Genomic DNA, 144,179 nt, shown 5'->3' on the forward strand with positions numbered 1-144,179 from the left:
GGATGTTCTTAGCTGACTACAGCAGAAGACCCTGCCTGGTTCCACGCCTGTCAGCCAAGATTGGAAAGCTGAGGCTGCAGTGTGTACCATCTGCCCAGGCTGGTGAAGGTGGTTTAATGTTTTCTTGGGAAATTTCAGGCCTTTTAATACCAACCAATCGTCCCTTGAATGCTACAGCCTATTTAAGTATTGGTGCTGACCTTGTGCATTTCTTTGTGACCAGCTCTTCATCTTCCAATGGCTACTTCCAGCATGTTAACGCACCATGACACGGGACACAGGTTTCATTAACATGATCATGAGTTCAGTTGTCTTCAGTTCAGTTGTCTAGTGGAGTGAGCTTCCTTGAATAGAACACCTTTTGGGATGTGGTAGAATGTGAGATTCACAGCATGAAAGGGTGCAGAAATTGCGTGATGCACTCATGTCAACGTGGGCCAGAATCTGAAAGCAGTGTTTTCATCATCCTGTGGAATCCACGACATGAAGAACTGAGACTGTTTTGAGGGCAAAAGAAGGCCCGACCCAAGATTAGTATGGATTAGTATGTATACACCTAACTCTACCGTTTGGAGGCTGTAATGTTCCACTAGCTAGGTTGCACTGTGAGCCATCAGTCTCTCAGTTTACTTGCTGTTGGCAATGACTGTAATGATGATGATAAACACATTTAAATCAATGCATTGCAATGCATTACTTTCCAGTGCAGCCACCAGCCTTCGTTCCGGTGTAAAATGACTCAAATTTGTTAATTGCTTAACATTTTTTTTTCTCTGCACCGAATGTTGAATTAATTATAGGCTGATTTGGGCACGCGCTGGGCTTGTAGTCATGTGGCCTGTTTGCGCTGAGGTTGGAGAGCGCGTGTGTCATGTTTGCTGTAATTCCTCTGTGTAACAGAGCTCCACGACCCTTATCGTCTGTGCACCTGTTTCTCAACAAGCCGTATGTGTTTGTTTGCATGCGTGTGTGTGTGCTCTTATGCATGTGTGTGTTTGTGTCTCTGCTTTGGGGTCAAAATAAATTAGCAGGTTTTGATTGTGTTGCCTGGCGGAGTGGTTTGAGAGGCCGTCAAAATGTCCAGATGGTGTTTTTCAGCATAAGACGCACAGATGGAGGCAGAAACACCTCGAGCAGCGGTGATGGACGCAAGACCGTTCCAGCGGCTCTGAGAAACAACACCATGAACAACCCGACAGTGGCAGCCAACAGGGTCTGCTGAGTTAATGCAGGGCCGCATTAAAGGGCCAATAGCATGGAAGTACATTTCTAAATAAAGCAGTGTGTCGGGGGGGGGGGGGGGCACATATGTAACGCTGCTCTGTTCGAATGATCATATTGCTGAAGAAATATCCTGTTTCAAATATGTGCGTTTACATGTGTCTGTGTTTTGAGCTCACAGCAGATTAGCCCCGCCTATTCACAATGAAGTCAGACTGCAGTCTGGTCTGTGTTCCTAATGAGGGACAATATGGGCCAGCTAATCTAAACGGAGGTACAGTTCACATACAGTATATCTTGTTATATTTACAATGGCCCATATTCAACAGTTCCCTGTCATTTATTCCCTGATGTAGTCATTTTCACCTGTCCTTATTCAAGTCCAGGCAATTGGTGCTAGTCTTCAGTCTTCAGGCAGTAAATGTGCCTCAAGTGATTGTAGTATAAAGACACCTGTCTTGAAGGTCCAGACACTGGTTAATCATATATGGAGTTTAGTTAAATCCATCATTTCAAAATGGAAAGAATATGGCACATGTGTAAATCTGCCTAGAGCAGGCCGTCCTCACAAATTGAATGACTGTGCGAGAAGTGGACTGGTGAGGGAGGCAGCCATGGTCACACTTATGACTACTCTGAAAGAGTTCAATTGATTACATTTAAGGCATTTAGCAAATGCTCTTATCCAGAGCAACTTACAAAAGTGCTTTGCTATTTACCCAGGAAAAACCTCAGCTAGTTTGAATAGACTAAAAATTCAAAGATCCTCTAAACACAAGTCAATATGGAGACCATAATACTCTACTATTCGCCCAAGTACTCTCAGAAGAGGTGGGTCTTCAGCGACTCTGCCAGTCGGACACCCAGGGGAAGCTCGTTCCACCACTTTAGTGCAGGACAGAAAAAAGCCTGGACTCTCTTCTTTGTGGATTTTGAAGCTGGAAGGGCTCTTGGTACGGATCGGCTTTTGACCATTGCCATCAGGTACAGAGGGGCTGGCTGGTCCCTTCTTGGCTTTGTAGGCCAGTGTCAGGGTTTTAAATATGATGCGGGCAGCAGCTACAAGAAGCCAAAATGATGGTCTGTTTGTGGTCATGTGCATCTACCAAAGTTTAGACTGCAGTCTACACTTAATTCTCTTAGCCAATCTTCTATAAAGCTCTGACTGGTGAAGATCTCGGGCAACAGTTGTCGTATGCAGAGTTCCTCCCATCTCAGAGTAGTCATAGATGTCTTGGAGTGCCTCCTTCTTGCACGGTCACTCAGTTTGTGAGGACGGCCTGCTCTAAGCAGCATTACGCCTCATTCCATTTCTTAAAGATGGATTTAACCGAACTCCAGAGGATGGTCAGTGACTTGAAAAAAAATGAACCCCTTATTGTGTGGAGTTGTGTGGGGTGTTCTTTTGTCTTCATGGCATTTCTGTAGCCAGGATTACTGATTAACCAGTGTCTGGAGCTTCTAGACAGGAGTCTGAATACTACAATCATGTGAAAGACAACTTCTATTGAGTTAGGTTGGTCATGACTATTTATGCAGTCACTTTTTTTTACACTAAATATTTTTTTTTATATATATTTTTAATCAGAAAAGGCCATAATTCCATTTTTAAGAAGTAGGTGAATACTTTTTATAGCCACTGTAAATGACCTTGGTTGGCTGTCCTGTTTTGTACCATTTTCTAAAAATTAAAAAAGCAGTCTAGGCCCATACACTTCCTATAAATGAAAGCCCTAGTTCTACGAGGAGACTTTGCAGTCAAATCACCAGCCTCCACTTGTGTGTTTTTGTGCTGTTTTCAGAAGTGACATCATGTCTCTCTCTCTTCTGCCTCCGTACCGCCACCAGTTTGGTCCTAATGGCTGCCCGGGGGTAAGCTCTGCCCCCTGCCTCTGAGTTTGGCAGGATCTGCAAGAGTCCTGGTGTTGCAAGACATGGGCTAACAACAGGGGCCTACGCCAAAGACCATCAACACACAGTTTTAACTTGCTAACATTGTTCCCATCTCATTAAATATCAAGATTAAATTTATTATTTACTGCCCTCATGTCTCCAGAGTCTTCTGGTCGAGCTTAATTTCAGTGGGAATGCGTGGCTAAGCTGCTGTAGGTTGAAAGGGCGGACATCACAAAAACAAGGTATTTAAGACGAGCTGTTTTTGCAGCTTAGCTTTTCATACATTACATAGTATGGTCTCTTTAAAAGGCACAGTTGAAATCTGGGCCTGTTGAAATCTGGCCATGCACAAATTAATTATGACTCTGGTCAATACAGAAACACAAACCCACAAAAAATGTCATAACTGTACCCCAAAGGAAAAAATAATAAGCATAAAATAGGAGATGGCCTTTTTAAAGCACTTTGGGGAAGCACTGGTGATAATGAGCCTGAAGCCCCAAGGTAATAGTAAAGATACTGTATTCTAATAACACCACGTCTGTAAGCCTAATGACCTGTTATTATGAAGGGCCTGAGAACAGGAGGATGAGTTAGCTCCACCTTTCTGGTGTGCAGCTCGAGACTGTAGCACATCTGCTTATGTATACTTTGTGTTCACCATCTTCTAGCCATTTACCATTGGTCAGTTTTTGACCACAGAGCTGCTCTGGGCTGGATAAGTCTGGGTGGTGGACCCTCTCTCAACCTGCTGAGCTTACAACAGAGCTGAAAGAAGGGGTCTTGAGAGGTCTAGGTCACATTCATGATGTAACTCTTCGCAGCTATGCTATGTGGACAAAAGTATTGGGATACCTACAGATTATATGTACGGTATCTTTTACAATATCTTATTCTAAACCCATTGTCATTAATATGGAGCTGGTCCCCTTTTGCAGCTTTAGCAGCGACAGGTTTGGAGCTCTGCAGTTATTGAGTCAGCAGGGCGTTGGAGACTTTTCTGCACAATGCTCTGAGCGCAGCTCTCGGCCCTGACCCCACTCTGTGACTTTACGTAGTCTGACACTTGGTGGCTGAGTTGCTCTCTGTGGTTCCTAAACACTTCCCCTTTTCAATAATACCACTCACAGTTGATGGTGGAAGATCTAGGAGGGAAGAAATTTCAGCATCTGACTTGTTGTTGCAGCGATTGAATGAAACAATGATTAAGATGTGTGTCCTAATACTTTTGTCCATATAGTGTGTGTTCTTATAACCTCCTCAGACCCGGACTTTTGCTCTTGGTGTGCATTTTTGATTTCTCTTAGCTATTTGGAATGAGTAGGACCTAACAAGTAAAAAAGTAAATGTAGTCATTGTACTGGAAGTCGTTTTTGCAAAAAGACAAAACAGGTCTGTCTTACTGTGTGATAAAATAATGAGCAATTGGCTAACAAAGTACAAAACTGTAAACATGAGGATACAAAAACAAAACAATGCAAACTGTTTATTTCAAGCCCTAAACATGGCTATACCATAGTGCAAATATTATAATTGCAAAGTTAGGTAGTTACGTAGATGACAAATTAATGTTTTCGGAGTAAAAAAATGCAATATTTGCCTCTGAGGGACGAACACTCGCAGAGATGGAGTCAAAGCAGGCACATTTATTAACGCAATAGGGGGCAAGTGAGAAAAAAAGGCAGCAAAACATGAACGATAGTGATCTGGGACTGGGGGTTGAGCTGGGGGACCAGCTATTGTGAGCGAGTCTCGCTGATGACTTGATTGGCAGGGTGACCTGCTCCTGAACGTGAACTCAACACACTTCTACAGTACGGGGAACCTCTCGGGAAACCTCGAGGTCCCAAGCGATACAATTCTCGTCTCCGAATGGCAGTGTCGATGCTTCTTAAATACTCCCCAATCCCAGGTGAAACTTATAAACATGAAACAAGACACTGAATCAAACATGAACATAAATGAAAATAAATCATGAACCGATACACATGAAAAGAACCAAACACATGAACCAAACGAGCCTGTTGGCAGCGGCAGCTCGGAATCGTAGTAGTATAAGTATAAAATATAAATTTTATATATAGTATAAGAATATATACTATAAATATATAGTATAAGTATAAAATGAAGCACTGAACCAGACTGCATGGCTAGGTGCTTGATTTTACACACCTGTGGCAGCGAGACTGAATGAGTGTCCCAATACTTTTGTCTTTTTATATAGCAAAACAAAAGCGACAACTCTCAAATCAAAAGTTTGAGACATAATATAGTGCCAATGGCCTCAAACGAGTACTTCATCTTTAGGGATGTTGTACCTTCTTATTATTGCAACAATTAGTCAGAACTGAATGCCATATAAAGCTAGAGATGATGTTGTACATAAATGAACTAATTTTAATTAATTAATTAATTTTTACCTGGCCCATGTTTCTGTCTGGTTTTGTATTCTAACCGTTTTCATCATTTCCAGTTGACAGCAAGCAGCAAAAATGAGACCTCTATCTCAGCAGTCTTTCTCCCGTATAAATAAATAAAAATTAAATAAATAAATAAATCAATAGAATCATGTGGTTTGTCGTCCAGCGGGTAGGTGCTGGACTCGATCCTGCAGGGCCTGCCTGAGGGAAGGAGCTGTTTCTGGCTGCTGTGCTGCAGGCCGGTGGAGGGAAAGACGTGTTTTTGTGTGCTCTGAATAAGAACGGTGGGTTTCTTTGTGAGCAGAGCTGTCCTGCCGCTGCACTCGTCTACTTTCTTCTGTATTGCCTTTCCCCATTCCACTCTGGAGCTTCTGCACATCCTGTTGCACGCCGCTGAATGGAATCTCCCAAATACAGGTCACTGCAGTATGGTCCAATCACAGTATGTCATTGCCTTTCCTATGGTCAGGCAATTAGCTGGACCTTAAAGCAATTATTAATGCATCCATCTACTAGCTAGTAGGTCCACATTCACACAGTGCCACCGGAAGGCACTAAACAGCTGCTAAAAAGCACTGCTTTCTAGGAATTTCAGTCACGGATGGTTGTGGCACAAACAGGAATCATTGGTGCAGTCTACTGAAACTGATAGGGCTAACGCTTAGACAGTTGCGCCACCCAGATAACTGACTGACTTACTGGATGGAGCATCATAGTTCCAGAAAACACAGTAGTTCCACTGCTCCACAGCTCAGTACTAGAGGGCTTTATACTCCTCTAGCCCACGCCTGGCATTAGGCAGCATGGTGCCAATAGGTTCATCTTTATCTGCTCCAGAGATTCCTAATCTATTTGCAGTACTTCCCCACAGGGACTACACAAGCTGTGTATATGTATGCTGGCAGTGCCAGTGGTGCAGTAACACCAGGCTTTATGTGTATGTGAGGGGGGTTACTTATCTTTGTCGGACCCCAAATTACGCTAGTACGCAGCATTTTTTTAATACTCATGAGTAACTATGATAGCATAATCATCCGCCGCAACCGTTATTAAGCCTGTATTACAGCAGCAACTTGGTGGAGACATAGCAATAATGATTAAACGAGCAAATTACATTGTCAGTTTCTTCATTCGTTTTCGTATGAGGGGGTGGCCCTTCATTTGTCTTTTGCACAGGGCCCATAATATCCTAGTTATGCCACTGGGTAGGCTGTGTAATTGCATGCATGTTGTGTGGCTCTGGGTCTAAATGGTGCATTGTATGCGCTTTCAAGCCCCGGCGTTTGAACGACAGCATGGACGTGTGATGAATTAGGCAGGCTAAATTGCACTAAGGTGATTAGGCTGCATTTGAGATTCATATGAATGATGATGAACGAGCCTTTCTGTGCTAATGACTGCTTAAAAGGGAAGAGGGTGTTTGTTAAGACGAAGCAAAGATACAGTGGAGTCAGACAGAGGGTCTTTTTTAACCTGGACTCAACGAGAGTTGTTGCTTTTGTTTTGCTATATAAAAAGACAAAAGTATTGGGACACTCATTCAGTCTCGTTGTCACAGGTGTGTAAAATCAAGCACCTAGCCATGCAGTCTGCCTTTACACACATTGTTTTGAAAGAATGGATGCTTACTGAATTCCAGTGTGGTGCTGTATTTAACAGGATGCCACCATTGCAACAGGTTATGTTGGTGACATTTATCCCCTCCTAGATATCGCATCATAAGCTGTTTATTTTTACTGAAAAGTGGAAGCATTTAGGATCCACAGCAACTCAGGCGTGAAGTGTCAGGCTATGTAAAGGTACATAGAAAGGGGTCGCTGATATAACTGTTCCAGACCTGCTGTTAGAGCTGCAAAGGGGGGCCCCAACTCTATATTCATGGCTATGGATTAAGAATGGGATGTCAGAAAAACTCCAGCAGGTGTAATGTGTGGGCGTCCCAATACTTTTGTCCATATAGTGTACAGTGTCAATAAATACTTAAATATATATATGACCACCAACTGAATAGTGGGCTAGTGAAGGCGTACCAAGGTGTACAGAGAACGGACTCGTACACTGAGTGCCTCCCAACGGCATAACAGTGGTGCCTCACGGGCCCTTGATGCCAGAGGCATCTGAGAGACTATGAGAGAGAATATGCTATCCGGCCAAACATCTTTGGACACCATCCAATGTGTCCAACGGGTCCAACATTTTCCCTTTACTTCACACTAGATTTTGGAACATTGCTGTGAGGATTTGATGGCATCCAGCTCCATGAAATCATCATTGAGGTCAGTTTCTCTTACATTGGATGATTGGTTCTGCCACTCCCACTCAACCCAAAGGTATTGGGACTCCAGGACTCCAGAGAATTCAGTTCTGTTAGTGAATGCCTCAGAAAAGACTTCACAAATACAAAGAGGTGTCCACAAACCTTTGGACAGGGTATGAAAGTTTTAGGTTCTGTGAAACAAGCCACATCAATCAAATATATGGATGGACTGAGGAACTCTGAGGGAATTCTAATGAAAGATCTCTTCTGCCTACAAATGCCAACCGGTATGAATTATGAGCTCGGAATCAGCACATTCCCCAGAATACAAAACATCTCTAGCCAAAACTAAACCATAGCAACCAGCTATAAGCGGTGACTTTGAAGCATTAAAAGGCTAAACAATTTCTAGAAGAAGTATCCGGCGACACCACAACGTTGGAGTAGTAGGAGTGGAGGCACGGGGCTCACGTATCAGAGGCGAGACAGCGATAGGACAGAGTGGCAAACATGGCTTTGAAATCCGTGTTATCTTTGCCCAAGGTCAGTGTAGCGTGAGGTGTCAGGGTGGCGAGATGAAATCTCAGTCGCTCGGCTCCACCTAAGAGATTTTAATTGGATTGTTGCCTGAACTGACTCTTACTCAAAGTTATATCAAGCCTTCGGCAGTGACAGAGTGTCTCATTATAAGCAGTGGAACAGGCTAGGCCTTTGGAAGTGAGGGCACTTCAGTCGGTATAGCAAATAAAAAGCATAAAAAAAAAAAACAGAATGGGAGGGAAATGATAGAAAATAGTTTTCTTTTGTGTGATAGCCAGGTCTGGATAGGAGTTGTCGCAGGCTTGGGTGATTGGCGTCGGGCCTTAAGTCGCTCCGCTGGATGTACAATGACATCTCCATTTACAGATGCCATTCTCCCTATCCCCCAGACCTGCCGAGTATTGGCCGTGACAATAACACACTTTCCTCCAGCGGAGCAGAAGCGGAACCTTGACCTCGACCTTTTCCGACAAAGACCGCTCTGTCATCTCCAGTTACTGTCGGCATGGGTGCCCTGAGGGTGGACGGAGAAATGGAGGGACTAGGAAGGCTGGGGGGAGAGAATAAAGGTGAGTCCCCAGCACAGCCCATAAATCCACAGAACGAGTGGGAGGAAGGCTCTGTGGGCGTCGGTGGAGATTGATGGAAAGGATCCCTGATAATGAGGCCAGAGATGATTAAAACACTTAGGAAGAAATTAAAAGCGCTCTCAGGGCAAGGCTGCAGGACACGGCAAAGACAAGCAAAGACTTATTAGGTGGCACGTCCCTCCTCTTATTCCAGATTCTGTCCCGCCGATAGGCTTACACATATAGTCGTTCATGCACCCAGGAGCTAAAACATGAAGGCTGGTCTTGGATGTGTGTGCAGGCCATAACTGAACAGGCAGGTGTGAAGATCTGAGCGACTTTGACCAGGGACCAAATTTTGACTTCTGGGGAGCTCCTGGTCAGCTATGGTGGTCTGGGGTACCCAAGGCTCATCGATGGCTGTGGCTGTATAGCTGCAGACCAGATAACACGCCCATGTGGGGTCTGTATGGCTATTCCAACTGGAAACCAGAAGGTTTGGGTTCAGTGTCCATGGGTTCAGTGTTGGACCCACGCATGAATGCCCACCAGGGTCAATGATGCGATCCAGAGGGGTTGAACACATACTGGGGGCCATGTAGGAAGCCTAACTGGGTCCCAAGAACAATGCATGTACAAACCCATTTAGAGCCCATGTCCACCTGGAGCCCACAAAGCTCACGTTGCACCCATGTGAATGGACCATTAAAGAATATGGTGGCTAACACAAGCCTTTAGAGAAACAGATGGACTACAGACTTGAATTATAGACCTACAGAGAGATCCTATATGGGAAGTGGAGCTGATTGAACGGGCTGAGTTCCTTCCCAACCAAAGTTTGGACGTTATATTGTACATTTTTGAGAAATCTTTGGAGAAAGCATATTCAGCAAAACGAGCTGTCTTGAACATTTGTGGATTGTCTGTGGGTCTTCAAGGATTCAAGGAGACTTTATTGTCATTCGCATTGCATGTGGTACATGGGATGGAGCGAAATTGAGATCTCAAGGTCCCAGTTACACTCAAAGAGCAAATATTGAATTAATAACTTAATAAAAATAATAAAATATAGAATATAAAAGGGGTAGACAAAAATAGGACAAGTGAAAGCTTAACAGTGTGTGTAACTACCTCCACCATGTGTGGCGGCTGTACTTTAGCCAGGCTAGCTCTCACTGTGACTTGAGACTGAGACTTCCACCCACAACTCCGTAATCCAACACCTTTACTTTAAAAAAGAAAAGCTACTTTTACGGCACAATCTCTGAGTCTTCAGAGTGAATCTCACCTCAAGAAATATCTGTCTGATTCCTGCTTGTGTTTTCATGTTTTGCCGTATGTTAGGTTTCGCCCCTACAGATTGTATTGTAATTGAATGTATTGTAGGGCGCTGCTCTTGTTTAATTGCACTGTGTGTAGTGCGCTGTACTGTACGGTCCAGTAATCACCGGCCCTCTCTTCTAGGCTGTACCTCAGAAGGCCCTGCAGGAACTTTGTTTTCGCTGTGCGCCGCATATAGATGCCATGACTAAAGCTTTTCTTGACTCTTGACTTTCGAGAGCTTGCGCGGAAGATGCGAAACCTCCCCAATATGCTAATGCAACCTTATAATGAAAGAAAAATATGAGTTTGTATTTTCTTCAGCACTTCAGGAGACAATATGGTGTTCATTATTGGGAGTGCTTGCATGCGGCAGGCGGAGGCGTAGGACACGTCGTGAATGTTAAACAGCGGAAGCTCACAGGCTGTGAGACTCAGGCCTTTGAGAGATCTGCTTTGTGGCTGCTCTTGCATGACCAGGCTAATCAGGATGGTTGTTCTCGCCAGCAGCGGCAGGCAGCGTCAGGCAGCGGCTGTGGCGGCTGTTGGCGGTATTGATGCTGGATGAAGCTTCACTTTCTTCTGACAGCAGGCAGCGTGGTCTGCGAAGATTGTGTGCATGTGTGTGTGTGTGTTTGGGAATTTGAAGCTTGGCGACATGCAAATGTGTTAATTTGCAGGGCATTAAAGGGCTAATGTCAGAGGGTTTTGTATGTGGTGTGTTTATATTGTTAGATTCAAAATGCACCATTTCCTTCCCATGTTTCCAGCTTATTATGGTTGTGATGTCACAGCCATGAGCACTTTTCCATTTCCAGGGCTACCCATTAATAAGGGAGTGGTGTTTTTGCACTGTAGCACAGTTATTGGACTAGCTGTCAGTCAGTCAGTCGGGAGGGAGGGATCATAAGGTAGAATTCCAAATGATTGTGTGAATGAAGGTCATGTATTTCCCATGTCTCTAAGGATTCTACACCTAAGAGTGACACAATAGAGGGCAGCCCATCAGAACAGGTAAGAGGTACCTGAAGAGGTCATTTACATATTTGCTTAAAAAAAAATCCATTCCACCTTAAATAGTGCAGAGCTTACAGGAGATGTAAGGGAGAGCCCAGAGTGGTCAAGCAAAATAAGGAGCTTTCCCTGACCTGTTGATTGCTAGTTCGAATCTCGGTCATGCTGCTAGCCATCGACAGCTTTCTTCTAGTGGAAGGCTGGCTTGCACTTGCGTCTGCTGGCCGATGCATGGGAGCGTCATGGTTATGTTGGTGGGAGTTCCAATAATGGCTGGCAAGAGGCAATGGCTGGCTGTGCATGTGTCTGAGGAGGCATGTGTTAGTCTTTGCCCTCCTACTGTCGGGAGCATTGCATGTGATGGGGGTAGAGTATGTATGGGTTGGGTAACTGGTGATCCAAACTGGGGAGAAAATGGATAAAAAATCTGAAAAAAAAAACAAATCCAAATAGCACCGAAGTTATTATAGCTAGCATGCAGCTAGCATGAAGCTGAAATTCCACCTTAAAACACCACCACTGCGCGAGAATACTTTAAAATTGTGTTTTAAGATATTACATAATCAGATGTAATAATAAATCTGATCAGGACTGCGCAGTTCTTGCCTGTAGATTCTCAATACCGTTCCACAGCTGAAGAACCCACTGTGGGCAAACCGTTCCAGAGAGCCAGACCTCGTGAAACTTGTGAAAGGGTTAATAACTAGTCTGAACTGGGTTTCGGGTTTCCTGTTCACATCAAGTACTGCATTCATACTGTGTCTTTTTAACCAAATGTATGAGCTGTTATCGCCCCCTATTGGGCTGGCATACACTTGTGAGAGATTTTTCGAGTCAATTTTGAGTTATTTTCAAGTCGTTTTGTGTGGAGATGGAATTTCGAATGAGGTTTTGTTGGTGTGCATGACTTTTTTTTATTTTATTTTTTTTTAATAAAATATAAGATAAGGTCTACGCTGCACATATCTGCAACTATATCACTACACCCGAGCTTAACAACAGATGTATGTGGTGTTACTCAGCCTTTCTACCAGTCATTTATGAGTAGTTCTGACCAGAGAAGGACCTCCCATGGTATCTTCCTCCACCTTCCTCCAGTGTTTCCTTGCCACCTTTCCTAGACTTTGGCTTGCTCACTTGGAGTGCTGTTGCTTTTTTTTACTGGATTCCTGTAAAGCTGCTTTAGATTTGACTTGATTTGATTTAATGGTGAGTGTTTGGAAAGCAGTCATGTAAAACTGAAATGGGACATGAACCCGCACACTTCACTAAGTTCTGGGACTTTTAGGCCATAAGAAATGTAAAATAAATGTGGAAAATCTGTTTATGTTTGTGGCTGGAAATGATCTTTCTCTCCAGTATTTCCACCGAGTTGTTGCACTGTATTGCAAAAAAAAGCATGATTTGGCCTCCCTCCAAACAGAACGCACAGTGTGGATGCACTAATTTTTCGATATCGCCAGCTCTGTGAAATCACATTTTCCTCATTAAAGTGGAATGGCCTAATTTTGCTGAGGCAGTGAATCCAACGGTCCATTTTATCCTCCCGACACCTCTGATTTGGAGAGAAAGGGAGAGTAGCGAACGCTGCTGGTGGGTGGGTGCCGTCATGGCTGAATGCCATAAAATCCTTGTTATTACTGCAAGAGGGGAAACCTCCTTATTTATTATGTATTTATTTATTATTTATAGCTCTGGAGGATCCGGTATCTACAAACGTTTGGACATCAAGGGCCCTATTTTAGCAATCTTTTGGCGAGCCGTCAGCAGTGCACCGCGCAGCTTGATTTAGGGCGTCAGCATGTCTTTGTTATGTCCATGACGGCATTAGTGAGGTCAGGTGCTGATAATGGATGATTAGTTAAGCAATAGGATATTAGATGGAGTGTGTAACAGTTTTAACAAAATAAAGAAACAACAAAAAAGGCAAAGAAGTGTACACGCCTTAATACTGTCAGATCCTTCCGCCAAAAAGTAGTTCCACAACTAATTATTGCTATTTAAGGGTAACGATTCTAAAACACCAGGGCAGACTAAGTGGAGGTACGTTAAGACACCTGGGCCATTGAAGGGCCAATATGAATGTTCTCGTAGCAGCTGCAAAAAGAACCAATCAGCTTGCTTGCTAAGCCACATGACCATGTACCACCACTAGAGACCAAAACATGTTGGTTTTAACCAGACCTCTAGCTTTTAAGCTCTGTTACTCTGGAATTATGATTTATAACAGGTTGTAAATGAACCAAATCTTTCTGGCTTTATGCCAGAACAGAGTCATTTACATCATATAGTAACCACTTGTTGGGGTAATGGACCAATGGTTTTGATGGTGAGTTCACTTAAGTTGGTCGCTTTAGCTTTAACTAAGCCCCTTATACAACATCTCATGGACAGCATCTTGTGAATACTAAGTCATTGCTTTTGTAATATGTGATTATTCCCTGCTAATGCTTAGAAGTGTCTAGAAGTTTCCGATGTAGTTAGCCTTAACTCTAGCATTCTGCAGTTCCCGTCTTCGTGCCTCACATCGGGCGAAGGCTGTGTGTTTTTCTGCAGAAGGAAATCAAATTTGGAATGGTGTGAACAGCACCGTATTATTATCCTTTTCTTCGAAGCGAGATCCTTCAAAAGCTTGTAATTATCTCTGGTTTTATTGAGATGAGAGAGAAGTTAGCTGGCTCATTATAATAAACCTCGATGCGTTGTCTGACATTTGGAATCCACTTGACATTTAAGTTTAAATTTGCAGATAGTACTTTAAAGAGGGTTATGAAACCAAAGGCATGGCGTCGTCCTCCAACAACAACAAAAAAAAGAAGGTTCCTGGATGTAGAGAAGGGGGATAACGGCTTGTACCTGGAAATGAGACGTGGGAAATGGTGTGCCGGAGCAAGGTACGCTCTTCCACCGAAGTGCAAGACAAGGTGATTACCTGAAGGGGAGATGAGGATTGAAATGCAAATGGAACGGCACAAATCATCAGCCTTCTCGGCTACATCCCATTCGTCTTTGTTTGTAAAATAGGGTCGGTGGGTCCATTTGAAACGCATTTGCAATTGTACGATGGTACAGCCAGGTCAGCACGCTGGAGCAAATGGGCGATTTCTTTATGGAGCCATTTTCATTACTTTTGGCCTATTTTCTCCCAATCATGGTTGAAGCTGGAGAAGGTGGAGAATGGTTCTGGAACGTCTCAAATATGCCGACGCATAACTTTTCAAGCTGGCATCCACACTATGTGCATGTGCAGATATTAAAAAAGAGGTGACCGGCGATGTGTGCCACTATTACAAATGTATTATCTCAGTAATTAGCTTGCTTTCTGATAATATCATGATACTAAGATTAATGCAATGATGCAACCGCACATGCTAATGTTTCCAAAAAAATTGAACGGAAGGTAGTAGTCGCCAGTTAGCGTGACGCCGTTCGAGTAGTGCTACAGATTGGCATTAGTTGTTAGCAGCCATTGCTTTAAAGTCCCTGGGAACCTAAATCGGAGTTTTCTTTCTAATTAAGCTAATCTGGCTTTTCAAGACCCCCAATGGAAATGTACAAAGTAGGTCTCACGACTATCTTCCCAAAGTCGATTGAATGGCTGCTGCTATTGCTGTCCTCTCAATGTGGAATTTTGTCGGCCAGTGATTAATAGGCTGTCAGTTATGCACATTCATTAGAATATTAAGACAATGCCCAGACCGTTCTCTAGCATTATACAAAAAAAAATCTATATATGAAAATGAGGCTTTCCCAGAGGCTTTAAGTCATATAATACAGAGCATTTGAAGGTTAGGCATTTTGAAATTGAAAGGAAAAATATAATCTACAGTTTTAGGCTTAATCTAAGTCCAGTTCTAAATGTATTATCTGTTTGTGTATTGTTCTAAAAGCTTTAATGTGAATACTTTGTTGATAATTTAGCATTTTTAGAAATAATATCATGCCTGATGGTATTTTCTACAATGGCACAATCCCAATTCCTGGAATCTTTTTTATATATATATATATATATATATATATATATATATATATATATATATATATAATTTATTCATAATGGACATCTTTTGATTGTTCTAGCTCTATGGTTCTCAAACCGGTCTTCAGGGACCCCCCTCCCCAGATAGTCCAGATTTTTTATTCAACATATAGTGGTGTAAAAGTCTGTAAGCAGTATGAAAATGGTCCATTTTCTTCCAGAGTTTCTTCTTCACTGTGTCCATATAGCAGTGGTCTTGTTTTGGCTGAACTACCGGCTACACTGTCCCCATGATTTCTAGTGGTACTGCTCAGTTCTGTTCTCAGTTCCGTATCCGCAAGCTTACAGAGAAATGTGCAAAAAATACAAATGAAATAAAGGCTGAGTACGGACTCTCATAAATGAGCTTAAGTGCTCTCTCAGAGGAGCTATAAGGGCTTCAAAGAATGTATGGCCTCAATGGGGATGTTGACCCTTTCTGAATTGGTCGATGGCCCTTAATGGCCTACTCACAATCAGGTCACACAAAGCTGATCGTCTCAGTATTTAATGGACTTCTACATGCACCTCAAAAGTCAGGGAGTCCAGGAGCAGGGAGAGTTTAGGGCCTTGCTCATGGGCTTAGCAGATGTGGGTATTGAACCCACAACCATGTGACCAATAAGCCAGTGTGCTAACGCTGTGTTCCATGAAAAATTTGTTGTTCCATGTCATAATGTTGGGAGTTCCAAGTTCCGAATTCCAGCTGGAACACCCACGGATGTCGGATTTCCTATTTGTCAAGTCCATCTATGTCCAACTCCACTTTCAGGAGCCAGTATTGGTCAATCTGCCGAACTGCTGGTCAGATGATTATGGAGATAATTAATACAAATATTAATGAAAAAAACAGCGCAAAGTCAAGCACATCTTATCTCAAACAGCTTTATTACTCAAAACGCTCGGTTCAATGCAGACACAAGTTTTGTAGAAAGGGCCCACGTGGTCGAACAGCAGGCACGGAGCGTTCTCCCGCTCCCTTTGGACGGCTTTTTAACGAGGCATCAGCAATCTGCCTGGAAAATTACAGAGAGGGACGGAGGGCTTTGAACTTTATTTATTTATATCTTCGTCCATTTGGTCCATTATTTTTGTGTTGGTTCCACCCCCCCCCCCCCCCCCTCCCCCAAAGCGAGTCTGAAATGTAAGCTACAGCATGTGGTTGCCTTGGAGTTCCTCGGCATCCAGGAACGAGTCTATAACTGAGGGAGAAGAAACTAGAAAACAGTTTTTGAGGCACTTTTTCATATCAAAGGGGTGTCTTCGAATCCCCAAAAAGGGATTTTTTCAGATGCTCAGATTCTGACAAGTACAAACATAAAGCCAAACTTAAAATGCAATTGGAAGGATTTGTCTGTCAGTGCAACTTTCAACTTAAAAAAAAGAAAGAAACTGTACTGAAATGAGTTCAAAACAGAAATAGGGCAAAGGGAGGCATGTAAGGAAAAAAAAAAAAAAACACACGTCTTTCCCTCTGCCGTTCCGAGTCTTGGAGCGTTACGCTCGGAATCAATAACGTTCCAGGCATTTTCACAGAGCTCAGCAGAAAAATCAAATCCCATCAGTCTGGCCGCTCCTCTGATCCCTCGGCCGGCGGCTGGCTTCTTCTAGTTTCCGGGCGTCTCTCTGCACCGTGGGACGACTCCCGCTGGCTGAAGATCCCAGCCAGCGTTTTAAACCGTGGCCCCCAGTCCTGAATGGACCTGTAGTCTTCTTCGGGGTCCAGCGCCCAGGACTCGATGGAGCTCAAAGAGTCGGCCACCGAGCCCGAACCCTCGTAGGCGTACGTGGCCAAGGAATCGTAGGGCGGCGCTGTGCTATTGGCGTGGTTCTCCTGCAGACGTTGTTGGATATAAGCCCGGATGTCCTCTGTGTCCTCGGGATCCAGGACGGGTTCGGACTCCAGCCGGACGTCCCGGCGTGGTGGCGTCGTCTCCCGCATGGCTTTGGGGTTGCGCAGCGTTCCGATGTCGAAGGCGTTCGTGTCCTCCTCCCCGCCGCCCTCGTCGTCGTAGTGGATCACATTGTCCCGCACGTCCTCCTTGGAGGACATCAGCGTGTCCTTCTTCTTGTGCCGCTTCAGAGCCACGTACAGTACCACCATCACTGCAACACACCACACACAGACGCAAATTACACTGATGACTTTTTTATGTAGTCCTTTAAGATTAAGATCACACTTGTCCCAAATACACAAGTATTCCACACCAGAGTTCACTAGAAGCAAACCCCCGACCACTGATTTCAGGAGCACCAGCAGTCGGTTCTCTGGGAGTTCTCCGTAGCAGTGAACACACACACATCTGGAGCGGTGGGCAGCCACGTCAATGCTCTGAGGTTTGAGGGTTAGGTGCCTTGCTCAAGGGCACCCTTACCTGTGAAGGTTGAGGGAGGACAAGCGCTATTCCTTCATTCCCCCCAACCTCGTCCCCACGTCTCTCCGTTCCAAGGGAATCAAACCAACACCCTTCTGGTTCCAAGCCCGCTTCTCCATCTAACCTTTAGGCCAAAGCTGTGTCTTGTTTCATTGCTTGTTTCGAACGTCTCTACACTAAATTGATTTAATTGACACCTTATAAATTTCCATCCATCTTCTTATCTGCATCATCCCGGTGAGCATTGCGGTGGGTCCACAGCCTAGTCAGCATTAACGTGTGCCAGGCAGGAACATCCCCTAGGGGCGATTTTAGCATATCCTATTCACCTACCATGTGTGTTTTAAGGAGGTGGGAAGAGACCAGATTGCTGGAATACCCAGAGGAAACCTACATGGATGTGGAACTCCTCACACACAAGGACCACAGCGAGAAACGAATCCACAAACCCCAGGCTCCTGGAGATGTGCAGCACATACACTGCCTGAATTACTCTATTAAAAAAAAAACATCCCAGCCAACCTATGGATTACTGGCCACATCTTGCTTTACCTGAACTTCATTTGCAGTGGGTTTCTAGAGCTGGTTTCAATGCATGACACATTTTTTTTTTTTTTATATTTAGACTAGAAGTAGAAGTTGGACCATGGTCCTGCCCTGCTACACTACCAGAACTTTTCCTCTGCCCACATTAAAGTGCATTCTGTATTCTGTAAACAGGAGAAAGGCCAAAGTTCAAAGAGAAGAGGAACGAATGAGAATTCAGAATTCGACATCCTCCTGCTTGACAACAAGCGCTTATAGAACTTTTGCTAAGTACTGAAATGCATCACAGGAGTGTAAACCTCAGCACAATGATAAACTGCAAGTGTGGACCTTGGGGACAGACCCAGTGAATGATATTGTGGAAGTCAAAGGAGAGAATCTGAAGAAACTTAGCAATATTAGCCTCCATTCAGACGAAAGCCAAACGCTATCTGATTATTTTTCACAGAAAGTGAGAAATTGATTGCACTCGTGACCTTACAATCATAGGAAGTGACCAGAGCGGACTCTGTTGATGGACTCATTTCTTTTGTATGGGTGGGAGCAGTGCTGGACGTATTGTCAAAACGGACGTGCTTCTCTGAGACGGCTAAAGACCGCTTTCATCTCAAAGAGAGAGAGAGAGAGAGAGAGAGAGCAACTACTAGAGAGCAACTACTAGAGAGCAACTACTAGAGAGCTACTACTAGAGAGCAACTACTACTATAAGCACCACTACTATTACTGCCATCACAACGACTACCATTACCATCACTGCTACTACTTCCACTACTACTTCCATAACTACTACTACTACAACCAGTTCTACTGCTGCTACTGCAATTACTATGACTACTAGTGCCCCTACTACTACCACTATTACTAAGACTACTACCACTACTATTACTACCATGGCTAGTGCTACTTCTACTTTGACTATTCCACTACTACTATAATTAATACTACTTCCACTGCTACTACTACAACTCGTACTACTGCTACAACTAATCATCCTCTACTATTACTACCACTACTATTATACTGCTACTATTATTACTACTATTACTACTACCACAAGTACTGCTACAACTACTACTGCTCTTACTGTTATTTCTACTACTAATACTACTGTAACTACTACTATAATTAGTACTACTTTTACTGCTACTAATACAACTCATACTACTACCACTACTACATCAACAGCTACTGCTACAATTGCCACTATTATTATTATTATTATTATTATTACCACTACTGCATCCACTGCTACTACTATAACTACTACTATTACCACTACTACTACACCTGCCGCCACCACCACTACTACTGATGCTGTTACTGTCATTTCTACTACTAATACTACTGCAACTACTACCAAGACTGTTACTGCTATTACTACTGTTACTACTACTACTACTCCTTTTACAACTTGTACTACTACCACTGCTACATCAACAGCTACTGCTACAATTACCACTGCTATTATTATTATTATTATTATTATTATTACCACTACTGCATCCACTGCTACTACTATTGCTACTATCACTATTACTACAAATACTATTTCTACTGCTTCTGTTACTACTATTATAAATAGTACAACCCTCACTGCTACTACTATAACTACTACTATACTACTGCATCTACATCACCACTACTACTACTACTACTACTGCCAACACATCACTACTACTACAGACAATATTACTACTGTTACTACAACTACAACTACCAACACCACTACTACTACTGTTACTACTACTACAACTACCACCACTACTGCTACTACCACTGTTACTACTACTACTACTACTACAACTACCACCACTACTACTGACAATACTACTGTTACTACTACTACAAATACCACCACTACTGCTACTACCACTGTTATTACTACTACTATTACAACTACCACTACTACTGCAACTACTACTGTTACTACTACTACAACTACCACCAGTATTACTATTACTGCTACTTCTACTGTTACTACTACTACAACTACCACCACTACTACTACAGACAATATTACTACTGATACTACCACCACTACTACTACTAGTGCTACTACTACTGTTAATACAACCACCACTATTACTACTACTGCCACATCACTACTACTACTACAGATAATATTACTACTGTCACTACAACTACAACTACCAACACCACCACTGATACTACTACTGTTGCTACTACTACTACTACTACTACTACTATAACAACTACCACCAGTACTACTACTACTGTTACTACAACTACCACCACCACCACCACCACCACCACCACTGCTACTACTACTGTTGCTACTACTACTACTACTACTACTACTATAACAACTACCACCAGTACTACTACTACTGTTACTTCTACTACTTCTTTTACTGGAGACTTGCAAAGGGGCAGAACAGGGGCAAATGTGTATGGGAGAAAATCATTAAGAGAGAGAGAGAGTAAGGCAAGGATAGAGTGACAGAGAGAGGGGGAGTGACAGTGAGCGAGTGAGATAGCTCTAACAAGGGCATTAAATTAGACCTAAATACTGGCTAAATAAACCCGTGACTGTAATTAAGAAAGCGTTATATATTTTTCTTGCTCTGTTCCGGTTTTAAGTCGCCATCGCTCAAACTCATTATTTTTACTGCAGTGCCCTCTAGTGGCCATAAAAACACAACCTACGCATCACCAGCTAGAGTAACAGCAACAAATACACCCTGAAACACACCACAAACACTTCTCACACACTCTCCCCCTCTGTCTCCCTCTGAGTGTGTCAGTCCGAGTTTGTCACATCTGAACGCTGTCCCACAGCAGTCTGATGCGGTCTCGCGCTGCTTACCCAGCAGGATGAGCATGCAGAGCAGAATGGCCACCAAGGCTCCAGTGCTGAGGCCCATGGCCAGGAAAACGGCCTCCGCACTGCAGGACAGGACAGACCCCTCCCCGTCACAGGCGCACACACGCACACTCAGCGTCCCTGTGCTGCTTTGTATGGGGTAACCGCTGTCCTCCACCACCACCGGAACCAGATACACACTCTTTTCTCTCCGCTGGAAGCCTGCTTTCCTCGTCACGACCCCCGCTGTGTTATCTGAATGAAACAGAAAATAATATTAATAATTATATGAATAATAATTCATTTTGTGGGTAGTACCAATCGCATGTTCAAACCCCTGACCCTAAATAGTATTTTCTTTACCGTCAGCCAAAATCATCAGCCAAATTAACTAACATGACATGTATCACAGTATACTACTTCTACTAATACTAATACTACTCATATCCCTACTAGTACCATTAATACTACTACAATTATCACTATTAATCCTACTATTAGTATTGCTAACTATTACTATTGCTACCACCAGTAATACTTTCCCACCACCAGTACTAATACTACTACTACTACTATTTATACCCCTACTACTACATTACTATTACTAATACTGCTAATACTACTACTACCACCACCACCAGTATTACTACACCACCACTACAAGTACCCCTACTACTACCATTACTATTAGTAATACTACTACCCCATCACTACTAATACCAATACTAGTAGTACTACACCACTACTACTATCACCACCACCAGTACTACTACTCACATCACACCAGTAATACTTTACTACACCAGTACTTCGACTAGTACTACTGCTACTACTACTACTACTTATACCCCTACTACTACCATTACTATTACTAATACTGCTAGTACTACTACTACCACCACCAGTATTACTACACCACCACTACTAGTACCCCTACTACTGCCATTACTATTAGTAATACTACTACCCCATCACTACTAATACCAATACTAGTAGTACAACACCACTACTACTATCACCACCACCACCAGTACTACTACTCATATCACACCAGTAATACTTTACCACACCAGTACTTCGACTAGTACTACTACTACTACTGTTTATACCCCTACTTCTACCATTACTATTACTAATACTGCTAGTACTACTACTACCACCACCAGTATTACTACACCACCACTACTAGTACCCCTACTACTACCATTACTATTAGTAATACTACTACCCTATCACTACTAATATCAGTAGTACTACACCACTACTACTATGACCACCAGTACTACTACTCACATCCCTACTAGTACCATTAATACTACTACCCTTATCACTATTAATCCTACTATTAGTATTGCTAACTATTGCTACCACCAGTAATACTTTCCCACCACCAGTACTTCTATTAGTACTACTACTACTACTCATACCCCTACTACTAACATTACTATTACTAATACTGCTAGTACTAGTTCTACCACCACCACCACCACCACCACCAGTATTACTACACCACCACTACTAGTACCCCTACTACTACCATTACTATTACTAATACTGCTAGTACTACTACTACCACCACCACCACCACCACCAATTACTATTAGTAATACTACTACCCCATCACTACTACTACTATGACCACCACCACCACCACACTACTACTACTAATATTTCCACTAATAATACTAATAGTACTACCAGTACTATTATAACAACTACTATACTACTCCTACTACTACCACTACAATCACTGCTACCACTAACACCACCATCAGTACTAGTTTACTATGACTACTACTACTAATACCACCTCTCATACCACCACTACACTACTACTACTACCACCACTATTCTCACTATCACTACTTTTAGTACTATTACCACCAGTACTACTAGAACTATGAATACTACTACTAATAATAATATTAACACTACTATTACTAGTGGATACTATCACTACTATAAACAGAAGCACCACTACTACCACCACCACAACTAATACTTCTGTACTACTGTACTACTGTACTTCAGTACTACTACCTCAACATCCGCTACTATCACTACTTCCACTACTACGCTATCACGCCCACCACAACCGCTGCTACAATAACCATCACCAATACCACTACTACGACTACTCTATCTTGTACTAGTACTACTGTTGCTACTGCTCCTACTAGTGATACTACAATACTCCCCTATACTACCACAACGTCCCCTACTACGACCAATACCACCGCTATCACCAGTACTGCTATCAACTATTACTACTACTTCTCCCACTACCACTGTTAATAGTGCTACTACCAGTACTAATACTATTACTATAACTACTACACTACTACCACTACCACCACCACTATTACTACTACTACCCGTATTATTAGTCCTGCTATTTACACTACTAAAGCACACAGCAGTGTAACACTTGTCTAGCAGAGCTGCAGGAAATAAAACAAGCATTGGAAACTGCAGTGGGCCACTCCAGGGGGGTGTGAAGGTCTCAGAGCTGGTGTTTTTAGGGCTCGGCCCTACATGTGGAGGCATGCCAGTCCCAGGCCGCGAGGTGACCGACCCCGTCGTCAGAGGTTATTTCCACCTGGGCTGTCGGCCGATCTCTCCTGACAGGGCGGGAGGCGTCGATGCACCTTGCGCTCGCTCGCCCTGCGCTGCCCTGAGTCACCCTGTCGCTCTGGATCAGAGAGGCCGATATGCCAGAGCTCTGGGAACTGTGGGGCTCAGGGTGCCGCGGCGGCAGAGAAAGCTGTGAGCAGCTGTACGGACGGATCAGATGCTACGGCGCTACGGGACGCGACTGCCACACGACACAGTTCTAATTCAGCTTACAGGGCCAATATCATTTCCCTTGCTTTTTATATAAATGTATAATGTATAAATTATTCATCATATAGAGAAATGCAGCTGCAGTTGTTGTGATGTCAGACTTTTTAGTCCACAGCGGCAGCCCCCCCCCAACCCCCCAAATGTCCCTAATGAAGCCATGATGAGTGTTGTTACTGCAGTCCTACTCCTGAGTAGTCCTGTTGCAGAGTACAGGGCAGCCAATCAGAACAGGGGTCATTTACATGTACAGGTCTTAAAGGTAAAGTAACAAGAAATGTCAAGGCCTGAAAAATTATCACTTTTAAAGTGATTGAAGACTGATTTTGGTAGCTGGGTTGGTGGGTGGAGTCTCTATGCACCTTAAACCCATATATAAGAACCTTCCTAAGAAGCAGAAGATTTGGGGTCAGCATGAGCTGTAATGTAATAGCCAGTCGATACATTACGATACTAATGATACTAACTTCCATAGTCTCTGATGGTGAAGTTCTTGTTCCTGACGTCTCTGGGAGATTTGAAGAAGAACCGGTGTCCCACATGAGGCATGTCTTTGTCCGTTGCACTGAGGATCTCAATGACCTGCACGTGAGAAACGGTAACAAAAGTGTGATTCCAATGCCTGGAGAGATGTAAAGGACATGACTATTGGGCACAGTTAGCATTAAACCCACAGTTTGTTCCTACCAACTTTGAGTTCTAATGAATTTATTGGGGAGGAATTTGAGTATAGTGCATTTATTCAACATAGGGTTCTATATGTAGTACCGAAATAGGGTTCTTTGATTCTTTCTGGTGCTATACACTATATAGACAACCATATAGTCATCTTAACCCTTAACTTCTTAAACTCCAAGTTACCAAATCTGCTACGATTCCTGAAGCGAAAACAGCTGTATTGCTATTTAGCTGTTTTGGAGTTCCACAGGGTTCTATTTTAGGGCCTTTGAAACTGTGGGCCTACATTCAGGATGTAAATGGTTTAAAGGTTTAAAGGCTTAAAGAATAATTTTTTAAGAGTGTATGGAAGCACTTTATTTGAAGGCCACTTAACATAAAACCCTCATATCAGAACTGACACCTTCTTCCAAGGTTATGCTGTAAAGGCAATGGTATACAGTACATATACAACTCAATGAACCATGTGTACCATTTAAATAGTTCTTTGCCTGGCTAAATACTTCTTCTCTGTGACTTATGTCTCTTTAAAATTGTATTTAGCACCAAAAAAAAGATCAAATACCCTTTTGTATCCATATAGAGCCATTTGTACTAAGAGGCCTATGGGCTCATAATAGTGTTAGAACTGGAATAGATGTCCTTGGCTTTCATTTAAAGGCTCTTATGTCAATATAATGTCACTTACTTCATTAAATGTCTTATGTCATCTTGCAAGTACTGGCATAGGTTGCTTTATAAATACAGTATTTAATGTTTCTTCACGTCTTATGATTCCCTGGCTCTTACCTTTCCAGCAAACAGCTCCTATTTACATGGTTCAAGCATGCAAAACATCTCTTAGCCCATTAATATAGAAGACTAAGACTTTGATTCGACTGTTTCCACCCAGAAATGCTATAAACAAAGCAAATGAAGCTTAAAATTGTATTTCTCAACCTACTATTAGATCATGAAGCTGGAGCACTGCTTATACATTTGGAGTGAGTGCTGGACTGGCATAAAACCATTGCCATTAGCACGTAATTCCAACTGTGAACCCCTTCAATTCTTATTATTTAAACGAAATGGACTCTTCCAGAGAATCCTCGAAGGCACAGGTGAGACAGACAGCTCTACTAGAGTTAAAGGCTGTAGCAGCGAGTTCCCTTGCCCCATTAATACCAGCTGCGGTTGATTGACTACAGTGCTGAGTCACTGGAAAGAACCACAGTTAAGTTTATGGGAAAAGTTCAGTGAGAAATCAGCTGGTGTTGGAGTCCAAATGTTTGTGGACACTCCTTCTAATGAATACATTCAGCTACTTTAGGTTGCACCCATTGCTGACACAGCTTGTTTAGTCACTTGTAGTGTTGAAGTGCTGTCAATAGATTAGGAATCTCTGGAGCAGATAAACATGAACCTATTGGCACCATGCTGCCTAATGCCAGACGTGGGCTAGAGGGGTATACAGCCCCCCAGCATGGAGCTGTGGAGCTGTGGAACTGCAGTGTTCTTTGGAATAATGGATGAAGCTCCTTCCAATACATTTGGGATGAGCTGGGGAGTTAAGGGTGGGGAGCAGTGTGGTCTTGCTGGTAATGCTGGTTGAGGTCAGGTTGATGATGCCTGTAGAGCTAAGCTAAACCATCAAACTCAAACAAATACATACCCTACGCTGGTCAACCCACTTAACCAGCTTGACCAGCTTGAGCTAGCCATACTGTTTTTTTTTTTTTGTTTTTTTTTAGCAGGGTATTTCTGTCCCTATAGTGTATAATAGTTTAACTCCCACCAATTAGCATGGTGCTAACCACACATCATTACACACTCACTTCAAACCATCTGGGTTGCTAAGGAATCTCTTCTTTACACTTTACACAAACAGTATAGGAAGTGTGTGTTTTCCTTTAAACAGGAATATCCCACTCTAGTGACTTCTTCACCCCACTAAAGGAAGCAAGTAGCCATGTTTACATCAGATGCAGCCATGGTTACATGTTTCATTATGGGTGGATTTCAACCTTTAACAATGCCGTTAGCCTCGTAGCTCCAGCGGCTTTGATGACCCACCCCAACACACCATTTCCAGGAGCAGCTCCAGGTACGAATCCTCCATTCTTTCCCTTCAAATTGAGGAGCGAGGAGATTCTGACGTGGTGATTTACAATCCTTTGGGTGTTGTGCTGACACTGGCAGTGGAAGGACGTTCAGAACAGCACCACGCTGCGCGGATCAGAGGCTACACGCTCCGAAAGGCGTGCATGCAGAGAAGACTGACATGTGTCAGGAGGAATAGTGTCAGTATACAACGATACCGGGATACATTCTCTCTTGGAGTGATGGAACACCCACCGAGTTCTGGGATCTGAGCTATGTTGCTATCTATCAAACAAGTGTAGCAGCTGAGTGTGGATTTGCTCCTGAGGTTGTCATTACGGGTTATGTTAGCAATCAAGAACTATATATATATATATATATAAACATAAGCTCCCCATACAGACATTTAAGGTGGTAATAATTACAGGCTTCTGCAGATGGTGCTGCACAAGCATGATCGAGCTATAATTACCTGCATGGTGAGCGACGGGATTGAGAAGAGGTGGTGCAGTACAGTGGAGTGAGTGCCTCGTTGGATGTGTGGGAAATGGGTCGTAAAGCAGATGTTAATGATTGGCTAAAAGGACTGATTGCATTTGGGCATGGCCAATGGCTGTAGTGTGAAGAAAGCAGCTGAATCTGCAGGTGTAAGGAAGCTTACGGTCATACGGGTCTACCAGCAGTGGCAGATCTCCCAGTCCTGAGCAGAAGTGAGCAAAGGCCTTTTGCATGCCGATCTGCTCCGTATGTTGATGGTCAGCAGTTCCCTGCGGAGTGTTCTGCGGAGTCCGTCAGTATCGTTTTTCGGCCACAACTCTGAGATGAATTTCCTGTAGACTGGGATTTTTGCCACTGCTGGTAGACCCGTATGACCGTAAGCTTCCACACACCTGCAGATTCAGCTACTTCCTTCACACTATGGTCTTCAGCACGGCCAAATGCAATCACTCCTTTTAGACAATCATTAACATCTGCTTTACGAGCACTGTACCACCTCTTCTCAGTCTATGAGTCCCATCACACACCCCACAGGTTCGATTATCCTCATGCAGCGCCATATGCAGGAACCTGACTTTTTGTCCAGGTACCTTATATATAACTTTATAACTGACGTTTTCAGGCTTGGGCCCTTATAGCTGATCCTTAGGCCCATGTGCTTATGGCTGAGGTCAGTGGGTTTGCCTACTAGAGGAGCTGTCCAGATACTTTTGACCATGTAGTGCAGATTCATTTTATGGAGTAACGTGTAACACTTAATGCATTAACTGTGACAGTGTGACTGTTTTAGTTCAGTGTGTGTGTGTGTGTGTGTGTGTGTGTGTGATAATGTGCCTGGGTTTCTAAATCAGGTTCCAGAGGAGTTCGTTCTCTTTTCTCCGGCAGTTTGATTCTTTTTTCGGAGTTCCTTGAAACGGAGCTGCTTTTCCGGAGCGCTGCCGGCGCTGTGTGAAGGGAAGGCTCAGGGGGTCGCTGATAGTTCTGCGAGAGTGGCACTCTTTCAGCAAGAAAAGAGGAGATCAAGGTGCGTTTCACACACTTTTACCCACAACAGCCCCCGAACAACAGCAGCAGCACTGCCTCAGAAGACTCTCTCTCTCTCTCTCTCTCTCTGTAAGTGTCTCTTGATTGCTCTTTCTCTCTGTCTCTATCTCTCTCTTTTCTCTTCTTATCTGTCTTTCAATTGTTCTCTATCTTATCTCTCTCTGTCTCTCTCTCTCTCTCTCTCTCTCTCTCTCTCTCTCTCTCTCTCTCTCTCTCTGTCACCCTATCTCTAACTCTCTCTCTTTTCTCTCCTTTGTCTCTATCAGTATTTTGACTGCTCTCTCTCTCTCTCTTACTCTCTATATCTGTCTATCAGTTGCTCTCTCTCTCTATTTGTGTCTTTTAGTCGCTCTCTCTTGGTCTCTCTCTCTCTCTCACTCCCCTCTTTCTCTCTCACTATGTGTCTCTTTCTTTTTTCTCCTCTCTCTCTCTTTTTTCTCCCACTCTTTCTCTCTCGCTGTCTCTCCCTTGTTCCTCTCTCTCTGTCTCTCTATCTTTCCCCCTCCTCACTTACTCCTTACTTCTCTCTCTCTCTCTCTCTCTCTGTGTCTCTCCCTTGTTCCTCTCTCTCTCTCTCTCTCTCTCTCTCTCTCTCTCTCTCTCTCTCTATCTATATCTTTACCCCTCCTCACTTCTCTCTCTCTCTCACTATCTATATCTTTACCCCTCCTCACTTCTCTCTCTCTCTCTCTCTCTCTCTCTCTCTCTCTCTCTCTCTCTCTCTATCTTTCCTCCTCCTTACTTCTCTCTCTCTCTCTCTCTCTCTCTCTCTCTCTCTCTCTCTCTCTCTCTCTCTCTCTCGCTGTCTCTCCCTTGTTCCCTTCTTTCTCTCTCTATCTTTCCTCCTCCTTACTTCTCTCTCTCTCTCTCTTTCTCTCTCTCTCTCTCTCACTCACACACACACACACACACACACACACAAACACCTACCTGGCCTACTTTTGCATCTTCGCAAACAAACGCCTCGTAAGGGTGGGAGAGTTCCGGGGGGAACTCATTGACATCCAGAACGCTGATGGTGACACTAACTCGACTGTACAGCAGGGGGTTGTCTGAAAGATCAAAGCAGGCAGTGTCCATGCAGTGGAGTGAGAGACACACACTGAGAAACTCTCTCTCACACACACACACACACACACACACACACACACACACACTGGCACAAGTATTCCATAGCTGATTTTAGAAAACATGACAGACAACATGGTCGAGTGCAGAGCTGTGAGGTGTGAAACACTGACACCTGCTGGTCATCTCTGATACTGCCTGCACTTCTCCAGGTGGCTCCTATTCAAATACCCTTCTGATCTGGTAAACCTGCTCTGTCCCAGTTGTAACCAAAGCACTACTTTATGCTTATCTTAATAGTGCAAAATTCTGCCATGTTGTCATGCCAACATGTGTCATTAAAGTGTGATTGGAGCATTTTGTAGTTCTATAACTCCAGACTGTATCCATCTGTTTCTCTGCAGGCTTTGTTAGTTAGCCTCCTTTCATCCTGTTCTTCAATGCTCAGGACCCCACAGGACTGACCACCATAGAGCAGAATGTAGTATTTGGGTGGTGGATCATATATTATATGCAAATAGTGTGAAATCTGATTTATTGAGGGTCAATTGGGGTTGAGATCCACAAGGTTCAGTGTTGGGTCCTAAATAATTTGTACTGTATATGGTAAAAATGGTCATTTCAAAGTGCCAAAATAAATAAACATATTATATTTAATATTAACAAGTTATCATTACATTTAAATAAGACAGAAATAAGACAAAAAGTTGCTAATTAAGCAGTAGAATGAGAGGGAGTGCTGTAATGTGAGATATTGGCATTGGTAAGTAGGTAGGCCTACCTACATACCTACCCACCTAGCAACACTTCTGATGAGTACTGCCTAAACCCGCTGTCTGTGTTTAGTAGCAGTAGTCTCAGGCTTTTACTTGTATGATTATAGCTAAGGTTGCTGCTCTGTTAGGGCTGCTGTTGTTGACTTGTAAGCACTAGCATCCTTGCTTGGTTACGTGTGTATGTGGCGAAGTAATACTTGAAATTTATTCTCAGAGTGCTACAGACCTTTATCACAGTCACTACGTCACCACAGCCAGCTCAGAATAGTAGCACTTTCGAACCTCCGCCTGCACAGGTTAACCCTTTAAAAAGCCTATGACCCCCTGGCGGGCCAAAAGTGTTATTACAAACTTCTATTACCAAAAAATAGCCCCACCAGTTTGTACAGAAGCCCCTGTAGTTGAGTAATACACCTTAGTGTGTAATAAGCCTTTCTGCGTCTCTGCTGGAGTTTAAACTGTTTAAACTGGATGGAGTGGAAACTCTGGTAAGTCTGTTTGGTTGAATTATGGCTGTATTTAGGAAAGGGCAGGGGTCTTAGCCACTGATTACAACAGGACTGGAAGCTGATTAATGCTACTATTTAAGCTCTATTTTGTTGTACAATACTGGCACGTCTAGAACGTCTTTCAGCCAATTACATTGCGGGGTTGAAGCTAACTGTGATATGATATTTGGTAATCGACCAATCAAGTTAAAAATCAAGTTAAACTTATGATTAATAATGCTGACACTGAAAGAGTGGATAAAAATAAATAAAAAGAAAGACAATGTGGACTCAAGGGGATTAGGTGTGTTTCAAAAAGTAGGATATTAACATTTGTGAAATAAATGTGACGTAAAATTAAGAATATGTAGTTCCTCTAGCAAGTTTCATGAGGACCAAAATAAACTACTACTACTATTTCTTTCATTTTTCCCAGCCTAATACCTAAACATACTCTAATCCTCACCTTAGGTTCTAAACCTGACCCACACCCTCATTTCTTAAATATCTCAACAGCTTTAGATGATCTATACTGGTCTGGGCCTACAACTAGGACCAGTTAAGTTAAGTTTCAGGGTTTTTTTCTCTGCATTTCCCATTACTGTCCACTAGATGGCGGCGACATCATGCCCTGTTAAGCAAAGGTGTGCATGAGCTGTTGATACTGATTAATGTGAATGCCTTTGAAGCAATATAGTCCAGCAGCAAACTCATTCCTACCCTGGCCTCGTAGTTCTCATTGTGTGCCATCACTTTCTCACTGCGGCCTCATACTTACTAACTTTAGTTGCAACAACAGTAACGTTATGTCTGGCCGCTCGCTCTCGGTCCAGAGCTTCGCTGGTGGTTATGGTGCCCTCGACAGGGTCGATGTCAAAGTAATTTTCAGCATCCTTCTTCCACTCGATGGAATACCTGTAAAGCAGCAATAGGAAAGCAGACAGGGGGTGAGATTACTGGGCCCAGCTACATTGAAAGCACTGATACTTCACCTTTTTTTTTTAATGGGCTTACATTTTGACCATAAAATCAGCCAAAACATTAAAAACACCTGCCTAATATTGAGTAGGCCGCACTCAAGCTCTGACCTGTCGACGCATGGACTTCACAAGACCTTTGAAGGCATCCTGTGGTATCTGGTAGCTGGTTGTGTGTCTTTTTATTGTGTATGACATAAAAAAGTACATAAAAATCATGTCTGTGAATCTTGCCAGTGAATCTCTCAAAAAAAGGTCTTAGTATAGCGTAAGGTTTAATTCACATGACAAGACGGGGGCCCCGGCTAGTGAGCCCACCCTCAATGTGCTTTCACATTCCCTTCTAGCTAAAGAAGCGTGTCCCAAAACTAGCCATAGCACACTGGTCCAACTACTGTATACCATCGCCAGCCCCTGCTAACACTAAGCAATCAGCCACTATCCCTACTTTACTCAGGCTGTGTGAAGAGTTGAGCGCTAGGCTTGTTGCGGTCACAGCTTTGCGTGAGTCTGCTGGCCGAAAGAGGGGACACCAAATGCGGTGCGAGAGAAGGTGGAAGCCTAGCAAGCGAGCAGGAGTATACGCTAGGCTAATGGCTAGCTGTTAATGTGGTCATTAAATGTGGCTGATGGTACTGTGGTCATCAACAACCCATTCCTCAATTGACTCACTAAAATGGGCAGGCAAGGAACTATACGGCTCTGTTTTGGTAGCATCTGGCCATGAATTGACCCGCCCATGATTACTCCACAACAGCCAGTGCCCGCTCCTCCAGAACCCATAAGGAGTGTGGGAAAGGAGGTGGGGCTAAAAGGCAGCTGGTGTTGCTCTTTAAGTCCTGTACATTGTGCATTGTGAGGTGGGACCACGACACACATCAGTGAGATTGGGGATCCATGACCCTGTTTTCCCTAGAATGATGGTTGGTGCCATATCCAAATTGCAATCAAATTCTCACTGCAATACTTTTGACTTTCACTTGTGTCGGTTCTGTCTCTCCCAGCTTGTTCAGAAATGCATGTGTAAAGTGTGTTTATTAGAGGTGACTCAGGGCCCGAACTTAATTTCCCGACTGTAGGGGGAGCCGGATAAACTCTTTTTTTTTTTTTATACTCTTGATTTTGGAACAAACAATCAGTAAACAGGTGTCCCAATACTTTTGACCATCTCCCAGCTTGTCCAGAAATGCACGTGTATAGCGTGTCTTTAAGAGGTGTCTCAGGGCAGAAACTTAATTTCCCACCTGTAGGGGGAGCTGGATATACTTTTTTTTAATACTCCTAATTTTGGAAGAAACAATCAGTAAACAAGTGTCCAAATACTTTTGACTTTCACTTGTGTCGGTCCTGTCTCTCCCAGCTTGTTCAGAAATGCATGTGTAAAGTGTGTTATTTAGAGGTGGCTCAGGGCCCGAACTTAATTTCCCGACTGTAGGGGGAGCCGGATATGCTTTTTTTTTTGTACTCTTGATTTTGGAACAAACAATCAATAAACAGGTGTCCCAATACTTTTGCCCATATGGTGTTTCTACAGTTTATTAAGCAGTTTTCACCCTTTGTAGTTCTGTATATTAAGGCCAAATCCAATAGAGCTTAACTGCGGCAGGCCTAAATGCATTACAGGCGCCGTCAGTCGTGTTCGCGGGCGGGTTTGAGGAAACAAAAGAAGCTGGCTGGTGTAAAACCATCATTCTTTATTCATAAAGCGCTGTTAGGTCAGTGTGTGTTTCAGTGTGATATTGTAATCCAACCCCCGCCCCCCCACAGTCCAATAATAACTAATGTGCTGTAATGAAATATTAAAGACGGGCCACAGTCTCCTGAGTTTTACAGCTACACACTCCATTTCTGTCCCTCTCTATGAAAAATTCATCCAAAAACAAATACTCCTGTAAAGATGACATGTCCTGTGCTATACTACATCACACACTCTTAGCATCAACCCCCCCCCCAGCCCCCACTCATACCCATTGCTGCTTACCTGGGGGAAGAAAAAAGGGGAGGGGTGGGGGAACCCTCCATGCCACACTGAATCCACTGGTCAGCTCCAAACCGCAGTGGATAGTTTGTCAGAGTGGATTCAGTCAGAGGGGAGTGTGTGCAAAGCAAACAGCCCAACACCACACACAGCGCTAAACACCAGGAATGCTTCGAACCCGACTTCACCTACTACCTCAATGGTGTGCTCGTATAAGCTTATGGAAGGGATTCCTAAAATAGTAGAAGTGTGTGTGTGTGTGTGTGTGTGTGTGTGTGTGCTGTGGCTTGTATGCTTGTTTGTAGGTGCGCACATTCATGCATGAATGCATGTGCATTGGTGTATGTGGTTCCACATTTGGGTGCATGAATTGTGTGTGTGTGTGTGTTTTGTGTGTAGTTGTTTGCATACTTCCTTGTCTATGTATACATTTATTCATATGATGGCATGTGTGTGTGTGTATGTTTGAGTGTGTATGCGTGTGTGTCTGTGTATGAGTGTGTGTACCTGCAACTGGTAGGTAGAATTAATCTAAATCCTCCCAAAAGTTTCTCATTTTTAAAACTGGCATAACATGAAATTACATGTTTATTTTTTATTATTCAATTTTACTAAAATGATTTCTTGAAAAAAGAAAAACAATTACATTATCTACCCATTAATAAAGCATCTACATTATCTCCATAAGTAAAGAATCTGCAAGTAAAAATATATATCCAACTAATATACACGTATAAAATATATCCTTTCTAAATAAGTAATAACTACATTATAACTCTAAATAAGTAACAGTTTTGCTGTCTAAATAATTACATTTCTACATGTTCTCTCTAAATCCATAACAGTTTTGCCTTTTAAATAAGTAAAAACTACATTATCTCTCTAAACAAATACATTTTACACTCTAAATAAGTAACATTTCATATTATATCTCTTAAATAAAATATTATCTATGTAAATGTCTAAAACATAGTTTTGCATTAGCTAACAAAAAAGTAAACATTCCACATTCTCTCTAAGTAACTAATAATTCAGCATTATCTCTCCTTAAACAAACTCTGCATTACCTTTCAAAATATGTAAAGCTTTTACATTATCAATTGACATCTATACCAATTCTACATTATGTCTTGAATAAGAAAAATATTTCGACATTATCTCCATAAGTAAAGAATCTGCGAGTAAAAAAATATATCCAACTAATATACAAGTATAAAATATATCCTTTCTAAATAAGAGGAAACTACATTATAACTGTAAATAAGTAACAATTTTGCTCTCTAAATAAGTAAAAACTACATTATCTCTCTAAACAAATACGATTTACACTCTAAATAAGTAACATTTCATGTTATAAATTCTTAAATAAAATATTTACATTATGTAAATATTCTCATTATGTCTAAAACGTAGTTCTGCATTATCTAACTAAATAAGTAAACATTCCACATTCTCTCTAAATAAGAAACTAATTGTCCATTATCTCTCCTTAAACAAACTCTGCATTACATTTCAATATATGTAAAGCTTTTACATTGTCACTTGAAATCTATATCAAATTTACATGAAATAAAATAAGAAAAATATTTAAACATTATCTCCATAAGTAAAATCTGCGAGTAAAAATATATATCCAACTAATATACAAGTATAAAATATATCATTTCTAAATTAGTAATAACTACATTATAACTCTAAATAAGTAACTAAAGTAATAACTAAGTAAATAAATAATTCCATTTCTACATTATCTCTCTAAATATGTAACAATTTTGCTATTTAAATAATTCCATTTCTACATTATCTTTTTAAACAAATATGTTTTACACTCTAAATAATTCCATTTCTACATTATCTCTTAAATAAAATATTTACATTATGTAAATATTCTCATTATGTCCAAAACATACTTCTGCATTATCTAACTACATTCTCTCTCTAAAAAAGCAACTAATTCTTCATTATCTCTAAATAAATCATATAAATCTGCATTGTCACTCAGAAATAAGTAAGAAATCTTGATTATTTCTATAAATAATGAATAAATAATATAAATTCAAATGATCACTCAAAATAAGAAATGGCTGAATTATGTCGAGTTGTTGAGTAATCTCTTATGAGGATTCCTACCTGACTGGACTGTCCCCTGCGTCCAGGTCCTCTGCAGTCACCGCGCCAATAACAATTCCTGTGGGCGTGTCCTCATAAGTCTCCATGTTGTAGAAGGACCTGCTGAAGACGGGTGGCTCCTCCACATCAAGCACGTTGACCTTCACTGTGGCCGAGTCCTTATACGGGCCTAGGTGGAGGAAGCGTGAGTCCAGGTGAGCGTTGGATGCCTCCACTTTAAAGCTGTAGGCCTTCCTGTTCTCATAGTCCAGCGGCTGCAGAACAGGGGACACAGAGCGCTCGAACTGGTTAGATTAGATTAAAGCTCTGGGGAACTCAGACAGCAAAAACAGTGCGTCACATCGGCATCGGACTGCATATTAATCCCCATTTGGTGTGAGAAAGCTTTTAAAGGCATTAGGCCCTATTTTAGCGATCTTTAGACGAGTCGCTTGATTCGCTTGTGTCTTTGCTATCGTAACGTCGAGAACTGTACACCTTGCGCTGCTCAATACGCTCACAAGCCATGTACTAAGTCTCTTAATGAATCCTGGGTTTGTTTTGGGTGTAACGTGCAATAATGCAATCTGCTGGTCACTTTCCACTCCCTTTAAGAGCCAGGTGCGGTCTGACTTTGACGGACTGCTATTTCAGTGGGACGCTTAGGGACAATATCGTCTCTCTGGATGCCACTCTCAGCTCGGCGCTTTGCCAACTGCACTATTGAACTTTAGCAAAGCGGGCAGGACACTGCTTGCTTCTTCCATTTTCAGTGTCGCTTCTGTATCTCTCAGCTTGTCCAGAAATGCATGTGTAAGGTGCATCCTTTAGAGGTGGCTCAGGGCTTGAATTACATTTCCTGACTGTAGGGGGAGCCCAGGAGCAAGAAATACCAATTGTGACGACCCTGTGTGTGCCTTTTGCTGACTGCTAGTGGGTAGGCATGACTAGCAGGTGGGAGGTGCAGTGATTAGTGGATAAACGAGGACATGACTGTTTTTAAGGGACTTATAAGGGATCCAGAAAGGATGGTAAATCTTGGCTCCCAGGGAGTAGCTTGGATTGCTGTAATATTGACCATCTGAACACCACAATTGTAACCTTTCTAGGAGATGCTGTGTTGTTTATCTCTTCTCTATGGTCTCTGTCGCTGAACCTGAAGATCCTAGATGACCTCGGATCATGAGTGGTGATCCTTATTCGCCCTGGACATCTGACTCAAACTCTTTTGATAGCCCTCAATAAAGTGAATTGTATCTACAGCTGTTTATGTGTGGTTTCCCTTTTTATATATTGCAGTCTTCTGCGGGCTGGCCGTAACGCCAATTAACCGAATATGCCAGTATCTAAAGGTCCAGCTGGAGATATCACACCACAGAATGCATGGCCAGGGTTGTTCAAATGTTACATTTACATTTAAGGCATTTAGCAGACGCTCTTATCCAGAGCGACTTACAAAGTGCTTTGCTATTTACCCAAGAAAAACCTCAGCTACTTAGAATAGACCAATAATTCAAAGGATACCTCTAAGCTTAGACATTACTAAACGCAAGACAATAAGGTGACCATAGTACTCTAATCGTCCAAGTACTCTCGGAAGAGGTGGGTCTTCAGTTTGCTTTTGAAGACAGCGAACGACTCAGCCGTTCGGACACCCAGGGGCAGCTCATTCCACCACTTTGGTGCAGGACAGAAAAAAGTCTGGACGCTCGTCTTCCGCGGATTTTGAGGGATGACGGGTCGAGCCGAGCCGTACTTGAAGCTCGAAGGGCTCTGGGTGCGGATCGGCTTTTGACCATTGCCATCAAGTACGGAGGGGCTGGTCCTTTCTTGGCTTTGTAGGCCAGAGTCAGGGTTATGAATCTGATGCGGGCAGCAGCTACAGGAAGCCAGTGAAGAGAGAACTCAGCAGTGGAGTGACATGGCTGAATTTAGGAACATGAAGACGACCCGTGCCGCTGCATTCTGGATGAGTTGCAGGGGTCTGATGGTGCGCAGAGGAAGACCAGCCAGTAGAGAGCTGCAGTGGTCAAGTCTCGAAGTGATGAGAGACTGAACGAGCACCTGGGCGACTCTCTAGAGAGGAAGGGTCGAATTCTCCGGATGTTGTACAGGAGAAATCTGCAGGACAGAGTTACGTTTGCAACATGACTTGAGAACGATAACTGATCATCCATGACTACACTAAGGCTTCGAGCTTCTGTAGAAGGAGTGACCAGTGAGTTCTCAAAGGTGATGGCAAGATCGTTTTTTGGTCCATCAGTTCCCGGGATGTACAGCAGATGTTCTCCGACTTTGCTTCTATCTTCTGTTCTCTCATGGCCTCCACTGAGTCCAGAGTCAGTCCTGTTTAGTTTATTGAGCTGGTTGGTATCTACATTGCTTCCCCGACAGAGAAAAGCATGCTGGCCACAATAAGCTGATTGAATAACCTCAATAGCCTGCTGCACATGTTTAAACACACAAAGCCTCTGCAGATTTGAAAGCCTCCTCTGGCCTTTCAAGTACAGCGCACCTGGGCTATCAGACCAGTTCAGTTCTAGCTCCAGGAATGCTTGATTTTATCCACAAAAGACCCGTGTGGCTGCGGTTTTTCAATCTACGCCCATGAGGGGAGCAAAGCCTTCCCAGCATTGGGCTGTGGTGCAGTGGGACTGCATTCCCTGGAGTGATGCAGCTCTCTACAATGATCTAGAGTGCCAGAACTGATCATCCAACATCAGCACCTGACCTCACTGATGCTCTTGTGTGGCTGAACGCCATGGAATCCTTACAGCAATGTTCCAGGAACATGTGTAAAGTATTCTCAGAAGGGAAGAGGGTGTTAATGCAGCAAAAAGGTGGCAAACGTCCAGTTAATACCCTTGATTTTAGAAAAAACGTTGGATAGATGTTCAAATGTTTGTGGACACCCCTGCTAATGAGTGTGTGTTGTACACACATAGATTGTCTACGTCCTGTAGAGAAGTACTGCCAATAGAACAGGAATCTGAACCTACTGGCACCATGCACTAGTGCCAGGCGTAGGCTAGAGGGGTATAAAGCCCCCCAGCATTGAGCCGTGGAGCAGTGAAGCTGCTGATGACGGTTGGAGTGCCATCCAGTACTTTTGGGATGAGCTGGGGAGTTGGAGATGAGGTGAGGTGAAGTGGTGATCATCCAACATCCTGACATCCTGACAACATACTAACATGCTTGTCGCTGAATGCAATCAAATCCTCACAGCAATGCTCCCAATTATACTAGAAATCCTAAAATTCCTGGACAGTAGAGAGACAGTTACTCCAACAACCTCAGTTACTCCAATATCCTTGATTTCAGAAGAAACAATAAAAGTGAGCAAATGTGGACGATACTTTTGTCCATATGCAGTCATGTGAAAAAGTTAGGACACCCCATGTCTTTTTTAACATATTTTTAAACATCTGGACATTTGATCTTCTTCATCACCCTCTGTCCTAAAAGCTGGTATTTCCATCTTTGGCTGAAATAACCATCTACAAGTCCATGACATCCACAAGAAGAAAGGTTTACTAGGTTTTTCCCACTCCTCCAAGCAGAAGTCTTTCAGCAGGGTGACGTTTCAGCTTCACACATAAGGCCTCACATTTTCCTCTGATATTCAAAGTGGATTCTACGATGGAGAGCTTGCCAAGCCCTGCTGCACCTCCATGCTTCACAGCCAGGTGTGGGTTCATGTGCTCAAATGCATGTGCTCAATACGTCTATTACTGAGTCCAAATGACTTTCATTGCATTCACCCGTCCTAAACGCATGCTCCAGATGTCCTGGTCTTTGTTTAGGTGTTTTTGAGTCCTGCTCTGAGATTCCTCCTTCTCCTTTTTGCACACCTCCCTTAAAAAAGTCAAACATTTGGTCTCATTCTGATGGAAGATGGAAGGTGGAAAGTACTGAATGTGAAGGTCCCTTGATGATATTTCAGAGCAATTGGAGACTTCCTTACACATCTTGTGGACTGCTCTTGGCCTGAACTTGCTAGAACAACCTGACCTGGCCATGTTGCACAGATGTTCCGCAGATGTTTGGCTGATTTCCAAGTTTTCTGAGATCTTTTTTAATCCCTTTCCAGACTCATCTGCATCTACACACTTTTTTTGGTGTGAAGGCCTCAGAGAGCTGTTTAGATCTGGCCATAGTGATCTTTACTCATCCCTTCAACAATCAAGGGCAAGCCAAGCTAAATGTCTGAGGATTAAATAAGGCAGACTCCTCCAGAATCCCCTTTAACCATGTTCTGATCATCTGCATCAGTCATATTATCTCTTAATATTATTCAAATGTCCCGAATATGTTAATAAAGACCTGAAATGTCCTAATTTCCTTTACATGACTACATAGGTTTTACATATGGAGCCAAAAAGAGTTCCATCCTTCACTGGAGCTGCCTTCTGTGCGCATTATCCTCCCGTTTGATGGCAGAATAGCCCGAAATAAATAAATAAATAACAGAAATGGATTGTACTTGCTGGGTTTGGAACACGAGGACGGGTGAAAGCTTTCCTGCAGAGACACAATGTGACTAATATCCAACTTCTAAGCAAAATGCAGGAACCTCACCTTTCCCTTTGATTGCGAGCGCTCAAAAACCGAGCCTGTATTTGACGGACCCGCCTGGAATTTGAAACACATCGCGCCTCATTCAGGGCATGATGCAACGGCTAGAGCTTTCAATAACAGAGAGCTCCTGCGGAGATGAGAGGGAAATGGAGGCTGGAGGGTGCCATTGACTCGGCCCTAACGCCACACGCCACAGAGAGACAGAAAGGAAAGGGAGAGAGAACGGAGCGCTTTCATGCGTGTAAAAGGCAGGATCTGACACAGTCACACTAACTAAATGGGGACAGCGAGAGAGAGAGGGAGAGAAAGCCAGAGTGAGGGACTCTTGGGCTGACCACAGCATTATTCTCCACAGATACTGTACAGCACTATATAACAGCCTTCTGATTTCATTTGATGGCCTGTATGGAGTCAGATATTGGATGGTAAGCTTCTGATTTTGTTCGTGTGGAGTGACCAGACATGGAATGGTCCAGTAGTATGGTCCAGAAGGGCCAGAAGGATTGTCGGGGTCACAAAGGTGCCACAAAAGGATTGATGAATGGCGACATTGATGAATGGTGACATTGATGAATAGCGACTTTCGTTCCCCTAAAAAACCTTGGACCATTCAGTGGATGGTTCTCTAAAGATAAAGGTTTAAAGAAGGTTCCATACCAATTTAAGGGTTCTTCCTAGAGCGTCCACATGTCGGATTTTGTGATTTTGTGGTGTAAGGTGGGTCTTGCCACAAGAGGGCGTAAAAGTGCATCCCTATAAAAAGGCCAGCAGAGGCTATGTTTGGGTATGTAGCCATGCCTCTACGACACACATGAGGACATTTTGCCCAGTTGACAGACTTTGAGAGGGAGTGCATCATTGGACTGAGAGAAGCAGGATGGTCGTTTTGACGAATTGCTCAAAATCTAGTACATTTTGGCCAAGCTCACCGCTGCCTTTGTTTGCAGTGGTGTCATGAACAAGAAGCCTGGACTGCTACTAACTGGATCCACAGAATATGTAGCATGTAGTCAAGTCAAGTCAAATGTATTTGTATAGCACTTTTTACAACTGTTGTTGTCACAAAGCAGCTCAACATAATTAGTAATTAGTAAAAGACAGAGACATAAAAAAGTAACATAAGACATGAAGGATCAAAGACCCCCAGTGAGCAAGCCAATAGTGACAGTGGCAAGGAAAAACTAGGTGGGACCCCAGCTTCGGCAACCTTCGGCAAAATACGTACAGATATCTAAATTCTGTTCGTATTTACAGGGGCTCTGATTGGTTCATTGGTCTACCGTGCTACCACTATGGCCCGAGGGTCATGAGTTCGAATCCCAAGCCATGCCGCTTTGCCATCGGTGGTCAGAGTCTGAGAGAGCACAATTGTTCAATGCTCTTTCTGGGTAAGTCGATGGCGCTCTCTTCCCTCATCATTCTTAAAATGAAGTTAGCCAGTACAGGCCTCTGTTAGTTGGTGTGGTGGAGTTGTGGACCCGGTGGTCAGCCACCAGCAGGGGGCCCGGCCAGCAAAGTATGAAAGCTGGTGGAGTTGGAGCAAAGAACTCCAAGCCCCAGAATCCCCAGCGGTAATCAACGCTGACCAGACCCACCTGTGTGGCACGGTATAAATACACCCAGCCAAACACAATTCCCTGTCGCACCTTTGTAGAGGTTGCTGAAGATAAAAGAGAAAAGTTCAGGTTGTGAACAGTGAAGAAAAGCTGAAGTGAAAAGAGAAAACAGTATAAGTTGTGAACAGTAAAGAAAAGCTGAAGTTAAAAGAGAAAAGTTCAGGTTGTGAACAGCGAAAAGCTGAAGTTAAAAGAGAAAAGCTGAAGTTAAAAGAGAAAAGCATTTGAGTTGTTGTCTTTTGTTTGAGTAAACATCACTCCTGGTTTTTCCTTTGTTTGTTTTCCCGCCGTTTTCTATGTTGCTTATGAACAGTGTTTATACTGCCCCCCTATAACAGCTGTGGTGGTGCAGTGGAAATACACTGGGCTCCTGTTACCAGGGTTGGGAGTTCAAACCAACAGTCATAATCTCACCGTAAAAAGGTTTGTTTTATTTAATAATAATAAAACAAAGTTTAACTGCACTTGAGTCCAAACCCCACACCACACCATAACAGATTAGGCAAGTAACGTTATGCCAAACTATCCAAAAATCACACAAAATTGGCCTAGGGTTGAGACAGTGATTGCCATTGTTATCGGTAGATACTCAAGGTTGCAGTGTTGATATCGGACCACCCGCATCTGTGTATACTAAAGCTGCTAATTCATTATCAGTTAAATACATTTTAAATAAATAAGGGAATCATCCAACTGTGCTAGATACCAGCACACAATGGGTTCGAGTCCCCTGATTGAGAATTGTGCAGAAACCTCAGCAACGAAACCTAATAGCAGATGTTTGAGTTTCAGAAGACATTTCATTTTCAGTGTTCAGATGTCGGCACACCTAAAACAAAGCCAGGGATGTTGGACCTGTTAGGCCCGTAACAAAGAGCCTGTCTGGTCTTTAGTAGAGGACTGTGTTAAATCTGAAGTTATTTACTGCCTGATACCAGCAAAGCCGCAAAGTGTGCTTCAACTGCTGACATTAACAACTACAGACAGGAAATACAAATAAATCGATGGAGCTCCACAGCTGAAGGACAGTGAGTAAATTGCTTCAATTAGCTTTGCTCTGCCTCAGATGATGGGGGTGGCTTCACAATCCAATGCACAAATGCTTGTTCCAAATCATTGCCAGTTGATTGTTTATTCACAAAGAGCTCGATAAGAGGTGCAGGGTCTTGTTTTCCCTTTTACCGTAAGTCAACATTTTAGTCAAAGAGAGTCCAGGATATAAAAGTATTATGAACATTGCAGAAAATGCTAAAATCATCTTCAGCCAAGTCAAGGCACCTAGTATTTCCCAATATGAGACAGCTGGGAGGTTATTATATGATTATTTAACTTAATTCTAGAACCAATGCTAGCGACTGTTCGAAAAAAGGCCCTGGCTGGCTTCACATGGGTCGCAAGTGATGTGCTAGTCTTCTAGCAATGTTACCGATAGGGGGAGTTCACATGAACGGGGATTGAGTAATGGGCCTTCCAAATTAGGTAGAAAATGGGGTACAAGTAAAGCTACATATGTATGTAACCCACCTGAATCCACTGAAATACTGACCAGCCTCGCTTAGATAACCCATACCAGGGTCCGCCTGAAAAGGAGACCCACAAAGTGAACCTCCAAACCGGTGAAACATCAAAAATGAGAGTAGTGGTAGATGGTAGTTATTTTAGACAAAAATCAATCCCTCAAGGCCATAACTTCAGTCATAACTTCAAAAACGGAGACCGTCAGACCATCAGATTTGACTGAGGGCTATTTTCACTTCTGCTCGAGTCGTCGTTTCGCTCAAGCTACGGTACATTCACTTCTGCCCTGGTTCAAGTTACTCGAGCCGTCCCAGTTCATTTGGAGAACACGTTTGAACGTGTATTGAGTCAGCTCTGATGCCCCCTGTGACCTAGTCGAACTCTACCCCTCCAAACAGCGAAACCACACGGTGTTCTAGTCTGCACTCAGTTGCAATAAGTTCCCATTCAGACGAACGAGGGTGGAGGAATCTGTCAGGCATTACAGCTGCAAGAAGCTATTCAAAGCTGGCCACGCTCCAAATGCATGTAAGGATGTTCCTGCCTGTCCCAGCACTTTGATATGGAAATGGTTACCTTTGCGAGCGCCCAGGCGAGCATGTGTGATGGATTTGGTTTAGCAGCGCTGGTTTATGACCCTTTGATTAGAGCTTGCGCATGGCAGGGGAGCCCTTCTGTTTCTGAAACCCCTACAAGAACATCTGAGGGAATGTTTGCAGACGAGCACACTCCGGCACAATCGCCTCCACAGACGTAAACAAAGTAAATACAGCGGTTTGATCTGTGATCACGATCTATACAATCGGTCCAAATGTTTGTGGACATTCCCTTTAATTGCCACAGATGTGCAAATGCACACACGCAGCTTGCCTTGTCCCTGCAGAGAATTGAATAGGATGCTCCAGAGCAGATAATTATGTGCCTACTGGCACCATACCTAATGCCAGGTGTGGGCTAGATGGGTATAAAGCCCACCAGCTCTCAATCTCTGGAATGATTGATGGTGCTCCATCCAGTACTTTAGGGCATGATGAGGTGACCTCACTAATGCTCTTGTTGCTGAATGCAATCAAATCCACACCGCAGTGATCCTCCTCCTTCTCTGGACATTAGAGACAGTTACTCTGACAAAAGCCGGATAAACTCAATACCCTTGATTTCATATGTATGTATATATACACACACACACACAGACACGCACTATTTCATCTCTGTATATATATTTGTATATTTGTATTCTGTACTTTTTTTTGCTTATATTTCTATATTTTCATTTTTATATTCTATTCTTTAACTTAAACGTAACTTATTCTATTTTTATTTTCTTCATTTTTATTTTATTTTTCTTTTGCACTTTTGCACTTTACTTCATTAAGTTAAGGTTTAGTTAAGTTTAAATATAGATTTTTATTGTATAGCTTGATGTGAGCAGACTGTCAAAAAAGCATTTCACTGCAAGTTATACTGTGTATGACTATGTATGTGACAAATAAAATTTGATTTGATTTGATTTGATTCAGAAGAAAAACTGAAATGTCCCAATACTTTTGTCCCTTTAGTGTATTTGTAAAGTGTTACTAACGAGTCATTACGTCTTTTTCCGGCCCCTCTGTGTCTCTGGTCCTCCTGAAATCGGTGGTCTGGGGTTTGCTACAGGAAGACTTTGCAGTATTCAAGGCAAATAAGGAAAAGCAAGGAACGGATGAACCTAGGTCCTACAAAAATGCACCGCAGCTGTACAGTCGATCCACAGGTTGAATGGAATTCTTCTGTGTGAAGCCCCTCATTGGGCTCAGAATTGGCCCTGGGTGCAGACTCTTATATTCAGGAAGTGAAAACACCCTTAGTCCAGTGTTCCTGCTTTTGTTTTTTTTTGTTTTCAGCCTAAGGCGTGTTGAACTGAGGAAGAAGCATCAGCAGCCTGTCTGAAACACCTAGCCATGTTTTCCCTTCTCCTCTGTGGGTGGTCGGCTTAGCAGTGACAGCAGCACCACGCTGCTGTCCGCCTTCATCTCGGCTAAGGGAGTAAAAATATATCATAATGCATGGGTGCATTCTGCAAATATCTGTGCATCTTATTTTTTTTATTATTATTTATTTTTTTTTATTGAATGAATTACGTTGAATTTTGGTTAATAAATAATTTTTGGTTAATAACTCAATAAATTATGATGCAATAAAATAAAGAAATAAAAATTCCAGGCTATTTTTAACTGTAATAAATCCAAAATCTTGAGGTATTGATTTTTACAAGGCCATAACTTAGGACCTCTGGTTCACCGGTTGCCCTTTCATGGAGGGCAAGGGTCTAAGGGGTTAAGATAGAAGGCCGGACCTCCTTCACCACCCTTTTTTCTAGACTGGATTGAGAGATAGAACAGAGTAAGATGAGTCATGGTGATGGGAGATGGTTATGGGGGAACAGAAGGTAGATAGAAATTTAGAGGATGTTAGATTGGAAGAAGACAGACATGATCCTCAAGACATGGTCCTCCTCCCAAACATTGGTAGTTCCAAATATTATGTAACCATTATTTTAAGTATACTGTGCATTTTGTATCAGTTGGGACTCATACTTGCAGTTGGAGAAGGGTTATTACAACTCAAAGAAATATAGGTTTATTTTTCTGGATTTTTTTCAGTTATTAATCCTAATGCGACTTATTTGGTAACTTATTGGTTTAGCGGGTTTCGTGGAATCCCACAGGGTTCTAGCTTAGGGCCTATGAAACTAATGTTAGACCCTGTGGGCTACAGGGTCTAAGGGGTTAAGATAGAAGGCCAGAGCTCCTTCACCACCCTTTTTCTCTAGACTGGATTGAGAGATAAGACATAGGTTATGGATAGGGTGGTTATGGGGTGCGAAAAATTCAAGGAACGGATGGAAGAAGACAGGCATGATCCTCCTCACAAACTTTGAAGGAGTCTGTAATCATTTATTTTAAGTATACTGTGCCTTTCCATGGATTTTGTAATAGCTGGGATGCGTAATTGCAGTTGGAGGAGGGTTATTACAAGTCAAAGAACTGTTTTTCAGCACTATGTAGAACCCTTTTTGCTAAGTGTGTAGGGATATGGACTTGTAACTGGACTTTCATCGTAGGTAAAGAACCTTTTAAAGAACCTTTCATAAAATGGTTCCAACAAAAAACCCAAAGAAATTGTTTTACTAAAAGTATAGCAATTATGTATTTACACTAAATCAGCCATATCATTAAATCCAATACCAGCCTAATATTGTGTAGCCCCTCCCTTGTGCCACCAAAACAGCTCCGACCTGTCGAGGCTTAGACTCCACCAGACCTCTGAAGGTGTCCTGTGGTATCTGGCGTCGAGATGTTGGCAGCGGATCCTTTAACTTTAGTAACTTGTGAGGTGGGGCCTCCATGGGTCATGTCAATGAGCCTTGGGCACCCATACCCTGTCACCGGTTCACTGGTTGTTCTTTCCTGAATCCACTTTTGGTGCTGGTCCTGAACGCTCCACAAGACCCTGTTTTTGGAGATGTTCTGACCCAGTCCCAGTGTCTCAGATTCATACGCTCGCCCATTATACCCTCCGTCCAACACGTCACCTTCAAGAACTATCTGTTCACTTGCTAATAAAACTAATACTGTACATCCCACCCCTTGACACCCCTTGTCTCTGGAACCCTCTGGAAGTTGTTGTCAACTTCACCCGTCAGTGGGTTTTAATGTTATGGCTGATTGACTTTAAATAAATTTTTAAGACTTTATGATTCATCTAATCATTTTTGAATGAATCATGGCCAAGTCGAATCACTGTAGGATTCACACCCCTAAATCTCAGCATGCCTCAGTACAAGTGTGCGCCTGGACGTTGGACTCTGAGCTGAGCTCCCAGCCATGTTGAGCGGCGTTCAGCGCTACAACATGATGAGTCACAGCAGGACAGATGGACGGGTCATCTACCTGATTCGCACTGAGCGCTGCCACTCAACTGGCCTTATTAGTGCTAATAACACTAATGTGCTTCATGACCTGAAGGAAAGTGCAGCAGGACTGTGAAATGCCCTCAGCGGCATTGTTCACCACACCTGTATCACATTCCCACAGAGCAAAGGTGGACAGCATTCATCATTCAGTGTTACGTAACAGAATCGTTACACAGAGTTACGTCACACTTAGTAACACATGACCACACACCGCTCTGGCTGTAAACACCACAGCCATGCATCCGAATACAAGCTCCTCTTCTATTTTAGGGCTGATCATAGTAATCAGGAGAAATCCAGGTACTAGAAAAAGAGAACAATGCCCAGCATGAGATCACACGCAATTACACTGCTGGGAAAACACACACTCTTATGCAAACACACACACACACACAGGCTTACATTCCACAAACCATATCTCTCAGCCTCATGTGCACAGAAACACTCTGAGCCCAGCAATGCTGCCACTGTGATACTGCTTCATCTGCCATCAGCAGCCAGAGTCAGAGAGGGCACAACTGGCCTTGCTGTCTCAGGGGTGGGTTGATGGTGCTTCCTTTCCACATTTGCCCTCTACCCTTATGTTGTTGGGAAAACTGCAAGCAAAAGGGGATGGGCACCCCGAAGACAGTAAGGGACTGTCTGTAAAGGCTGAGCCTAGTCCTATTGAACCCAGTAAGCTCCTGTTTATTAAAAGCATATTTCTTTCATAAGTTTGGATATTAATGTCAGCCTCTCAGTATCACGGCCACCCCTGGCTGATTCCAAGCCGCCGCCCACAGGCACAAATGAGGACTTCCGCCTCGTTTTCGTTCATGTGTTTGGTTCATCGTATCGGTTCATGTTCATTTGGTTCATGAGTTACACCTGGGATTGGGGGTATTTAGGGAGCCTTGACACCGCCATTTGGTGCCGAGAATTGTATTGTTTGGGACCTGTGCTGAGGCCAGCTTCTGCTCGGTGTGCTCATTCAGGAGCAGGTCACCCTGCTATCCATGTTTTCTGCAAGGCTTGCTAGCTCACTGTCCAGATGTCCCAGCTAGGCAACCCTCGCTCATGGCAGCACGCTACGGTTCCAGGTCGGCCTAGCCGTTGCTCAGTAGCTGGTCCCCCAGCTCTCCCCTCTTAGTCACTGTAGCGCCGTTCGACAGCAGTTTACATTAACCCCTGTTTAGCCCAGGCTCTGCCTGTAAGATTTCTTTCTTGTCCCCTTTGGTTTCTCCCTAGCACTAGCTGCTCTTACCAGCTCGACCCCCAGTCCCAGGTTCGTTTTTGGTTCACCCTCTTGTTTGCCACGTTCAGGTTTTTGTTTATCACTGTCGTTCATGTTTTGCTGCTTTTTTGCCTCACCTGCCCCCTTTTGTTTGTCTTGTTGTGTTAATAAAGCTGCTTGCTTTAACTCAATCACTGTGTGTTCGTCCCTCTGTGTCTGGCCTGGCATGCCATGACACTTAACATGTTAGTAAATATTAAGCATAATTTTTGGCTATTTTTTAGGACAGTTAGCAAAAAACCTCTAAAATGGTAAAAGTGTAAAGATACATGACTAAAATTAGTCCACAATCAAACTAACAACAGCTAAACGACTGAAATGTGATGAAAGCTAATATATACGTTTTGCTAGTGCTGACCACCCTCCGAGATAGAACGTGAGGCGGTCATAGCAGACCCTTTCCCCTGTTCGTTTGGTAAACGATGGAAGAAAGGGAGGAGACGGGAGGGTGGGGGTGGGTGCGATGTTTCTTTGACACTGTGTTAGACTGAGAAGCAGTGTTGTGTAAGGAGCTTGAGGGCCAGGAGGAGGAGGAGTTTGGGGCATCCTCCTTCTCCCAAAATTCAGTTATGTGTCATAACCACACTTTAGCCTAAGATCTACGACTGTGTGTACAGGGCTGTAAAGCCTCCTAGCATTAGGCTGTGGAGCAATGCAACCTGGAGCTCCAGGTGTTGGATGAGTTGAAGAGCCAGAACACATCATCATCAGCACCTGACCTCTCTAAGGCTGCTAGGTTTGGATGCAGTCTAGTGTAAGGCCTTGCTAGAAGAGTAGAGGCCTTGATTTTAGAAGAAATGTTTGAGGAGCAGCTGTCAAATGTTCTTTTAACATTCCCAAGATGCTTAAAAGTATCTGTTGCTGTGGATTAGAGAGTTGTAGAGGTGTAAAATACCACGGGTACTGCTCAGACCTACCCTTCTCTGGATTTAAGTCTAAAATCGAAGGCTTAAACTAGATCAAAATCACCTGCCGAAATGAACCAGCACTTAAACATGGTGGTGGTAGTGCTATCGAGGCGGTGTGGAGACGTTCTGATGATTAGATTCTTATGGGATTGTGCAGCAAAACACTAATCCCAAACAGAAAAGCTGCTGAGAAGTGATGCACCGAATGTTTGGGAGTGGCCTCGGAAAAGTCCCGACCTGAGCCCAACAGCGAGGCCGCGGGAGGGCCGCAAACATGCCTTAAGCAAGTCCTGCTTAATTAAAGGAGGTCAGCGACGTGGACAACTCTCACTGAAGGTTGCAATAACTTTGCAGATACGACAAGTGATTCGCTCGAAGGGTGCATTCACTTTTTCACATTCCACACATTCCACACCTGCCTCTCTATCTCTCTCCTCTGCACTCACACACACAGTCTCTCTCTAACTCCCTCACTCCCTCACTCAGCCGCACATACACACACACACACACGCTGAATCATATTACAATCAGTGTTCCTCCTCATCTGATTGGGGTCTGAGCGCGAGGGCTCCGAGAATGATCAAAATGCGCGAGTGTAGCAACTACTGCCACGCTTCAGAGAGCACACACACACACACACACACACACACAGAAAGGAAACAACACTGACACACTAACTCCCCTGCTGAAATGAGCCATGAGCATAAATATTCCGGAGCGTTCCTGGCTGCGGCTGCATTTGTGCAACCTCCCCGGCAGCCTTTAGGTGGCGCTGTTTACTTCTTGCTCGGCCGACTCCTCTGAGGCTGCTCTGCTGAGGCTCCACAGCAAAAGTTTGTGTTTGTGTTTTCTCTCCGAGCCGCTCTTGAGAGAATCCGGAATCAGACGCACATTCAGAAAGCTGATGGGGGCGTAGATTTGTTAGTCCACACTGGCAGCCACTCCAAAGCCCTAATTAATTCCCTCACTAATTGCCATTTATTCATGAATTCCTAATGCTGTTAAAGTATGTGGAAGAAGCTCGTTTGGCACAAATTTGATTGTGTGTAAGTTTTTTTTTTTTTATTTCCTCCGAATGCATAAAATAAAGGCACGTAAATCGGAATAACAAAATCTGGTGTCAGCAGGAAGTTCATCTTTTTCCAGGCTGCTTCCCTGCCTCTGCCATTTTCCCATCATCTTGACAGCCAGTATTCCCCACGGCGAGGATTCCTCTCACAAAGGAATGACTCTAACATCTTATTCGCTAAATCAAAGGGAGAGAGCCTCTTAGGCCGTCCATTCCAGCTCACGTAATCAGTGGGCGAGGTGGGCCGAAGCACCGCGAGCCCACCTCTGTCGCGTTGTCCGCACACAGGAGATTATCCTTTTGAACCCATTTAGTCCCCGAGATCCTCTTATGGCTCCAACCTGCTCTAAAGCCGAGACAGACCCCAAAATGCATTGCTTCAGCATTTCAGCAAGGTCCCAGAGCATCACAGCATGGGGGGGTTAAAGTAGCAGCACAGCAAAGTAGAGAAGGGTAGGCATGAGCAGTGCCAGTGGTACTTGCATCAACTCTCTAATCCACGGGTATTAATAGGCAACAGATACTTTTAAGCATCTTGGGAACGCTAAAAGAACATTTTTGACAGCTGCTCCTCAAGCATTTCTTCTAAAATCAAGGGTAACGACAGCGGCTTTGCCTCTTTGCTGCAGTAACAGCCTCTGCACTTATGGATTGGCTGCATCCAACCATATAGAAGCCTTAGAGAGGTCAGGTGTTGATGATTATGATGTGTTCTGGATCTCCAACTTATCCAACACCTGGAGCTCCAGGCTGCACTTCTCCACAGCCTAACACTAGGAAGCTTTAGACCCCCTAGCTGACACTTGGCACTTGGCATGGTGACCTTAGGCTACTAAGGTGGACTGAAGAAGCACGATCACTGCAGAGAACGTGACTCCACTGCTCCACAGTAAAAATGCTTGGGGGCTTTATACCGCTTTAGCTGATATTTGGCACTGGGCATGGTGACCTTAGGCCACTAAGCCTACAAACACTACTCCCACTAATGCAAAGATCCACCATCAATGTGATTCAGTTGGTCCACCAACCAATGCCTGAGGGTTTCGCACCCATCTGACTGACTCTTAGCGCTGGACATGGTGAACTTATGCTACTAAGCCTACAAACACTGCTCTCACTCAGGCCAAAACTACTGGATGGAGCTCCATAACTCCAGAGAACACAGCTCCACAACTCAATACTGGAAGGCTTTATACCCCTCTAGCCAGCACTTGGTGTTAGGTAAGTTGACCTAAGGCAAATAAGGCTATTAACATCATTCCTACTGCGAACAAAGCTAGTGAATAGAGGGAGTTACATCACTCCACATAATTTGGCTGATACTTGGCACTGGGCATGGTGACCTTAAGCTACTAAGAATGTAAACACCATTCCTACCAAGGACAAAGCTAGTGAATAGAGCTCCATCAATCCATAGAATACTGCTCTACTTCTCTACAGAACAATGCTTAGGGGCTTTATACCCCTTTGGCTGATGCTTTGCACTGGGCATGGTGACCTTAGGCTACAATAAGGCTATAAACACTTTTCCTACTGACGGCAAAAGCATCGGCTGGAGCTCCATCACTCTAGAGAACATTGCTACATTTCTCCACAGCAGGGAATGCTTTTCACCCCTCCAACTGACTTTTAGCACTGGGCAGGGTGACCTTAGGCTGATATAACTACAAATGCCTGTCCAGCTCATCCCAATGGTAGGCTATTAGCTGAAGCTCCACCACTCCAGAGAACGCTGCTCCACTTTTACAAAGAACAACATATTGGGAAGCTTTATACCCCTCAAGACGGGTATACTTGGTTTAGGGTATATTGACAACGCCAGCTCATCCCAATGGTACTTGATGGAGTTTCAGCTGTGGGTTGAGGGAGGAGACAGTCTTCACTCCTGCCATCCCCAATTCTATTCTGTGGACCAACAATAAAGGCTACTCAACTGCTGTTCTCCATAGGTACTGTTCCTTGAGAAGGTTGTTGTGTCTGAGATAAGGCCCATCCTTAAACCATGGTACCAGAAGAGGTAGATCATCCAAATCTAGTGTTAACTGTGTAGTTCTGTCTCTGTGGAAGTGGGTGAAAGGTGACTTTGGGGCGATTTATCTGAGGCCTCGGGCCTGACTGAGAGTGCCTGTTAAGGACATCATTGGGATGTGCATGAAGGACTCACGTAGACCTAGTGTCTGATAAATGAACTCAACCACTGCCACTGTGTTTATCCAAGTCTCTCTACATTACTGCAAATTATAAAATGTAATGTATAGTGTGTCTAATTTGCATAATATTTGCATAAATACAGAACTGCAATGTCCATAAGGAGGCAGCGAAGGTTCTCTCATCCATGTCTATCCTCTCTCTCTCTCTCTCTCTCTCTCTCTCTCTCTCGCTCAAGAAATATATATAATTTGGCTCTTTAAGGGTTAGCTGGCTATTTCCTTTTGGTCATCATTTTAGTGACAAACCGGTAAATGGTGCAACACCTCAGCTGCACTACCCCACAGCCCCAGTGCTTGGGTGTTTATACTATATTTTTATATTATATTATAATATTTCAGTTGGGAGGTGCACTCCATATTCTTGGCCATATACACATAAATATACAATGATAAAAAAGCCCAGAGGATGAAACGACAGGGGGGACCTGCCCATCCCTATAAGAGGGCAGAAGTGGTGGGATAGGGAGGATGGGAAGGTGGCCTACGGTTGAGGACGGAGGGGTACTGTCATTGACCCTGTTCCAAGCCCCACGGTGAGGATCCCTCATATCCATTTCCAGCCTCTTTTTGGGTCAGCAGATATGGCACAGCCATTCTGCAGCGTAAGGACTGCGTGACTTTGTCCTGCACTGCAGCTGTTCTGGAGTTTGAATGCAGTCTGGGGAATAGGGGTGGGAAAAAAGCTAAGAGTGGAAAGGAAGGACGAGAAGAGCGAAGAGCACATGGTGCAACATCCCATTATTGTACATAATGCTACTAATTTGCACCGTTGCTTGATTAGTCCTTAATTTGAAGAAAAATGTGGTTGGTCAGCCTGGATGCGGCTGCTCAGCCCAGAGCTTGGTGTTCACAGTTTACATCTGTAGTCTTGGCAATATGGCTAATGTGGCTAATGAGTAATCTAAGCTTGTGTGAACCAATTAGCACCGTACCAACTGCTTTCCCAAATCACCACACCACATTTGGCTGCATCCCTTTTAGATTCCCTAAATGTGAAAGAAAGGTTTTCTGACAGGTCGTGGCGGTTATTGCTAAAAGTGGAACAGCAGCCACCTTGAAGTCTGAATTCCCACAATTTCGGCTAAGGCTAAAAGTTCTCACACTGTTATTAAAAGCATTCTATGTGTGATGTATTTGACTTGGATAGATGTTGATGGGGTGTTGATGGGATGTACATTCCCCTAAGGTTTTATTTTAGTTGTGAAAATGCAGATGTGGAATTTCCCTGAGTGTCTCCAACATTCATTGCATACAAATTAACAACACTAGTCTTGAGGATGTAGCATGTGATATAGATGAAAGTTCCAGAGCTGAGTATAATCATATACCCTTCTACTCACTTAATGCATACTTAGTACTACTTAGGACACTATGGCTACATCCCAGTTGTGTACCACACATTAATACTATGCGATATGTACTTCATTAATCTTAATACTGTGTATTTGGCATGTTAGAGCACTTGGAGTGGTCATTTGCAGATGATTAGAGAAGATCCTCAGCTTGGCCCTAACTCTATCCCTAACCTCAATCCAAAACCTAACCATGGCCCTAATCCTAAACCTAACCCTGGCCCTAATCCTAACCCTAACCTCAATCCAAAACCTAACCCTGGCCCTAACCTTAACCTCAACCCAAATTCTAGCCCTGGCCCTAACCTTAACCTCAACCTCAACCCAAATTCTAATCCTAACCCTCACCCTGACCCTAACCTTAATCCCAACACAAATGCTAACCCAAACCTCAACTCACGACCTAATGTAAACATTATCCTGGCCCTAACCCTAACCTCAACCCAAAACCTAATCCTCACTCTGGGCCTAACCTAAAACCTAATCCTAACCTTCATCCTGGCCCTAACCCTAATCTCAATCCAAAGCCAAACTCTAACAATTGCCCTAATCCTAACCTTAACCTCAACCCAAAACCTAACCCTCATCCTGGCCCTAACCCTAACCTCAACCCAAAACCTAATTCTCACTCTGGGCCTAACCTCAACCTAAAACCTAATCCTAACCTTCATCCTGGCCCTAACCTCAATCCAAATCCAAACCCTGGCCCTAATCCTAACCTTAACCCAAATCCTAATCCTCATCTTGGCCCTAACCCTAACCTCAACCCAAAACATAACCCTCACTCTGGGCTTAACCTCAACCCAAAACCTAATCCTAACCTTCATCCTGACCCTAACACTAACCTCAACCAAAAACATAACCAAAGCCAAACCTTAACCCTGGCCCTAATCCTAACCTTAACCTTAACCCAAATCCTAACCCTCATCCCGGCCCTAACCCTAACCTCAATCCAAAGCCAAACCCTGGCCCTAATCCTAACCTTAACCCAAATCCTAATCCTCATCCTGGCCCTAACTGTAACCTCAACCCAAATTCTATTCCTAACCCTCATCCTGGCCCCAACCCAAACCTTAACCTCAACCCAAAACCTAACCCTAACCCTCATCCTGACCCCTTAATCTCAACCCAGTCCACTTAAGCTTAGCAGGTCTATAAGAGCTGGTTGAGGATTACAAAATGTTCTTTAAAATGTTCTGCAATCTAGGAAAGCTGTTCAGGGACATTTCAAATGAATGTTGCTAGAACATTAAATTGTTGGTCTGAAAGAGGTGGAGGAACTGGAACGTTCTGGAACACATTCTTTTCCACTGGCACCCTGTCCAGGCAGAACTACTGCCTTGCACCCAATGATTCCAGGCAGGCTCTGGTCCCACCACAACCCTGACCAAGAAGAAGCGGATAAGAAGATAGATGGATGGATGGATGGATGAAGGATTTTCTTCGAGCATAAGCCAAATGGAAAATGAAGGTGCTACAAAATGTTCTTTGCAACTTTTGGTTTCCTGTTTGTAAAAGAAATGTGTAAGAAAGGTGTAAGTGGGAAATTCAAAGATTAACAGACCTCTAAGAAAAATGGCTCCAAAGATGGTTCTTCTAGAAAACCTTTGTAGCACTTTTATGTTTCAGAGCATAGCATTAGCCTTGTAGCTTCAGCGCACAACTACAAAAGCGAGCACTCTGACACCATACATGCCCTTGCCTGATCGCCTACATTTACAGTAAGGTGCAACCTGTCTTCATTCGGTGTTTCAGCAAACGCGTTCTTTAAGAACGGCACCATTAGAGCATGTCCTCGGCACAACCTTTCATGCCCGTGGTCTTTTTTTTAGAGATCAGAGATCCTCCACACTCGCGAAAGGCAGCCACTGGAAGAGCTGTAGATGTGAAGAGGCAGCCGCTCCGCCGGCCTGAAAGGCTGGAAGTCGCGGGCTGTCATCACGCGGCCCTGGACTCCCACAGAGCTAACTGCCGCGGCTCGAGGTAATGACAGAATAACCCTCCCCTCCCTCTCTTTGGAGGATGGAGAGCACTCCGGTCTCGTCCGCAAGCTTTTACCAGGCCATTTGAACAGCTAAGCACTTATACGCGCGGACGCCCGCCGATGTAGAGTGGACACGTTACCTGATGTCTGCGGGGAGATCGCCCCGTCACTTCGCATCAGGAGGTGGGAGCGCTTGATCGCCGAGCGGCAGCTGATTTATTCATGCCGTCTAAATTCGAAAAAGGGTCGGACGTTTCCCTTCCCTAAACCCCAAACAATGTATTTTTTAAGCTCCGACTGGAACAAGCTCGCCCCTGCTGTTTGTGCGTCAACACTTTCGCCGTGTTGGCGAAACAGGGGTTGGGATATCCTGGGGATAGCTGTAACCCACATTAACGAGATGATGGATCCGGGTTGTGATTGGAGCAGGCAGCACCGGAGAGCGGGCAGGACATTAACAGTTTTATGACTGGTGCTGCATTATTCACCGAAGATGGGGAGGCTGGTGTGCAGCAATAAGAATTGCTCACCCTGGGGCAAACACGCAAACGCAACGTCGTGTATGAAAAGCATTTGGCCGTAGAAGCACAATAAGGTAAGGCTGTCAGTCGTATATGCATAATATGGCGAAATGAATGAAAGATAAACCATTGTCCTGAAATTCTAAAGTGCTAATTTGGCCAATGGCAGTGAACAATAAACATAAGCTATGTAGCAGTGCCTGTAGTAGTCTGGGCCCTGACCTAACGCCACACACCTTAGAAGGGCTGGGTTAGACCACATGGGAGGAGGCCAGAGACTGAGAGAGGCATGGAGGTGAGCACACAGGGCTAAAGCAATAGTCTCCTGTAGAGCCTCATTCGGGCTATAGCCATGTTCTTTAGGTTCATTTGCTGATTGGGTGACGGGCATGTATGCATAAAGGCCATTTGGGTTGCTCAAAATCCGTGTCTCTATTGTCTCTATGCTAAGCTAACTAGTAGGTCACCGCAGCCTTGCCCTTTCCCCCAGGGAAGTCTCTTTATTCCACCCCTACCTTTCTCAGCACAACGATTCCCTCCTGAGTGTGTTCATCAGTGTAGATGTCGAACATGGAGCTGCTGTCTCCGGGAACAATGCTGTACTCCACTTCTGCGTTCTTCCCCAAGTCCAGATCGTGTGCTTTAATCTTTCCCACTGAGGAGCCGACCGGCGCAGATTCGGGAACTCGTAGGTGAAAGATACCTGCAACAAGAAAAAAAGGAAAAGAAAATGAGGGAGAAAACAACCAGCAACAAACCTGACACTCCGGATGAGACCTAAAGGCCCTCACAGTGAGAGCAGGCTTCCAGAGATAGTTAGCGCTAATTATCCACTAATCACTTCAGCAGCTCTGCCAGCGAGTGCGAGCATGGCAATCACATTTGCGAAATCCTACAAAGCTGTTTGTACTTGTGTACAGTGAGCTGTCTTCAGCGTGGACAGCCACGGAGCCAAGGCTTTGAGACATGCTGGGGTGGTCCGAGGGGGGGATCTACACTGTAAAAGAAGCTTTTTCTCGTCCGGTCCCACATTCGACAAGCCAATTCCACTAACGCTTCGCTAAACTGACCAGTGTTGAAACACTTACTGTAATTGAGACAGCCCTACTCTGTAAGATGTTTTAGCCCTTCATTAGTGGCCGGTTTCTGACCACAGAACTGCTCTTGGCTGGATATTGTCGGGTGGTGGACTCCCTCTCAACCTAGCAGTTACAGTTACACTGAACACTGTACCAGCTCCCCACACACTACCATAGCAGGTTTCTAATAAAGTGGCCAGTCATCGAAAGTACAAGGTTGGTGTTTCTAATAAAGTGGCCAGTGAGTGGAATTACATGGTAGGTGTTTTCAATAAAGTGGCCAGTCATCGAAAGTACAAGGTGGGTGTTTCTAATAAAGTTGCCAGTGAGTGGAAATACAAGGTAAGGGTTTCTAATAAACTTGCCAGCGTGTGGCAGCACATGGTAAGGGTTTCTAATAAAGTGGCCAGCGAGTGGCAGTACAAGGTAAGGGTTTCTAATAAAGTGGCCAGCGAGTGGCAGTACAAGGTAAGGGTTTCTAATAAAGTTGCCAGTGAGTGGCAGTACAAGGTAAGGGTTTCTAATAAAGTGGCCAGTGAGTGGCAGTACAAGGTAAGGGTTTCTAATAAAGTGGCCAGTGAGTGGCAGCACAAGGTAAGGGTTTCTAATAAAGTTGCCAGTGACTGGCAGCACAAGGTAAGGGTTTCTAATAAAGTGGCCAGTGAGTGGCAGTACAAGGTAAGGGTTTCTAATAGAGTGGCCAGTGAGTGGCAGCACAAGGTAAGGGTTTCTAATAAAGTTGCCAGTGAGTGGCAGCACAAGGTAAGGGTTTCTAATAAAGTTGCCAGTGAGTGGAAATACAAGGTAAGGGTTTCTAATAAAGTGGCCAGCAAGGTGTGGATTTCCAATCAAGTGGGTAACGAGTGTGTTCAGCTTACTTTTAGCAAATCTGGGTGGATTGTCATTGACGTCAGTCAGCGTGATGTTGACGGTAGTGGTCCCAGCGAGGCCTCCCAGCTGTCCTCCCATATCCTTGGCCTGGATCAACACCTGGTACGTCTCCTTCACCTCCCGGTCCATGTTGGGTAAGGCAATCTTTATCACGCCTTGGATAAAGAGACAGGCAGAGTGTTGAAAAAGACAGGTACAGTAGGTGGTGAGGTCACAGCTTACCTAGAATTCAATGTTCTTTTGATGGCCACAGCACAGAGTCAGCGATAAGCATTTTAATAGCCCTTCATTAATCCACGTTCCTAAGGGCAGCGCCATAAAAGGTGAGCGTTTGACATTCTGCTAAAGGCTAATCAGCCTTAACAGTTTCTCTCTCAGAGGAAATACCTTTTGATCAGGAGATGCTGCCGTGACACGGGGTCAAGAAAATGCCAGCATCGAAAAGACAGGCTTTGTTTATAGGCACACTTGAAGCTTGGCAGCTCGTCCGACATGCCTCATGCAAACTTCTCAGAGTCATATTATTATAGATGGAGATGAAGGCCGCAAATTCCGTGTATTATTGGTTCTGAGAATGAGCAATGGGCCTCATTCACCAACCGTTTTAAAGAAGAAATTTCCTCTTAAAACCAATTTCCGCAGTTTTCACAAAGATTCTGACCTTCACCAGTGTTTTTTTTTTTTTATTTGGCATTTGTTCAGTTTACAAAAAAAAAATATTATCCAGCATTAAAAGAGCATCTGTGAACAACTGTGATTTAAAAAGCATCATAAATCTAAAAAAATATATGTTTACCCAATGTTCTCCCCAGTTTAGCTGAACCAATGAACCCACCCTCTCACTAGGACTCCCAATGCTCCCGGCACTAGAATGATGGTTACAAGCACACGCCTCCTCCGATACATGGAAAGCCTCTTTCACACTGCCGCAAACGCAGCATCACTAGCCAGCCAACATGCTAGGATACATCCGCCAACAGATGCCTCTGCTAACTAACCATCCTAATGGGAGTGATGTGTGGAGAGGGCACCATCTACCCACCCAAAGAGAGAGTTGTGCTCTCTTGGGCTCCGGCTGCTGATGGCAAAGCATCATGACCCTCCCCAAGAACAAATTTATGAAAATTCGTATGAAGAGATTGGGGAAAGAGGCACAGTGTATTTAAATAAGCAAGTACTAGATGCCATTCATATGCACCCTAACCACAGCTGTAGGCTATTAATTTGTGGCATCAGGTCAGAAGGTTACCATGCCCAATGCCAAGTGGTAGCTGGAGAGGTATGAAGCTCTGTGGAACTGTTCTCTGGAGAGATGAAGCTTCATCCAACACCATCAGTACCTCACCTCACTAATGCTCTCAGTGACTGAATGCTGTTAGACTCTCACAGCAATGCTCCAACGTCTAGAGTAAGGCCTTTCCAGAAGAGTAGAGGGTACAAACTCCCTATTAAGACCCTTGAGATATATATATATATCATATTTACACAAGCAGTACTTATCGTCTAAGATCTTTCTGGGTAATGTTTTTTTCTTTTTAACCAGTCTATAGAACCCCTGCACTCATGGAATTTTGCATGTTCACCCCTAACCCTGAATATTACAGAAGAATGTCTGAATGCATTGCTAATTACTGGAGTAATGCTCAATTCTGTGCTACAAAAAGACCTAAAGATTGATTAAACAATTAAGCACTGAGATACCAACAATGTGTCTTCACAAGCAAATAAACAGTTTAATTCTAACATGGTCCCATGAGTTGATATTCTGGCTTTAAAAATATGTACATGTGGACATTTAATTAGATATTGGACCATTTGCATTTCTAAAAGGACGTTTTTGGTCAACTTTGGAAAACAAATACACAAAATTCAAAAAGTTAAAATAGCAGCAATCAATTGGCAGAAATTTATTGTGATATAAAAAATGTATAAGATTATTAGATAATACAAATATAAGTTATAAAAGTATGAATGTATATATGTATGTATGTATGTATGAAGAATTTATGCCTATGAATGTATGAATGTATATATTACTAAGTTTACATATAAAAGTATTCAACCCACTGGTAAACTTGAGCCAGTGTGTGGAAATACAAGGTAGAACTTTTTAATAAATTGGCCAGCGAGATGTGGATTTCCTATCAAGTGGTTATTAAATGCATTTATAAACATTCATGCCTAGGTTAATGTAAAAAAAATAAGAGTTTACTGAGTTTACATATAAAACTGTTAACTTACTGCCAGCCTGTGTCCTTAAATTAAAATTTTCTCAAACGTCAGGCAGCACAAGCGACCAAACTTGGATTTTTATTCTGACCGGCTCACATGAAAGAGTGGGCCATGTGTTGCATCATAAAGGAGCCCAATGGCCTTCACAGCCAAGGTCAGTGGCCCTTTCATAAACGCTGAAAAAAATGGTCCTTTTTGAGTCGTGGTCAGGATGGTACAGTTTACAGAGTCGGGTGGTGGGAGCTAAAGGAAAAGCCATGGAAATGTTCTTTAGTAAGTGAAGTTCTACAATAAATGCTTGTGATAATACTGCATTCTAAGGAAAAGACGTTCTATATAGAACTGAATAAAGGTTCTTTAAAAAGGTTTTACATAAAACCATCTCTAAAGGTTTATTTAACCCTATAATCAGGCAAAGAATCCTTTATAGCATCGAAATGGTTCTTTGCGTTGGCACAGATCAGTATATGATTGTAATTAATTTTTTACATTAATTTTACCGGTTTTTGGAATTGTTCATTTGTTTACTGTTAACAAATTGGTTTTAATTTGTTCACTTTACAGATTAACTGAATAATCTCAAAGTCGGCACTGTCCTGGGGTGCTTCTTAGACCCAGTGCAGGTGGTGGGAGACAGGAGGATGACAGCCAAGCTGGCATCCATGCTGGAGAACAGCTCCCACCCCATGCATGAGACTCTGGCAGCACTGGGCAGCTCCTTTAGTGACCGGCTGCTTCACCCCTAGTGTGTGAAGGAGCGGTATCGCAGGTCAGACACAAGCAGCACTGCTCCCAGCGGACCACGGACACACACACACACATGTTCAGGGAATAGAGATCCCTCGATGTAAAAATACAATGTGCAATACCACCAACCACCCCCCCCCCCTCGCCACCCTTACATGTGCAATTAAGAGTCATTAGCAATTACCTGTAAATAATCTGTAAATAATATTTATTTATATTATTTATATTGTGTATATAGTGGTAATTTATCTACGTTTTTGCATCTGAGTGTCTTGCTATCCCTTTTCTGCTGTGACACTGAGAATCCCCACTGTGGGACTAATAAAGGATTATCTTATCTTATCTTAAAGCTACTATGGAACAAATACCAACATACTGAACAGTGCCATAGAGGAACCACCCTTGTGTCCATTAAGAATGCCCCATGTCTGCATAAAGAGACACGTGAGTGACAAGAACCAAACCAAAGAACCAAAGAAGGTTCTCCCATGGCATTCCTCAAAGAACCCTTTGAAGCACTTGTATTTTTAGACGTGTAAACGAGAACACCCACGCCCAGCCCAGTGGTGGATTCTCCTACCAGTCTTGGGGTCCACTGAGAAGTATGGCTGTCCGTGCAGAATGCTGTACACGATCCGGGCGCTGCTTCCGTAAGTGGGATCGTCTGCATCTGTGGCTGTGACCTGCATCACGTATGTGCCTGTTGGAACACAGAGCATCACAGTGCTTTGAAGACGTGCTGCACCTTTATAATTCTCATTCTCATGAGCAGATCATTTATTCAGGTATAAAAAAAATAAAGAGCCGCAGACATGCATGTTGTTTGAATTAAACAGCTTAGGAGAATCAAGCAGACTATCTCCTGGAAAACTAGCTCAGCATGTGATCAATAAGAAATGGGCCTTGGACTCTAGAGACCTGTCCGCTGGAGAGGCGATGAATTAGCCAGTAGCGGAGCACCCTGTCGATTCGCTGCGCCATGCGGGGTGACATCAGGACCGCGCTGTTTACTAAAGTCACATTGCAGAACCAAACACTGCAGAGTGGTCAATGGGGGCATGACTTTAAGCAGCGGTCAATTCGGCAGCCCATTGCTCACTGCTTAAGAAACGATTGTGGATCACTGGGTGTGAAAAAGCCTTTTTGTCTCCTAAGAGAAGCACTGTTGGTGGCCATTCCCTGCATTTTTGGTGTGTTTTATTTATTAATTAAACCAAAAAACAGTCATAATTCATTTTTAGATAAACATTTGGACCCTTGTTAAATTGAATAATGATAATAACTATGTAGTTACACATTAACAGTCATGTAATAACAACGTAACTACTTGTAATATGTAGAGCTGTTGCTCCAGACACATTACAGTAGAAAAGCTAATGTAAATACACACGCATATTGACTCTCAATAGTATCTCAATAGTTATTACATGGTTATTACACACATATAACCATATAAGAGAGAATATGCGGTTGCAGCTATTGAGATACATGTTTTATAAAGTATTATATCAATTAAAAAGTAAAGCTCATACATGTGTATGAACATAAGCTCTGCCTATGTCTGCCATTACTATGTTATTACATTCATTATTAATGTGTAACTACATACCCTGCGTTTTTGGTGTGTTTTATTTATTTATTAAACCAAAAAACAGTCATAATTCATTTTTAGATACACATTTGGACCCTTGTTAAATTAAATAGTGATAATAACTATGTAGTTACACATTAACAATCATGTAATAACAATGTAACTACCTGTAATATGTAGAGCTGTTGCTCCAGACACATTACAGTAGAAAAGCAAATGTAAATACATACGCATATTGACTCTCAATAGTATTTCTCAATAGTTATTACATGGTTATTACACACATATAACCATATAAGAGAAGCTATTGAGATACGTGCGTTTTATAAATATAAATTAAAAAGTGAAGCTCATATATGTGTTTTAACATAAGCTCTGCCTTTGTCTGTCATTACTATTTTATTGCATTTATCATTAATGTGTAACTACATAGTTATAACAGACACTAAACCTTCAAGCCAAGCTCTCTCCCTAAACGGGAGACCATGAACCTTTTTTGTTGTTGTTGTTGTTGTTATTGTGAGCTTTTAGGAAATTTTAAGCCATATGTTAATGACCTCGATTCGGATTGGTCGGCTTGTTTAGGGAATCATTCAAGAGCAGGCTGACTCTCCTAATCCATGCTCTCCTTTATATCCGTGCTCTCCTAATGTCACCAAAAACAATGAATTTCAAAGGGGAAAGAGAAAAATCTGGCTTCTCATGATACGGACCCTTTAAATGATTCTGTCTGTGGATATTACCTACATTCAGGATTAGGAAGAAGGCCTAAAGGGATGGAGGGGAGGTTTTTCACTTGATAGAAACCCCAAATAAATAAGCAAAGAAATCCATTATTGCATCTCCAAAATAACCAATAGAAGTCAATAGAAGTCAAGTTGGAGCATTTCTATTGGTCCGTTCATTAGGAAATGTAGGCACAATGTAAAGAACAACTGGCAGATATATTCATTTACTGCCAAAAAGTGAAAAATGGCTAAACTAGAGATACAAGGTTTTTTAATGACAGTTTAAATACGTTGTTCATTGCCCTTGGGAACGAACTGAATTTCTGCCTGAATAGCTTCAAACAAATTCTCTGATCTTTATCTGGGTAATAAAATGTAATTAAGGCCATCTTATTTAGCCTAAGAAACACATTAACAGCGCTTGCTAGTGTATTTCCACTGACAAAATAGAATAAATAATCAAGGTCATACATTTATGGTATATTTAGCATCTGGTATAAGCCTCTGTCATGGCAATATTGCTTTAGCCCAACACGTTGCATTTCTCCTTACAAAGCTGCTTCAGCTCCTGGGTATTTTTGGGCCGTATGGCTTGAATGGCTTGCGTCAGCCGGTTTTAGATCACAGGTTTAGGTTCCGACATCCTGCTGTAAAATTTCCTGATACAACCTTTGCATTCCCTGATCCCTCAGTGACATCCGGCTGTCTTGACCATGAAGCAGCTAAAGCACCTTTTTTCGTGTCCTCCTTGCTGGAGCTTTAATCAGAACCTGAATCAGAATCAGGTGCTCAAATGTTGGTCCAAACCTGAGGCAACCTGAGAACTTTCTGTCGGGGCCTGACCCCACCCACGGTACCAGGTTTCCGGGAGTCCAAACCTTGAGAGCAACAATTGAACTGACCTTAACTAAAGGTACCGATTGACAAACCCTTGAGGGTACCAAGAAAGGTATCACCTCAAGGACCGCTTGGCACCTCAAGACTCAAGAACATGGACTAACTAAATGGTTGTGCACTCTTAAGAGTGGGTTCCTTTGGATCAATGTCACAGAAGAACCACTTTTGGTTCCTTAAAGGACATTTTTAACATTTATAGAACCTCTCAAAAACTTCTGTAGATGTTCGGCTCTACTCTTAGGGTTCTTTACCACGTCTTTGAGGATTCTACAGTGTGTTCTTGCACTAATCTTAATAGAACGTCCCCTCCCAAGAGAAGCACCTGGTCATTTCTTCTAATCCAGGGATGAAGACCCCGCTTAAACACGCCTGATTCAGCTAAGCAGTTTAGTCAATTACCAGGTTTAGTTGTTGTGTCAGAACGGTGCTGGACCTTAGCCCTCGTTTCCCCACCCCCTGTTCTAATCCGTCTGCCTAACTGCACATTGAAGGAAGCACCAGCTTCCATGCTTTCAAAAAGTGGTCACCAACAGTGTTGCTGGAGATCTATGTACCTTCCTGCAGACCTTTCTCCAACCCGAATCAAGCCAGCCTGATTACTTACCTTCAGAAGTGCCTGATTAGCTGAATGAGGTGCGTTAGATTTGGGTTGGAGGTGAAACCCACCCAGCCATTTGTAACCCTTTCCAATCTTATGACCATTTCATCATCAGGTTAACAAGATCAGGAAGCTGTTGGGGAGAGCAAATAACCAAACGTGCTGAAGGTTTCAAACCCACGTCCGAACTGACGGGAACACCGGACCTCAGTTGCCCTCTTTTCAACAACAATAATGACCTTTTGCTAAGCATGTGTTTAGAAGATACTCTACAGTATAAATGGTATGTGCAGCTTTCACTCTTTCATTCTTAGGACCGAACTGCTTGTGTTCAAGAGCACATTTCCAAAGGTGCTAGCTAAACAGTTGGAATAGCTCTTCTGCTCCTGTGTTCTAGGCCTTAGTAGATACAGCTTGGCACGCCATTAAACCATTCTTTAGCAGAGGCCTTCACAATGACATTCCTTGAATGTGTAGGAGGGACAGCATTGGCTAGCAGAGAATAGCTTCCATCATTATATTGCAAATGTGATTTATACCCTGTCTGGGACTGTTCTGTCTTTTTTTTTTTTTAATTATTATTATTATTACATAAAATAAAATGAAATAAATAAATGCCACTTTATAGATTACATCTGTTTTGGAGATTACAACAACAGAATTCATGATCTTAACCCAGATCTGGGGACCATATGTTGTCTTCCACTTGTATTCCCGTGAAGCAATTCCTCCAGGTATGCCGCCGTGTAATCACGTTCATCTATATTCCATGGGATTAGAAACTGAGGTATTTGATGTAAGCGAGACGAGCCATTTAAAGAATGAATTTTGCAGCATTGCCCAAAGGCAAGGCCTGCGTGAGGTTAAATCCTCATCTTGCATTCATGAGATATATTCTTGGGAGCTTTCCCCACATTATCACCTTCCCCAACCGCTCGAAGGTGGGTACGGCTATAGAGACAAAAAAGCTCAGGCTTACCTACGGGTGACATCTCTGGAACGCTGGCCGAGTAAGGGCCCTCTAGGAACTTTGGCTCGTTGTCGTTGATATCCTGGACTTTGATAATAAACTCGGACTCAGGCTCCAGCGGCCTCCCTGTTAGCACGTCCACGGCCTGGGCCCGCAGCGTGTAATAAGGCTTCTCCTCGCGGTCCAGGCTCCGCAAGGCGTGAATGTCTCCCGTGGTCGGCTCGACGGTGAAAATGGAGCCCACTCCTTCTCCTGACAGCGTGTACTTCACCAAATTATCTCCCTTATCCAGGTCACTGTGCAGCTGCAAGGTTCATAATAACATGACAGTTCGGTGTGAGTTCAGGAAGAACCGTTTGGGATTTCTTGCAAAGTCATGTAGGACAAAAGGGGCTACAATGATTAGAGCTGCATGCTTCAAAATGAAGATGTGCAATAGGGGGTTTTGGGGCAATACTCTGTAGGGCCCACCTTTGGTTCACTAAATTACCCTGTGAAGAACCTTTTTTCAAGCTTAACGAAGCTCCATTGCTGCGAGCCTCGCCCAGCAGTGCTACTTCTATGTTAGTCACAAGCCATGGTCAACCAGGAAAGGGTATTTTTTTTATGTTTGATGGTTTAGCTGGTCTACCAGTATGACCAAGCCGGTTGACCAGCATGACAATGACAATCCACAATCCAGTATTAGCAGCTTAATCCCCGACGTTCCACTAAACAGCAAATAGCGTCTTCATGCTGGTAAAGTCCCACCCTTCAACAAAAAGAGCCAATCTGTTTGCTGGTTATGAGAAGGGTCAATCAATTTGTGATGCTGGTGGGTGAATCCTTGAGGAACTCTAGGAAGGTCTTTAATTTGAAAGTATGGAGGAACCACTAAAGGTGCTTTGAGGAACCTTCGAGAAAAGGTTATTAGAAGAGAAAGGTTTCTTGAGGGTTCCTCAAAGCACCTTAAGCGGTTTCTCCACAGTTTCAAGTTGAAGAACTTTTGAAGAACCTCCAAAAGTTCCTAATGAATCCTTGGGGAACTCTTGGAGGTTCTTTAATTTAAAACTATGGAGTAACCTCTAAAGGTGCTTTGCGGAACCTTCAGAAAGAGATTTTTTTTAGAAGAGAAAGGTTTCTTGAAGGTTCCTCAAAGCACCTTAAGAGGTTTCTCCACAGTCAATGAATTTGTGATGCTGGTGGGTGAATCCTTGAGGAACTCTTGGAAGGTCTTCAATTTGAAACTATGGAGGAACCACTAAAGGTGCTTTGAGGAACCTTCGAGAAAAGGTTATTAGAAGAGAAAGGTTTTTTGAGGGTTCCTCAAAGAAGGAGATTTCTCCAGTTTCAAATTGAAGAACTTTTGAAGAACCTCCAAAAGTTCTTCAATTTGAAACTATGGAGGAACCTCTAAAGCTGCTTTGAGGAACCTTCAGGAAGATAGTTTTTAGAAGAGAAAGGATTCTTGAAGGTTCCTTAAAGCATCTGAAGAGATTCTTAAACAGTTTCAAATCAAAGAACCCCTAAATGTTCCTCAAGGAACTTATACTTTAACAGTGTATAAAGTGTAAGTAAATACTTTCATTATTTGACGCAAAACATTGGAAAATCAAAAAATCTGATAATTGTTTTTTTTTAGTTTTTTTTTTTACTGAAATTCAGATTGTGAGGAGCAGAAATGGAAAACTGGGGAAACGAATGAAAATTCAAGGAAAAAAATTAACAATTAAGTTTTACATCCGATTTTCTATTTTTGAATTTAGCCTTAAAAGGTGGGAAAATTTAACAGATAAGCGCTGCCACTGTATCTCCAGTTTCGTTAGTTTTCTCTGATCTGATTCTGGCTCTTGTTCTTAACATCCTTGTTCCTTGTTCAAAACAGATGAACAGAAATACTCCAAAATGACTCCCATTGAAAGTTAAGGTTTTTTCCTTCCCCTGTAATGCTGCTATTTTGGAGGTTTTTCTTATGTGAGAGTGTCGATATGCAAAACAAATATGTATATGTCACAAAAATCGACACTTTCTGTGTGTATTTGGGTTAGTTTATATAGAAATACACATTTATACTGGAGCTCAATCAGGCAACTTGAGTCGAATGAGATTCCCTTTCCTATTGGATTCCTCTGCTTTTGCTGGATCTGCCGGCCTACTCGGCCCTGTGTTCAGTTACATCCCTACACTGAGAAAATCAATCAAAAGGAATAGAGTCAGCATAAACAGGCTCTGAGTGTATGAGACGCTGTATTTGCACAAGTATCCAAGCGTTTTCTGTAATCGGCGAGACGGTGCTAGTAATGCTGTCATGTCGGCGGGCTCTCTTTTGGGGAGCATTCCGTTTTCATCCACCGTCGCGAAAGAGATGAAGGGTTTTCCAAATCCGCAGAAATCTGATTTAAACTGACCCCTCCTGCCCCGACAGATAAAATTCTCATCATGTGACTCCTTCCGACCCAGCTGTGGGGGCGAGAGATACAACACCGGGATGCGGTTTGGGCTCGTTTGAAGAGAATTGAGGCGAATGGCCTCTGAGGTGACTTATTTGCTGGTCCCTCTAAATGGGCTGTAATACAGCTTAAAGGGCCTATATCAGAGATAACCTGGATTTTGGAGTGTGTCGTGTGTCCGCTAACTGTGCATGGTCTCAAAATGTACGCTCTCTAGTTCAATAAGCACATATAAGGGGAAAAAATGTAAATATAATTTGTAGAATTTAATAATACATTTATTTTAATTATTCGCTTTCACAATTATTCGATGTCACAAACATACACCCTTGCATCAACTCTACCACCCCCCCCCCCGTTCAGCCTCACTCGTTCTTGAGAAAGCTATGAGCCTTTCAGGCCCAATACAATGCAGCCAATCAGAACGAGTCTGAGTCGCTTTACATATATTAGCCTAACCAACAGATCCACCTATTCAGCTCATATTAGCCCCGCCCTTTCTTCATAAGGCTAGTAGCATTTTAGCCTGGATTGCTTGGTGAACTAGGCCCTAAATGGCTAAGCAAATCAGAACGGAGTTTATTTACATATCTCAGACTTTGTTTGGGTTACTGACTTTTGTGATGTCACAAAAGCTAACATTTGCATATATGCTGGGGAAGAGATCACATGGTCATAGGTTCAATGCCCTTGAGCGAGGCCACCCATTCAGGCCATAATGAAAAAGGGAAATTGGAAAACGGTCTGTAAATAATTTTGTTTGTTTGTTTGTCCAATAGTTTTTTGTGATGTCATAAAAGCTATCATATTTGCATATATCCACCCACTAATCCCACAGCAGTTTAGCCCCACCCTGGACTGCTTGGTGACTGAGGCACAGCACAGGACAACCAATCAGAATAGAGGATATTAGCTACAAATATCAGTCTTAAAGGCACAAGAACAGTTGTTTTGGCTTTTGTTTGTTTGTTTGTTGTTGTTGTTTTTGGTATGTTTGTGTGACATCACAGAAACAAACAGATTTGCATATTTCAGCCTACATCAGTTTAGCCACACCTATTATTGATAAAGCTAGGAGACCTAAATCATTGTTGGTACATAAAAAATAAAAACCTATGAAAACAACCTGTTCTGATTTTTTTTGTTGTTGTTGTTGTTTTGGTGATCATATCCCCCCTATTCAGCCCACAGAGGTTTAGCCACGCCCATATTTAAAGGTACAGTACCAAAAACAAGCCTGTTTCATTCTAAAACACTCATGTGAGTCATTTCTGGCAGGCAAAGTCTCATAACTAGGCCATGACTATTTATTGGTTGGGTATTGAGTGTATCCATTGGGCTAAAAAATCCAATTCAGAGTTAAGTACAAATTCCTATAGCACTAAAGTGAGATTACGGGAGATTACACCTAGTCTTGGATTAAAGATTAAAACTGTCACTGCTAAACCCTCTGAATGAATAGGTAGTGCTCGATCCGTGTGTTTCCCAAGTGAAGACGCTGCTATTTCTGTGATGTGGCAAATGGATGCAAATTGCTTGACTCCAGCTCGCTCACAAAGAATAGCCCGTACTTGATCCCCGGCACCGCAGGCGACACCTCCACAGTGTCGAGGCACGCCGCTGTAGAAATGGAGCCGGGCTAGGTCCATCTGTAGAAACTGCATTTCCTCTATCAGCATGTAAGCCTTGTCAAGTTAATTAAAAAATCCCATTAGATGAAGTACAACAGGCCATCGAATGAAAGAATTCATTACTTAGCTGGGGTCATGGGGCTGGCTTTAAGGTACCAGATAATCCACAAGCCATAATAGAGGGATAAAAAACGGGACGCCGTGTCCGGCCTTATTCATATGCTTAATCTTTTATAGAGAATGTCAATGGGGGCTATAAATTAAGAGTGGGCCTCTTTCAATCTCCAGGCGTGCTGCTAAAGATGTCAACCGCCAATAAATCTGCTAGAGTTTAAGCTACAGTGCTTCGTCCGCTTGCGGAGGTTGACGGCAGCGAGAGAGAAGGAAAGGGAAGACTCTCTCTCCAGATGAAATTTCAGTTTGAAGGTCAGGCGTAGAACAAATTGCGAGTGGTGTGATCGGCCTGTACAGTAAAGGGCAAAGCGCACCTTGTTGAGCTCCATATCTCCAGAGCTAACAGTTTCCCATTGACCAATAACCAGCAAACACAGGAATCAACATGTGTAGCTTGTAAATGCGAACAGCTGAATATGTCACATGTTGCATTTTGGTTGGTCACAAAAACAAACTTATTTGACAATCAGTCAATCAGAATAGAGCTTATTTACATAATCAAAAATGTTAATTACATTATTTTGGCACTCTTTATGTCTTTATGTATTTCTGTGTTGTGACAACATGGTTGTGGGTTCGAGACCCACCTCCACTAAGTTGCCAATATTGGCAAAGGCCCTTAATGTACACTATATAAGGCACTTTGAAAAACCACAGTAGTGGCTCAGTTGTGGGAGTGCGGCATTAGCTTTTTGATGGTTGTGAGTTTTTTACCCATGTCTGCAAGGCTGCCACTGCACAGTGCTGTTGCCACTGTAAAGCACTTTGAGTTCTTAGAGAAACAACAGTGGCAATAGCACTGGGGTATCATTTGCATGGTTGTGGGTTTGATACCCCTGTCTGCTAGGCTGCCACAGTTGGGTCTTTGAACAAGACCCTTAACCATCTTTCCTCTAGAGGTACTGTAGAATGACATACCTTTGCATTTTTTTGTGGATTTGTTAATATTCTGAATATTAGACTGCTGTGCACGTGATTGTGGATTTGAAACCCCTGTCAACTATCTTTCACTTTTGGGCTCTTGGGACAGAGGCTTACCCTATGCTAACATTTGCACTCTTTGTGGATTTATGTATATTCTATAAAGCATTTTGAGTTCTTGGAGAGGTTAGAGTGTTGGATGGTTGATCACATGGTTGTGGGTTCAAAACCACATCACCTAAGATATCAGTGTAGGGTTTCTTGAGCAGGGTTCTAGGGGCAGAAGCTGACCCTATGCTGACATTGGCACACATTTAGAAATGTGTACATATTCTAAGTGGTGGCTCAGTGGTTAGACTGCTGGGGAAGAGATCACATGGTCATGGGTTCAATGCCCTTGAGCGAGGCCCTTAATCCTCTCTGTTCCAGGGGCACCAGCATGGCTTAACCTAGCTACTTTGACTTTTGTTATTCTGTTCAAGTATAGAAATACAGCATTCTTAAGGACACATGACATTTGTAAGGCATTTTAACAGACATGATGTTTTATAAAGGTGTGTTTCAACAACAAGCACAGTTGTTCTTCTTGCTAAGATAGAGCTAGCTCGCCATGCCAAGACTAGTATTTATTTATTGGTCGACTTATTTATTTATTTTACAGATGGCTTCTTCTCAGCATGGGGGACATTAACAGATTACTTAATTGCATGTGCTGTGCAGTTTAATCAAATTGCAAAAGGCTCTGCAATCCACAAGCACTAAGCGGACTAAAGTTGTCTTCCCGGCAATCTGGGGCATATCCCGTAAAGCTTTCTTTTTTTTCCCACAGACAGGGTTCACGTGGTCAGAAATAGAACAAGTGGGGAGTGAAACAAACACCATCGCGGTGTGTTTGGGTCCGCGACTGTCACAGACAGAGAGAATGAGAGGGACGCGTTGTGTACAGTATTTAAAGTCGAGTGGATTGGCGGCCTAAAAAGAGACTGTGTCCAGTTATACTCCTATTTGCTAGGCTGCCACAGTTGGGTCTGTGAGCAAGACTTTAAGAATGATGCAACCGTCTCTAACCTATAGGGGCAGAAGCTGACCCTATGCCCACATTGACACTCTTTAGAAATGTGTGTATATTCAAAGTGGTGGCTCAGTGGTTAGACTGCTGGGGAAGAGATCACATGGTCATGGGTTCAAAGCCTTTGAGCAAGGCCCTTAACCTTTTCTGTTCCAGAGGCACCAGCATGGCTTAACCTACCTATTTTGACCCTGGTGTTCTAAACTGGGATGTGCAACGACAAGACTTTTGTTATTCTGTTCAAGTATAGAAATACAGCATTCTTAATGAACAGTCATATGGCCATCCTAAATTCCCTCCCAGCCCAAGAACAAGCACAGTTGTTCTCCTTGCTAATCTAGAGCTAGCTCGCCATGCCAAGACTAGTATTTCTTTATTGGTTGACTTATTTATTCATTTTACAGATGGCTTCTTGAGAGAACCATCTTTGCTCTAGATAATGGCCATAGAATGGCTTACCTTTGCATTTTTTGTGGATTTATGAATATTCTGTATTGTAGTTTGAGTTCTTAGAAAACCTGACTGGTGACAGTCCTGGATAATTGACCACATGGTTGTGGGTTTGATACCCATGTCCACAAAGTTGCCACTATTGAGCCCTTGAGCAAAAGCCCTTAATCTACACTCTGTAAAGCACTTTGAGTTCTTGGAGAAACCACAGTGGTGGCTCAGTTGTGGGAGTGATGGGTAAAACCACAGACAGGGTTCACGTGGTCCAAAATAGAACAAGTGGGGAATGAAATAAACACTATCGCGGTGTGTTTGGGTGCGTGACTGTCACAGAGAGAATGAGGGGGACGCGTTGCGTACAGTATTTAAAGTCGAGTGGATTGGCGGCCTAAAAAGAGACTGCATCTGGCTTATTCAGTGATACCCTGATATCTGCTAGGCTGCCACAGTTGGGTCCTTGAGCAACACCCATAACCATCTCTGCTCTAGCTTTACCGTAGAATGACTTACCTTTGCATTTTTTGTGGATTTATGAATATTCTGTATTGTAGTTTGAGTTCTTGGAAAAACTGAGTGGTGACAGTCCTGGATAATGGACCACATGGTTGTGGGTTTGATACCCATGTCCACAAAGTTGCCACTATTGAGCCCTTGAGCAAAAGGCCTTAATCTATACTCTGTAAAGCACTTTGAGTTCTTGGAGAAACCACAGTGGTGGCTCAGTTAAGGGAGTGCTGGGTAATTTATTTAATGGTTGTGGGTTGTATACCCATGTCTGCTACGTTTACACTGTTGGACCTTGAGCAAGGCATTTAACCATCTCTGCTCTAGAGGCACCATACCATGGTTGACCTTAGAACTGTATGGATTTATGAATATTTTGCAAAGCACTTAGAGTTCTTAGAGAAACAACAGCAGTGGCTTAGTGGTGATGGAGCTAGGATATTGTTTACATGGTTGTGGGTTTGAATGATGAGTAAAGCTTTTTTTCCCACCGACAGGGTTCACGTGGTCTGAAATAGAACAAGTGGGGAGTGAAACAAACACCATTGCGGTGTGTTTGGGTCCGCAACTGTCGCAGACAGAGAGAATGAGGGGGACGTGTTGTTTATTTAAAGTGGAGTGGAACGGCAGCCTAAAAAGAGACTGCATCCGGCATATTCAGTGAAGTCGGTAGCGTTAAGTGAACTCCCACGGAGTTCAGCGGGATTCAAATGAACCCCAACGGAAAAAAGATCAGCACCCACAATTTTGCATAGTTCCCTCTTCTCTTCTGTTCTAATTAGAATTACATGTTTTCTTTCATAAGACTTCTCCCATGCATACATCCCCTTTGATGTATCTCCATTATACAGTATGTGCAGCACCAGCGAATCTGTGCTGAGTGTTCAGATAGCTGATGATGGAGCGTGTTGTACATTAGTTTCCTGAGGTGCCACCTTTGATCACACTTCATAATTGGTTCTCTCAGCTCTCCTGGATTCTTCTCCGCAGCCCCAAATATATACAGTTCATTTAAGAGCACCGGAGATCAGCCAAATGCACTGCTACAGATTAAGGCCGTATTCATTTACTTTGTTTGGGAGGTTGTTATGGAAAGCATTTGTTAGCTCATGCACAGAGTAAGTGAGTGCTGTGTTCTGGTGGGAGTCGCCCAAAGAGAAGTGGTCACCTCCCAGTGCTTCAATGTTAATGGTTCAGGACAAAGTACACCAAATGTACACTGTTAGGACAAAGGGTTGTACAAGTGTCCTTTAGCCGGGGGGGGGTATGGTTCTATATGACACCTGAAATAAGTTTTTACTGTAGTCAAAGAACCTGTTCTCAGTTCTATATAGAGCCCTGTTGTTGATCAATCAAGACCTGCTTAATATCTGAGGTTTGCCTCTATAGTTTTACAATGGAGCTAATGTGGCTAATAATAGAAGTGAACACCCCAGCAACTTATATTTGATATATCATATCTATGTATAGTCATTTATATAATTAGTATAAACTACAAATAAAAGCTATATAAAATATAATTTTGATTTATGTTCAAAATAAGTATATTTTGTAAAAAATAGATCTGTAAATAGTGTAAACTACAGATGAAAACAAAATAAAAATGTGATTTTAATGTAAAGAATCTGTTCTCAGTTCTATATAGAACCCTTTTAGAGTGTTGTTGACCAGCCAAGACATGCTTAATATCTGAGGTCTGCCTCTGTAGTACTTTGTTGATCCGTCAAGCCTAATATACACACATGGACAAAACTGTTGGTACCCCTCAGTTAATAAAAAAAAAAAAAAAACACAATGGTCACAGAAATAACTGACAAAAGTAATAATAAATAAAAATTCTATGAAAATGAACAAAATCTGACATTGCTTTACCATTAACCATGCTTTAACAATATTATTTAAAAAAATGAACTTATGAAACAGGCCTGGACAAAAATGATGGTACCTCTGAAAAAAATGTGACCAAAGGGACATGTTAAATCAAGATGTGTCCACTAATTAGCATCACAGGTGTCTACAGTCTTGTAATCAGTCAGTGGGCCTATATATAGGGCTACAGGTAGTCACTGTGCTGTTTGGTGACATGATGTGTACCACACACAACATGGACTAGAGGAAGCGAAGGAAAGAGTTGTCTCAGGAGATTAGAAAGAAACTTATAGACAAGCATGTTAAAGGTAAAGGTTATAAGACCATCTCCAAGCAGCTTGATGTTCCTGTGACTACAGTTGCACATATTATTCAGAAATTTAAGATTCATGGGACTGTAGCCAACCTCCCTGGATGTGACCGCAGGAGGAAAACTGATGACAAATCAAAAAGACGGATAATACGAATGGTAACACAAGAGCCCAGAAAAACTTTATTAATAGATTAAAAATGAACTTCAAGCTCAAGGAAACATCAGTGTCAGATTGCACCATTCGTCGTTGTTTGAGCCAAAAGTGGACTTCATAGGAGACGACCAAGGAGGACACTATTGTTGAAAACAAATCATAAAAAAGCCAGACTGAAATTTGCCAAACTACATGTTGACAAGCCCCAAAGCTTCTGGGATAATGTCCTATGAACAGATGGAACATTTTGCCAAGGCACATCAGCTCTATGTTCACAGATGGAAAAATATAGCATATCAAGAAAAGAACACTGTCCCTACTGTGAAACATGGAGGAGGCTCTGGTATGTTCTGGGGCTGCTTTGCTGCATCTGGCACAGGGGGTCTTGAATCTGTGCAGGGTACAATGAAATCTCAAGACTATCAAGGGATTCTAGAGAGAAACGTGCTGCCCAGTGTCAGAAAACTTGGTCTCAGTCGCAGATCATGGGTCTTGCAACAGGATAATGACCCAAAACACCCAAGAATGGCTAAGAGAAAAACATTGGACTATTCTGAAGTGGCCTTCTATGAGCCCTGACCTAAATCCTATTGAGCATCTTTGGAAGGAGCTGAAACATGCCATCTGGAAAAGGCAACCTTCAAACCTGAGACAACTGGAACAGTTTGCTCATGAGGAGTGGGCCAAAATACCTGCTGAGCGGTGTAGAAGTCTCATTGACAGTTACAGGAATCATTTGATTGCAGTGATTGCCTATAAAATATTAAGTTAAGGGTACCATCATTTTTGTCCAGGCCTGTTTCATGAGTTTATTTTTTTTAATAATTCTGCTGAAGCATGGTTCAAAATCAGTGTACTACATATAAAATTATGAATTTATGTTCAAAGTTTTATTGAAGGATATCTAACTTCAAAAAGTGTCCCTTCAACAGGTTGTGGACCACTGTCAGGCCAAAAGTGTTAATACTGTTAATACTAATTAATAATTAATGTTAATTAATTATAAAAATAAAAAAAGAACATCCCCACCAGTTTGTACATTAATGGGCCTTAGTGTGTAATAAGCTTTGGAGTGGTAAGGGGTTAACTTAATATGTTTATCATGTGTAATACTCCATAGTGCAGCGTCGCATCTCTCAGCCTCATTGATTTGACAGAGATGACAATTTTGTGTTCTTTTAATGTTTGCATACATTAATGTTCTTTCACCGCATTACCCAGTATGCATTATGCAACTGTATCATGCAACCACTGGGAATCCTTCAGCTGTGACAAAGAAATCTTGACTGCTAGAGTAGCTTTTTAGCAATAACGTCATCTGTCTGACGTCCTTCTGCATTAGTGCTCAGTGACAATGATATTTGCCCCAAAAATATTGACTGATGTTGACTAGAGTGCCCCTTTAAAGAAGCAATATGCAAAAATCTGCATATCTTGCTACTGAGCCCCCTATAGTGCAATTCACGCTTTGAGCCACCCCTAAAAAATATGCCATGCCATTCCATTCATTCACAGCATTTAGCTGACGCTCTTATCCAGAGTGACTTACAAGGTAACTCGTATTACAGAGGTGGGCCAATGGAGTGTTAGGAGTCTTGCCCAAGGACTCTTATTGGTGTAGCAGAGCATAGTCATCCAGACTGGGAATCAAACCCCAGTGTCCCACGTGGTGTAATATCTCACTAACAGCTAGTGTTTTTATCTGTTGCGCCACATCAACCACATGTTCACATGCTTTACACATGCTTTTCTGGACAAGCTGAGAGATACAGAACCATCACTGAAAGTGAAAAAAGCATGAGGACAGAGGCAGTAGAGCAATACTATAGGATCTTGCATTGTCCTGTCTGTTATGTTTTACCAAAGTTACTGTAAATGACTATAATAGAGATGCTGTTCTCCTTATTACAAGTCTCTGGAGCATCACAAGCATTTAAAAGCTGTCCTTCTAAGGTAAAAAGGCTACATTATGTTGCTTTAAACCATGAGCTCTGATCCATGCTTCAGAAAAACAATCTTAGACTATTAGAAAGTACCAAGTGACACTGGTACTTCAGTACAGGACAGTGACAGCCATTGTATAATGCCTCATTCAACTTGCTGAATGAACTGAAAGCCAGTTTATGGACTAAAACAGTTCTCGCCTGAACGTGTCTGAACATTCCCTGTCCCTTTTCCCTTTTTAACTGGGTTAAAGGAGGCTGTCCGAGCCAGCTTATTTAAGCCCGTCAAGCCGAAACTTTGCAATTAAAGTTTGATCCCCTCTTGCTGCCAGCTTCCTCTGGGTTAGATTAATCAGCGGGCGCTGGCACGGCTCCACCGTGTCATCTGGTGCAGCTCTTAAAGTGGCGAGGGCTGAGGGACTTGATGACACGGCTGCCGTGGAAGCCGCAGGACTGACGTGGCCGAGGCGGCGTGGCAGTCCGTTCACCCAGCCCCCCCCCCCCCCCCCCTCCTCTCATCCCCCCGGCTCACGTCCACCCTGACACAATTCCGCTAGGCCGAGGCTTGATTGCGGTCACATTGCCTGGAGATGATTCAATTTAGCGCTGATCCCTTTAAGCTAAAGGTGCTTGGGTCCGGCTTTCTCTATAATGCGCCTTCATATTCAATTCAGGACAAATAAGACAATATAAAATCCCTTTAACCCCCCATGTCTTTGCGCTGAATGCAAAATCAAGCTTCTGAATGGTTTCAACTTATGGTCCTCACAATGTCTGACATGACGTCGTCGGATAGGACGGATCAGAATATATTGCTTGCGAATGATTACCCCGGTCAATACGAAGCTGCTAGCATTGAGCAGCCTTCCAATACAATGCTCTATTAGGTGCAGTCTTTTTTAAATGGTTGTGAACTGCTGACAGTGCCAATTACACACAAACCACACTACAACAAACATCCATTAGAGACATACCTGCTTTTCTCCTATGGAGGTGCCCTCCATAACCCTGCTTATAAAGACATAATATAAGGTCAGAGGTACTTTCTTTATGAGTTAGCCTGATGTAGCTCAGCGGTCTAATGCACTACTACTATGGCCCAGGGGTCGCAACTTCAAATGCCAAGCCATGCCTTGCCATTAGTGGCCGAGAGTCCAAGAGAGCACTCTCCAGGTAGGTAGATGGCGCTCTTAAGCGATATTGATCATTGAGCTGTGGACAGGTGTTTTCCTCCGATGAGAATTAACCGCGCTCTCTCCAGGTGGGTAGATGGCGCTCTCTCCCCTAATCACTCTTAAGCGCTGTTGGTCGAGTGTTTATCAGCAGGCGTACGAAAGGAGGCGTGTCTGGCTATGCATGTATGGGAGGAGACCTTACCCTTCTAGAGTTGGGGGCATTGCTAGTGCTCGGGAGAGTTATGAACAGGTGGGTAAATTGGCAGTACCAAATTATGAGAAAAAGGAGAAAAAATTATCGAACAAATAATTTTTATGAAGTGGTAACTTACACATCAGTGGCTAGCCTAGCATACAGCATTTGGTTGAGCATAGCAGGGGTTTCCACAAATGTTCACATGTGAAATTTGCTGTGAATTTCGGATTCACTTTTGCGCAAGTTCAACGTTGGTCCCCGACCAATAGCCCTGCTGCTCTGGCTGTGCTGATGGAAGTGCTGATTGTTGCGGCTTCAAAACAGGACACATTACACAACTTTCCATTCGGATTACAAAATCCAGCACAAGCGAGAGGCGGCACGGTGCACCGTCAGTCTGGAGGTGGGATTAGATGGTTATCTTGTCTGGGGTTTTGGTAGCACATTAGCTGGAACCGAAATGAAGAACTGTTTACACTGCTGATTCCTGGCCCCGCCTGCAGTCACGCCCATTTTTCGCCCAAGGCTTAAGACGTATATCTATAATGTGTGATGTGGGACACTGGCTATATTATAGGGTCATTAATGAGCAATGAGTTGCATCAAACCAGTGAAGCTGAGGGATACAATGGATGTTTCTACAGAATACCGTCAACACACCAGCTAATACGAAAAGCCCTTCCTGAGTCTACGAAGGTGTGCAGCAGGAGAACCCTAGAAAGTGCAGGGTGGGGTGTAGTCCAGGACCAGGCTTTAGAACCTGTGCACTAAAAACAGAATATCGCCAGCCGAAGCAAAAAAAGTTAACTTGCTGCTCACAGCCAAACCCCACTTCTGATTGCAGCCATTCATCATTTGTTGCTTTGCAACGTGGACTGCGAAATTTTGAGTTGATCGTAAGAAACAGAAAGGATGGAGAAAAGAGCAAACAATAACACACCTCTCAGGGTAGACCTTTTCACCACATCCCAAGCGCAAGCTTTTGAACTGCTTACCCAGCCAAATCAACTTCTTGATTTATTCCTTCACAAAGTCGGGGCTTAGTTGAAAGCGTGGATCGAATGAGGTTGTGAAACGCTACAGCAGAATTTCAACAGGTAAGTGGTTTACCTTGCCGATGTACTGCGGATCAGTCCCCATGTATTCCTCCAGCACAAAGAACTGGTTCCAGACCCAGCCCCGCTTGACTCGGTGAAGCCCAGACATGCCATGTCTCCGCTGGTCCCTCAGCCCTCGGTGGTGCTCTTTTCCTAACCTGCTTTGAGCTGACGAGTGCATAGGAGAAACAAAGCTTTTGTCCAGGAGACACCAGAGGAACAGCAGCAAGCAGTTCCCCATGAGCATTGGAAAAGCTTGGGCGTAGGACTTTTCAGCTGGAGAATCCGCCTCTGAATGCTAAGTGAGCGGGGACGCCGGCCGCCGACGAAAAGCCAGATCCGTGATGAAGCGCTCCCCAGCACCTCGATGACATTGATGAACTAACATCCAGGGTGGCTCGAGTGTTCAGTGGCCTACCTATAGGAGAGAGCAGAGAGAACAGTGTTGATATTCACATCACGGCCTTAAGGTGATCTATCGGGTTCTCCATAAGCATACAGAGGGGAAAAAAACAAAACAAGGGGTCTAGCCTTGTGTAACTTCCTAGATAGCTTCTGTCTTTGGAGTGGTAATGCAAGGGCTTTGTCCCCTCAACCATGATGCAATCTTACTTGATGGATTTCACAGATCACGGTGCGAAGGAATCGGAAATCTGAGCAATCGAGCTCTCCGGAGTCTGTTTAGCGCGTTAGCACAGGTTCAAGAAAGAAGCACGCAAAAACCTGAGTGGAAATCTGACCAAATCTAGAGATTTGAGGTTCTTGGCAGGTTGGCGGAGCTCCAGGGCAGGGTTAGAAGTACTACGTGATGGCCATTCGCAGTGCGTTAGTCTCTACAATGAGGTGGTCCCGCTTGAGCAGCGAGCTTGTTTATGGTCTGACTTTGCAGATGGTCTGTCAAGAGCGGCGAAGAGCCAGTCCAGATGCTCAGGGTCAGGAAGCGGATACCTTGAAGAGTCTGGCCTGAGGAAACATCAGCATAATTAGGTACAAGAGAACTCCTCGGCCCTTTGGTGTAGCAAGTGATAAAAATAACAAAGGCATGAAGCTGTATTTGGGTAAACGAGCTGCACAAATTAAAGCTGTGAAAATGCAGCTCTGCTGTCTGCGGAGACTGCTCGGGGTAATTAATTGTATTCATGCAGTAGACCTCCTATTTTGGAGTACAGGCCCTTGGTGTCCAGCGCAACATAGACTCTCGGCCCTGTTGGAGCTGTTCTGGCTGCCTTGCTAACTTGACTAAAGGCAAGCGTGAGAAAACAGAGACTAGTTAGCGTTAGTGACGCTGGCATCGCAGGTGATGCATCGCTTTAAGAGAAAGCTTGAGCCCCTGGGAAATCTCCCATCTCTCGTGACAAATCTGTCTAGGGAAAGTGTGCTAGATCTGGCTCTGAGGAAATGTGTCATGCTAATTGCTAGACAACCTCATATAGCGAGTGATGACAATGCCCCGGGGGAGTTAGCGTGAGCCATTCAAAAGCAGTGACAGGTCTCTTGTTGACAGGACACTGCGTCTGTGCGTGGCTGTATTCTCCACGGGAAAGGCCTCAGCTTCTCTCTCAAGACGTTACACACTCAAAGACTTCCAAGACGCAGCACCTCCCAGGGGGTGCTCCTACAGCCGATGCTAGCCGACGAAGGCTCTCCGGTGTTAGAATGCTGGAATGCTAAAATGCTAGGCTTTTAAAAGTGGTGTTAAGCTCATATTGAGTTCGGGAGGCAACATGGCATGTTGGAAATGATCCCGACAGCTTTAAAGGACGTGTCTAACACACCTGATTTTATAAGCCCCTTTTTTTCAGAGCTGGGGTGATCTGTAAGAGGTGTGTGAATTCTGTTGTTGTGCTGGAGAGCGTAGTAAGGTTGCTGGAGGGCCTAGCGCATTTACAGTCTGGCCCAGTTACAGGGCGAAGACGTTTATTGCTGAATAAACATTAGACTTTTCAGTAAGCCCTCAGCCAGCGGAACCACTGAACCTGCACTGTCACATTTGGTTAGGGAGAAGGAGGCCGTTGTTAGCGGAAGCTAGAGGCTAAGCAGAAACTTAAAAGGTAAGCAAAAGGAATCTCAAAGAAGGCGAACTGACAGCACACTGCACACACTGCCTAATCGCAAACAAATTGTTTGGTCAGATTACAACAAATGATAACTTTCTCCTTTTTTATTAACCATTGAACGCCCACCTTGCATCTCCAAAATGAGGACTTTACAGAAGAAGGGAAAAACCTTCTTCGCTATTCTGGGTCATTTTGAAGCCTTTCTATTGGTCAGTTCGTCATGGAATTTGGGCACAATGTAAAGGGCAGCAGCCCGATTGAAATTATGTCAAAAAGTGAAAAATTATTTTTTGAGGTTTTTGGAATGAGAACAATGGTAAGATACAGTGGGCTACTTTGGCGTGGCTTGAAAGAGACAGTGGGCCATCCTGCTGTGAGGAGGAGGTGGATGAGGAGGATGAGGAGGAGAAGGAGAGGTATACGATACGTTGTTTTCAGAGCGGAGAGGGTAGCGAAGATAGCGAAGGAAGGAATCACGTAATTAAATCAGGAAACTCCATTCAGCAATATGAGGCTTCCAGTGTCATAAGTGTGATTAAAGTGGATTCCAATTACGAGTCAAGCAAGCTCTGGAAAGTTCATCCAATTCAGGGCCTATCTTGGAGTTTCAACGCAGGGATTACTGTGCAGAGAGTGGGCCGTATCTCCATGCTGCCTCATGGGCACCGGTTTGATTGCACGAATAGTCAAATTATACATGCATCAGATGCCAAAAGAAACTAACCAAGGATATATATGTGTATTTTTTTTAACCATAACATCAAAAAAGAGATTAAGATGGAGTCATTTTGGCACGTAGTCATTCAAGCCAAGCCCAGTGTCCAGAAAACAAGAAAGACAAAAAAAAGAATAAACACATTATGCTCTCCATGCCGTGATTCATATTACTAACACTCCACCACACCGGGGATCTGCCTGTCCTGCTCTGTTGCTCTCCTCTTTTCTCTGCGGATGATTGCAGGGTCCAGCAGTAATAGTGTCTACTCAGTCCATGCTCGGGGAAGATGCATAGGCTGTTTTCTTTCTCGCTTCAGTGGCGTAATTTTTTTTGTTGCGCTCCTTTGCGGTTGGAAATCTTGCTTGGATAAGACGAGGTTAGCTGAATTTAGATCAAGGCTTGCGAATCCTCAAAAAACGAAGAGGTAAAATTCTACCTTGGGCATCAGTCTCGTTCTTGAAAGAGGTGCGCGATGATTGTGTCCCTAGCCACCAAATTTCTACCAGGGGTGGTGTTCACAAAGTGGCACCGTTCAGGATGGTTTTTGGTTTTTGACCAGCGCATTTGCTCAACAGGTAGGGATGGAGCTGATCCTGGGGCTGGGATCCTACTTTTGAGACTTCATGAATTCCATTATACACTATACTTAAGTAAGTACCTTCATTATATCTTTGCATATACCACCTGAGGGTCAGCCATGCTACAGCAAGTAGCTAAAGGGCCTGACAGTGCCAGCTAGGGTATCAAACCCACAACCTTATGATCAATAACCCAGTGCTCCAACTACAGCCCCAAAACATGTCCATGGCTCAGAAGAGCTGGTCCTTATGAGTCTATAATAGGTTTAAGGTGACCCCCTGTGAGATGACTACACTCGTAGTACTTCATTTGGGTTCTTCGATTGATAGTGGAACCCTTGTTAGTACAGTTGGGTATGTGTAAAGGTGTGTAAAGGTTAAAACGATGACAGTATTATGCCAATCTAGCGATACCCATCAGCCCAAACAGCTCATACATTTATGTGCATTTATATATATGGCCAAACGGTGGGGGCACTGTGGGAGCTCACGCCCTGAAAACAGGTGGGGTTAAAAACCCAAGCAAACCTCTTGAGTAAACACTCCTTAGACAACTGACTCGACTTTGTGCTCTCTGGTATGAGGCTTTATTCTCTAAACCTGTGTGATTTGAGCCTTAGTTAGCTGGAACAAGGTCTGTGCTTTGGTGCTTAGCTTGCTAGCTAACTTCTCTAAGCCTAGCTGGCCTAGCTCCAAACAGCAGAACCGGTCTCTCATTTCTCCTTTCTGTAAGCTGTGAGCTGTCTGATACTGAGTGTATCTGTAAACGGCCGAGGGACTACAGGGGACCTATCTTACACCCTATTGCTATCTTACACCCCGCCAACAGTCTATTGTCACGCCTTCACACCAGCGCTTGCAAATATGGGATGCGATGGGCGCAGTGGTCTCGAAATGAGGTGTGTTCAGGTCAATTTCTGGTGTCTGCTGAAAACAGCCTAGGCAGGCGTCAGCAGTCAGACATTCGTTGCTATCTTGGCAGTGAATTGTCAACACAGGTGCGTGCAGCCCGACGCACGTACACCCCCACTTTACGCCATTGAAATAGCAAGTGAGGTTCATTGCACGTTACACCCCAAAACACCTCCATGATTAATTTAGAGACTTAGCACATGCCACTGCTGTCAAGGCGTACTTTTCCCGTCGTTACGATTGCAAAGACGCACTGACAAACCCTAAATCAAGCTGCGCGGCTGACAGCTCACCTAAAGATCGGTAATATAGGGCCCCATGTGAGCAAACTGAACTTTGTATTTGATCGTTTTTTGGTTTTAAAGTAACGCAGGATGAGATGGAACAAAAAATATAGGTAAATATAGGTAACGCTATTCCCCTGCCTTCCGTAATACCACATACCGTGGTCATAGATAATGTGATGGTATGAAAGATGATGGTTTTCAATCAGAAGTAAGAACCATTTAATCTGACAGATGGTTCTTTGACTTGATTTCTTTTACAATACAAATAAAGAGCCCCCTTTTAAGAGTCAGCTACGTATTATATGGCGTGTAGGTTAACCGGCATTTAGTCTAGTTATTAATAAATAAACTAGTAAATAAAATGGCTATATTTGTGTTGTAGTCATAACAATGCCTGGTTCCGGTCATCACCGATCTAAAGAAATCCGAGCAGGTTAGCTCCTCTACAATGAACCACCAATTTCACACCAAAGCCCATTGAATGCTTCTTGAAGTAATTCAAGCCAGTAAAGATTTTGTTAGGTGGTATTCAGCAGCGTTCTTGTACGTAGAAGAGCACTTGAGCTGGTGACTGACCTTTTTCAGCTGTTATTGTCCACGATTTTAAAAGGACTTCATTAACCTAACTGGAATTAGCATAAAACACTGTTGCATTTGAAACATGCATGCTTTAAAGCCAGAAAAGTGGATATTAGAAAAGGCCCTAAAAGCAGATATGACTGTGGGAGGGGAGGGGTGGTATCCATTCATTTATAATAACAATAGATGGAAAGGAGTCGTATCCTTAATCTTAAGCTGAAATGGTGCGTGCAGGTTCTTGGCTTGGATATATGGTTCTAGAAGAAATGCTAGAAACTTTATGAAACATCAGGTGGAGGTATATTTATTTATTTATTTATTTATGTTGTGTTGTGTTTTTTTTCTCAATTTTTCACATAAACAATCTCCAACCTCGCTTCATTCCTCAGCATTATAGACGGCCTTGTACTGCTCGGTATTGTGCTTTATTCAAAAAGCCAGGCCAGAACCAGCTCCACCTTATACGCAACGTAAGTGGCCGCCCAGGGCCCTGCATGAACCAGGGGGCCTTCTAACATTAATTGAAGTTACTACTGTACCAAGAGTGGTAAGTAAGAGTGGAAAAGAGCGACTGGTCAATCTATTATGACTGAACCGCTGATCTACAGCACAATTGCTGTGTGGTTTCTATCACACTGTATACAGTGTATACAGACCGCCCACATATGAATATATGTGAAGGGACCTGCGTACAATGTGGAGGTATGGACTGCCTAGGCAGATGGAGGGCCCTTAAAAAAAAACACTAGTTGCTTTGCTTTGAGCCTCCAAAAGGCCAATAGTCCAGGATGTAACACTCTATATAACTTCAACATGAATGGGCGGGGCTACTTCGGCAGGCAGAATAGGCGGATATATGTAAACGTGTTGGATTTTGTGACATCACAAAAAAAACCAAGGAATTCAAAATGAGTAATCTAATGAGCTGCTTTTATGGCCCGGGGGGTTGCAAGTTCGAATCCCGAGCCAAGCCGATTTGCCATCAGCAGCCAGAGTCTGAGAGAGCACAATTGGCCGTGCTCTCTCCGAGTGGTTAGATGATGCTCTTTCCTCTCATCACTCTTAAAGCGATGATGGCCAGCACAGGCATCTGTTAGCTGGAACGTCAGAGCTGGAGACCTGGAGACGCTTTCTTTAAACATGTCAGCTATCTGGCGATGCCGCAACAGCAGCAGTTTGAAAAAAGGCGCTGGCTGGCTTTGCACATATGGCATGTGTCCTTACCCTCCTAGTATCAGGAGCATTGCTACGGACAGGTGGGGTAATTGGCAGTACCGAATTGGGAGTAAAATGAAGAAGGGACAATTCTAGGATAGTATTCGTCCTATAATCTTTTGAAAGGTTCTTCACGCTCGCACGTTTCCTTTAAAGAACTGATTGTTTAAAGAACCTTCAGTTGTGGCACCGCTCCTGTTGGCCGATTTTATTCTCTGCTCTTGTTCCTGGTGTTTCTAAAATTAACAGCCTAATGTCTTTGACAGGCTTTGCTTTTCAGCTTCAAGACAATTGCCATCAAAAGTAAAAAAAAAAAGCCCGTACTTAAAATATGATCCCAGCTCAACTTTGCCCAAACATCTGTTCCACTTGTTCTTGTCAGTGTTAATAATAGCCCAACATCTAAAGAGGTTCAGAGCTAATTCCAATGCACTTCTAATTTTTCAGTTTGTACCCGTGTCCCTTTAGCCAAATCCAGTCAAGACTACAGTGCAATACTGTGGGAAATCAGATCAAAAAATCTGATCTCCCTGTTCTTGTTTTTTTTATTGGGAGGGAGGTGTTTTTCCCATCGTCTTTCTCTCTTGTGTCCTGGCTAACACCGATAGCCATATGCTTTTGTCCTCCCCTAGGCTGAGCCTTCTTTAACACCCATGCTGAGAGGCTCTCTGCAGCTGAGCTTAGCAGGAACCACTAATTGTTGGATAACACTGTTGTTTATTAGGCACCTTCCAATCCACAAATTATGTGAGATTCCATACCAGTACTGATATCTAGAGCACTGGGTTGTGGGTTCCGTACCCTTCTGCAGGCTGAATAGGCAAATATACAACGTCCAGTCACAACATTAACATCACACTCCTTGTCTGTCCTTGTCTGACAGCTCCGCTTCTCATACAGCAGCACTTTGTAGTTCTATAATTCCAGACTGTATCCATCTGTTTCTCTGCAGGCTTTGTTACGTGCCTCCTTTCATCCTGTTCTTCAATGGCCAGGACCCCACAGGACTGACCACCACAGAGAATGTAGTATTTGGGTGGTGGGTCACTCTCAGAACTACAGTGACACACACCAACCAGAAATATCCAGCCAACAGCCAGCATCCTGTGGGCAGTAGTGTCCTGTGACTGGCACTGGTGAAGGACTAGAGGATGACCAAAGCAAACAAACTGCCCAGCAGCAGATAGAGAGCATCTGTCTCTGACTTTACATCTACAAGGTGGACCGACTAGGTAGGTAGTAGGTCTAATAAAGTGGACAGTGAGTGGACATACAGTGTTTAAACACTCCAGCAGCATTGCTGTGTCTCATCCACTACTCGTACCACCAGCACAACACATATTATAACCACCACCATGTCAATGTCACCTAAACACCACCACCAGCTCTGTGGTGGTCAGTCCTGTGGGGTCCTGACCATTGAACTATAAAGAACTACAAAGTGCTCCTTTCTTGCAAGTAGAGCTGATCGTGAGGGCAGACATTAAGAGGTGGTATTAATGTTATGGCTAATCAGTGTATGTAAATGTGTTGGTTTTTGGGCTGTTTTCTAGACTGAGAAAATAAATCTCAATGATATCTGCTCTAGAAACTTTTAAAAGGTTCTCCATGCTCACACTTGTTGGGAGCTTGATGTTTCTAAAATGACCAGCGTGATGACCATTGCCATCAAACTTACAACCAGGCACTTGATTAACTAGCACTCTCCAATCACCAAATGTCTCCAAATGATATGTCTTTAAAGAAGGAGCCGATATGGGAATTCTGTCCCCGTTCCGAAGTCCAGAGCAATGGTTAATTGATCACATGGTTGTGGGTTCAATTCCCAACATAGCTAAGCTGCCACGTTGAACCCTAACCCTCACTTCTATTGTTTGGAGTTCAGCTAAATCATTCTGTATTTTGCGGATCCTTCTTTTTAAGCAATTATCAGTGCATACCGATATGCTGCCGATATCACGGTGCATCCCTGTGTTGCCCTGTTTTCAACTGAGCCAGTAGCTGTTCCTATCACTGTGTGAACAGTTCATGATGGCTGCAGCGGCAGAAATGCTCTGAAATGACGTGGAATTAACAGTTTGGCCCATGCCACCAGCATATGATGATGCGGAAGGACACTGGGCCTAATTCACCAACCTTTCTCAAAGCCCCTTGGAACCTAACGCTGAATTTTCTTTTCTAATTATGTTAATCTGGCTCCCCACGGCCCCCAGTGTAAATGTACAAAGTATGTCTTAAGAAGTCTAATAAATGCCTGCTGGATTTCACCAGCATCGCTCTCCTCTGGGGTGATTACGACATCATATCACTGACCAATCATGAGGCTAACATGGCTCCGCCCTCTATTCAAGTCTATTCGAGCCACGACTGGGGAAGCAGTTGCCCCTTATGCTCCATCGTCCCTCGCGTTGCCGTCGCCTCTCCGGTTCACAGCGGAATTTAGCAGCACCGTAACCAGGGAGATCCGCTACCCACCGTCCACCCATACCCTGCCTTACCGGTACAGCGTGTAGGTAGCGAAACAGAGAGGCGGCAGTTGTCAAACGGGTGGGATGATTGGGCACGCGGGGCAGGTGCTCCCCTAGTTGCAGCTTGAGCTTGTATCTATATATGGAATGGACTCACCAACACCCCCACAGAGTTTAATGGAGCTTGGGCTGAGAGATATGACTGAGTTAATGCAAGATGATGTGGTGATGGTGGGGCCATCACCTCCACTTCAGAGGTCTCTTTTGTTGTAGGAGAGTGATGCTATGGGGAATACAAACAAGTGACACTTCTTCCGCACCCTTAAAAGAGTTCCTGGCCAAATCCTCAGTGTTAAATTAACGCCTACTGTGTTCATTCCGGCCCAGCTGGGCTTATATAAACACTGCAAGAGTTCATTAAATGCTCCATGTGTCGTTTAACACTGGGTGCTTATCTCTGCTTCTTGGCAGGGTTCTGAATTCATAAAAGGACATTAACGTCCTTTTTCACTCTGCAAACGCTTCCAGGGTTCCACTTGAAGGTCTGAAGACGTATGGCAATAAGGACAGGGCTTGCAACCGTGCTGTGTGATGGAACAGGTGCACGTGCAAGCTCGGAGCTGACCTGGCCTGAACTGGGCACTGAACTAAAGTGGGGTAAAATGAAGCATTTAGAAATTGGATGCTGTTAAACAGGTTCACATGAGTCATCTTTTTTTTTTTTTGGTCATCTTCTCAAATTCCAGCAGCAGTCGGACAGCTATTTCTTCAGATTCTCCAGGGATGTGTGTAGAAGTCACAGAATTCACTCCTGTGTTATTAGAATCTCCCTCCTGGTGGCTGTAATAGAGCACCTTTTCGAGCAGATCAACAACTCACAGGGAGAGGAGCTAGCCAGGCTAATGGTACAGCTATCAGACATGGTGGTAAACCAACCGTCGACGAGAGAACACCATATCCGTCCACATACTTTTTTTTTTAGAAATGTACATCCAAAACGTACTATATGAACATTTATATATGGACACTGTGTCCAAATGTTTGCGGACACCCCTTCTAATGAATGCATTTAGCTACTTTAAGTTCATTAACGGATGCAGCTTAAAGTACCTGAATGCATTCATTAGAAGGGGTGTCCACAAACATTTGGACATATTGTGTCTGTCAATAAATTAAAGAATGCAACTTTCTGGAGCAGATAAACCTGAACCTACAGGCCCAGTGAGTGGGCTAGAGGGGTATAAATCACCCCCCACTATTGAGCTATGGAACAGTGGAATAACCGTGTTCTCTGGAATGATAGTAGTGTTCCATCCAATACTTTTGGGGTGGTGATCATTATCATTCAGCGTCCTGACTTCACTAATCACACTCTTGTTGCAGAACACAATCAAATCCTAACAGCAACGCTCCTATAAAATCTAGTAGAAACACTTATTCCGTGAACAGTAGAGACAGTTACTCCAACAGAAGCAGAAGAAACTTTTAATGCCCTTGATTTCAGAAGAAACAATGAATGAGCAGGTGTCCCAATACTTTTGTCCATTGAGCATATATCCATCCATGTTTTTTGTGTTCTATGAAATTGTTGACCATATTTGATGTTTAAGTTTTGTGTAGTTTGCTTGTATTTTATATATATATATATATATATATATATATATATATATACATACGATTCTTTCTCTGATAGTTAATAATTATATTTTTTATAAAAAGAAAAAAAGGTCTTAGGCTGTGCCCCGCTGTCCCTTATAGTCCACATTATCAACAATAGCATATTAAGTTTTCAAAAGGAGAAAATTCTACCCAAGTACAGCAAAGTGCAAGAACGGCCTATAGATGAGTTTAGACGCAACCAATCACCCGTGTGCTGTGTATGCGACAACACTACCGCAAGTACTAATTAGCAGTCTGGCACACAGCATTGAAATGTTGTAAGCTGTCAGGGTTCATGCTTAATGACGAGACAACGGAAGGTATAGCAAAACAAGAGACGACAAGACCAAAACCAAAGAACCAAAGAAACCAAAGACCCAGGAAAATGAGAAAAACAGAAACTAGGGCAACTAATACAAAAGCGTGTGAACACAAAGCTACAAGAACAAACAATGGCAGAGAACATGCCAAACAAAAAGGTATAAATACACTGAAGACAGACAAGAAACATGTGGGTGTAATGACACAAGGGCATGGCTGGAGACTGCACGGACAAGGGAGAGCAACAAGGACAAGGGTAAGTCACATAGCGATGCCGTCAATCGCGCAGCTTGATTTAGGGCATGTCAGTGTGTCTTTGCTATCATAATGATGGGAAAGTATGCTTTGCGCTGCTCGAAATGGTGTTAAAGAGTTTGGGAGGTTATTCCTACCTGTACCTAACTATATAACTTCTCTCTCAGTGTGTGACACTACAGTTCATCTGTGCATTACTCAAGTTATACTGTTCATATGTGTAATAATATTAGTACTGTAATTCAATTTAATGTCTGCAATAATTTTCCATATTTATTACCACTATGCCACTTTATACTGTATTTTATACTTATTTTTATATATTTTATATACTTTTTATACTTGTATATACTTTGTTCTAAATTAATTTGATTTATTTTATAGTGTATTTTTATAGTGTAGTTTTATATTTTATACTTATATTTTATATTTATTATATAGTTCCCTTTTGGGATCAATAAAGTATTTCTAATTCTGAATCCCTTTAAGAGCCAGGTGCGGTCTGACTTTGGCGGATTGCTATTTCAGTGGTGTAAATTGGGGGTGTACGTGGTGTTGGACACGTGCCTCTGTTGACAATTCACGACCATGTTAGCAACGAACGTCTGACTGTTGACGTCTGCCTAGGTTGTTTTCAGTCAGTGGAGCTCCTGTGTTTTCCACTGCCTAGATAGCAGCAATACGCCAGAAATTTACCTGAACACACCCCATTTCGAGACCACCGCGCCCATCGGCGTAGATATATCTGCAAGCAGCGTCACTATTTAAACGACGCAGGCGTGTGGTTCATGCATTCATTAGTGTAAAGTAAAGAGGTGTGTGAGTTGGGATGCAGTCACAGTACCGTTAAATTTCACAGCTTTAACGAACATCGTGCCATGACAAAAAACTAATCAGCCCAGGTCCTTGAGGAACTTTCAGAGGTTCTTCAGTTTAAAACTGTGGAGGAACCTCTTAAGGTGCTTTTGAGGAACCGTCATGGAACCTTTTTCTTCTGAAAACCTTTTCTTGAAGGTCCTTAAGAGGTCCTTAAGGACCTTAAACCTTTAACATGATGTGATATAATAAGACAGGCCGTCTTCTCTCATACGTCACCTTCTTCTCCTAATTACCTCAATATATCATTGTCTTGCTTGATTCGGGGCCCCAAACTACGAGTAGAAACACACCCTCAACGTTACGCTGAGGACATTTGGTCCTCACACTCCCTGTCTTTGAGGACATCCATAACAGCAAAGTTGAAAGTTGAAGTCCTTCTAGGTTTAGAGATTGTAGCACTGTCAAAACTGACAGCCTCGTCCTTAAAGGACACCAATTCAACCTTTAAGAAAAGCTCGTATTCACAAATCCACTCCTGCCAGTCCTTGGACTACTTTCCCCCTTTTTCCTGTTGTGGCGGAGTCAGGGGCCACATGTGTCAAAGACATTCCAATAAACCCGTAGTACAATAAAGCTGTACCTGTCCACTGTCCCAGTACCGTTATGCAAGACAAGGTTATAGAACCCTGGAGACGTAACGGTATGACATTTAAAAAGCTATCGCCTCTGCAAAAGAAGGAGTGCAAGGACAAAATAGAATCCCAGTGTGGGGGCCGTGAGTCACTGTGCTGGTGGCAAGGTGGCGCAGGCCATCCGTAACTACAAAGGAAAATCCAGTCAAGACACCACAGCGGGAACTTCGCCGCTAGATGAGCCGAACAGCTTTTAATGCACGCTTTCAGAAGAGCTCGGCCTAGCGTCTGGCCCCCGGTTCTACCGCGCTATTTATAATTCCTCTTGCGTTGTCTTGTTTCACGTTCTGTTGTGGGCACTCCTTTTTTTCCCCTCTCGCTAGACTGTACTTCAGTAACAAATGCAGAGGTTGGGAAATTTATTACTTTAAGGTGCACCTATTGCTGACACAAGCTGCACATGCACAGCTTGTGTAATCTCCACAGCAAAGCATTCCCAATAGAATGAGACTCTCTGGAGCTACTAGACATAAGTCACTAAGGCCTCATCATGATCATCATGCCCAATGCCAAGTGTAGGCTAGAGGGGTCTAACTCACCACCTGGAGTGGTAAAGCTCCATCCAATACCTTTGGCATGAGCTGGAAAGGTGAGTGGAGCCTTTGTAGCCTTCTAAATTCAATGCTTAGCGTCCGCTAAAGGGGCACAGAGCCCCCTTTATTAAGAGATCTATCGAGAAAGTATGTAAACATTGTTTAAAGAAATCATTGTATTAAAAGTGTCAGTCCTTGATTTAGGGCGTGTCAGTGTGTCTTTGCTGTCGTGACGCTAGTACGCCTTGCACGTCATGGTGTTTTGGGCATAACCTGCAATAAACCAATCAGAGCATCACTTGCTGTTCCCTTTAGGAGCCAGGTGCTGCCTGATTTTGGTGGATTGATATGTCAGTGGTGTAAATTGGGGGTGTACGCGGTGTTGGGCTGCACGCGCCTGTGTTGACAATTCACTGCCAAGATAGCAACGAACGTCTGACTGCTGACGTCTGCCTAGGTTGTTTTCAGTCAGTGGAGCTCCTGTGTTTTCTGTTGCCAAAATAGCAGCAACACGCCAGAAATTGACCTGAACACCCCTCATTTTGAGACCACCGTACCCATCAGCGTAGATATATCCGCAGCAAGCAGCATTGCTATTTAAACGTTGCAGGCCGAAGACGTGAAATACGTGTAATATAGCAACAAGCATCGCGACGCGCCCTGCGTAGGGTGTAAATTTGGCCCCTGCATTCTCGATGCAATTACACATTCTCACCAGAGGTGTCTCTAAATCCCCACATCCTGAACTAAGCTAATTTTTTAGTTTATAAACTCAAGTAATAGCTGAACTGTGTAAGCCACGCCACCATTTGTCTGCATGAAACAAATGAAGATTGAGTGAGTCGAGATTGGTGACCTCAATATTGTATATTATATATTATATATAGCAACATTAGCCTAGTGTGTCTGGTTTTAAACAAAAGAATCACATCAGAAATCAGACATATCTTGGCTGACTGACTTCATTTTTAATGTCCTGATTTAAACCTCCATGTTGGTTATTTTTGCTTCAGTAGAAGATCATTACGCAGCCATGCATTCTGTAGTTGACCTTAAATCTGCTCTGCAAATACAACATTTTATTTTTATCACTGATATGTCATGAATAAGCTGGTTAGACGAACCCAGTTAGAAGAACACTGATTAGATAAACTAGGTGTTGGACAGAAACCTAAAATACTGGCCGGTCCTCCAGGAGCGCACTGGTGTCATTAGTCCACCACGCTCACACACACACACAACAACCACAATGCGCTGTTTATTTATCTGCATTTATATATGCACACACTATATAGACAAAAGTATTGGGACACCTGCTCATTCATTGTCAAAATGAGTCGACCCTGCTTTTGTTGGAGTCCCTGTCTCTACTGTCCAGGGAAGATGGCTTTTTACTAGAGTTTGGAGAAGCATTGCTGTGAGGATTTGATTGCATTCGGAGACACAAGCATTAGTGAGGTCGGGATGTTGGATGATGCCCACCCCACCTCATTACCAACTCCCCAGCTCCCCAAAGTCCATCCAGGAGAAGTGGGTGGAGCACCAACCATCGTTATAGAGAACTGGGGGGCTTTGTACCCCTCTATCTCACGGCTGGGATTAGGCCTGATGCCAATAGGTTGATGTTTAACTGCTCCAGAGAGGCCTAGTCTATGGAAAATACCGCTCGACGGGGACTAGACAAGCTGTGTGTGTGTGCATGTGCAAAAAAGTAGCTGAATGCATTTGTTAGCAAGGGTGTCCACAAATGTTTGGACATATAGTGCATGTATATGGTGTATAGTGTATGCATACACACCATACATATATATACATACCTCCTCATCTATATCATGAAGGTCTCTAATTACTACTCAACTACTAATGGAAAAAGTCCAATGCCACTCTCTCTCTTTCTCTCTCTCTCTCTCTCTCTCTGTCTCTCGCTCACTCTCGCGCACGCTCTCTCCCTCTCCCTCTGTTCTGCATTTAACCTGCACAAAGCGCAGTGTAAATAAAGAGATGTAGTATTTCATTGTTCTTGTATTCCCTGGATGCCGCCGCTCTGACAGGAACACCGCCTCTAATCTCGCATTCACAGAATCGCTGGACCTTCCTAGATAAAGCTCAAAGGAGCAGCCTTGTTATTCGTGTACCAGCATTTGAAGCTGTGATCTGCACACGTGGCCAAGGTTAAGCCTGCTCGCGCCGGCTTTGCGCGGCCGCTGTGATCAGCAGAGGGCTACCGCCATGCCCAGCGACATGGCCGAGGGGAGTCGCGCCACAAAGCTCCATTGTGTGCTAATGCAGAGCGCCGCTGAACGAGGAATTAATTCCTTTGTAAATGCACTTTCAAATGTGGCCATGCTGTGCGATAAAAACGACACAATAAAGACAACAAAGCCTGCCCACACACACACACACACACACACACACATGCACACACATACACCCCAATGCGAACTCTATCAAAGCTGAAGCCACCCATCAGCTAGACTGCACAGGAGATTGCGGGAGAATTAACGGAAATGAATCTGTAGACTAATGAAGTCTTTCCATGTCAGATGTGTGTGTGTGTGTGTGTGTGTGTGTGTGTGTGAAGGAATTTGATTGCACAAAGGTTACAGTGCTGGATGTCGAGTTGCTTTAAACAACAGCAATAACTCTAAGGAGGTGGAGGCCCCATGTTGCAGTGTCCGGTAAATTGCCCATGTTGGAGTGAGCGTAAATTAACCCAGTTCGAGGCTTATTACACACTAAGGTGTATTACTCAGTAATACTGAGTGGGGCTATTGAAGTGGGGCTATATAAGTCCATAGGCTGTTTAAGGGGTTAAGCTGAAGCCATATGTGAAAAAGTTAAGCCACCCCATTCAATACTTTGTTTTTTTTAACCACATTTAAACATATTGGCATTTGATCTGCACTTGAACAATATTGAGAGATGGAGGTATGGAGTAAGACTACACCAATAAAGCTGAGATGAAACCATTTGTAAATTGGTAGAAATTGTGGTAGCAGTGTTCTTGTTAGGACCCAGTTAGAACACCCTCACGTTTTATTACTGTCTAAAATTGGCTAGAATTAGACTTCAGATGATAACGGCTTGGTTAGAGAGGTTTCTGAAGGGTTCTGTCTTATTAAAACCTCAGACATTTAGCTTGGCTTGCTCTTGATTGTTGCTCTTGAAGTTTGCCAGAGGAAACCTAGACAAAGAGTAGGACTTGAGTCTTGCCCTGATGTTTGCCCTGACACAGCGTTTTACAACTGGCTTGCTAATAGTAAGTAATTATAATAAAGCAGACCTTGAAATATAATATTAACAAGAATGTATATTGTAATATAACTTATTTGTGTGTTTACTGAAGACCACAGCAGAGATCTGCTGTCCTGAGGGCAGCACATGGTCTCTGTTGACTACTTGAAGAGTGGGACTCTGCTGGGAAGTAATCTGGGGATGCTTTAAGCAGTGGATATTGAACTGAAATCCTTTCTCAGCCACTAAATGTTTGAATCAAAGCAGATGTATGTGGATTGTTTTGTGTATTGGGGTCAGTTTGTATAGCAATAGATGTTTTATTGTGGAGCTCAGTGATTAGGCAGTGTTTAGGTCTGGACACTAGAGCGAAACACTAATGACTGGCAGTGTCCGAATTCTGAAACCTCATCTCCTACATTCTGCCTGATCTTGTAGTCATGTGGATCCGTTAGCTAGTCAGCTCTGCCTGTATATGGACTGAGGTCATTAAATATAGATCGGCAGAATCAAGAAACGCATACAGGAAAGGAAGGTTCTTGTATTTGTAAGTATTTGGACACAGACACACATGAGAAAGGGGAGTTTACAGTGCACTAAGAACCAAAAAAATCCTGGATTTGAGTGAAACTATTAATCTTATCAAAATAATTAACTAAGATTCAGCTCAGCAGGGTGGGACCACACCAGAATAAAGTTCAGATTATTTTAGAACTGTTGGTTCTACAATATGTATAACTTTTTCATGTTGCTTCCAAGAAGAGCAGTTCTATTATTATTGGCAACCTTTAATGCAGCCTTTCTCATTCCATTGCCATTAGCAAAATGCTAACGTCTATTCGAACCCCTATGATTTGTTAGCAGCAAGTTAGTGGTGGTGCACATGAGCATTTTCTGGCAGCCCCGAAAGGATCTATTTGGTGAAAAATCAAATGTACTGTGTATTTTCATTCTTCTCTAATCTCTATGCTTTAAATGACAAACGATGGCACATCGTTAGCTGTGCTGTGCTCAAACGATACAGCACCTCTCTGAACTTTCTTCAGCTTCTTCGGGCTGAGGAGTGTTTGAAAACCAAGCGTAGTGAAGCCGCATGAGCCTATTTACTGCTCCCCCATCTTTCTCTATTTCTTATTCATCACTGGACTCGGAGAATAAATATTTAACCCATCACTGCAGCGCTGCATTAGTTGCCTGACCATCAGCAGCCGCAGCTAGACCAAAAGACACTGAGCTGCCCACTCAGGAGCCACGGCCCAACTGCTGGGGATCCGTCTGAACCCTTAAAACATGAAGGGTTCTTTGGAGTGATGCCATAGAAAAACTTTGTTTCCCCGAAGAACCCTTCAGTAGATGGTTCTGTAAAGTTCTTGTTCTCAAGAAAAGTCTCTAATCTTTAAGCTCATGCTGATGAGCAACTGACCGTCCATATTTCAGCTCGGGTTGGGTTGGAGCAAAAATTGGGACAAAGTTGAGAACCACTGCTCTGATTTACATGGTTCTTTAGATGTGTGAGTTTAAGGGACCTATTAGAACCTCACAACATAGAGTTCTACATGCGTTGTAGGCCATGTTCAAGATTGGTTCTGACCTGTCCAGAGCATTCGTACTGAATCTTGTCTTGATCTCAAGCATTGATCTTTACAAGCCTAGTCTCTAGTCTTAACCAAGACCAACTTTGGGCTTCGAGTGATACATTGGACTAAGGCACTGCCACTGTGATCCAATGAGGATTGCTGATTTGAATCCTGGGTCATGCTGCTCGCCATTAGCAGCCAGAGTCAGAGACTGCACAATTGGCTTTGCTTTCTCAGGGGTTGGTTGGTGGCATATCCTCCCCAGATCACTCCTAGTGTGATGCTGGCCAACACAGGTGTCTGTTAGCTGTTTTCCTCCGAGCTTGCGGCCTAACTAGCGAGCTGGAAAAGAGACAGTGGCTGGCTTTACATGTGTCGGAGTAGATGTGCTGGTCTTCACCCTCCTAATTTTGGGGGCATTGCTAGAGATAGGGGGAGAATAGTTCACAAGAACTAGGATTGGGTAATTGCAGTGGGTGGCTTCAGATGTGTCAGAGGAGAGGTGCTAGTCTTCACCCTTCTAGTGTGGGCGAGATTCCAAGGTGGGAATTGAGTAGTTGGCCTTCCAAGTTGGATAGAAAATTAGGTACAATTAAAAATTAATTTTTAATACATATTTTCTTTACATTTTCAGGTATACACACTGGCCTAAAAATCACTTAAGTCACTTGAGGCCAAACCATTGTCTGTTTTGTTGTGGATGTGCCACTGTGATCCACTGAGGATTGCTGGTTTGAATCCTGGGTCGTGCTGCTCGCCATCAGCAGCCAGAGTCAGAGACTGCACAATTGGCTTTGCTTTCTCAGGGGTTGGTTGGTGGCATATCCTCCCCAGATCACTCCAAGTGTGTTTTCCTCCGAGCTTGCGGCCTAACTAGCGAGTTGGAAAAGAGACAGTGGCTGGCTTTACATGTGTCGGAGTAGATATGCTGGTCTTCACCCTCCTAATTTTGGGGGCATTGCTAGAGATAGGGGGAGAAAGGGGGAGTTCACAAGAACTAGGATTGGGTAATTGCAGTGGGTGGATTCAGATGTGTCAGAGGAGAGGTGCTAGCCTTCACCCTTCTAGTGTGGGCGAGATTCCAACGTGGGAATTGGGTAGTTGGCCTTCCAAGTTGGATAGAAAATTAGGTACAATTAGAAATTAATTTTTAATTTTACATATTTTCTTTACATTTTCAGGTATATACACTGGCCTAAAAATCACTTTTGAGGCCAAACCATTGTCTGTTTTGTTGTGGATGTGCCAGTTCCTGGCTTTAAAACAAATTAAAAAGTGTCAGGAGCGCAGACTCAAATTAGGTCATACAGAATGTAAACTACATGCAAATCAGAAATATCAGAGGGTAGAGATAACTCTGCAATAAATCGTATAATTGTGCAATTTTGTTTAATCAGAATGGCAAAATGAGAGCAATAACTCAAGAGTTCTAGCTCAATAATTTGAAGGGTTTTATCTCACTTTTAAATGTCTCCCCTAAACAATTTTGATAAGTAATAAATTACAGTCAGTAGCAGATAAAGACTGGTTAACCTCCTAATGAAACTATGGTCCGCCGCCGGGCCAAAAGTGTTATTACAAGCTTCTATCACCAAAGAATAACCCCACCAGTTTGTACAGACTTCCCTGTAGTTACTGAGTAATACGCCACAGTGTGTAATAAGCCTTTCTGTGTTAATGGGTTAAGGCTTGGCCTTGAGGAGAACTAAATTTTTTGGGGTCTTGGTCTTGACTCAGACTTGTTTCCATTGGCTCTCTGTTTTGACTTGGCCTTGGCAAGTCAACTCGACAAAGGTGGCCTTGATTACAGCCCTAGGTTTCACCTAGAGCCATATTTCTAAGCCAGGTAGCATACAGGAACCCACAGCTCCAACAGAGCTCTTAGACACCTGCTCCAGTAGATCAAGGGGTTCTGAAGAGATGGATTGGTTTGGAATTAAAAACCCCACATGCAGATGGTGACCACTGATGTAAAAGTCAAGGTGCCAATAAGGTTGAAGAGGACTCTCAACTCTTAAGACTCGGCCTTGGCCTCTTGTAGACACAATCTTGTCTTGGAGCTCTGCCACACCAGCTGGCCTGGAAAGAGCGCCATCTACCCACCCGGAGAGAGCATTGCCAACTGTGCTCTCTCAGACTCCAACTACTGATGGCAAAGCAGCATGGGTCGGGGTTCAAACTTGCCCTACTGCATATATCTCCTAGGATCATACATCCTAAGACAGGTAACATATAGGAACCACATCAGAAGGTCAAGTGGAGAATTACAGTCAAGTTTAGAATTACAGCCTGCAGATTTCTAGATGGATCCTTGGTTACTGCTGATGTGGAGGTAGATCTTGAGGGTTTTTTCTTTGAGGGTCTAGACCTTTACTCAAGTCTCATTTGGATTGGTTCGGGTACTTCTTTTGACTCACTCTCAACTAGTCATAGTCTTGGACTCGACCAAGGCGGTCGAGATTCTTCACCAACTACAGGCTGACCTCTAGAACCATACATCCAGGCCAGGTTCCATGCAAGAACCCTCAGCTTCAACATAGCTCCAAAACATCTGCCCCAGAAGGTCAATGGGTTCTAAAGGGCTGAGTTAGATGCAAGTTTGGAATTAAAACCTCACGCTCAGAATTACGGATGCTTGGCGACCACTGATGTCAAAATGAAGCTGCCAAATAGGTTGAAGAGGGCTTTACACTATTGAGGGTTTAGATCTTGACTCAATCTGGCACTTATTTGAACTGGCCTGGTTTTGGTTCCTCTTTAGTCTTAATCTCAACTATTCATAGACTCTGGCTAGTCTGAGACTCGAGAAAGGTGGTCTTGGCTACAGCCCTAGGTTCTACATTTATGGTTTCTCCTTGAAACATACATTCAAGCCAGGAACCATATAGGAACCTGCAGCTCTAATGGGCAGACACTTGCCCCAGAAGGTCAAGGGGTTCTGAAGAGCTGAATGAGTTGATGCATATCAGGTTTGGAATTAAGCTGATTTTTTATTTGGACTCTGTTTTGACCTGGTTTTGGTGCATCTTTAGACTCAATCTTACATAGTCATAGTCTTTGACTTCTCTTGAACTTGACAAAGGTGGTCTTGACTACAGCCCTAGGTTCTACTTCCAGTATTATATGGCCATGCCAGAAACCAACTGAAAAACCCTGTCTTTTATTTAAGAGTGTATAGGAAGCCTCAACTCCACTGCAGCTCTAAGACACCTGCTCCAGGATTGGCCTGGAGGCAGAAGTTCATCAGCAAGAAGTTTAGCCACCAGTTTCTGTACTGGGATGGAAACCAGTGCATGCTTTCTCTTACTGAATCTCCACTGGATTTCTAGACAAGCAAAGAACTCAGACCCTCTCTGAGTAAAGTAAACAGATGCGGTTAGCAGAGACGCCTTCCAGCAGCTGGTGAGCGCTTTTGTGGTGTAAAATCTTAAAAGGGTGGAGGTGGGGGGGAGGTGATTCACCGATGAGCGCACGAGCCGTTCATCATCATTAAAGCCCTCTTAAACGACTTCATCAGTGTAATCCACGAGCTGCGCTGCTTTCGCTCCCACTCAGCGCACCGACTCCTCCTCACGCCTGAGTCTCTCTGCTGTGATCACTGTGGAGAAACATCTAAACAAAACCCCCAAAAGAAGCTTCAGCTCACTCCTACCTTTGCTGCGCTGTTCAAAGTCTCCTCAGATTGAATCCGGTGGAGTCCAAACACGGGATGGATATGCCGGGTAAACTCTCCGTCCAGTAAACACACACATAACGGCTCCGGCTGTCCTATTCTCTCCCACTCTTTAATGCTGTCTCTCTCTCTCTTTATCTCCCTGACTTGCTCTCTCTCTCTCTCTCTCTCTCTCTCTCTCTCTCTCTTTCTGTCTCTGTGTCTGTCTGTGTCTCTCGCTCTCTTTTGTCTCCTCTCTTACTCTGTCCTCTCTGTCTGTATCTTGCTCCCTTACTGTCTTATCTCCCCTTTTCCATCTCTCTCTCTCTCTCTTTCTCTGTGTGTCTTTCTCTCTCTGATCTGAGGAGTGTGTGTCCCTTTTGAGCAGCGGGAGTGTGTGGAGAGGCTCTGAGTGTGTGGCAGCATCCAGCGCCCAGCAGCCGTGCGCTGCAGTGAGTTGGAGGGAGGTGGGGGCAGAGAGAGAGAGAGAGAGAGAGAGAGCAAGCGGGCGAGGGTGCGTGTGTGTGTGAGCGAAAGAGAGAGAGAGACAGAGAGTGAGCTCATTCAGTCAGCCTCGGTGTGTTTGTGTGTGACTGTGTTTTATTGGTACGTGTTAGAGGTGTGTGTGTGTGTGTGTCCTGTAGAGCCAGATGATGTATCATTTGTTAATCAATATTACATTATGCTTTAATAAATCTCAACAAATGTTCAGTCTGTGGCTGTGAACATCACAGAGAGCCTCAGATGTTCCTCATGTGTTCCTGTGGGTGTTTAGATGAATCACGGGACCCAACATACATCATTTTAGGTAAAACAGTGCAATTCTGGTGTGTTTTTAAGTTATAGGCAAATATTTTTTACAATAGAGGTTCTATATTTTCATACTCACTTCACTTCAACTCCACTTCACTCTGGACACAACCTCCAGATTCACTGAACCCTCCTTTCCTCCCCGTTTTCCCTGATTCTGCTAATCTGTAGCTCATGGCCTCAGTGAATGTCCTGGCAGAGCTGACTAGCTTATGGATCCACATGGCTACCAAATCATGCAGAATCCAAGAGTGGACATTTCAGGACCATCAGCAGCTCTCTTCAGTATCCTGACCTAAACACTACGTCTCTGAGCTCCACAATAAAATCATATTTCCATATTTCCATTCAAGATGATCTCAAAACACAAAATCATTCACGGGCATTTGCTTTACTTTACTGACTGAGATGTGATTTCAGTTCATGATTTACTGTATAAAACATCCCCCTGACACCCCCCTTCCCAGCACAGCCCCTTGCTCCGTGTAGCCCACACAGACCAAATGCTGGCCTCAGGGCAGCGGATTACTTCTGGAGTCTTTAATAAATACATAAATAAATACATAAACAACAACATTCAAAATACATATTTTATGTTATACTTTAAAGTCTGCATCATGACAAGTAATTAAGTATTAGAGAGCAATTAATCATGTTTTTGCATACAAGCATAACGGCATGCTGGCCCCAGGGCAGCAGATCTCTGCTGGAAATAGTAAATAGTGGATATACGTCTTTGTTTTGCATGTTTTTTCTTACGCTCTTCATCGTCATAAATCATACGGGAATAATAGAATTGGAGTTTTTAAGTCAGCCAGTTTCCATGGTAGTCATTGTAGTCACTGAATAGTAGTGTTAGGATGTCATATGGCTGGGAATGGAAGGGGTTAAAGGGCTCATATAGTGGAAAGAAAACTGGTTATTTGCCTCACTGCATCTGAATTAGTAGGGTTTTTGTTTTACAAAGCACAGAACATTGGAAAGAGAATATAATAAGGAAGCACCTACTCAGTTTACTGATACCGGCTGTAAACAGGCCCAGCATTGAACTTCATGTCACTCCACTGCTGCGTTCTCTCTTCACTGGCTTCCTGTAGCTGCTGCCCACATCAGATTCAAAACCTTGATGCTGGCCTACAAAGTCAAGAACGGACCAGCCCCTCCATACTTGATGGCAATGGTCAAAAGCCGATCTGCACCAAGAGCCCTTTGAGCTTCAAGTACGGCTCGGCTCGACCTTCCCTCAAAATCTACGGAAGACGAGCGTCCAGGCTTTTTTCTGTCCTGCACCAAAGTGGTGGAACGAGCTTCCCCTGGGTGTCTGAACGACAGAGTCCAACGCCCGCTGTCTTCAAACCCAGATTGAAGACCCTCCTATTCTGAGAATACTTGGGTGAATAGTAGAGTGGTCTCCTTATTGACTTGTGTTTAGTAGAGTCTAAACTTAGAGGATCTTTGAATTATTAGCCTGTGCAAACTAGCTGAGGTTTTTCTTGGGTAAATAGCAAAGCACTTTTGTAAGTCGTTCTGGAGAAGAGCGTCTGCTAAATGCCTTAAATGTAAATGTAAATGTCTTTTCATGTACACCCCAAGCCTTGTATCTTTAGAAGTAGGAAAAAAACTTCAGTCAGTGTAAGAAAGTTTGAGTCATTTCTATTGGCCCATTCATCATTAAATTTACATATAACGAAAAAGAAAAACTGCCAGAGTCACATTATGTCAAAAAGTGAAAAAAAAGGCAAAAATGAAAAATACAAGGTTATGACAATTGCAATCAAAATTATTCAACCCCTCATTGCAAATTCGGTTAATTAGCAAAACGCACATATTTTCAGCTGTTTGCAATAAACCAATCAAGCGAGACCAATTTAACAAGCTAAGCTATCACTAATAGAACAAGTGCTTTTAATGACTACTGCAGTCCCACCATTATTCAACTCCTTCATGACAAGTGTCTTTAGTACTTAGTAGAGCACCCTCTTGCTGTTATGACCTGCTGCAGACACCAGCGTCAGGCAGCGTTTCTGAAGAAATCTCAGCTCATTCCTCAATGGTATTGGCCTCCATTTCACTAATCAGATCCCACCAAAGACTTTCAGTGGAGTTCAAGACAGGTGGCTACAATGACCACTCTAGAAACTTTCAGGATATTTTCTGAAACCAAGCCTTGGTGGAATTGCTGAGGGAAGTATGCTTGGGGTCATTGTCCTGTGTTAAGGCCCAATGACACCTAAGCTTAAGCTTCCTCACAGAAGGCCTGACGTTTTCTCCTAGCATTTCCTGATACTTGATTGAATCCATCTTGCCCTCTCTTCCTCTGATTTCCAATGCTAGAGGAAGCAAAGCCCTCCCAGAGCACCACCGAGCCGCCGTGCTTCACTATAGGCAGGGTGTTTTCTTTTTAGCATATGCTTCATTCTTCCTCCTCCAGATATATTGCTGAACCGTAGGCCTGAAAAGTTCCAGGTTTGTTTCTTCGCTCCACAGAAGTTTTGGGATGCTGTTCTCTGGAGCAATGAAACAAAACTGGAACTTTTCGGGCATGTTTGGTTCAGTATGAACTCAAGAATTTTAGTGAACTGGAGGCCATTGGCCATGAGGAATGGGCTAAGACTCCTCAGGAATGCTGCCAGAAGCGGGTGTCTAGACTAGCACATGTCTCCATGAGAAGCCAGTGGGCTTCCCAGCTCTAATATAACATCTAACAGATGCCTGTGCTGACCAACACTCATTTACTAGGAGTGATGTGGAAAGTAAGTGCCATCAACCCACCCCAAAGAGAGCAAGACCAATTGTGCTCCCTCCGACTCCGGCTGCTGATGGCAAACAGCATGACCTGGGACTCGAACCAGCAATCCTTGGGTATCCAACACATTTATATGCATATGCTCTGGTACAGAACTCCTACACCCCCCCTCCTCCCTCTTTCCATTTACAGTGTTTCAGCCCAGATATGCTTCATAACTTCAGAACAACCACTCAGAAAGGAGCTCATTTACATATATCAGTCTTATAGATATAACTTAACAGCAGTCCTGTATTTAGTGTATTTTGTCCAGAGGTTCTGTGCTATGCTGTATGTGTTTGTGTGTGTGTACATGTGAGGCTGCCTGCTGTCACGTCCCTGCGGGGGTTCCACTCTCCTCCCCACCATCGGTGGATTAATACAGCAGCCACACACACACACACACACACACACACACACACAGCCAAGGATGTGTTTTTGAATATGTGGGAGTGTGTATATGTGTGTGTTTGTCTGTGTGGGTGTCTGGGCCTGTGTGGGTGAGGGGTTTGTTATGTGTGAGTGTGTCAGTGTGTGTGTGTGTGTGTGTGTGTTAACCCCAAGAGAAATGGAGCCTCGCCATAAGAAAAGCCCTCTTTGGATTTCTGTCACATCCACATTCAGAGTTCCAGAAATGTGTGTGTGCGAGTGTGTGTGTGTACAAGAGGAGGCTTGTAGCAGTGTATATCCATTGCCTCTGACTGTAGGAGGCTTGTTTTAGCCCGTGTGTCTGTGTGTATGGTTGTGTGTTTAAATTTGACTGCGAAATGATGCGAAAGCAGCACCTGAGTTGCTGTGCCGTAAACTGACCTCCCCCCGTTAAAACCCTGCTTTTTAACAGAAAGCCTCCCACTGTTTAATGTTTAATAGCTTTTGATGTATGAAGCCTCATTGTGGGCTGACCTATTTTGAAAGAGACTTCCCTCTGAAGCGTTCGTTCATGCTTGGAATATTTGCCATGGAAATACACACACACACATATACACACACACACACACACACACATTCGCATTCACGCTGTGTCAATAAGGAGACTAGCTCGTGGGATGTGTGGAGCGGATGCGGGGAAAGGCTGTCGCACAGGCTTGTTACTATTGTTTATTTTAGTGATTGTGTAATTATTGATCATTGTGCCGATTAATCAAACAATTCACGTTTTCAATGAAGGCCAAACGAGACAAAATATGAAAGGAGGTTCTAGTAGTTCTGGCTACATCATAGATCTCCACACAGAGGAAGGTTTTAGTATCTCCACGTCCAGGGAGGTTCCGGTAGTTCTGGCTACTGCACAAATCTCCACACAGAGGGAGGTTCTAGTAGTTCTGGCTACTGCACAGATCTCCACACAGAGGAAGGTTCTAGTATCTCCACGTCCAGGGAAGTTCCAGTAGTTCTGGCTACTGCACAAATCTCCAGGTCAAGGGAGGTTCTAGTAGTTCTGGCTACTGAAAAGATCTCCACATCCAGGGAGGTTCTAGTATGTCCACGTCGAGGGAGTTTGTAGTAGTTCTGGCTACTGCACAGATCTCCACATCCAGGGAGGTTCTAGTATCTCCACGTCGATTGAGGTTCTAGTAGTTCTGGCTACTGCACAGATCTCCACATCCAGGGAGGTTCTAGTAGTTCTGGCTACTGCACAGATCTCCACACAGAGGAAGGTTCTAAAAGTTCTGGCTACTGCACAGATCTCCACACAGAGGAAGGTTCTAGTATCTCCACGTCCAGGGACGTTCCGGTAGTTCTGGCTACTGCACAAATCTCCAGGTCAAGGGAGGTTCTAGTAGTTCTGGCTACTGAAAAGATCTCCACATCCAGGGAGGTTCTAGTATCTCCACGTCGAGGGAGGTTCTAGTAGTTCTGGCTACTGCACAGATCTCCACACAGAGGGAGGTTCTAGTATCTCCACATCCAAGGAGGTTCCAGTAGTTCTGGCTACTGCACAGATCTCCACACAGACGGAGGCTCTGATAGTTCTGGCTACTGCACAGATACAAATTGCTGCTACTTTGACTCCTGGATTACTGGTTCACAGCATGCTGCTATCCATCAGCAACCAGAGCCTGAGAGAGCACAATCGGACTGGGAGGATAGATGGCTGCGTTGCTGGCTAGCCGGCTGGCACTGGCGTCTGCTAGCAGTGCATCAAAGCTGGGTACCTGACTCTTTTGTCTGAGTGTATCGGATTGAAAAGAGGCAGGGCTGTTTGTGCATGTGATGCTATGTTGTTAGCCAGACAATACAAGCACAGCTTATCGGGGAGAAATAAATAGGCTTGTTTTCACTCCAACCGAAGTCACATACATGCTAATAATACATGCGTAATGCCAACAGCCTTCATCACATGACTGACTTTATGAAATATCTCCAGCTGTTCACTGATTTCAATTTACAAGCACTGAATGCAGCATTTAATATCCAAAGGATTATCATATTGCACTATTAGCCTACCATAGTCTTCCATGTCTTCCACGCACAAGGATTACGGTCTTGTACCTGGATTAAACAGGTCGGTATCTGATCACGTTGCTCTTTTCCACATGAACACACCAGTGCATTTTCCAGCTGCAGGTGGAAAGCCAGCAAAGCCATCAAAACACACCCAAAGCAATGAATTTAAAGCATTGGCAGTTTCCCCTACGTTGCTTAAATTCCTAAGCCTGTGAACAGCAATATCATGTTTTTTAAGGGCGTCCGATGTTGATTTGTATGGCAATTGAACGCAGAAATGGGATTCTCTGTGTTTGTTAAGCAGGGAAGCTAACAAACAGCATGATAGTGGCTTGTTACAATGAAGGGCCAGTGCTAAAATGGCTTTTTCCATGATGAACAGGTTCCAAAATAGGCAATGGAACATTGAAAACAGCCATAAAATCTACTTTTCAAAAGCTTTTCGTGGGTAATAAAATCAGCCAGTAGGCACTTTAGCACACCAGAAACGGCCAATATCTCTACCATTGCGACTTTCCCTTAACAAATCTCCACTGGATATCTTTAAAGCCAAATGGCCCGACTCAATGCGGATTTTCCCCTTACCCTTGTCGCCTGCCTCTTGTTAGCCGCGCCAAATGCACTTTACAGAGAGCGATCTGGGAACGTCCAACAAAAAAAAGACTGAAAGGGGGAAAAAAAAGGCTGGGCTCTAATTTTATGAGGCTACAATGAGACCGAGCCTCTAAAGCCTTATCGCCTACAAACTAATTCCAGCCTTTTTTTTCGTGGGGGAACTTCCAAGCCAGTTTATCAATTAAAGTGGTATAAAAGATTATTCACAACATACTTTGTATGCACTGAGAACAGAGCCTACACCCACAGCGAAATCCCTTCCCTTCTCATTTGTTGGGAAAAACTGCAATGTCCCTGTTTGAACTGGAATTTAGATTCGTGACACACTTACACATCAGATGGCGTTCCTCTGGCTGAAGTCAGGCTTTTATTTGCGTGATGCGTTCAAAAGCAAGCAGGCTGGTTTGTGCACACAGGGAAACGAAGGTAATATGTGGGACGTTTCTCTTTTATGGGACTGCTGTGAGACGACTGGAGGATGATGGCACTTTCCTTAACTATGTTAAATTGTATACATAGCATTAAATAGGTAAACGTGTAGTGATTGCAAGATATTTCCGGTCCATATTGTGAAAATTAGCAGATACAACAGTGAGTAGAGGTGCAAGGTAATCATTAATGCTACATAGTTTTTAAGCAAGATATTTTTATAGCTTTTTCAGGTTTTACAAAAAAGAAATTTGTATTGTAGATGTTGTAAATGTAACTCGATCATGCAGATTTCTCCTGTACAACAGCCAAAGAATTCAACCCTTCCTCTCTAGAGAGTCGCCCAGGTGCTCGTTCAGTCTCTCGTCACTTCAAGACTTGACTACTGCAGCTCTCTTCTGGCTGGTCTCCCTCTGCGCACCATCAGACCCCTGCAACTTATCCAGAATGCAGCGGCACGGGTCGTCTTCAATGTTCCTAAATTCAGCCATGTCACTCCACTGCTGCGTTCTCTCTTCACTGGCTTCCTGTAGCTGCTGCCCGCATCAGATTCAAAACCCTGACGCTGGCCTACAAAGCTAAGAACGGACCAGCCAGCCCCTCCGTACTTGATGGCAATGGTCAAAAGCCGATCCGCACCAAGAGCCGTTCAAGCTTCAAGTATGGCTCGGCTCGACCCGCCATCCCTCAAAATCCATGGAAGACGAGCGTCCAGGCTTTTTTCTGCCCTGGCACCAAAGTGGTGGAACGAGCTTCCCATGGGTGTCCGATCAGCAGAGTCCAACACTCGCTGTCTTCAAACCTGGACTGAAGACCCTCCTCTTCTGAGAGTACTTGGGCGAATAGTAGAGTGGTCACCTTATTGACTTGTGTTTAGTAGAGTCTAAACTTAGAGGTATCTTTAAATTTGTAGTCTATTTAAACTAGCTGAGGTTTTTCTTGGGTAAATAGCAAAGCACTTTTGTAAGTCGTTCAGGATAAGAGTGTCGGCTAAATGCCTTAAATGTAAATGTAATGTAAATGTAAAACAAATAAAATGATGCATGACTAAGATAACAGACAAAGCCCCTCAAAAAAAGGAAACGAAAAAGGGGTCTGCACATCCTAACATAGTAGATCTATACGAAATCTATACTAAATTAAAAAATTAAACATTCTGCAGTTTAGCCAAAGTATACCTGTCTTTCTTTAGGGTGAGAAATTACAGCATATCTATTATCCAGTGCCCAAACAGAGGAGCAATCATGCTCTTCTAGTTTAACAGAATTAGGCGTCTTGCTATAAGAGAAGCATATGCTATCGTATCAGATTAGCTACTGGTGTATCCCTCTTCACACACAATCAGTCTGTTGTCATTACCCGGCTACATGTGTTCTATATTTATCCTTTATATTAAAGAATCACCTATGTCCTATATTTTGGTGACCTGCTTGGCCTCAGTGTTGAATTTTGTAAAAGCAAGATCCCACTGAATGAGTGGTACTTACAGCCCAGTTTAAGCTGCTAAAAACCTATCTAAGTTCCATAGCTTAATTGCTATAGAAGTGTGAATCACTTTAAACAATACTTTATATATGATTTCTTTTAAATGATACAATTTATTTACGCTTGGACATGTTAAATAACTTTACACTTCTGAGACTTTTGTCCAAGAACCAGCCACCGCCACCGCCACCGCTGCTGCCAATGTAATGTGCTCGGAAAAAGAGGCCTGGTACCCAGCTCTGATGCTTTGGCCTGTACCAGCCAGCATCCCGCTGAAGCCATCAACCCACCCGGAGAGGCCAATTTTGACCAGTTGTGCTCTCTCTGGCTCCGGCTGCTGATGGCAGACTTCTAAAAATAAGCAAATTTTAGTGTTGATTCAATAGATGCTAATGGAATAGGCTACTGCTATCTGATGCTTGCTATCATACGCCCTTCTATTGCAGGGATGTAGGCGTCCATGCACTGCTCATAAATGTTTGTGTGCTAATTATTAATGTTAAGTATACGTCATACTGGAAATGTGTCGATAAAGCATTATTCAATTGGCAAAGCATTTTTACCTGTTGCACAACCTCACTCTCTCACCACAACTACTCACAATTACTATGCAGTATTATCACAGTTTTGCAATAAGCTTCTTAATATAACTTATTTAACGCTAGCAGTTATATAAAACACTCCATTAGCCTCAGAGATGCAAACTTGGATATCATTACATCCACTTCAATATCGCAACACCTTGAATTTAACGGAATTTAATGCAGTATTAATCCAGTATCCTTCCAATCTAGGCTGTTTGGCAACGTGGAGGTTCATGAATAAAAGAGAGCTGCAGAATGAGAATAATAAGTCGCCTAGGTAGAACATGTAGAAATGAGAGGCTTATTATACCCAGGCTACAGCACAGTGTACTGTATTTGTACAATGTGAATAGCTGCCTGCACTTTCAAGTCTTTTCAAGAGAAAAAGACATCGTGCAACTCCAGCATGATGAGCACTGCTTCTAATGTTTGGAGGCAAGTTGGCTGAAGGTCGAGCAATAGGCATGCAGCAACATCTCAGGCACAGCTCTAATTTTCTTCTTCTAACAATGATTTGTGATTAACCCTGTTGAGTACCCCAGGCCCCACTTCAGTCCGCAATCGTACCTTCAATTTCACAAACCCTAACACTGAACCCTGTGGGATGCCACAAAACCTTTTTTTACGCATGAATCATTCCTGATAATTTTTGTATTAGAACTTCATAATAACTAATTGAATGAAAAGCCAGGGGTCAGTGTGTCTCATGGTGTCTGACATGAAAAAAAATGACAAAAAACTGTGGTTACATTGATGAAGGTTTTTACGTGAACGCCAACCCCCCCGCCACACCATTTGGATTTTCTACACCCTATATATTCCCTCTACTCTCACATCACCTTTGTGATAAACCACACAGCAGTCATCTCCACCCGATCTCCTCCCTTCTTCTCCAAGCTCATCTCAACTACAGGGTGCTCTACTTCCCACTCTCCTTTCTCGTAGAGCCGGCCCAGACTCCAGACCAAAATCTTCTGAGCTTGCCTCCCCGTAACACCCCTGTAGGTGTGAAGAAGGTTTCTTCAACCTTTAGGAGGTTCTTCACACTCGCACATCTCTATTACAGTCACAACATGGTTCATTATGGATCCAAAGGAACCATTTGAAGCACCTTCATTTTTGAGAGTGCATGTCTTCTATGTGTGGATTAGCGACCTTCAGTCCTGCTTCACTTACTCCAGCAAGTTGCCTTCAGGTCTTTTGCAAAAACTGCCCAATGTTACAATGTTGAGGGCTAATGTAACTCTTTCAGTGTCTTTGCAGGTTCTCCCGCCACCTTCGAGATGTCCTCCTTCATGCCAGAGAGACACAGAGTAAGTGATATTGCTACTTGTTACTTGTTACTGAGTGACATCCATTTCCTGTGTTTACGGGTTCCTCAACCTAATCTACAGGGATGACCAGAGGGATGACACCATGCGTTATGGGTTCTCCACATTTAATGAATCACATTGGCCAGTACGCAGTCATCTTTAATTATGGTCACTTTTGTCCATCTACACATTTTCTGCCTTGTATTGTTATATATTTGATTAGGGTTTCTGCCACCAGAAACTGGATGGTTTTCCAGTCATCTGTCATGATAGAGAGTTGTCTCCAAATGACTCAGCTGCCATCAGTGTCAATTTCGGTGAGCGCAATCTCAAAAAACTGAAACTTTTACAGAAGAAGGAACAAAAAAACTTTGTAACTTTTGGAATGGAAGTCAATGGGAAATTATTCTATTCCAAGTCATTTTGGAGCATTTCTATTGATACCAAAAAATAATGACCTAGTACTTTGAGTTTGTACTGTTACCTTCATTTTTGCCAGTTGTTGCTTACTGACCTCAATTATACCTGGTCACTTTATCTGAGTAGTCTCTGGACTGAAATGCGTTCATTTTAGAATTACTAACTAACTGAATAAGAAGCCAGGGGTCAGTATGTTCATGGCCTCTGATATTATTGGAAGTCAATGTAAAAAGAGCATTTGTATTGGTCCACTACATCAAGCAATTTTCACCACTTTTTTAGCTGTGACCCCCAGTCGCATTCTGGTCTCTCATCATTTACATTTACATTTACGGCATTTAGCAGACGCTCTTCTCCAGAGCGACTTACAAAAGTGCTTTGCTATTTACCCAAGAAAAGCCTTAGCTAGTTAGAATAGACTAATAGTTCAAAGATTCCTCTAATCTTAGACATTACTAACACAAGACAATAAGGTGACCATAGTACTCTATTCACTATTCGTCCAAGTACTCTCAGAAGAGGTGGGTCTTCAGCGACTCTGCCGTTCGGACACCCAGGGGAAGCTCGTTCCACCACTTTGGTGCAGGACAGTAAACAACCTGGATGCTTGTCTTCCGCAGATTTTGAGGGATGGCGAGTTGAGCCGAGCCGTACTTGAAGCTCGAAGGGCTCCAGGTGCAGATCGGCTTTTGACCATTGCCATCAAGTAGGGAGGGGCTGGGTGGTCCGTTCTTGGCTTTGTAGGCCAGCGTCAGGGTTTTGAATCTGATGCGGGCAGCAGCTACAGGAAGCCAGTTACAGGAATGCAGCTTCATCACACCTGAGAGACAATGGCAAGCCATTGTAGGGTTACCTACATTTAGTTGTGGAATTCATCTTGTAGAGACGTATGTGTTTACATTGCTATGACATATCATCGCTGTCCAATGAAAAACCTCCAAAATCTCCAAAAGGATAATGGCAGAAGGCAAAAAGCTCTTAGCTTTTGTAAAATAAAAATGTATTTCATGTAATTTAAAGCATTTAGATTGGTCCATTTATTCAGAATTATTTACACAATGTACAGAACAGCAACAGGGTTCAAACCATGGATAAAACTGAAAACGGACATAAATGGAGATACATGTTTTTCACTGGACAGAAGCGATATAATGTGGCTCAAATGGATCCCAGAGCACCTCCTGAAGTGCTTTGAGTGATCGGATTTGAACCTGGTTTAAATGTTGTCTTGGGTGTGTTTACACTTGGGTGCATTTTATACTTATCTTAATACTCGAGACCCATGACCAGTGATCAGATGTAAACGAGGTCTTTACCATAATCTGAATCAGGTTTCAGTTGATCTTCACAGTGCGTCAACACTACATGACGAACGGAGTAATAGAAATGCTCTAGAATGACCTGGAATCAAATCTTTTTGCACCGACTATTCAAAGTTTTTGTTGTTATTGTTTTATTTCTAATTTTCAACCTTTTTTTCCCAATTTGGATCGCCAAAGAACCAACCTATACATATTCTCCCCTTATCCCATGCAGTGCTTCCCACACTGGAAGGTTAAAGACCAACACTCGCCTTCTCCAACACGTATACAATCAGCCACCGCCTCTTTTTCCAAGCTCTGCACTGTACTGATATGGAGAAAGTGCCATCTACTCACTCTGGACAGAGCAAGGCAAGTTGTGCTCTCTTAGGCCCCGGCTGCCGATGGCTAGGAGCATGACCAGGTAATAGTGACAGCACCTTATTCCGCTGGCCCACTCTGGGCCCGACTTCCATTGAATTTCCATTGAGTTAAGACGTTTTTTTTGCCTCTTTTGTTAAGATGACATTTCAAAGATACCACGTTTTGTCCTAACAGCACAATTACAGTTTCGATCTGTTATCTGTACTCAGTAAAATAAAAGAGGGCTGGCATTGGAGCAGGAGCGTAGCATGAAGTGGAGTGGCCAGCAACAAAGACCAAGACTGCAAACCACTGCCTAGTTGGAGACACAGTGTATTTTCTGGTATTGTAAAGACTCTGAGTTCTATGTAAGGAGGAGAGAAATCACAAAAGTCTTTCAAATAAATAAATAAATCAATAAATAAATAATGGCCCCACGCTTTCACTACAGTGTACACAACTGCAAGTACCACTTCTGCCTATGAGTGGGCAAAATTACGCTGAACTTGTGCTGGCACCAAATCAGAAAGGCTAATATTTCCAGCAGTAGTGTTTAATGAATTCTGAAAAGGCTTTAACCCTTAGATGCTTTCAGAAACTGTTACAAAAGTGTGGCGTAATTCAATTTGAAGTGCTTCTTGATTGGTAGAAGTGGAGAAATTATGTCCAAAGTGACAACTGCAGAATTTCAATCTGGTGGATGATGGAGAAAATGGAGATTTTACTATCGTTGGAATTGAAGAGCCAGGTTTTTTTATTTATTCAGCTCTGGGATTGGGATAGCCAACAAGCACTATGTCCAAGAGACATCGCTTTAGTGAGGTGACATGTACCGCTAGTCTGTACCACTGATGCTAAAACGCAATAGCTGTAAGCTCAGCACAGAGTAAAACACAAGACATGTGAAGGCTAATTAGCCAGGGTCCTACCTTTTACAGCACCAGTGGTAGATGTCTGGGCTAATGACTAAAGAAGGTGGTATTGTTCATCTTCTTTTTTACAGTATTTCACAGTACTCCTTGTTTTTTACCGCTCTCGTTAGGTAACTAAGGAGCCCATTATGTCAAAGAGTTATAGGATAGAATGATGAAATCGGATATTGGCGATGACTGGCAAATAGGCTAACTCAGTGGCGATGCTTTAAAAGTAATGACCCCTTCAGCTGTTAGGACAATGGATTATCATGGGCCATTAATTTGACGTATGGGCCGTTAGTAAGATACGGTAGAGTACATTTACTGACATGTCAGCTAGGAAGTGCAGCAAACCATGTAAGGGTTTTAGCATCTATATGTAGCTGGATTCCAGAGAGCCTGGACTATAATGATGGGAAACTCCTAGCTTTTTAGCAGATTTTGGAAATTTGCCACTCAGTGTCGCAGTCTGAGATTTCTCTAGCAAGGGGGGTTATTAGCATGCAAGCCACTGCTGAGTGTGTCAATTAAAAACAAGCAATGGCCGTTACAAATGCCTACATTGGAGTATATTCTGCTAGTTTTACAGTGTAATAGCTCTTGGTGCTAGATTTCTCCTGACTATGGAAATGTAGGTCAGCAAAGTCACATAGTCAAGAGAAATAGTACAGCAGGGTAACTTCTCTACTGCATTATGGATCATATCTTTATGGGAGCAGCATTAGACCTATCGTGGGAACTGCAAAATGCTGTGTAACCCAGGCCACATTAAAGTAAAATCCAGTCCACATGCTTCTTTCACTTTCAGATGCTGGCTCTGTTTCTTTCAGCTTGTCAAGAAATGCATGTGTAGTGTACAGCTGTCCATGAGAGGGCTTTTGTAATTTGAATGGGCCGCTGTCGAGTCCAAGTGCCTTTTACTTGAGCAGGTAGGTAGTTGCTAATCAGATTTTACGACCCCCTGTAGCAAACCCCTTGGTGTGTCCCCTGGCCCATTGATTTGCTGGGACAAAAACCTAAAGTAGGTTCTAAACTAAACTGTAAGTATTAAAAAAAAGGGGGGGTGTGGGGTCTGAACACAAGCAGAAAGTATGCACCATGTGGGTCAGTGGTGAGCCCCCTGCAAAAAAAGATAAGTTATGCCTTCTCCATATTTAATGTATGCAGTAGCCTGCAATAGCTGTGATGAACACCCCCTGAAACACATTCAAGGCTTTCAAGGCTTGCATCTGAAAGCGTCTCCTTTAAAACTCCAATAAAACTGCGGGGCAATCCGTAACTAAGGCGCCATCATGACTCTGTTCATGGGCCATTAAAACAGGGCTGTGATCCTGTTTCTCTGCAGCTTAATTACAGAACCAAACTAGCTAAGCCACTGGGCACACTAATGGTAGCGCTGTATCACGCTAATGCTCCAGCGGTGGCTTGACGGCTCTTCTGCTGTTGTTAGTGTGCGTGGGCTTAAAGCTTGCTCCACTCTACTGTGCTCTTACCTTCATTCAGCTGCGGCCCTGCATCTGTGGGAATCCCTCAGTCTGATCAACCTTTGAGCAGATGGCTTGGCGCGTGTGTGTGAGTGTGACAGAGAGATAGAGCAAAAGAGATACACTCAGATAATCCTCCCAGCACATGGTGGGCTCTGGAAAGACTCAGAGTTAGTCAGAGTTAGTGAGGTCGGTGGGGGTTGGTGGGGTTAGGGCGATGCCACAGGTTTGGTAAGCTTAATTAAAGTCAAGACCCAGCTCATAGGCATAAGCACTGCATCAAGCCTCTGGTGGAGACAAGTCACTGCCTTTGATCACCCGACTCAACCTTACACACACTCACACTCAGACACACATTTAAAAAAAAAAGTCTCTGGAGACATAACGGGCCTTGCACAGTATACTGCAGATGTAGTAGGGATTGTATAGTGAATGGAAAAAAAGTAGTGTAAAAAAGAGTAAACGTTAAGGCAGCAATGTAGTATTTTGTACGTATCCTTTACTAAAGTAATATATTACAGTATATTATGTTCAAAATTATTGTTAAAATGAAGGTAGCAGTGCAGTACAGCAGTAAGTGCGCATGTATAGTACAATAAGACTGCAGATGGTAGTATTTTATAGTTGTATATTATATAGGAATGTGTAGTATAGCAAACAAATAAGCTGGTAATGTACAGTAATATGATAGTATAACACAGTATTATAATATATAGCATATAGTATATTTAAAATATAGATATATATTGCTAAATTTGCTAAAATTATTTCAGGTAAATAAAGTATCTATTTATCTATCTATATAGCAAGCATTGAATTGTATTATAGTATAGTGAAAAGTATGCATTACATAGTAAATATAAAATTGGCAACATAGTATAGTATAATATTATTATGGTGGCATAGTAAAAAGGTGTGGGTAGTACAGTAAAAAATAATAAAGCTAGTAAAGTATGGTTATATAGTGTAATGGTATAGTTTAAAACTTTAAAAAACATAGCATAGCATTATATTTGTGTATATATATATATACACAAAAATGTATTTGGCAATACAGTATAGTAGTATAGTGTTGTAAAATGAATGTACAGCACAGAACAATAAAGGTGGCTATATTGTATAGTTTTATAATATAGTTAACAAACATGTATAGTAAAAAGTAAGCATGGTAATATATTATACTACAGTGAATAGTATGTACAATATAGTAAACATGAAGCTGACAGCATAATATGGTAGTATATTGTAGTACAAATACATGTATAGTACAGAAAAATAATAGTGGCTATATATATATAGGTATGCATGAAGTCATTGTCCTGTTGGAAGGCCTAATTACATCCAGGCTTTAGCCTTCTGCTTTTTGCTGGGTGAAAAAAAGTTTCCAATCATTTAGTGAAGTAATGATTTTTTATAATACAAAATTATTATTTTTTTATTTAGTCAATTTCATGGTGGCAAAATGCAGCAGTATTGCAGTAATGAACGTCGACTGTTGTGGTGCAGTGGCGACTGGGACGACCACTCCCAGGCTTCTAAAAACCATGCCTTGGTGGCCTTTGAGGTATGCTTGGGGTCATTGTCCTGTTGCAAGGCCCAGTGACACCCGGGCTTTAGCTTCCTGCTGGGTGGAAAAGTCTTGAATCCTGTAGTAAATACAAATGTAATGATTTTCATAGAAACATTTATATAGAAAACAAAATCTATGGCCGGGGCAAAATACAGTAGTATTACTGTAAAGTTAGTGTATATGTATGCCTTGTGGTGTCAATATTTATGCTTCTAGTATATCAGGGGTTGTCGGTTGTTGTGGTGCAATGAAGACAATTTGCAGTGCACTCACTATATAGGCCACACACACAAACACACACACACACGTAAGCGCGCTGAGAAACGTTTTACTGTAAAGCAAAGACTTCAATGTCAAAAATTGCTTTTTGAGCCGAAGCCAATGGGGGATTGCATGCAAAGTTGCAACAGATGGGGAGGGTTGTCATTAGAATAAGGGTATTTGAAAGACAATCCAGTGCAGTGCAGGAGAGAATGGAGGGAAGAAAAAAAAAGTAACACATGGTTATGAGATAGTGAGCGAGAGACAGACAAAAGCACATTAGAGAATTTAATTTTTCCTCAGTGCCAGCCGTGGCCAACGAGATCTGACAGGCCCGGTTCATTCCTTTGGTACGCCGAGGCTGACATACCGAGCAGACCTCGATTGGGCTCCTTTGGGAAACGAAAGCGCGCAGAGTCCAAGATAGAGACTCCGTCCGACCCCGTCCGACCTCGTCAGCCCAGCCTACGCACGTGCATCACACCGCTGCACAGTGACACAAAGCCCACTGCAGATCAAATCAGTCCAATTCAGCTGTAGTGTCGTTATCCCACCGCGTTAAATTACCGGCGTACAATTCCAGCCCAATTCAAATCAGGTCACCTTTATTGCTGCGATACCAGAACGGCATGATAAAAAGCTTTAACACTGTTCTCATGCGTGACACACACACACACACACACACACACACACACACACACACAGCACAATGCAGACCTGCTGGGTGGAACAGTGTAGACATGCCACTGGTGTGAACACAGTGACAAGCAGTTCAAAGGCAAGCCATTTTTTTTGGTACAGTAGTGTAATTAGTGCCGTCCTAAAACTAAAGTTTCTTTAATTCAGCAGTGGAGGTAAACTCTGAGGTGGAGAGGAGAGGGGAGGAAAACATTGCAGTACTGGACAGTGTGAGGCAGTACAAACAATGAAGAACTGGACATTGTGAGGCAGTGCAAACACTGCAATAGTGGACACTGTGAGGCAATACAAACAATGCAATAGTGGACAGTGTGAGGCAGTACAAACAATGCAATAGTGGACAGATGTGAGGCAGTACAAGCAATGCAAAAGTGGACAGATGTGAGGCAGTACAAGCAATGCAAAAGTGGACAGATGTGAGGCAGTGTAAGCAATGCAATAGTGGACAATGTGAGGCAGTACACATAATGCAGTAACAAACAATGAAGAACTGGACAGTGTGAGGCAATGCAAACAATGCAATAGTGGACAATGTGAGGCAGTACACATAATGCAGTAACAAAGAGTGTGAGACAGTACAAACAATGAAGAACTGGACATTGTGAGGCAGTACAAACACTGCAATAGTGGACCGTGTGAGACAAAACAAACAATGCAATAGTGGACAGTGTGAGGCAATACAAACAATGAAGAACTGGACAGTGTGAGGCAATACAAACACTGCAATAGTGGACAGTGTGAGGCAGTGCAAACAGTGCAATAGTGGACAGATGTGAAGCAGTGCAAACACTGCAATAGTGGACAGTGTGAGGCAGTACAAACACTACCATAGTGGACCGTGTGAGGCAGTACAAACACTACAATAGTGGACAGTGTGAGGCAGTGCAAACAGTGCAATAGTGGACTGTGTGAGGCAGTACAAACACTGCAATAGTGGACAGTGTGAGGCAGTGCAAACACTGCAATAGTGGACAGTGTGAGGCAGTGCAAACACTGCAATAGTGGACTGTGTGAGGCAGTACAAACACTGCAATAGTGGACAGTGTGAGGCAGTGCAAACAGTGCAATAGTGGACAGATGTGAGGCAGTGCAAACAGTGCAATAGTGGACAGATGTGAGGCAGTGCAAACACTGCAATAGTGGACAGTGTGAGGCAGTACAAACACTACCATAGTGGACCGTGTGAGGCAGTACAAACACTACAATAGTGGACAGATGTGAGGCAGTGCAAACAATGCAACAGTGGACAGATGTGAGGCAGTACAAACAATGCAACAGTGGACAGATGTGAGGCAGTGCAAACAATGCAACAGTGGACAATGTGAGGCAGTACAAACAATGAAGAACTGGGCAGTGTGAGGCAGTTCAAACAATGCAATAGTGGACAGATGTGAGGCAGTACAAACAATGAAGAACTGGGCAGTGTGAAGCAGTACAAACAATGCAGTAACAGAGAGTGTGAGGCAGTACAAACACTGCAATAGTGGACCATGTGAGGCAGAGCAAACAGTGCAGTAGTGGACAGTGTGAGGCAGTACACATAATGCAGTAACAGAGAGTGTGAGACAGTACAAAATGCAATAGTGGACCATGGGAGGCAGAGCAAACAGTGCAATAGTGGACAGTGTGAGGCAGTGCAAAAATGCAATAGTGGACAGATGTGAGGCAGTACAAACAATGCAAAAGTGGACAGTGTGAGGCAGTGCAAACAATGCAACAGTGGACAATGTGAGGCAGTACACATAATGCAGTAACAGAGAGTGTGAGACAGTACAAAAATGCAATACTGGACATTGTGAGGCAGTACACACAGTGCAGTAATAGACAGTGTAAGGCATCACACACAATGCCAGGCTGGACAATGTGAGGCAGTACAAACAATGGAGTATTAAACAGTATAAGGAGGCACTACATTCACTGCAGTACCGGACAGTATGAGGCAGGTTGACAACACAGGCGGTAGCTATACACTTGCAATACTGGACAGTACACATAGCACGCTGTATACTCTACAGATATCGCTATCTGAAGATTTTTGCCCAATAGGATGGACTTGGCTGCCTTTCTTCTGACCCTCTACTGCCTTTACAGCACAAGCCCTTTCATTTGGCCCTTTATCACCCTTACCCTCCTTGGGTGGTCAGTCTGTAGCTGTCTCGTCTCATTAAGTGCTGACTGTATTTGTCCAGGAGCATCCTGAAGTCTGCTCATGTGCTGCTGACAGGTGGGGGGAAGGGAAGGGGGTATAAAGCCTCACAGCTATATTTACGTGAGCTCCACCACCTGCCACTAGAGCCCCTCTCAGCGTCTTCCCCCAATCAGGCCGTCGGCGCTAAGTCAGGCTGCGCAGGGAAGAGCAAATCCTGGCCTTGTTTTTGGCCAAATACTTGGGCTTACAGTATTAGCTGTGGCTGAAATCCCCCCGAGGATCCGCTCGCCAGTAGCGCACATGGCGCCCACCTGGGAAGGGACGTCTGTACTTCTTAGAAGAATGCTGATTAAATGTGCTCAGCCATGTTTACTTTGGTGGGAAGCGACGGGGGGAAAAAGAAGTCACGGAGGCACAAAATAATCTGGTCTCCTCTGGAGCTTCGGGAAAAAAAAGGCCTTCACACATTATTTTTGTCTGCATTCATTCAGGATGCATAAATGCTGGTGTGCTGATGGGTCACAGGGTTATTATTGGAACGCAACCCGGATTTACTGGGTTATTCTTGTGTGTAGTAGTAGTGTGAACCCTCTGACCAGTCCTGGACATCTGAACGGCTAATGTGAAGCAATATGGTGGCTGACACACTGCTTCTAATTCAACACAGCAGTTTGGATTTGCCTGGATTTGGGAGGGGCCATCTTTGAATGGTCAGTTAATGGGATATACCTACTTCTGTCAAGGCTATTAATGGGGAGTCGCCCTCCATGTTCAGCAGTGTCTTTGCTTCTGGGAAAGATTGGGGGCGTGGTTAATGCCCCTCTGGCCAAGGCTTGGCATTGGAAAGTATGACCTTAGGCTCATGTACAGCTACTATAGAGCGTCCTATTCTATTGGCAGTGCTCTTCTATGAAGATCATGCTTGGTCTTTATGCGTAATTGTCTACAAACTATGGTGCTGCAGAGCAATTCCAAAGAAGAACCATGTGGTTCCATAAAGAGCTGTAAATAGCATCTACACTGCATGGACAAAAGTATTGGGACACTGCTCATTCACTGTTTCTTCTGATATCATCAATACGAGGCAGTAGACATAATACAGTAACAGGGAGTGTGAGGCAGTACAAACAATACAATAGTGGACAGTGTGAGGCAGTACAAACAATGAATAACTGGGCATTGTGAGGCAGTACAAACAATGAAGAACTGGACAATGTGAGGCAGTACAAACAATAAAGAACTGGACATTGTGAGGCAGTACAAACAATGAAGAACTGGACAATGTGAGGCAGTACAAACAATAAAGAACTGGACATTGTGAGGCAGTACAAACAATGCAATAGTGGACAGTGTGAGGCAGTACAAACAATAAAGAACTGGACAGTGTGAGGCAGTACAAACAATGAAGAACTGGACAGTGTGAGGCAGTAAAGAAAATGAAGAACTGGGCATTGTGAGGCAGTACAAACAATGAAGAACTGGACAGTGTGAGGCAGTACAAACAATGAAGAACTGGGCATTGTGAGACAGTATAAACAATGAAGAACTGGACCATGTGAGGCAGTACAAACAATAAAGAACTGGACAGTGTGAGGCAGTACAAACAATGCAATAGTGGACAGATGTGAGGCAGTACAAACAATAAAGAACTGGACAGTGTGAGGCAGTACAAACAATGTAGTAACAGAAAGTGTGAGGCAGTACAAACAATGCAATAGTGGACAATGTGAGGCAGTACAAACAATAAAGAACTGGACAGTGTGAGGCAGTATAAACAATGAAGAACTGGACAGTGTGTGGCAGTACAAACACTGCAATAGTGGACAGTGTGAGAACTATGTGGCTCCATGAAGAGCTGTAAATAGCATTTACACTCTGTGGACAAAAGTATTGGGACACTTGCTTATTCACTTGTTTCTTCTGATATCAACAATGTGAGGCAGTACACATAATGCAGTAACAGAGAGTGTGAGGCAGTACACTGCATTTACACTGCATGGACAAAAGTATTGGGACACCTGCTCATTCACTGTTTATTCTGATATTAATAAAATAAATTTAAAGAGTGAGATTTGATTACATTTAGTGAGGTCAGGATCTTGAATGATCACCACTTCACCTCCTCCCCAACGCCACAAATGGAGCACTATACATCATTCCAGAGAACACAGCTCAATGCTGGGGGGCTCCATACCCCTCTAGCCCACATCCAGCATAAGGCATGTGTAAGCAATGGATGCAAGTTAAAGTAGCCAGATTTATACATTTATTCATTAGTTAGTGGTGTCCACAAATATTTGGACGTACAGTATGTCTGTTTTTCTGGGGGGTTTTTGTGTAGTGAGTGTAATTTTACTAAGATTTACCATTCAGAAAGGTCAGCTTAATAGTGTTGGGCATGTCGTGTGTCCGTCTTCACACACTCAAACACACCCCATAATGCCAATTAACAAATTTATTAGCTTTTCTTTTTGTCTCTTCATTTATCAAGACATTTTCCTCAAATGATCCGCGTGGGCGGAACGGCGGAATGGAAATATGAAAGGGCCCAAATGAAAAGCGCTCCGTTTCTAATCCCCCCGTACAAAACGTATTGCGAAGCTCAGCAGCGTGAAGGCGACAGCGGCATACTGAGCGATCTCGCGCGACAGCACGGCAAACTGTTAGCAAGCAGCTAAGCAGAGTTAATTGCCTCTGGCTGGCCACAAAATAAGGACACATCAGCTACCACTGGGGACATTGCTGTGACTACACAATTAAATCACCCATCCACTCATCCTGACTCCTATTTGCTCCTGTCCCTCACACATTAAATTGCAGTACATTTCGTGCTGGGATTGCTTTGTGCTTTTGCTTTTGCTGAGAGGGGCTCTGATTACTGGGTGGAATCGATGGCCTGGGTAAAAAGGAATTGTTGCTGTCACTGGAATGCCGCAGATCTCCAAAAAAAAACCTGCAACTTTTCTTTCCGTCCCTGATGTTGCTTTGGCCTAGTGGTCATGAGCTTCCGTGCAGGTCTGGAGTGTGCTCCTAGAGCTTACAGACTGCCTCGAGGGCATGAGGGAGATGGACGGACAGCATCCAATTTAGGTGCAAACTCGAAACCGTTGAAGCCAAGGACCAATGGAGGGTTTGTCATGACCGCAGCCAAAGGTAGGTCTGAGGGCTGCCATCGGTCAAGCCCTGTGCTGACACGACACGATCCTACCGCGAACCGGGGCTCATTGCCATGGAAACAAAAGCAGTGGGCCTCCTGTTGTGGCTGTGATCTACACGTCATGTGAATTCTGATTATGCAGATCAAAGTGTGAACGCCGCGGCATATAAACGCATCAGTCTTTGAGGTTCTGCGATCTCAGAGACAGCCGCTTCGCCATTAAACTGGTTAGCCAATGTAATGGAGAAGATCTGAGATGAGCCATCTTCTCAAAAGACCTCAAAAGACCTTGTAGCTCCTCCTGGTTTCACGCTTGAAATGAGACCATGCTACTAAGAGAATTTGTTGCTGTGCATCCCCAGCAACAAGTGCTATCGCGACTCTAGGGGTGGAGACGGACGTCCAGGTAGGTGTTCCCTGGATTCTGTATCGGAGGGTAAAAAGTGGTCATCGTGCTGAATGGATTGTTAAGTTGAATGACCTTGACCTGTATTTCCCCTCCTTTACTAGCTACTAGTCGCTATCCATCAGTTCGTTGGACAGCTAGCTTGAGCTAGCTAAAATGCTAGCTGGCATCTCGCCCCTCTGCACCTAGCACCTAGCCGTGCTTGTTCATCACACCCCTTAGCAAATGTGCAGCGATGCAAATGTACTGATTTGTTGCTGATGCAACACACTTACGTTAACTGATAACTCAGTCGCTAATTAACTACATTTCCCAAAATGCAGCAGCTAGCTTTAGCTATCTAATACGACTTTCTTTAGAGAATTTTGGAGAACTTCTTCAGAACTTCTACAAAACTGCTACTTTAAGCACATTCTTCTTCTCAACAAGCACTACTGCGACCACATCTCCAGAGGGTGGAGATGAACCAGCAGGTAGGTGTTGCCTGGATGCTGTCTGGAAGGGTTTTTTTTAGGTGGAAGGGTAGGTGAAACTTCTTAGTATTTATCGCAAGATTCTTCACACGTTTTTTCTTAGGAAAGCTCTTGAGAATCCCTCCCCTGCTTTCGGGTGAACAGCTTAAGATGGTAACCAATCTGTTGCATGCTGCATGGTTCATCCAAGAGATCCTCTTGCTCTTCGTCAAGGGTCACTTGCCGACCACTGAGATGCTCTTGGCAGGGTGTTTTGGACTGCATGCCTGATACACTGTCCAGCTACAATGACATTACCATGCCAGAGTCACTGCTATGCTGAGAATGCTCCACCATCCTAAGCTTATCTGGATGACAGTGGTGTTGTGCTGTGGTCAGAAATTGACCAATGATAAGTCAGGTGGAGGGGGCGGCTAAATTGTGCAGCAACAGTTGAACTACGGTCTGTAATTGGTACCAATAGAGTGGACTTAAATGGTACAGTAGGCAGAGTGGACCTAAAAGGTGGGGATCATAAAGTGGTCAGTAAGTGGAAGGAAAAGTGGATGATGAATATGATTATGAATGTAAAAGCTTTGCTCGGGTTCTGGAATATTAACGATATGGAAACGTAGCTTTCATTTTCAACTCTTCATAGGCCCCCATCATCTGACCTTAGGAAATTGCTAGGTCGTTTTGGTTTGGGTTGGTAGACATATAATGTGCTGTATACCTGCCCTGATGCTCTGGTCATAATAACCGGATAAATGCCCCAGTGTAATAATGAATGTGACAGGAACAGGGGTGCTGCCAGGGGTTTGCTGCCCTTGAAAAGATATTACACTGTGTCAGACCCTCGTTATCGTGCCCTCCCCCCAGGGCGATCTCAAGCCGCTGCCCACAGGCCCAAATAAGGACTTCCTGTTCATTTACGTTCATGTGTGTTGATTCAGTTCATTTGTGTTCACGTGTGTTTTGGTTCGGTTGTTCACATTCATTGTTTGGTTTATGAGTTACACCTGGGACTGGGGGATATTTAAGTAGCCTCTAGGGACCAGAAAGGTTCCCTGTACTGTTAGAGGTGTGCTGAGGCCAGCTTCTGCTCGTTGCCCTCATTCAGGAACAGGTCCCCCTTCTATCCACGGTTTCTGCAAGGCTTGCTCGCTCACTGTCCGGATTCTCTGGCTACCCACGTCCCAGCTATGGCAGCACGCTGCGGTTCCAGGTTTGGTCGGCCTAGCCGTTGTTGCTCGGTAGCTGGTCCCCCGGCTCTCCCCACTAGTCATTATTGCGCCGTTCGAGCGCAGTTTACGTTGACCCCTGTTTAGCTCAGGCTCTGTCTGTAGGATTTCTTTCTTGTACCCTTTTGTTTTTTCCCTAGCGCTAGCCGCTCGCACCCAGGTTCCAGGTCCGTTTTGGTTCGCCCTTTTGTTTGCCACGATTGTGTTGTGTTTGTACCCCTTAGTTGCTGCATCATTTGCCTCGTTTTGCCCTTTTCTGTATCCTTGGTTTTTGTTAATAATTGATTGCTTTGAAATCATCTCGGCGAGTGTTCGTCCCATCCTGGTCTGGCCTAGCACGTCATGACACACCAGGCCCCATGGCTCTAACAATCCTCCCCAAATACTCTATTAATGCATGTGCAATGCTTTAAAATCATCCTAACTCCAACCCCAGCAGCACCTCTGGACAGGAACGCCATTCTTAGGACACTAACGGTACTGCGCAAAGTCACCTGGAAGATCTACCACCATCCAAAGTTGAGCTTGATCCAGGTAATCTAGCCCTCCAGTGGAATCTGCACTCCCCTAGGTGGTAGATGTCCAGAACCAGGATTAAGAACCCCTGATTGAACAGGTCTATTCTTTACCCTTGGTCTTCCCTTCTTTTCAGAAGACTGGGACTGGGAGCTTTTTCCATATCTCCAAGTTTCTCCAAAACTCAAAGGGCACACTTGGCACCCTGACCATCTACACCTTTAGCTCTTGCCAGATAGGACCTCAGACATCTGCTTCCATAAACACTCTCTGGCTGCATGGTACCACAATAAATGTGTCCAGCACAGTTCATGTAATGAGACCTTGAAGAAAGAAAAAAAGGCCTAGGGCAGGGGTCTACTCAAGAGGGCAAGGTTCTGCCACGTTCTGTATCACAAGGCAACCCTGACACCCCTACAAGCTTTCTCCTTGTATTGTGAAATAACAGCAGCCATTCAAGGCACGTTTCAGCAAAACCATGGCTTTCATCATTCTAGGAATCTTCAGGATTACGAAACGAATTGGGCTTTCCTGGAAGGCACTGTTCAAGCGCAGAGTGACGGATCGTACCTTTATTATTTGTCTATTAAACATTTATTAAAGCTATTAAAGAGTTGCTAGTTTTCAAGGCCACAGTTCCTTGAGGCCTGATTATGGGTAATTCAGCAGGCCTTGAACAGTTGAATGCTTCGTGCCTTGCTCAAGGACTCAACAGCAGTGGTCGGAGAGTGGGCGGTGACATCAGGCTCAACATGTAACCTGAAATTTAACACACTCTTAAAGATTGTGTGTTAATGAGGAGTGCGCTGATGTGTTGTCCGTAGGGATGCACCGATCCGATATTAGGGTCAGAGATCGGTCCCCATACTACCAAAATTAGCTGGATCGGGTGTCAGATAATTAGGCAGATCCCCGCACCGCCGGGCTTCATAACTTAGGATCAGATTAACCTGCTGACATGATACACACATCATAGCTCTTTGGTCTCACAGACTTCGAAATCCTGACCTATGCAACGCTGTGCCATGATCTAGCACAATTATTTATAATAATTTTAGTGACAAAAAACAACAACAACAGCAAATCGGTTCATTTATAGCTAATTAAATTAATATTTAGGTCAATCCTGATGATATTAAGTCTCCCACACATGGTAAGGTATATGGTTTATTCATTCAACAGCGGCATCAGATCAGTTTATGTATCAGTATCAGAACAGAAAAATTATTTGTTGTTTCATTATTATGTTTAAATGATTTTAATTGAGCACTCATACACAAATCCATATTTAGAATAATCAATCAATTAAGAAATAATCCAATTAGTAAAACTAATGTTAGATTCATTAAAAATAATAATAAAAAAGAATTGTTAGCACTAATTTAAAATGACTATAACAACTGAAGAGAGCTGGCATTAGTTAGCCAGCAGAAAAATATGGGCATTTTTGATCAAGAATGGACGAAGGACTCACCCAGTACTTTAACCTGCAATGCTGCAAACAACAGTCTAGATAGCTAATGCTAAAGTCTCAAAAAATCACATATTCCGATCCGCACCAAGAGCCCTTCGAGCTTCAAGTACGGCTCGGCTCGACCCGCCATTCCTCAAAATCCACGGAAGACGAGCGTCCAGGCTTTTTTCTGTCCTAAACCAAAGTGGTGGAACGAGCTTCCCCTGGGTGTCCGAACAGCAGAGTCCAACGCTCGCTGTCTTCAAACCCAGACTGAAGGCCTTCCTATTCTGAGAGTACTTGGGGGAATAGCAGAGTGGTCTCCTTATTGACTTGTGTTTAGTAGAGTCTAAACTTAGAGGATCTTTACATTATTAGTCAATTCAAACTAGCTGAGGTTTTTCTTGGGTAAATAGCAAAGCACTTTGTAAGTCGCTCTGGATAAGAGCGTCTGCTAAATGCCTTAAATGTAAATGTAAATGTAAATATTCATTACTGTATATGAATCCAGGATGCAAGCTTGCTTATGATAAATTAATGTTGGATAATTCAAATTGGGGAGGAAAAATTCTTTTTTGGGACATGTGGATTTATTGGGTCTGTTTTTGAGCAAGTTACAGTACATTTCAACCAAAGGACAAAGGAACACAGTTCGTAAAACCACTTGGGATTCAGCAGTGTTTTCTAATTTGGCACAATAGGATCAATTCTGCACTTTCAAAACACACCAGGAATCTGACCTAGACTGTTCGCTTGGAATTTTTATAGAAAATTCATAGAAAGATATTAGTGTAATGTAGCTAGCAGTGTGCTAGTGCGGACCACGCTCTGGGGTAGAGCGGGATTGCTGAATGCTGAGAATCCGAGCCGGCTTTCCTGTGGTCAAGCTTTGCATTAAGGAGACGGGGAGAAGGTGGGTGCGAAGTTTGTTCGACACATGGTTGGGCCGAGAAGCTGGGTATATATGGGATGAGAGGATCAAGAGGAGGAGTTCAGGAAGTGGTCCTTCTCCCAAAATGAAGCAATTTTTGCCCAAATGACCCCAGATTTGATCCCCTTTCCAATACGTTTTCACATTGGGAAGTGGGTTTACCTGTTAGGAGCTCAATCCAAAGCTACTGACAGCATGATCAGACGATCTGGTTGTACTGTACAGCTGTCTCTTTCTTCAACTCGCACTTGAAGATCTTCCTCTTTGAACAATACTTTGGTCCTTCCTAAGCCTCTGCCTCTTTTTTTTTGGAGTATTTTTTTGTACCAAGGCAAGTCAAGAGGCTGTTATTGTCATTCCATCTGTGTACAAGTATCGCTCCATCTGTGAACGAAATTACGTTCCTCCAGGACCATCATAGTGAAACCTGCAACAAAACAATCCAATATGCAGACTACATAGAGTGCAGCATGCAAACAGAAACAAAGCATGCACTATATGTCCAAATATTTGTGGACACCCCTTCTAATGAATGCATTTAGCCAATTTAAGTTGCACCCATTGCTGCCACAGATGTGCATATGCGCGCACACACACAGCTTGTTTAGTCCCTGTTGAGAAGTACTGCCAAGAGAATAAGACCCTCTGATAAACATGCCTAAAGCCAGTCGTGGGCTAGAGGGGTATAAAGCCCTCCCCCAGCAGCATTGAGCTGTGGAGCGACGCAACTGCAGTGTTCTCTGGAATGATGGTGGTGCTCCATCCAATACTTTTGGGATGTGTTGGGGAGTTGGGGATGGTGAGGTGGGGTGGTGATTATCCAACATCCTTACCTTATAAACGCTTTTGTTGCTAAATGCAATCAAATCCACACCACAATTTTGCTCCAAAAAAAAAGTAGAAAACCTTCTTCCTTACAGACAGTTCCTCCAACAGAAGCAGGATAGACTCTTTTTAATACTCTGATTTCAGAAGAAACAATGAATAAACAGGCATCCCAATACTTTTGTCCATATTGTGTGGGTATAATAAACATACAAGACAGTTCCTCAAGGATCTTATAGGTGCTTTTTAGAAGAAGAAGCATCTTATGAGGTTAAAGAACCTCTAACAGTTCCTCAAGGATCTTATATGAGCTTTGGGGAAGAAAGGGATTTTTCAAACTGAAGAACCTCTAAATGTTCCTCAATGATCTGAGGTTTTTTGTGGAACATTCAAGATTTTAGAAGAAAAAGATCCTTGAAGGTTCCTCAAAGCATCTTAAGAGGTTTCTCCACAGTTTCAAACGGAAAAAAGTATCCTAAAAAGTTCCTAAAAAAGTATCTTATAGGTGCTTTTTAGAAGAAAAAAGGAAGAAAAGGTTCCTTGAAGGTTCCTCAACACATCTTAAGAGACTCCTCCACAGTTTTAAACTGAAGAACCTCCAACAGTTCCTCAAGGGTCTTATATGAGCTTTGGGGAACCTTGAAACCTTCAAGAAAAGGATTTTGGAAGAAAAAGATCCTTAAAGGTTCCTCAAAGCATCTTAAGAGGTTCCTCCACAGTTTCAAACTGAAAAACCTAACCCTCTGAAAGTTCCTCAAGGATCCTATAGGTGCTTTTTAGAAGAAAAAGGTTACTTTAAGGTTCCTCAGATCATCCTAAGAGGTTCCTCCACAGTTTCAAACTAAAGAACCTCCAACAGTTCTTCAAGGATCTCATACCTTTAACAGCGTAGGTTTACACAGTTATCTCATGGCATATCGCTGGCTCTGTGGGGACTGGAGTTAATTGTGTTGAGTCTCCCAGTGGTTAGGATTGTACCTTTGACCACTTCCACAGATACCACCATGTCCTACAGCACCACGATTTGCTAGAAACAGCAAAACTATCAACTATAAAATGCAGAATCTGTAATCCACAGTCTGATAGCCGAACAGTGGTGGATTTTATCGAGCTAAGCTTCGTCCTCACCTTCCTCCTCACCTCTCATAAATATTGCCTTATTTTTCCCTTGCTGGAGGTTTTAATCAGTTTGTTTGTTTCATGCTGTGTTTTGTTCCTGCGTACGCCGAGATAATGCCGATGCCACGCTCGTCTGAAAGGCGCAAGCAGAAAGGCGGGCGTGGACGCGTGGATCATTTGTATTTTGAGCAGCCTAAAGCGGCTCTCTCAGCCATACAGTGATCGGCTATGTCTTCCTCTAAGCATGAGTTCACCTGTCATGTACGAGTCTGAGTCCATCCCTTCATAACACCTCCAACTGTCTTTCGCCTGTCACCCGCGATCTGGCCGAGACTGCAAATCGACCTATAGGCAACCAATCCTGGCCTGCCTCGGGAAGGGGGGGGAAAAAAGAGCAGAAATACAGAGAAATAATGAGATGGCGAAATCCTCCCACAGGCTGGAGACAGGCCTCCGACGCTGCAGTGTTGCGGATTTCTGCATGTTCCTGTTAAAGCAAAAGAAATCGCAGTGCGTGAGATGCCCTGAGCTCATCTCTAAGACCATCTCCGCACTCGTCAGGAATCATAATTGGATGTTGGTCTATAACCTCGCTGCTAGAGTGTCCAGACGTGAGCCAGGACGGCTCTGGAAACGAGTGCTGCCAGAAAATGAAGACCTCTGGAAGCTGTGGGAGAAGGAAACCATAGCAGCAGTAAAATAACCAATAATAAACTCTAATTTTGTACTTTTTTGTTTTTTACATTATTTGAGTGGATCAGTGGATCTTTACATTGTGCAGGAACTTCATGAATATGGACTAATGGTGTAAAATTGATTGATTATTATATTGATGATTGTTAACCTTTAGGGAAGTCAAGATTTGGGATACTACTGACTTACTGTCCATACTACTTTACTGTAAATATGTACATGTTACATGTTGTAGTTGTGATGCAAAAATCTCATATCTCCAAACTGGCAGCTTCACAGGATAGGGAAAAAACCTTCTCAACTATCAATGAAAGTCTTTGTGAAGATTTAATTCCATTTCAGAACATTTCTATTGGTTCTTTTTTTTGTTTTTAGCAAGAAACTGTGACACAATCTGAAGTAATTTTAGTAATTACTACTAATTAAATTAGATCATATATCATGTCTTCAGTTTTGATGATGCAACAAGAAGATTTCACCAATACCAAGGACACCAAAAGACGATAGGTAAGAGACTGCTGAAGAGACGAAGAGAAGATAAGCTGGTGGATGTGGAATTAATGAAAATGAACCAGTAAATACAAAATTAAATATTCACTAGAAAACACAAGACATGAAAACAAACCGACCTCACAACAAGAAGAATGCCTCACCAAGACCTGATCTGAAAGGGGAACATTTACCTGCACTAGAGACAGGGAATACAATATGGACAGCTATTCCTTCCACTTGAATATTTACATTTTCTTGACAATACTCTTTATTCCAAAAGCATAAAACATCTCAAAATAATGAGAACGGATATAAAAAAGGCTCAGAAATCTTCACAAAATAATGAGAAACAATTTCAAAACCTCAAGAAAGCATACTAATGAGATAGTATCTCAAAGTAATGACTTAGTACTTTAAATTACTGAGATAGTTTCTCAAAATAATGAGATGAGTATCTCAAAGTAAGAATTATATTATCATAAAAGAATCCCAAATAATGACTTACTACTACTAATACAATGAGATTCAAAATGACTTAGTATCTCAAAATAATGACATTATCTCATAAATTATGACCTAGTAAGTAAGAATAATAATATCCCAAAATAATGAGTTAGTATCTTAATATGATTACTTAATATCTCAACATAATGACTTAGTGCCCCACAATAATGACTTGGCATCTGAAAATAATGAGATAGTATCTCAGAATAACGACTCCATACCTGAATAGAATTAATCTCAAAATGACTTAATATCAATTCAATTCAGGTTGGCTTGATTGGCATGACTGTATTATCTCTAAATAATAAGAGAGTATCTCAGAAAAAATACTAAGCATCTCAAAATAATAAGACAGTGTCTCAAAATAATGAAAAAAAAAAAAAGCTGGATTCTTAATTTTAATTGGTCGGGAATGGGCTTCCATGCTGGTGAGCCCTACTAGCACAATTTAGCAAATTTTGTAATTTAATTAATTTGGGCTTTTTAACAGAAATGATAACTTCACAACCAGCTTTCAGTACTTTCCCAGTTGCATATTACAAATGCTACTGTGTTTACATTAGACAGTCATACATTTCTTATGCTGTTATTTTTAGGAGACCTTAGACATTTATGAATTTGGATGTTTGTTTGTTTTTCAATAACAACTGCACCCACAATCATTTACATTTCATAAAGTAATACATAAAATACACAAGTTCTGCTGATGATTCATTATCTGCTATTGCTGTTAAAAACCAGTAAAGATTAGCATGTTGTGCTGCGCTATATGCTCCCGGATCAATTTTTCAGTCTGCTGCGGGGGACTAAAACATGAAGCGGCTTTTGCTAAAAACCAGCGAACAAAGTGTGTTCCTCTCATTAAAAACAAAGCTTGATGTATTCCTGCAGAACAGATTTGTGGCATCAGATATTTAATGGTAAATTTTAATCTCCCTCTTTACTGTTGCTAATCCTACCATTGTGCTGCCTCTCATTTGGCTTCTGTGTATGTTTCCTCATCATCTGAGCTGTCCTTGTCCACCCCCTCATGTTTTTCCACTTCATTTCTGGTCATTTTCTCATCTGTCGAACTCCCTTCGTCTCTCATTGTGACGGTCACTTTCCGTTTGGGTGAAGTGTGAGTCATTGGTCGTAGGAAATTGTCATAAGAACCTTCTTCACTTTCAGTGGAAGTCAATGTTCAAAGATTTAATTCCAGGTTATTTGTTAGGGCATTTCTATCTGTCAATTCATCCTGAATATTTGACACAATGTAAAGGTCTTGCTCTGTCAGAATCCAGCACTGAGGATAGACAATCCCACAATATGATGCTGCCATCCCCATGCTTCACAGTTGGGATGATATTGGTTGAAGTATAGGCAATTCTAGGAGCTTGGAAATGCCCTGTGGTCTTCATTTTCACAGCTTTCCTTCAGATTCACGGTCTAGCCAATAGTACTGGTATAGTATATAAAGGGGCTTTATCTGTAACTATTGACTATCTAAAGAATAGGGTCCTAAGTATGCACTAACCGGCCCCCCAACTCACTCCACCCCTGCTTCATTTACATGCAATTCAAGTTCAGTTGACGCTCTTATCCAGAGTGGCATACATTTGAATCCTGTTACACAGGTAGAAGAATGTAGGGTTCCGAGGCCCCATTCACACCTGGCATGGTGATCTGATCACATTTGCCAATTGGTGATCCGATGTTAATGCCAGGTGTGAACAAGTGGTGTACTTGCCAAGCCAGGGAATCGGACCTTGGTCTACCACAGGGAGGGCAGTGCTGACGCCCACTAGGCAACTCCAGCCAAGGCAAGCGCACCACTCTACACCATTACAGCCCTGTTAACGTCTGGCATTAATATCCGATCACATTTGCCAATCGTTGATCCGATGTAAATGCCAGGAGTGAACAAGGCCTTATTGATGTAGAATAGTGTACTTGCCAAGGCGGGGAATCAGACCTTGGTCTACCGCAGGGAGGGCAGTGCTGACGCCCACTAGGCAACACCAACCAAGGCAAGCACGCCACCCTAAACCATTAAGGCCCTGTTAAACCTGGCATGGTGATCCAATTACATTTGCCAATCTGTGATCTGATGTTAATGCCAGCTGTGAACAAGGCCTTTTTTGTTTAGAGTGGTGGACTTGCCAAGCCAGGGAATTGAATCTTGGTCTATCACAGCAGTTTCAGTAGTACAAATAAACCACTTGCCAGCCTTGCTTATTTACTGGTGCCAAAGAATGCATCATTCATTCACAGTTGCAAGTTGACCAGTCCTTTCATTCAGGTCAGGCCTAAACAAGGCACCCCGTAGAATCACCACTGGCAGGCCAAATGTGAAGCACGTCACCTCTCGAGGGTCAGATCATTCATCACTGCCGTGCTTTTTGAAAAAGGCCATCAAACACATGCATTGATCTGCCGCTTCTGCTTAATAGTCTTCCCACAGCCTGGGCTTTTTCACAGGGACTGCTATCATTTGCTTTATCATCTTCTAAAAATCTGTTCCGCTCCGCATGTGCAGCGGCATGGTCAGCGTAACAGAAGTAAACAGCATGACATTCATCTCTGACAACATTCATATTCTGCTGGCAAAGGGTGGAACAAAAAATAACAGCCCACTATCCTCAATCCACTGGCCTCGATGTTCCGGAGAAGATCACAGCGAGGTTGTGTTAACGTTTCATTTGTAGCCACGGTGGTGAGGCAAGTGTGTTAGAATTTTAAATGTGATTGATGCGCTCCCATCAGTGTGAAAATGGGAACGCAAATGTAACGGAATACCGATGGACACCAAGCGCCTCCGCCAAGGTCAGAGACTCCTCTCAGAATGAGCGCCGGCCATAAAGAGCTGCTGTGTGGAAAGCGAATACAATTACTCTTTATTAAAGCCATACTAATGATTTATCTCCAGGAGAGCATAAATATTAAAGCCAAGAGGTTCAGGCTAGATATTTTCAGTGGTTCGAAAGCTGAGCTCTGCAAAATGATAATGTAATATTGCCTTTCTTTAGAAATAGTCTTTTAATTGCACGGACTGTAAATCAAAAACATGGGCTCATTGTCCTTTCAGTTCCTGAGTCGTGCGCTGAGTCGTTGCTTTACTTTGTACCTTAACTCATTGGGCAAATGCCTAAAACAAAGCCCTGTTTTTAGAAAGACCTCTCTTGTGGTGTTAGCCATTGGCCATTTTATCAAAAACACATATCATGAAGCTTTACTCATACCTTGAAGCTTCACTGGTTGGCAATTTTATCAGAAACACCTAAAACAAAGTCCAGTTTTTGGAAAAACCTGCCTTGTAACTTCATTCATTTGCCATTTTTATCAGAAACACCTACCTTGTAACTTCCCTCATTGGTCATTTTATTGGAAACACCTAAATCGAAGCCCGGTTTTTAGAAACACCTATCTTGTGGCTTCAGTCATTGGCCATTTTATCAGAAACACCTAAAGCAAAGCCTAGTGTTTTTCGAAAAACCTGCCTTGTAACTTTAATCATTGGCCATTTTATCAGAAACACCTACCTTGTAACATACCTCATTGGTCATTTTATTACAAACATCTAAATCGAAGCCCGGTTTTTAGAAACACCTGTTGTTTGGCTTCAGTCATTGACCATTTTTATCAGAAACACCTACCATAAACCTTCACTTATAGTCTCACTAGTTGGCCATTTTTTCAGAAACACCTACCTTGTACCTTCCCTCACTGGGCATTTATATCAAAACACCTACACTGAATCTTTACTCATTGGCTATTTTATAAGAAACATCTACATTGAAGCTTCACTCATTGCATCAATTAGTGGCCAGTTTATCAGAAATACCTACCTTGATTAACTAAACTGATTGGACAGATGTTTGTGTTAACTGACCTGTGTGTGTTCAATTACGTTTACAAAGCTTTAGTCCTTTCTGCTCATACTAAAAGAATACATACATTTAAACTCTTGTCAAGAGATTATTTTTTTCCTCAGGAGAAATATCTGTGACCTCTTGTTGATCTTCAGATGAAACGTAAATGAGATCACAAATAAGTCTTCGGAGGCATCAAGCGTCAACATTTAAGCAATCAGATTTTCCTTGGGGTTAAACAGCGGCTCACAGCAATCAGTTCACAAATTACAGGATGGGGTTCTTGATGTCAAAGGGGTGGCGTCATTCTTTGTAACAAATTATTCTGTTACTTCAAAGGCTACCCTAGGCTTTTATCCTTGTTGGAAAAGATAAAATAGATGAATTATTGCAAAAGATAGGACATAATTAGTCAATGATTTTAATGGTACAAACAAAAATGCTAACACAGCTAAGTAAAAGAATGAAGCTATGACGAACACCACCATATTGACAAGGTAGGTCTTCCCATCTTTGAAATTCTTATGAAAACATTTAACCCCTGTCATTTCATTAAAATAGCCTTTATACTCCTACAGTAAATCCTAGCTTGGAAAGCCAGGATCAGAGGCCCTTAAGCACAGAGGCTTAGCAGACATAGCTATCAAACCCTCCACCCTGTGATCAATAACCCAGTGCTCTAACCACTGAGTCACCACTATCTACAGAAACCTGGAAGGCTGAGGACATAGATGTTACAGCAGCCCTGAAGCAGAGAGAGTTAGGGGCCTTGCTGAAGTCCAGACGTGACAGCTTAGCAGAGGCTTGCATCAAACTATTGTCTAGCAAGAAAGCTGAGATACTACAGCACCCTTGAAGCAGAGAGGGTTACGGGCCCGACAGTGGCAGTTTAGCAGATGCAGGCGTCAAACCCACAACCCTGTGATCAATAACCCATTGCTCTAACCACTGAGTCACCACTACTGCTGACAGGAGCTTACACAAGAAAGCTGAGATGCTACAGAACCCTTGAAGCTAAAAGGGGTTACGGGCCCAACAGTGGCAGTTTAGCAGATGCTGGCATCAAACCCACAACCTTCAGTTACCCAGCTTTCTAACCACCAAACCACTACTAATTACAGGACCTTTAGCATCTCAGCACGAAAGCTGAGATACTACAGAACCCTTGAAGCTGAGAGGGTTACAGGCCCAACAGTGGTAGTTTAGCAGATGCTGGCATCAAACCCACAACCTTGTGATCAGTTACCCAGCTCTCTAACCACCAAACCACTAATACCTACAGGAGCTGTAGCTGAGAAGCTACAGCACCCTTGAATCAGAGAGTTTTAGGGGCCCAACAGTGGCAGCTTAGCAGATGCAGGCATCAAACCCACAACCCTGTGATCAATAACCCATCGCTCTAACCACTGAGTCACCACTACTGCTCCTAGGAGCTTAGGCAAGAAAGCTGAGATGCTACAGAACCCTTGAATCAGAGAGGGTTACAGACCCAACAGTGGCGGCTCAGCAGACGCAAGCATCAAACCCACAACCCTGTGATTAATAACCTATTGCTCTAACCACCAAACCACCCCTCCTTGGAGGTTCTGCAATTTCCTGAAAGACCACCAGGGTAAAACACTGTGCTGCAACAATCAGTGACTCTAAATCTGCAAATTGCAGTTAAATGCTCAGCATTTCTAATAAAATGGTAACTCCACACTCTGGGTGAGGACCTTGTGCAGACCATTCGTATGTATTTCATGACATTACATGTCTGATGGCTCACTTCAGCTTACAGTATCAATGTCGACATCACCATTGTTGGATGTTCCGCTGCAGGTCAAGTCAAGGTCAAAGAGAACAAGCTGGCAAAACTAAGCAAGGCTTTATTAAAGTTTCATTTGACGGCTGTTCAAGATGACAAATGGTTCAAACGAAAACTACGGCCAGAATCTGCACCATATACTCCCTTAAGACCCCCTTATCACACCACGAGATCGGCCCAAACCTTATCTAGTCTTTCTGACCGCCTACAGCATCACCCCAAACTTTTCTTGCGTCTTACAGAGGCAGAGACAGATCCCTATCTAAGGCTTGCTGACATTTTGAGAGCCTGTTTATTTATACCTGAGGTCTGTTGCTTAGCGAAAGCCTTCAATAATCCAGTAAACATCCAAAGTTTGCACAAGATTTGCACAGCACTGTTAAGACAGCCACGCCACAAGAGGCAAAACACCTAGTGCAGAGAATCCGCAATAAATATCTATAAATATTATCAGGGGTAGCCAATTCTAGAGTTGGGTGCAGTCAGGTGACTTTTTGGTTTTTGTTATTGAATGGTTCTTGGCTTGGATGGACCCCAATGGACTCCAATTTCATCAAAGGCCCATAAAAACCAGTCATTCATGTGCCATTCATGTGTGGAAAAAAAAAAAGATCAAACAATTGATAAAAACAGCGGTGCCACAGCATTCAGCTTTTCTTCGTTATGGAGATTTGACTAAATGAATGAATAGATGGAAACTCCAGGAGAAACGGTACGAATTTCATATTCTACAATGGTTAAGCTGAGATTATGGTAAAGGTTAAGCTTTGGATTCGGTTTAGGGTCACATTAAGTTAGTTTAGGTTAAGGTTCGAGGGCAATGGTTATCATTAAAAATGATGCAAATAATGATTGTATCCGAACAGAATTTCAGAGGTGTAAACTTCTTAACTGCTCATGTGCCTCATAGAAAAGGCCTCCACAGTCATTGTGCTGGTGCTTAATCATGCAGAAGGATAATGACCCAAAAAAAAAAAAAAGAAAACCACACACTGCCAACACAATCAAAGAGTCGGGGGCGAAAAATGCAGAGAATAATAACGTGCTGGAAAAGCTTGTCGAAAGAGCGAAGGAACCAAGAGTTGAGCAATGTTAGTGAGTCACAGATTTATGGCTTACAAAGAAATGACCAAAGAGTGCATTTTACACATTACATTACGTTGTACATTTTGTTCTTTATAAATATCTGACGAACAGAATAAAGCCTACTGCTCGGTTATTTTTGGGTATGTATGTATTACACTTTAAATATTATATTTAAAGTTATTTGTCCATTTTGGTCATATATCTGTGATATTTTCAGGAAAACCTTTCTAAAGTGTACTATTTGTTCATTCTTGTCATGCATCTTAAGATCTTTGATGTATCTCTAGATCATGTTCTTTTTATTAATATGAATATAAATATCTGATGATATTTCAAAACCAGAATAATGCTTACTGTTTGGTTGTTTTTGGGTGTACTTTACATATATATATATATATATATATATCATTTATTTCAAGGTCTAAAAAAATAACAACAGTCTAAAGCCTACGGTTCAGTCACTTTTCTTTTTTGGTCATATACCTCAAGATCTTTGAGGTGTACTCAGGAAACCTGTCTAAAATTTACTAGGTGGTCATTTTGGTCATGTTTGAGGTCTATTCAGAAATATCAGTCTAAAGTATATGATGTGTTCATTTCTGTCAAAAAATATTTTTAAAAAGTCTACGTTTTTTAGTTCAGTCATTTTGTTCATGTATCTCAGATATATTTCAGAAGCCTTCCAGTCTAAAGCTTACTATGTGGTCATTTTAGTCATGTGTTTAGTCAAGATCTTTCAGACATTTACAGAAAAAACAGTCTAAAACATACTATTTGTTTCTGTTCTTTTTTTGGTCATATACTTCAAGATCTTTGAGATATATTTAGGAAACCAGCCTCTATAAAAGTATGTTGTTGTTTTTTTCAGTTTAGTCATATACCTCAAGATAACTCAAATATTTACAGGAAACTTAGTCTAAAGCTTACAGTCAGGTCATTTTGGTCATGCATCTCAGATATATTCTGTACTGTCTAAAACTTACTATTTGGTTTTTTTTTTTTTTTTTTTTTTGCTGTCATATATTTCAAAATCAAGATATATTTAGGAAACCTGTCAAAGGCTTAGAATTGGGCCATTTTGGTCATGTATTTCAAGATTTTTAAGATATATTCTGAAATATCTGTCTCACATGTCTTTTGAGACCATTGTGGTATATTTTGGAAACCTGTCTAAAGCTTACAAATTGTTCGTTTTAGTCACATATCTTGAGATCGTTGAGATGTCTTAAGAAAAAAGAACAGTCTCAAGTTTACAGTCCGGTCATTTTGGTCATGTATCTCAGCTATATTCAGTACTGTCTAAAAGTTACTGTTTGTTTTTTGTCATATATCTTACAATCTTTGAGATATATTTAGGAAACCTGTCAAATGCTTATAATTGGGCCATTTTGGTCATGTATTTCAAGATTAAGATCTATTCTGAAATATCAGTCTAAAGCTTACTGTTTGGTCATTTGGGCCATGTATTTTAAGATCATTCAAATAGTTCCAAGAAAACCAGTCTAGAGCTTATGATTCAGTCATGTTGGTTCTCTATCTCAGATATATTTCAGAAACCTGTCTAAAACTTACTACATGGTAATTTCGGTCATGTCTCTCAATATCTTTTAGACATTTACAGGAAACCCAATCTAAATCTTACTGTTTACTCAATTTGAGACACATAGTCTACAGTTAAAATTTCAAAGCAAACCAGTCTAAAAGTTTTGGCTTTTTGACGTTTGAGGTGCATTCAAGAGTAAAACTTGCTGTTTTGTCAATTTTGAACGCAATAACTTCTTCTTCTTACAGGGGTCTGGGGCCCTGGGGGTGTTATTCTAAAAATAAATATATACATAGCAGAAGTATCTGAGCTGCTTGGGTATACTGCGGGAAAAGCAATTTTGACTTGACTGTCACAGCATATATAGAGGGCACAATATGTATAAATATTGAACTGTGGTCTTACATGAATATATAAGAACGTGGCTGCACATTAGACTAGGAGTACAACAGTGTGCCATTACTATTGGTTGGCCGGTGGCTATGGAAGGGCAGTGCCAGTAAGAGCACATTTCCACTGTCAGGCTCTATTAACTCAATCAAGGACAAACCAGGGGAAACTTCGCTTTGCTTTCAGCAGGGACGATTGTGTTTCTAGGTGCTTTGAGCTGAAGCGTTCCCCAAAGCAATGTTGCCCGGGAGCCTTCTGGGCCTGGAGTCGTCCTGTGATTTACACATTAGTGTTTTTCCCGCTCCCAGCGCACTTAACCCAACTCATCATCTCATTAGTAAGCACTTCCTGAGGTTAAACTGGGTGATGGAGTAGTGAAAAGTCTGAAATCTAAGGGGAAACTCAAAGGGGAAAGTGTTGTCTAGAGAGTAGAACGTCCTACTAGAGGAAAATCTGAATGTGAAAATGCACCAGTGGTGTTGATTCAACTGCTGCAGTTATGTAATGTTATAAATAATTAGAATTCATTATCATACGCTTCTGAAGCCCTTCTCATTCTGAACATTCATAAAGTTTCACGATATCTCCATACTCACAAGCATTTCATGGCCGCTGATGTGAACCCTATCCATGCATTTATGTCGGCTTAAGGAATGACAACCAGTGAACCAGTGACAGGATCATGGTTGCCCGCTGTTCGCTGATGAGGTGCATGGAGGCCCAACTCCCAACTTCTAGGACATAAAGGATCTGCTGCTAACATTGGCATTGGTGCCAGATACCACAGGATGCCTTCAGAGGTGTGGTGAAGTCCATGCCTCGAGGGGTCAGAGCTGTTTTGGTGGCCTACACAATATTATGGCACTTTTCTATGGCATTCTTAAGACCTTCTCAGTGTATAGTCAAGCAGATTTGAATAGTAGTGTAGTGACCATGCAGTGGAAAAGAGCCAATAGGCAGGTGGTTTTAATCTCATGGCTGGCCACAATGAATAAGTTCTAGCAGACACTCCAAGACCCTCTTACAACCACCTAAGTAAGAAACGAGAAAAATTCAAACCTTAAAAAGCTGGATGGATGGTTCTTCACGGGTTCCTTAGTAAAGGCAGTGGTTTTACATGAAACCATATCAACCCAATAAATGATTTGGTGGTTGAAGGGCTTCTAACCTTTTTATATGGTTAAAGGGTTCTTCAGAGTGGTCAAACCTTTTAAATGGTTCTACATGGTTGCAAATGGGGTTGCCAGTCAGAATGTCCATGCGATTTTCAGTACTATATACTCGTAGAACCCTTTTTGGACCTTTCATGGGGATGATGTGAGTCAATAGACTAACAAATACGCAGGTTTTAAAGGGTACAATCTAGAAATTCAGAGCTTACCTTGCATGATCCCCATGTATTACATTGGCGCTAAAAGAGCAGGCAGGGTCATCCGTGATAAGTATTGACAAAATCTACGAGCTCTTCTCCTCAAGTGCACTTTATATCGTTCAGCATATCTGCAGACCTTAAGAAAGCCATTATGTAGGAGACAACTTCTAGCTCTGGGCTCTTACTAACCGAGTGACCACAAGACATATGACAACTTAAACCACTTCCAACAGCTGGGGAAATCTGTCCAGAATTAGATGTGGCACCTCGCTGCAAACCTGCCATTAAACTGCACAACATGTTCTAATTTGAAGTGCCCTGATATCTCCTGGCCGCTTCATGATGCCGGGAATAAATATGCGTGAAATATGACATCCCTTCATAAATCCGGTCCTCATCTCTCTTTTGGATGGCCCAGCTGCTTCTAGCCGGCAATTACCATGCAACTCCAGCAATAATGCTGGAAATACCCCCATCTCCAGCCGAGGGCTGCTAAGTGTCAGCCCAAAAGCAATTTTTAGGAGTAAAATATTTGGATGATTTGCCGCTGCCACCCGTCCATCAGGCCCGGCTCTGGTGGCATCTTGAGACTCGCTCATTTATAGCATAAGCATGACACACAGTGCTACAGAATGCTTGAGTTCTCTGAAATCTCTAGGACTCTATAATTTACTGCGATGAACAGTTCACGCTAACAATACACAAGAACCTCTGAATTCTCCACCCCTTCTAATTAGTGCTTTCAGCTACTTATTGAGGTCCATTGGCTCTCAATTGCCCACACACAGCTTGTGTAATCACAGAAAACCTCATGTCAGCACCTTGGAGAACCCACCATGGCAGAACCCACCATCCAACATCAGTTGATGACCTTGCTGATGTTCTTGTGGCTGAAGCGATGGACTCAAACCCGGCATTTTCAAAGGGCTAAAATTAAAGTCTTCCCAGAAGATCAGAGGCTGCTCATTCCTTATCAG

At 43.1% G+C, this 144,179-nt stretch overlaps 1 protein-coding gene across 4 annotated transcripts; it reads right to left on the minus strand.

The window, feature by feature from the left end:
- Positions 1-16,397: 16,397 nt before the first annotated feature.
- On the minus strand, positions 16,398-101,987 carry cdh12a (cadherin 12a). 4 transcript variants are annotated; one of them, XM_072668454.1, is made up of 12 exons: positions 101,735-101,820; positions 80,192-80,596; positions 66,263-66,557; positions 62,050-62,169; positions 58,478-58,645; positions 57,036-57,223; positions 35,558-35,811; positions 31,251-31,387; positions 29,071-29,192; positions 24,309-24,423; positions 21,004-21,255; positions 16,398-17,361 (listed from the first exon to the last, which is right to left on the minus strand). In XM_072668454.1, exons 2-12 carry the CDS (start codon positions 80,423-80,425, stop codon positions 16,817-16,819), a joined length of 2,430 nt encoding a protein of 809 aa, XP_072524555.1. In that variant the 5' UTR covers positions 80,426-80,596; positions 101,735-101,820; the 3' UTR covers positions 16,398-16,816. The 4 variants fall into 4 exon arrangements, with proteins under 4 accessions (XP_072524555.1, XP_072524557.1, XP_072524558.1 ...); XM_072668456.1 differs by lacking the exon at positions 80,192-80,596 and having other exon boundaries at positions 101,735-101,987; XM_072668457.1 differs by lacking the exons at positions 80,192-80,596; positions 101,735-101,820 and adding an exon at positions 76,088-76,154.
- Between the last annotated feature and the right edge of the window lie 42,192 nt (positions 101,988-144,179).

The sequence above is a fragment of the Salminus brasiliensis genome, chromosome 23, assembly GCF_030463535.1.
Source record: "Salminus brasiliensis chromosome 23, fSalBra1.hap2, whole genome shotgun sequence".
NCBI lineage: Eukaryota > Metazoa > Chordata > Actinopteri > Characiformes > Bryconidae > Salminus > Salminus brasiliensis.

Bases quoted from the DNA above. Each gene is read 5' to 3' on its own strand.
- cdh12a (XM_072668454.1), bottom strand. From the start codon at position 80,425: ATGCTCATGGGGAACTGCTTGCTGCTGTTCCTCTGGTGTCTCCTGGAC. The intron at 62,170-66,262 runs GTAAGCCTGAGC...GTGTTCCAACAG, and splicing joins TCCAGAGATGTCACCCGTAG to GCACATACGTGATGCAGGTC. The intron at 29,193-31,250 runs GTAAGTATGAGG...TTGATCTTTCAG, and splicing joins TGTTGTTGCAACTAAAGTTA to ACAACCCCCTGCTGTACAGT.